Source organism: Drosophila ficusphila, unplaced genomic scaffold, assembly GCF_018152265.1.
Source record: "Drosophila ficusphila isolate 14025-0441.05 unplaced genomic scaffold, ASM1815226v1 contig_751, whole genome shotgun sequence".
In the NCBI taxonomy this organism is placed as follows: Eukaryota; Metazoa; Arthropoda; class Insecta; order Diptera; family Drosophilidae; genus Drosophila; species Drosophila ficusphila.
This window is the reverse complement of record NW_025064693.1, coordinates 120,217-264,395: the sequence shown is the minus strand read 5'-3', so window position 1 is coordinate 264,395 and position 144,179 is coordinate 120,217. Positions and strand designations below refer to the sequence as shown.

At 40.4% G+C, this 144,179-nt stretch overlaps 6 protein-coding genes across 13 annotated transcripts; all 6 read right to left on the bottom strand.

Annotated features, from left to right (window-relative positions):
- Nucleotides 1-22,306: 22,306 nt before the first annotated feature.
- LOC122320682 lies at nucleotides 22,307-23,230 on the bottom strand. The gene is made up of 2 exons (XM_043208849.1): nucleotides 22,839-23,230; nucleotides 22,307-22,777 (listed from the first exon to the last, which is right to left on the bottom strand). The coding sequence occupies exons 1-2, from the start codon at nucleotides 23,116-23,118 to the stop codon at nucleotides 22,479-22,481; spliced, it is 579 nt and encodes a 192-aa protein (XP_043064784.1). The 5' UTR covers nucleotides 23,119-23,230; the 3' UTR covers nucleotides 22,307-22,478.
- Nucleotides 23,231-28,026: 4,796 nt separating this feature from the next.
- On the bottom strand, nucleotides 28,027-46,401 carry LOC108094149 (guanine nucleotide-binding protein subunit alpha homolog). Of its 6 annotated transcripts, none has more exons than XM_043208845.1 (7): nucleotides 46,137-46,401; nucleotides 45,605-46,075; nucleotides 29,773-29,911; nucleotides 29,511-29,716; nucleotides 29,319-29,450; nucleotides 29,121-29,260; nucleotides 28,027-29,064 (listed from the first exon to the last, which is right to left on the bottom strand). In XM_043208845.1, exons 2-7 carry the CDS (start codon nucleotides 46,001-46,003, stop codon nucleotides 28,704-28,706), a joined length of 1,377 nt encoding a protein of 458 aa, XP_043064780.1. In that variant the 5' UTR covers nucleotides 46,004-46,075; nucleotides 46,137-46,401; the 3' UTR covers nucleotides 28,027-28,703. The 6 variants fall into 6 exon arrangements, with proteins under 6 accessions (XP_043064780.1, XP_043064778.1, XP_043064781.1 ...); XM_043208843.1 differs by having other exon boundaries at nucleotides 46,153-46,401; XM_043208846.1 differs by having other exon boundaries at nucleotides 45,605-45,908; nucleotides 46,153-46,401.
- Nucleotides 46,402-47,029: 628 nt separating this feature from the next.
- LOC122320683 (integrator complex subunit 3 homolog) lies at nucleotides 47,030-63,105 on the bottom strand. Its single transcript, XM_043208850.1, has 3 exons — nucleotides 62,953-63,105; nucleotides 62,736-62,893; nucleotides 47,030-47,102 (listed from the first exon to the last, which is right to left on the bottom strand). Exons 1-3 carry the CDS (start codon nucleotides 63,097-63,099, stop codon nucleotides 47,045-47,047), a joined length of 363 nt encoding a protein of 120 aa, XP_043064785.1. The 5' UTR covers nucleotides 63,100-63,105; the 3' UTR covers nucleotides 47,030-47,044.
- A 6,722-nt stretch (nucleotides 63,106-69,827) lies between these two features.
- LOC122320681 lies at nucleotides 69,828-73,866 on the bottom strand. The gene is made up of 2 exons (XM_043208839.1): nucleotides 73,820-73,866; nucleotides 69,828-70,362 (listed from the first exon to the last, which is right to left on the bottom strand). The coding sequence occupies exons 1-2, from the start codon at nucleotides 73,864-73,866 to the stop codon at nucleotides 69,828-69,830; spliced, it is 582 nt and encodes a 193-aa protein (XP_043064774.1).
- An 11,985-nt stretch (nucleotides 73,867-85,851) lies between these two features.
- On the bottom strand, nucleotides 85,852-86,690 carry LOC122320684 (integrator complex subunit 3 homolog). The gene is made up of 4 exons (XM_043208851.1): nucleotides 86,539-86,690; nucleotides 86,346-86,471; nucleotides 86,100-86,288; nucleotides 85,852-86,046 (listed from the first exon to the last, which is right to left on the bottom strand). Exons 2-4 carry the CDS (start codon nucleotides 86,397-86,399, stop codon nucleotides 85,978-85,980), a joined length of 312 nt encoding a protein of 103 aa, XP_043064786.1. The 5' UTR covers nucleotides 86,400-86,471; nucleotides 86,539-86,690; the 3' UTR covers nucleotides 85,852-85,977.
- A 9,120-nt stretch (nucleotides 86,691-95,810) lies between these two features.
- Nucleotides 95,811-111,504, bottom strand: LOC108100411 (integrator complex subunit 3 homolog). Of its 3 annotated transcripts, none has more exons than XM_043208842.1 (11): nucleotides 111,269-111,504; nucleotides 110,585-111,195; nucleotides 108,727-109,360; nucleotides 108,483-108,672; nucleotides 108,212-108,420; nucleotides 107,353-108,162; nucleotides 107,136-107,293; nucleotides 96,532-96,676; nucleotides 96,339-96,464; nucleotides 96,093-96,281; nucleotides 95,811-96,038 (listed from the first exon to the last, which is right to left on the bottom strand). In XM_043208842.1, the coding sequence occupies exons 1-11, from the start codon at nucleotides 111,353-111,355 to the stop codon at nucleotides 95,970-95,972; spliced, it is 3,228 nt and encodes a 1,075-aa protein (XP_043064777.1). In that variant the 5' UTR covers nucleotides 111,356-111,504; the 3' UTR covers nucleotides 95,811-95,969. The 3 variants fall into 3 exon arrangements, with proteins under 3 accessions (XP_043064777.1, XP_043064775.1, XP_043064776.1); XM_043208840.1 differs by having other exon boundaries at nucleotides 95,811-96,034; XM_043208841.1 differs by having other exon boundaries at nucleotides 95,811-96,034; nucleotides 108,212-108,351.
- Between the last annotated feature and the right edge of the window lie 32,675 nt (nucleotides 111,505-144,179).

Here is a 144,179-nt window from a genome sequence, read left to right as displayed (position 1 = left end):
TATATGGAATATATTTGGATAATTATGTATGTATGTATTTTTATTTTTGGCGGAAAATGTATTAAAAAATATTGCCGGCGGGTATGTGTTGAGCTTTCGATTTTAATTAAGTGGACTGTATTGCAAGAAAAGGTGTGCAAAATATTTAGCGTAGGACTGCAGTGAAAAAAAAACACTTTGAAAATGGGGGCCCTTTTTCGGCAGAACACTTGGAATTTTTTCACAGAAATTATTTCTTCACTGTTCACTTCGAATATTTTGCACACTTTACACTTGTCGTTAAATTTTGGATTTTTCACTTTTATTCAATTTCGGAATTTGCACTTTTTATTAAAGTTTGCAATTTTAGCTCTTTATTAAAGTTTTGGAATTTTGCTCATTTGATGTATGTATACTTGTATGTACATACATATGTGTACGGTTTCACTTTGATGTACGGGCCAAAGAGGAATTGGAGGAATATGGCGGCACGATCAAAGAAAAACGGAAAATGGAAGAGATCTTAATAATTGCCGTTTTCGGATTAAATCGGACTTGGATTTTTAGAAAAAATCATGCAGAAAGTCAAACGAAACAGTGTTTTCGAGTGGCTGAATGCAGACCGGCAAATTAATGTATGTAGATCTTCGTACTTATCTTGAGCAATTTCGGGCGCTGATCGAATCTGACTCGAAGGACCAAAAAATGAAGTGGCGGGGCGTCCAACGTTGAAGGCAGCAACTCCTGGGGTCAGCGACGGCTGGAGGTGTTAGGTGTGGGGGGAAGAAATAACACACGACGATCGCGAAAAGTAAAAAACTCTAGAACTTCGATTATGGCGCGGACCGGCCGGGCGTTTATTTCATGCGTTGACGTATTGGAACTAATTTAAGCTAAGCTAAGCTAGGCGCTTGGAGGCGCAGCGGAGACTTCTCGCGCTCGGGGGAGTGGAGAGCCTGGACGGCCGAGCGCGACATGCTCCAAGCTTCGGGAGAGGGAGAGTGCGGTGTGGGGAGAAGCTCCGGGAGAGGGAGAGCGGGAGAGGCCTGAACAAACGTTATGTACAATATACAATAACAGCGTAAGTAAATTTATATTTAAAATGTGTATATGAATATATATTTTTATTGAAAGTGTCATTATTTAATCAAATGACTTAATATCGGAAATCCCAAAAAAAATCAGTTAAAAATTTCTAACATTCATTGCTGACTGACTGCTTCTATTGCAATGTGACTGTTCTTCAAGATTATCCACATTTCTTGAAGCAACTGAAAAAACAATAAGCGTTTTTATTGCCGACGAACGCGAGAACTTGTGATTGCAGTGGTTATTTCTTTTAGATGGGTTCTTAGTCGAATAGCGAAAACGAAACGAAAGTTGCGGCGATGCGCACGATAAGGAGTTCAGATTTCAACTAACACTTTAATTTCATAAAATTCTCTTATGCTAACCTAAAGTACTGAGCGGGAGATCGGCGGCCGAATTCGCCTGAGCGAGAAACCTTTATTAAGCCCCGATCCCCGCTTTACATTGACGTTACAGAGAGAAATCTCCAAACACCGCCCCCTCTGAAGGGACGACGTCCTTCAGGTCAACATCGGAAGAGAGCCAGCCGATGGATGGCTCGCCTGAAGACCCCGTCTGCCGTCTTGACGTCCGCCACTCGGGCCTTTCCGTCAGCGCCGACGTGCACCGGGGGTGAGGGCTTCGCCGTCGCTGGGGTCGCTGTTTAGCGCTCCGATGGCCCTTGAGTTCAGCACCGCCTCCACGCTGGCGAGGAGAGTTCCGAGCTCCTCCGCGGTCAAGAGGTCGTGACCGACCGTCCGAAGGAACAGGTGCTTTGCAGACTTCACACCTGCTTCCCATAGACCGCCGAGGTGAGGTGCTCTGGGCGGTAGAAACGCAAACTCGCATCCTTTTTTTGACGCGAATGCTTCGATACCGCCCCCTGCTCCTCCAGACGGGCCCGGAACTCTCTCAGATGCCGATCCGCGCCGACGAAGTTGGTCGCGTTGTCGCACCACACCTTCTCCGGAATCCCGCGACGACTCACGAACCTTTGAAAAGCCAATAAAAATGCATCAGTGGTAAGGTCAGACACTAACTCTAAGTGGACCGCTTTGGACGCAAAACACACAAACAAGGCCACATATGACTTGTACGGTGGTTTACCACGGATGCGATACGTTGTACTAAATGGCCCACAAAAATCGACGCCACAGATATTAAAAGGGCGGAGAGCTCGGAGTCTGTCTGATGGCAAGTTCCCCATAATTTGCGTCAAGAGCTGCGGCTTGCATCGAAAGCAGCGCATGCTCGAACGAACTGTTCGGCGACATACGTCTTGAGCATTGACAAACCAGACTTTCTCTCGCAGGAGACTCACAAGAGCTCGAGGACCAGCGTGACAATTTGTAACGTGCAGATACGACACGTAGGTTTTAAAAAACTGTGAGCTTTTTGTTAGCAACAACGGAAATTTGGCTTCGTACGGGATCTGAGCATTCAATAACCGACCACCAACTCGCAATAATGTCGAAGAGCACCAATCTGATTTATTTTCCTGCACAAAGGAATTTAGCTTTTGAATTTGCGTTGATACCGGTTTCTTTTTCCGAATTTTGCCTATGTCGTCACTGAATTCGTGAGATTGGATGACTCCTACAATTTTCTCGAACGCAAAATTCAATTCTCTTGGCATAATGCTTTTTTCGAAAGGCTGTAAAACTTTCTTACACCTCCGAATAAATCGGAGAACCCACACGAAAACTCTCAGCAGCTTCAGGTGCGACGAAAAGGACTCGATTTTCTGAAGCAAGTAGTTGGGTTCTGGTGTGACAACAAGAGTTAACGCCGACTTGCGTAACTCACTCGACACAACTTCTGAAGGGAGTTCGAAATGCTGATTTACAGGCCAACTACTTTCTGTGTCGAGTAAAAATGACGGCCCAGCGAACCAAATGGACGTTAAAAGATCTTCAACGTCACATCCTCGAGACACTATATCCGCTGGGTTAAGTTTCGTGGGAACGTGTCGCCAAATTGCATTTTCCGACCACTCTTGGATCTCAGCTACTCGGTTTGAGACGAAAACGGACAACGACGAAGGATGAGTTTTGATCCAATGCAGAGTGATCTCGGAGTCGGTCCATAGGACCACCTTTTGAAATGGCAATTTAGTAATGAGGGGAGCTACTTTGGATTTGGCAGTCAGTAATGACACTTTTAAACCTTCAGCAGTTTGAGTGCGAACGTAGATGCACGCTCCATATGCTCGCATGGAAGCGTCAGCGAAACCGTGTATTTCAATCGGGACTTGCGGATCTGTATGAACGAATCGCGATACCTTGACTTTGGGCAGTTGCAGCAGAGTTGCTTTGAAGGCTTCCCACGACGTTTGTAGCTGCATCGGTAGCGACTCGTCCCAATCTAATTTTCGAAGCCACAGCTCCTGTAGAAGCATCTTTGCCTTCGTGACCAAAGGACACAACAGGCCCAGTGGATCCAAAAGTCTCGCAGTCACGGAGAGTATGTTTCGTTTTGTCGGACGAAGATCCTGGAAAGAGTCATCCAACCGAAATTGGAAGTAATCTTTACCAGGTAACCAAACCACTCCAAGGGTTTTAGTCACATCTGAGTCAGCCAATAATGGCATGATAGCGCTGTCAGATGCGGAGATCTCTGGGCAGTTCGAAAACCACTTTGACAATTCGAAACCTGCCTCTTGCAAAACCTGAGAAACTTCATCACGCAGGCTTTGCAGGTTCTTAACGCATCCGGCGCCTGTCAATTTTTACTCCGAAACTATTACTTTGAAATTTTCAGGCAATATTCTCAAATTTTTTAAAATTGCAACCGGATATAACCCCTTAACTGTCCTGCGTTAAAAATCAAATCTTTATTTGTTTAACACTTTTTAATGGTTACTCTGCATAAATAAATATCCGTTAACTGAATACCGCGGCGTGAAGCTGTTGTATTTTTTATTCTGTGCGCATAGCAGCACTCTTTTGCTTTGTAAGGCTTTGGCCACGCATTGAGCGATGAGCGACTGAGTGACGCTCTCTCGAGCGACGTAAAATATTAAAGCTTATGAGAATGCATTGGAGTGGCCACGCAGCCGCTGAGCGACGAGCGAAGTTCTTGAGCGTCAGAGCGACGTCGCTCAGCGCTAGAATTGGTTTTAATTTTTAGTAAATCGCTAAGCGACGAAATGCAAACAATGCAAAAAATATGCGCGGAAACTTTAATTTTGGCTGTTCAAAACGACACTCATAAAAGTATAAAAATAAAAATTATACTGATAAGGAATGGGATGAAGTAGGAGTTATTTGTGACAGGTAAGCTTTTATTTAACGTTATGTACAATATACAATAACAGCGTAAGTAAATTTATATTTAAAATGTGTATATGAATATATATTTTTATTGAAAGTGTCATTATTTAATCAAATGACTTAATATCGGAAATCCCAAAAAAAATCAGTTAAAAATTTCTAACATTCATTGCTGACTGACTGCTTCTATTGCAATGTGACTGTTCTTCAAGATTATCCACATTTCTTGAAGCAACTGAAAAAACAATAAGCGTTTTTATTGCCGACGAACGCGAGAACTTGTGATTGCAGTGGTTATTTCTTTTAGATGGGTTCTTAGTCGAATAGCGAAAACGAAACGAAAGTTGCGGCGATGCGCACGATAAGGAGTTCAGATTTCAACTAACACTTTAATTTCATAAAATTCTCTTATGCTAACCTAAAGTACTGAGCGGGAGATCGGCGGCCGAATTCGCCTGAGCGAGAAACCTTTATTAAGCCCCGATCCCCGCTTTACATTGACGTTACAGAGAGAAATCTCCAAACACCGCCCCCTCTGAAGGGACGACGTCCTTCAGGTCAACATCGGAAGAGAGCCAGCCGATGGATGGCTCGCCTGAAGACCCCGTCTGCCGTCTTGACGTCCGCCACTCGGGCCTTTCCGTCAGCGCCGACGTGCACCGGGGGTGAGGGCTTCGCCGTCGCTGGGGTCGCTGTTTAGCGCTCCGATGGCCCTTGAGTTCAGCACCGCCTCCACGCTGGCGAGGAGAGTTCCGAGCTCCTCCGCGGTCAAGAGGTCGTGACCGACCGTCCGAAGGAACAGGTGCTTTGCAGACTTCACACCTGCTTCCCATAGACCGCCGAAGTGAGGTGCTCTGGGCGGTATGAACGCAAACTCGCATCCTTTTTTTTGACGCGAATGCTTCGATACCGCCCCCCTGCTCCTCCAGACGGGCCCGGAACTCTCTCAGATGCCGATCAGCGCCGACGAAGTTGGTCGCGTTGTCGCACCACACCTTCTCCGGAATCCCGCGACGACTCACGAACCTTTGAAAAGCCAATAAAAATGCATCAGTGGGAAGGTCAGACACTAACTCTAAGTGGACCGCTTTGGACGCAAAACACACAAACAAGGCCACATATGACTTGTACGGTGGTTTACCACGGATGCGATACGTTGTACTAAATGGCCCACAAAAATCGACGCCACAGATATTAAAAGGGCGGAGAGCTCGGAGTCTGTCTGATGGCAAGTTCCCCATAATTTGCGTCAAGAGCTGCGGCTTGCATCGAAAGCAGCGCATGCTCGAACGAACTGTTCGGCGACATACGTCTTGAGCATTGACAAACCAGACTTTCTCTCGCAGGAGACTCACAAGAGCTCGAGGACCAGCGTGACAATTTGTAACGTGCAGATACGACACGTAGGTTTTAAAAAACTGTGAGCTTTTTGTTAGCAACAACGGAAATTTGGCTTCGTACGGGATCTGAGCATTCAATAACCGACCACCAACTCGCAATAATGTCGAAGAGCACCAATCTGATTTATTTTCCTGCACAAAGGAATTTAGCTTTTGAATTTGCGTTGATACCGGTTTCTTTTTTCCGAATTTTGCCTATGTCGTCACTGAATTCGTGAGATTGGATGACTCCTACAATTTTCTCGAACGCAAAATTCAATTCTCTTGGCATAATGCTTTTTTCGAAAGGCTGTAAAACTTTCTTACACCTCCGAATAAATCGGAGAACCCACACGAAAACTCTCAGCAGCTTCAGGTGCGACGAAAAGGACTCGATTTTCTGAAGCAAGTAGTTGGGTTCTGGTGTGACAACAAGAGTTAACGCCGACTTGCGTAACTCACTCGACACAACTTCTGAAGGGAGTTCGAAATGCTGATTTACAGGCCAACTACTTTCTGTGTCGAGTAAAAATGACGGCCCAGCGAACCAAATGGACGTTAAAAGATCTTCAACGTCACATCCTCGAGACACTATATCCGCTGGGTTAAGTTTCGTGGGAACGTGTCGCCAAATTGCATTTTCCGACCACTCTTGGATCTCAGCTACTCGGTTTGAGACGAAAACGGACAACGACGAAGGATGAGTTTTGATCCAATGCAGAGTGATCTCGGAGTCGGTCCATAGGACCACCTTTTTGAAATGGCAATTTAGTAATGAGGGGAGCTACTTTGGATTTGGCAGTCAGTAATGACACTTTTAAACCTTCAGCAGTTTGAGTGCGAACGTAGATGCACGCTCCATATGCTCGCATGGAAGCGTCAGCGAAACCGTGTATTTCAATCGGGACTTGCGGATCTGTATGAACGAATCGCGATACCTTGACTTTGGGCAGTTGCAGCAGAGTTGCTTTGAAGGCTTCCCACGACGTTTGTAGCTGCATCGGTAGCGACTCGTCCCAATCTAATTTTCGAAGCCACAGCTCCTGTAGAAGCATCTTTGCCTTCGTGACCAAAGGACACAACAGGCCCAGTGGATCCAAAAGTCTCGCAGTCACGGAGAGTATGTTTCGTTTTGTCGGACGAAGATCCTGGAAAGAGTCATCCAACCGAAATTGGAAGTAATCTTTACCAGGTAACCAAACCACTCCAAGGGTTTTAGTCACATCTGAGTCAGCCAATAATGGCATGATAGCGCTGTCAGATGCGGAGATCTCTGGGCAGTTCGAAAACCACTTTGACAATTCGAAACCTGCCTCTTGCAAAACCTGAGAAACTTCATCACGCAGGCTTTGCAGGTTCTTAACGCATCCGGCGCCTGTCAACAAATCGTCAACATAAAAATCATTCTGAATGACCTTTGCGGCATTTGGATACTTAGCTTGCACCATCTCTCCAAGCCGCATTAAACACCGGATTGCCATGAAGGGTGCTGGCGATGTTCCGTATGTCACGGTATTTAATCTAAAGATCTTCAGAGACTCAGAAGGATCTCGTCTCCACACTATGAGCTGATAATTTCGGTCAGCTTCGTCCACCATCACTTGGCGATACATCTTTTTAATGTCCGCTGCAAGGGCGAACCTGTGCATTCTGAACCGAAGTAGCGTCGAATACAGCTCTTCTTGAATAGTGGGGCCTACCATCAAGATATCATTCAACGCAACCTGCGTCGATGTGCGGCTTGAGGCATCGAACACCACTCTCAACTTGGTTGAGGTGCTTTGAGGCCGCAGCACGCATTGGTGCGGAATGAAATAGTGTGGACCATCTGGAATTCTATTATCAGTAGAAGACATATGGCCCATTGACGCATATTCCTCCATGAAGTCCAGATACATTTTTTTTAAGAAAGGATCTTTGGACAATCTTCTTTCCAGCGACAAAAATCTACGTTTCGCAACTTCATACGAAGAACCAAGAGAATTCGGGTCAGATTTGAACGGCAGACGAACCGAAAATCTCCCGGACGACAGTCTTTGAGTATTCTTCTCAAAGTGTTGTTCACAAAGTTGCTGCTCAGGAGTATGGACTTTAGCCTCAGGTGGCAAGTCCTCCACAGACCAAAATTTCTGCAGGGTTGTGTCGATTGACTCCAACGCTTCTTCCTGGCAGCTGAGATGTACCGAATTTTCTGCCTTAATTTTGGTTTCCGAGGTACGTCTCCCTGACACTATCCAGCCGAGAACAGATTTTTGTAAGATGGGAAGTTCAGGCCCCTGCTTTATCTGGCCGACTGACAGAATTTCAAAAATGAATCTGCGCCGATAAGCATGTCTATTTTTTGGGGCTTGAAGAAGAATAAATCTGCCAATTTAATATTTTCAGGCACCCTCCACCCGCTGGTGTTCACCGCTTGCATAAGGGCACTTTCTTGGCAAAATCGAACCTCTGCTGCACTGTTAGAGCTGCGAAAGAAGCGCAGTTTCCTACTTGATGCTCTGCTGATGTGCAAAACACACATAAGGAAGAGTCGTCCCTGGCAGCGATCAATGAAAAACTTTTATTTCCACTCTTCTTCGGAAAAGTCTGGCTTGGCTGAACATTTTTCGGCTTGGAAGCCTCTTCGGCGACCATGTGTTGGTATCGCCTGTCCAGAGCCGACTCACATTCGCTCCAAAGCGGAAGCGAAGTATAGTCCAACTGTTCTTCCCACTTTCTTTTTGTTCCTGCATCGACTTTGCTCATGATTAGATGAATGAGGATGGCATTCGTTATACGTTTGTCATCCCCAATGGACAGCAACGAATCGTATAGAGCTCTGACAGTGTCGATCAGGTTCCTCAAGGCTGTAGCTGATGGCTGGGACATTTTTGGCAGATTAAAAAGTGTCGATATATTGTCGAAGAAAATCAGACAATCATTATCGTACACCCGCTTCAGACTAGCCAGGGCCTTGGGATAGTTGGCCGCGGTGACTTGAAATGCCCTGACTGTGCCTAAAGCGTCTCCAGCTAGACACGATATCAAATGGTTAAATTTTTCAATATCGTGCAGAGTGTCATCTTTATCAACAAACGTTTCAAAAAGGCTTATAAAGTTTTTAAACTCGGAGTGCTTTCCGCTAAATGTTGGAAGAGACACGCTCGGCAGGCGGCATTGGGGGAGTGCGCCTTGCCGGTGGAGCGGATTCATCGACGCTCGTACGCCTGCTTTTATTTATTACAGAAATTAGCAGAGACTTGGCCAATACTGCGGTCTCTTCCAATTCTTCCTGAAACAAATCCTCTGGGTCTCTCGCTTCGATTTGATTCTGGATTGTCGAAGCATTTTCAATGTGCGAACTTAAAATTTCCAAACGACATTCTAATTCGACTGGATTCAAAGATAATCGACCCTCTTCCAAATATTGTTGAGTTCGGGATATACTTCGCATAATTCCGTCTCGTTTATTTTTTAGCGCTTCGATTTCCTTGTTGCTCATTTTGATTTGTTAATTAATTAAATTTGGTTGACAATCGAAGGCTGGGAATTTAGTTTTTTATTCAAAAAACAAAACAAAATTAAAATAAAAATTTTAATTTATTTTTTATTATTGAAAGAAATAAAAAAAATAAACGAGTGGTATATGCCGAACGTCTGCAGTGTAGGGGATTTGTCGAACAAATTTAACGAAGTCGTTTAGAAGAATAATAATTAATTTATTAATTCCTTACGGAACTAATAAGCCCCACGCACAAATTGTAGAGGAGCACACGCTCAGCGCAAATACCGAAACACAGCGATAACACAAAAAAACGCTCGCAATAGTCCAGCGACCAAAAACGAAAAGCGCGAAAGCGAGATCAAAAACACTGGCAGCGCTGAGTGGGTGAGAGTGCGTGTGTGTGTATGTCTGTATTTGGCTGGTGGCTCACTCTTTGGAAATGCCGACTAGCGGAAAATGATGCACTGACCGATATATAAGGGCAACGAATATATAAGCGGGATGCTAGTGAAGCGCGGGAAATGACGCTAAGGCTTGGGAAAATGGCGGAAAAGCGCGGCAAATTTGGGAATGAAAAATGCGCGCACAAGTTTTTTCCGCGATTTTCTTTGCACAATAGTTCACTGGATGCACTATTTAAATCACTTTATTTTCGGCCTTAATTTTAACCCTAAAAATCAAATTTTTTGGTTAGAATGCTCACTATCTACCGTTTTTACACGAATGCAAAAAGTTGACAGATTGGCCGAACACAATTTAAACAATACGCCGCAATCAACTTTTTACACTCTATACCTGGCTGGCCGATTCGGTCTGATCAGCGACTTCCCTTTTCGGATCCATTTGCCTCGACGTAGGGTGTGCAAATTGCGTAATCAGTTCCAGCGGCGACGACGAAAAGGCTTTTGGCAGCAATCAAACAAATCCAGCGGCAACAAAAGGGCTTCTTGGCAGCAACAACAAATCTTCTCCAGCGGCAGCGACGAAAAGGCAGCAACAAGTCCAACGATGAAAATGATAATTTATTGGCACTTTTGCTTTTATATGTTAAGCCGACGCGGAGAATTGTTTTTGGTTTTTTAATTGTTGTCACACCGAGCAGGCTAGCCAAAGCCAGGTCTGCCTTCGGGAGACTCTACCGCATATGGAGAAGCCGCCAAATAAGAAGAAAAACAAAAATACGGATCTTCAACTCATGCGTAAAATCCGTCCTACTATACGGAAGCGAGACGTGGCTCACAACAAAGACAATAATCCAACAATTGCAGGCTTTCACCAACAAGTGTCTCAGAATAATATGCGGGATTTTCTGGCCAAACAGAATCTCCAACATAGACCTCTGGAATATGACGGGTGAAACAGCAATAAGACTCCAAATCAGGAAGAAAAAATGGAGATGGATAGGCCACGCACTGCGAAAGGATCAGGATAGCATAGTTAAAATGGCGCTAGAGTGGAACCCACAGGGAAGCAGGCGTGTAGGCAGGCCTAAAGCAACATGGAGACGAACCGCCCTTCAAGAGTTGTCCCAATACAACATCACATGGGACACAGCGAAACAGACAGCCCGAAATAAAGTAAGATGGAGGAATCTAGTCGAGGCCCTATGCTCCCAGGAGGAGTTATAAAGGAAAAAAAAAAAAAAAAAAAAAAAATTGTTGTCACACACCAAAAAAAAATGCGAAAAGAAAAGAAAAACCAACTGCTGATCACGTCGGGGTCACCATGAAAAAACAATAAGCGTTTTTATTGCCGACGAACGCGAGAACTTGTGATTGCAGTGGTTATTTCTTTTAGATGGGTTCTTAGTCGAATAGCGAAAACGAAACGAAAGTTGCGGCGATGCGCACGATAAGGAGTTCAGATTTCAACTAACACTTTAATTTCATAAAATTCTCTTATGCTAACCTAAAGTACTGAGCGGGAGATCGGCGGCCGAATTCGCCTGAGCGAGAAAGCTTTATTAAGCCCCGATCCCCGCTTCACATTGACGTTACAGAGAGAAATCTCCAAACAGCAACTATTCCGTTATTAATTTCTGCTGTCGTATTTATGTAGTCCAGATCACTGTCCCCATCACGTCCTCTCACATAATTATGTAAAATGCAAGCACATTTTATAATGTGAACTGCTGTGCTAGGTTTTGTCTCAATATCTTTTTGTAAAATTCGCCATTTCTTAGTTAAAATGCCAAAAGCACATTCAATGCACTTCCTGGCGATTGATAACACAGCCACACAAAAAAAAATATTTTTTCGGGCCTGGAGGTCAGACCATGTTTACTATATGTTTTCGGGGTCGCTGAATCCGAATCCGAGGTCCAAAAAACCCCAGCACGTCAGGGTTCTGACATAACCTCAAAAAACCTCATACAAAATTATATTCGAGTCCGTGGGTCAGACCATGTTTATTATATGTTTTCAGGGTCGCTGAATCCGAATCTGAGGTCTAAAAAACTCCAGAATGTCAGGGTTACGACATAACATCAAAAAAACCTGGAGTTTTTTAGACAACGGATTCGGATTCAGCGACCCCTAAAACATATGGTAAACATGGTCTGATCCCAGAACTCGGAAAATAAAAATTTTATCAAGTTTTTGAGGTTATGTGCGTTGATACCGGTTTCTTTTTCCGAATTTTGCCTATGTCGTCACTGAATTCGTGAGATTGGATGACTCCTACAATTTTCTCGAACGCAAAATTCAATTCTCTTGGCATAATGCTTTTTCGAAAGGCTGTAAAACTTTCTTACACCTCCGAATAAATCGGAGAACCCACACGAAAACTCTCAGCAGCTTCAGGTGCGACGAAAAGGACTCGATTTTCTGAAGCAAGTAGTTGGGTTCTGGTGTGACAACAAGAGTTAACGCCGACTTGCGTAACTCACTCGACACAACTTCTGAAGGGAGTTCGAAATGCTGATTTACAGGCCAACTACTTTCTGTGTCGAGTAAAAATGACGGCCCAGCGAACCAAATGGACGTTAAAAGATCTTCAACGTCACATCCTCGAGACACTATATCCGCTGGGTTAACTTTCGTGGGAACGTGTCGCCAAATTGCATTTTCCGACCACTCTTGGATCTCAGCTACTCGGTTTGAGACGAAAACGGACAACGACGAAGGATGAGTTTTGATCCAATGCAGAGTGATCTCGGAGTCGGTCCATAGGACCACCTTTTTGAAATGGCAATTTAGTAATGAGGGGAGCTACTTTGGATTTGGCAGTCAGTAATGACACTTTTAAACCTTCAGCAGTTTGAGTGCGAACGTAGATGCACGCTCCATATGCTCGCATGGAAGCGTCAGCGAAACCGTGTATTTCAATCGGGACTTGCGGATCTGTATGAACGAATCGCGATACCTTGACTTTGGGCAGTTGCAGCAGAGTTGCTTTGAAGGCTTCCCACGACGTTTGTAGCTGCATCGGTAGCGACTCGTCCCAATCTAATTTTCGAAGCCACAGCTCCTGTAGAAGCATCTTTGCCTTCGTGACCAAAGGACACAACAGGCCCAGTGGATCCAAAAGTCTCGCAGTCACGGAGAGTATGTTTCGTTTTGTCGGACGAAGATCCTGGAAAGAGTCATCCAACCGAAATTGGAAGTAATCTTTACCAGGTAACCAAACCACTCCAAGGGTTTTAGTCACATCTGAGTCAGCCAATAATGGCATGATAGCGCTGTCAGATGCGGAGATCTCTGGGCAGTTCGAAAACCACTTTGACAATTCGAAACCTGCCTCTTGCAAAACCTGAGAAACTTCATCACGCAGGCTTTGCAGGTTCTTAACGCATCCGGCGCCTGTCAACAAATCGTCAACATAAAAATCATTCTGAATGACCTTTGCGGCATTTGGATACTTAGCTTGCACCATCTCTCCAAGCCGCATTAAACACCGGATTGCCATGAAGGGTGCTGGCGATGTTCCGTATGTCACGGTATTTAATCTAAAGATCTTCAGAGACTCAGAAGGATCTCGTCTCCACACTATGAGCTGATAATTTCGGTCAGCTTCGTCCACCATCACTTGGCGATACATCTTTTTAATGTCCGCTGCAAGGGCGAACCTGTGCATTCTGAACCGAAGTAGCGTCGAATACAGCTCTTCTTGAATAGTGGGGCCTACCATCAAGATATCATTCAACGCAACCTGCGTCGATGTGCGGCTTGAGGCATCGAACACCACTCTCAACTTGGTTGAGGTGCTTTGAGGCCGCAGCACGCATTGGTGCGGAATGAAATAGTGTGGACCATCTGGAATTCTATTATCAGTAGAAGACATATGGCCCATTGACGCATATTCCTCCATGAAGTCCAGATACATTTTTTTTAAGAAAGGATCTTTGGACAATCTTCTTTCCAGCGACAAAAATCTACGTTTCGCAACTTCATACGAAGAACCAAGAGAATTCGGGTCAGATTTGAACGGCAGACGAACCGAAAATCTCCCGGACGACAGTCTTTGAGTATTCTTCTCAAAGTGTTGTTCACAAAGTTGCTGCTCAGGAGTATGGACTTTAGCCTCAGGTGGCAAGTCCTCCACAGACCAAAATTTCTGCAGGGTTGTGTCGATTGACTCCAACGCTTCTTCCTGGCAGCTGAGATGTACCGAATTTTCTGCCTTAATTTTGGTTTCCGAGGTACGTCTCCCTGACACTATCCAGCCGAGAACAGATTTTTGTAAGATGGGAAGTTCAGGCCCCTGCTTTATCTGGCCGACTGACAGAATTTCAAAAATGAATCTGCGCCGATAAGCATGTCTATTTTTTGGGGCTTGAAGAAGAATAAATCTGCCAATTTAATATTTTCAGGCACCCTCCACCCGCTGGTGTTCACCGCTTGCATAAGGGCACTTTCTTGGCAAAATCGAACCTCTGCTGCACTGTTAGAGCTGCGAAAGAAGCGCAGTTTCCTACTTGATGCTCTGCTGATGTGCAAAACACACATAAGGAAGAGTCGTCCCTGGCAGCGATCAATGAAAAACTTTTATTTCCACTCTTCTTCGGAAAAGTCTGGCTTGGCTGAACATTTTTCGGCTTGGAAGCCTCTTCGGCGACCATGTGTTGGTATCGCCTGTCCAGAGCCGACTCACATTCGCTCCAAAGCGGAAGCGAAGTATAGTCCAACTGTTCTTCCCACTTTCTTTTTGTTCCTGCATCGACTTTGCTCATGATTAGATGAATGAGGATGGCATTCGTTATACGTTTGTCATCCCCAATGGACAGCAACGAATCGTATAGAGCTCTGACAGTGTCGATCAGGTTCCTCAAGGCTGTAGCTGATGGCTGGGACATTTTTGGCAGATTAAAAAGTGTCGATATATTGTCGAAGAAAATCAGACAATCATTATCGTACACCCGCTTCAGACTAGCCAGGGCCTTGGGATAGTTGGCCGCGGTGACTTGAAATGCCCTGACTGTGCCTAAAGCGTCTCCAGCTAGACACGATATCAAATGGTTAAATTTTTCAATATCGTGCAGAGTGTCATCTTTATCAACAAACGTTTCAAAAAGGCTTATAAAGTTTTTAAACTCGGAGTGCTTTCCGCTAAATGTTGGAAGAGACACGCTCGGCAGGCGGCATTGGGGAGTGCGCCTTGCCGGTGGAGCGGATTCATCGACGCTCGTACGCCTGCTTTTATTTATTACAGAAATTAGCAGAGACTTGGCCAATACTGCGGTCTCTTCCAATTCTTCCTGAAACAAATCCTCTGGGTCTCTCGCTTCGATTTGATTCTGGATTGTCGAAGCATTTTCAATGTGCGAACTTAAAATTTCCAAACGACATTCTAATTCGACTGGATTCAAAGATAATCGACCCTCTTCCAAATATTGTTGAGTTCGGGATATACTTCGCATAATTCCGTCTCGTTTATTTTTTAGCGCTTCGATTTCCTTGTTGCTCATTTTGATTTGTTAATTAATTAAATTTGGTTGACAATCGAAGGCTGGGAATTTAGTTTTTTATTCAAAAAACAAAACAAAATTAAAATAAAAAATTTTAATTTATTTTTTATTATTGAAAGAAATAAAAAAAATAAACGAGTGGTATATGCCGAACGTCTGCAGTGTAGGGGATTTGTCGAACAAATTTAACGAAGTCGTTTAGAAGAATAATAATTAATTTATTAATTCCTTACGGAACTAATAAGCCCCACGCACAAATTGTAGAGGAGCACACGCTCAGCGCAAATACCGAAACACAGCGATAACACAAAAAAACGCTCGCAATAGTCCAGCGACCAAAAACGAAAAGCGCGAAAGCGAGATCAAAAACACTGGCAGCGCTGAGTGGGTGAGAGTGCGTGTGTGTGTATGTCTGTATTTGGCTGGTGGCTCACTCTTTGGAAATGCCGACTAGCGGAAAATGATGCACTGACCGATATATAAGGGCAACGAATATATAAGCGGGATGCTAGTGAAGCGCGGGAAATGACGCTAAGGCTTGGGAAAATGGCGGAAAAGCGCGGCAAATTTGGGAATGAAAAATGCGCGCACAAGTTTTTTCCGCGATTTTCTTTGCACAATAGTTCACTGGATGCACTATTTAAATCACTTTATTTTCGGCCTTAATTTTAACCCTAAAAATCAAATTTTTTGGTTAGAATGCTCACTATCTACCGTTTTTACACGAATGCAAAAAGTTGACAGATTGGCCGAACACAATTTAAACAATACGCCGCAATCAACTTTTTACACTCTATACCTGGCTGGCCGATTCGGTCTGATCAGCGACTTCCCTTTTCGGATCCATTTGCCTCGACGTAGGGTGTGCAAATTGCGTAATCAGTTCCAGCGGCGACGACGAAAAGGCTTTTGGCAGCAATCAAACAAATCCAGCGGCAACAAAAGGGCTTCTTGGCAGCAACAACAAATCTTCTCCAGCGGCAGCGACGAAAAGGCAGCAACAAGTCCAACGATGAAAATGATAATTTATTGGCACTTTTGCTTTTATATGTTAAGCCGACGCGGAGAATTGTTTTTGGTTTTTTAATTGTTGTCACACCGAGCAGGCTAGCCAAAGCCAGGTCTGCCTTCGGGAGACTCTACCGCATATGGAGAAGCCGCCAAATAAGAAGAAAAACAAAAATACGGATCTTCAACTCATGCGTAAAATCCGTCCTACTATACGGAAGCGAGACGTGGCTCACAACAAAGACAATAATCCAACAATTGCAGGCTTTCACCAACAAGTGTCTCAGAATAATATGCGGGATTTTCTGGCCAAACAGAATCTCCAACATAGACCTCTGGAATATGACGGGTGAAACAGCAATAAGACTCCAAATCAGGAAGAAAAAATGGAGATGGATAGGCCACGCACTGCGAAAGGATCAGGATAGCATAGTTAAAATGGCGCTAGAGTGGAACCCACAGGGAAGCAGGCGTGTAGGCAGGCCTAAAGCAACATGGAGACGAACCGCCCTTCAAGAGTTGTCCCAATACAACATCACATGGGACACAGCGAAACAGACAGCCCGAAATAAAGTAAGATGGAGGAATCTAGTCGAGGCCCTATGCTCCCAGGAGGAGTTATAAAGGAAAAAAAAAAAAAAAAAAAAAAAAAAATTGTTGTCACACACCAAAAAAAAATGCGAAAAGAAAAGAAAAACCAACTGCTGATCACGTCGGGGTCACCATGAAAAAACAATAAGCGTTTTTATTGCCGACGAACGCGAGAACTTGTGATTGCAGTGGTTATTTCTTTTAGATGGGTTCTTAGTCGAATAGCGAAAACGAAACGAAAGTTGCGGCGATGCGCACGATAAGGAGTTCAGATTTCAACTAACACTTTAATTTCATAAAATTCTCTTATGCTAACCTAAAGTACTGAGCGGGAGATCGGCGGCCGAATTCGCCTGAGCGAGAAAGCTTTATTAAGCCCCGATCCCCGCTTCACATTGACGTTACAGAGAGAAATCTCCAAACAGCAACTATTCCGTTATTAATTTCTGCTGTCGTATTTATGTAGTCCAGATCACTGTCCCCATCACGTCCTCTCACATAATTATGTAAAATGCAAGCACATTTTATAATGTGAACTGCTGTGCTAGGTTTTGTCTCAATATCTTTTTGTAAAATTCGCCATTTCTTAGTTAAAATGCCAAAAGCACATTCAATGCACTTCCTGGCGATTGATAACACAGCCACACAAAAAAAAATATTTTCGGGCCTGGAGGTCAGACCATGTTTACTATATGTTTTCGGGGTCGCTGAATCCGAATCCGAGGTCCAAAAAACCCCAGCACGTCAGGGTTCTGACATAACCTCAAAAAACCTCATACAAAATTATATTCGAGTCCGTGGGTCAGACCATGTTTATTATATGTTTTCAGGGTCGCTGAATCCGAATCTGAGGTCTAAAAAACTCCAGAATGTCAGGGTTACGACATAACATCAAAAAAACCTGGAGTTTTTTAGACAACGGATTCGGATTCAGCGACCCCTAAAACATATGGTAAACATGGTCTGATCCCAGAACTCGGAAAATAAAAATTTTATCAAGTTTTTGAGGTTATGTCGTAACCCTGACATTCTGGAGTTTTTTAGACCTCGGATTCGGATTCAGCGACCATGAAAACATATAATAAACATGGTCTGACCCACGGACTCGAATATAATTTTGTATGAGGTTTTTTGAGGTTATGTCAGAACCCTGACGTGCTGGGATTTTTTGGACCTCGGATTCGGATTCAGCGACCCCGAAAACATATAGTAAACATGGTCTGACCTCCAGGCCCGAAAAAATATTTTTTTTTGTGTGGCTGTGTAATCTTTCATTGAACTTTTCAGTTTTTGCATTTAACTTTTTTCGAGGATATGGCCTCATTAAATAATTTTTCAGTGGGTAGGCTTTATCTCCAATTAAAAAGTTTGGCAAAATGATATGTGAGCCTGGTAGTGCTTGTGATGGTGGAACATTGAATTTGCCTGCTTCCAGAAATCTAAACAAAGTGGACCATCACTTCGCTTTCCTCTGCCACCCACTTCAATGGTTATACATTTTTTGTCAGCATCTGCTACTCCTTGCAAAACAATTGAAAAATAATGCAAATAATTGAAACAATGTGATCCACTATGAGCTGGGCACTTAATCTGGCAATGTTTTCCGTCAATGCTACCCAGACAGTTTGGAAACTTCCAACGCTTTACAACCCATAGGTTAAAATGATTTCATTGACGGTCTACTTGACATACCTCTGTGTCAGGTAAACCATGTTCGAAATTCTTTAGATCGCTTACTTGATTTGTGCCTCGTCTCAAATCCTGAAAGTGTTGTTCTCTCTAGAGCAACTCCACTTACGCTGCCTGAAGATCCATATCACCCTGCTTTCGAGGTGACTATCGACACTGGTATAACAGTTAAAAATAATGCTATAAAGCCAGCCAAGCGAATTCATTTTTTTCGCAAGGCTAACTTTCTGAGACTTAATCATCTTATATCTGGCAATGACTGGTCCGATCTCTATTCCTGCAATAATATGGAAGACGCCATTACAATTTTTTATTCGGCAATCAAACTGTTTTTTATCTTGTGTGTTCCGCTATATAACCCGTCAACATCCCATAAACCACCTTGGTTTAGCAAAGAGTTGACACACCTTAGGAATTTAAAGTTCAGACTTTATAAAAAACTAGCGGACCCGGCGAACTTTGTCTCGCCCCAATTTCACGATTTCATATAACCCCAGAGTAATAATAGAACACTTGAATTCAATTTTTTTGTGAAATTTTTTTGACTCGAAATCATTGGAGAGCGATGTGATAAACAATATTTTTTGTTTTGTTATCCGGTGCAAAAATAAATAATGATGACGACTTCCCGACGCGCGAACAGGCTACGTATAACTGTCGATGTGAAAAACATTGATTTTCCAGATTTATCCCGCAGACTTCCAACGACTGGCCTTGCGATTTATTGATTGTCATCGCAAATGCCAATCGAACTGGGAACTGAATCCTCTTAAATTTGAAGGGAAGATCCGATGGAATAATCGGAATTCTTGGGATAAGAACTTCCTCTCCTTTAAATTTACCTTTGATGATCGTCGCTTGAATCAAATTGTTCATTAGTTTCTTAACGGACAACCGCGTACCGTTGCATAATCTCGGATGATTAAGATTCCGCAGCATTATAATAACTGATCCCAATTTCAGTTGCAAATTATGCGGCGGAGTTCCTGGCACATCCAGTGAGTTCAAAAATTCTGTCGGATAGTTGGTCGCTTCATCCTCGTCGATCACGCTGTCAACGGATCTGTATGAATGCAGTTCTCCAGCGATTTGACTTTGAATAACGAAACTTAAACTATCTACATCCTTATTCTTTGGTGCTAGTATTGCCCGTTCACTAATCCAATCGATATTTTTATAATTTTGTGCAATGTCGGGAAACACTTTTGTGATGAGTTCCTCTTTCGATGATGTGAACTTGCAAAAATTAGCTGGGAACGATATTAGTCCAGTCGAAACATCAACAGGAATTTCACCATTGCCGAGCGCCAGCAGTTGTCCCGAGAATTCAGCAGCGGATGGGTCATTCTGCAATGCGACTCTCATGTTCGTGGTCAATTTAAACTTCTTGACATATCGCCACAAAGAGGACGATTTTAGGCATGCATTAACTTCATCGGAAGCTGTAGATCTCGGGATGACGGGAAGCGTTTGACGAAAATCTCCGGACAGCAATATCAAAGCCCCACCAAATAGTTTCGAATCACCTCGTAAATCCTTCATCGTTCGGTCAACTGCCTCCAAAGCTCGTTTATGCGCCATCGTGCATTCATCCCAAATGATGATTTTGCATTCTCGCATCAATTTCGCTGTCGCTGAATTCTTGCTCATCGTGGACGTTGGCTAGTCAACCGTCAGAAGATTCATGGGTATCTTCAAAGCGGAATGTGCAGTTCGACCGCCTTCCAACAATGTAGCAGCAATGCCAGATGATGCAACAGCCAACGCAATTTGAGATCTTGACCGAATCGTTACCAGAATCAACGAAATGACGAATGTCTTGCCTGTCCCACCAGGAGCATCGATAAAGTATAAGCCTCCCGTTTCATCGTCAACAACCTTCATTATCGAATCGTACACTTTCTTCCAGGGACTGTAACGGTTATAATTAAAAAAGCAAAAAATTACAAAATAAAAGTTATTTCTATATATATATATATATATATCTAATATATCTTTTGATCCGTAGAAGCCAGATCCAATGCATATTGCATATGCATATGCATATATATGATCTACACATCAATACCTTTCAGATGGTATATAATAAGTATGTATATATATATAGATTCAATCTTTATTTCCAATTTTTAAAATAAAAGTTATTGAATAATTTTTATTTTTCAATTTATATAATAAAAATTGAAAATAAAAGTTATTGCGTAATTTTTATATAAAAATTGATACTTAATAATTATTACTAATTTTTTATTATTAAAATTAATTTTAAGTATTAAAAATCAATTTTTTTCGTAAAAATTGAAAAAAAACATTTATCTTGTTTTTGAATTTTTACCAATTTTTTTGGAGACTGTTTTGGGCTTCAATTTTTTAAACTCATAAGAATTATTTGCGGTCCCTGCTTTCTTCTGCTCGGCATTCAAAAGCGGCACATTTGTTCGAACTCTTTCGGCCAAGTTATTGTGATTGTAGTGTTGCTCCCGTTGAAATTCGCGATTGAAAGTATCGTGCACTGAACGATTTGGCGCTGGCATTCCCAATGTCGATAGTAGACTGCCGCACATGAGCATGCACATGTCTTCGATCCGTACTAATGCTTCGTTGTACATATCTTCGTTAATGCCAAGATTGAAATTAGAACTTGTCCTGCGCACTCTGTTCAAAATATCGTCCACCATTTGGTCCTTGTATTTGTCCCACAATGCGGTCGGGTTCGACGGATGACACAAAGCTATGATTATTGCGAATAATGTGTGGATTTGATTCATTGACGCAGAAACCGTGGCATCGGCGAGCGTTGAGTCCCAATGAGCGTCGTTTTCGAGCAAGTTCAAACGTTGGCAAGCCTCCCGAAAAGTGGCGCACAGCACACCATTCACAGTACGCAGCGTCTCGAAGGATGTAGGGCCTCTAATGTTCACCAAAAGCAAGCGAAGATAGAAGCATTCATCTTGACGTGGATGAACTGTGTATATTCGTCCGAGCGCATCTGTCGAATAGACATCAGCGAAGCCAGCAACAGTATCACCTCTCTTCCGGCGTTGAAACTTCTTCGATGCAGCGTTCCATGTATAATAGCGTGGCATCTCAGAATAGAGTAAAGTCCTTGCGAACGGATCGCTTTCGCATGTCGAAAAGAAATTTGTCAACGTTGTCGCTGGTGGCCGTTCTGCTCTTTGCGCTGCGTTCACTTCCGTAAAGTAGACACGCTGGCCGTTCTCCAAGTGAACAGATAAGTCGGGTAACGTTCAGTCGGGTGACGTTCATGAATCGGAAATGAAAATATCCGCCAAATGGCCTCGTTACAACTAACGTAGCGCCCAAGTTGAAATTTCGTCATCTCGTCGTTTGCATTCGGATCAGCAATGCCGAACACCGCCATGTCGCTCCCTTTGTTCACATATTTGCAAACGTATTTGATGGATTTGATAGAGTTGCAGTACTCAACATTGCAATGCGTTGAGAACGTTTTCGATAAAAGCGGGCAATATGGAACGATCCAGCGGTTATCCACGATTACTGTTACGTTTGTTTCGTTACGTTTCACCATTAGTTCGATCCATTTGCCGTTATCATCTGGAGAACGACGCCTATACAATGGATATCCAGCGTTTCCACTGATTGTTTCACCCGTAAACGGACGGGGAAATCGTTTTGTGCAGTTTCCGTTTTCCATGCATACTAATTTTGGGTTGTGGACACCGCAAGGGCCATGGATCATGCTCGTTGTCACAATGGAATACAGCTCGGAATCAGTTTGTTTATCTGGTATTTCAGCTGAAATAATCGAATCAATATGATCTGGTCTGATCTTGTCGAACATCCAGAGCAGAATGTGCGCATGTGGTAAACCACGCTTCTGCCACTCAACCGAGTACATCCAACAACGAACTGTGCCGAAAACCTTCTGCTTCACAATGTAATCCATAAGTACTGTGATCTTTTGCTTGAATACTCGTGCAGTGATGTCCGGTCGATCGCTGGATGCTTGTCCTGGAAGCAACAGATTGGTAATTTCGGGCCATTTCGGATTGCACGTGAACGTGATGAATAAATCCGGGCGCCCGTAATTCCGGACATTCGTCATCGCATCTTGAGCACACTCATGCCTCATGCGGGCTTCCAACATAAGTAGCTGGGAGAATGGTCAAACAACCGATGTTGGCCGCGTGTCCTTCAGTAGCGATGGCGTCACGCAAGTGGATGTACTCGTCTGAGCGCAACTTCGACTGATTAAAACGAATAAAATTGAGACGTTCCGTTTCTACTTTGACGTACATGTCGACACAGTACTGTTGAAACAAACGGCGGTATCTTAACAGATGATTGTCAACATCTAGTCGAATCATCAATCGATACGCATACAAATTCATAGAGCTGACCTTCTTATTCGTTTCTTCTCCTAAAGTTTTAATTCAAACCTAGTTAGAGAATCAAAAAGAAGTGATAATTTGTAAACAAACCTGTCATTGGATTAACCATCTTTATGTTGAAGTGATAACCATCTTCTCCACGACAGAACATCAACGGGTATTGAAGAGCATCATATGACCGATGAGTCTCATAAACTCGCTGCAATTGGCCATCATCCCGACGCTTAAGAACAATATCGCGTGATTCCACATTCTCGCCAACAATCACCACTGCGACTTCATTGATAGTGGGAGCATTAAATTGTCTTGCATGGCTACCTGTGGGTCTTTTGTCAGCGCTGATAATGATTTTGTGTTCGTCATAATGCATTATATCCAATGCGGTTTTGAACAATCTGACCAATTCATTATGCTCATGGAGAAGATTTTGCAATTGTTCGATAATTTCACGTTTAGTTGCAGTAAAAATTGCACAGCGGTGATTTAGTTCAATTGCCGAATCACCAATGAAATAGATCTGAAGGAATTTATGATCTTTGTTTTGTGGTGGTAACAAAGCGCCCGCTCGGTGGTGAATTTGTCCTTGAATCTGAATGTTGGGATGCAATTTTAAAAAAAAATTGGATTTGTTCATATTGATAAAAGAGAGACGCCATTACCTTATAACTTGGATTGTAGCCTGGTTGATGAACAACCTCGGCTCCAAATGACGTCATTTGAAAGCATCCGTTATATTTTTGTGCAAGCTTTAGGAAACAGTTTGATTGAGCTGAATTTCATATAGTAGCGAATATAATGGCTCTGGTGGATGAGCCAAAACGGGCAATTTAATTTTGCCACCTGCACAGCATAAGCCGGGGGTTTCCAATCGAAACTTCAGTGCATTGCAATGCTGACGTACGACAGACAATGAACCAATAACAACGCAGCTATGATCTTTGTAGGGTGTTTCCGGATTGTATGCGAATGCAGCGCGATTCAAGTTTTCATATGCGGTCCGTCTTCCTCTATTGTTTTGTTGGGCTTGAGGTGGGGTTTGTGCAGCGCGAAGCTGTGCCATTCGGGCACGTGTCGATGCATTTATTTCTGCACGTTCCTCTTGCGTCCGACTATTACGGAAATTCTGACTATTTATTGCATTACACGAACGCCGCCCAAGTCCTATTCGTCTAACAGCAGGCATTATTTCAAATTGTTTAAGCTCGCTCTATTTTTTGTTTAAATATTTTTTACCGACTTCATCGATACACAAAATCAACGCAGCTATGATCTTTTTTTTTACATACAACATTGTGTACATCTTTTGAGCCGCTAGCGACTTTTCCAGAAGGTTTTCCCAAAATTTTCTTATGCTAAAACCTTCTTCTGGTTCTAAGCTATCTCCCTACCAATTTTCAGCCAAATCGGTCAAGCCGTTTTCATGTGTTGCGATTGCGCACATATTTTGTCTCCATTTTTATATATATAGAGAAGATATAAAATTTCAGGTTGTCAGTCTGTTTTTGGAAAATACTTAAGAGCTCGATCAAACTTTACCGTGCTTAACGCTCAGTGTTACAAGAATTATTTAGTCCGTTGCAGGTCCCAGTTTTTACGGGATCCCAAACAGTTCTATAATTTTGTCAACACTAAGCGCAGATCATGTTCCTTTCCGCCTTCGCTTTCGTTTGAAAGTAGGACGGCTAACACTGATCAGGCAATAGCCGATCTGTTTGCCCAATTCTTTCAAACAACTTACTCAACAGTGTCTCATTCAAGTGAGCAATATTTATACGCAATACCTAAGTCGAACCTAATATTTCGTCCATCCTTAAACGAAAGCTCCCTACTTTTGGATCTTCAACGTGTTACACCAGTTTATTCCCCAGGTCCTGACGGGATTCCTGGGCGCGTTCTTAAACACTGTGCAAATGCATTGTGTAAACCCCTTCTCAAGCTGTTTACCCTATCCCTACAAACTTGTCAGTTATTCCCCTTCATAAAAAGAGAAGCAAGTCGGATGCTTGCAATTATAGAGGTATTTCTAAATTGTCAGCAATTCCAAAGCTTTTCGAACGTGCAGTAACCCCCCACTTGCAGCACTTTTGTAGATCAATCATATCTCCATGCCAACACGGATTTATGAAACGCAGGTCTACCACAACAAATCTTTTAGAGCTCACATCCTTCGTGATAGATGGCTTTAAAAATAATTTCCAAACTGATGTCATTTACACAGACTTCAGTAAAGCATTTGACTCTGTAAATCACTTTCTAATGATTCGCAAACTTGACATGATGGGGTTTTAAGCAGATCTTTTTTAGTTGGATCTTTAGTAATCTCAGTGGCCGAACGCAAAGAGTCCTTTTCAAAAATTCCTTAAGTGGTCTCCTCAGAGTTACCTCTGGTGTACCACAAGGAAGCCATCTGGGACCATTACTTTTTACCTTGTTTATCAATGATCTTCCATCGATCATTGCGCATTCCCGCGTACTTATGTACGCGGACGATGTAAAACTGTGTCTGCAGTATAATGATTACTCCCGTCACTTAAACCTTCAAGCAGACCTTAACCATTTTAAAACTGGTGTAACGAAACTTTACTGAAATTAAACAGCTCTAAATGCAAGCTGATGACGTTTTGTCGGGTCAATCCACAAAATGTCACCTATTCACTAAGTGGTGGTGCCTTGGAAAGAATAGCGCTTGTTGACGATCTTGGCGTCCAATTGGACCCCAAACTTAAATTCTCCTCTTATATTTTGAACATGGTTAATAAAGCTAGGGGAATGCTTGGATTTATTAAACGATGGTCGAAGGAATTTGAGGATCCTTACGTTACCAAGGCTTTATTTATGTCGTTGGTCCGGCCAATCCTTGAGTATGGGGCACCCGTTTGGAGTCCTCAATACGGAGTACATGCTGATCGCATAGAATCAGTACAAAAAAACTTTTTAATTTTTGCCCTACGCCGCCTAAATTGGAATGCAAACCTATTCCTACCCTCATATTCTCATAGATTGCTCCTCATTAACTTGCCCTCCCTTACTAACCGTAGAACGATGCTTGGTACTGTATTTATTCATAACCTTATACGTGGTGAAATTGACTGTCCTTACTTGCTGAGTAGACTAAATTTCTCAGTACCAAGTAGAATTACTAGAAATTATGCTCCTTTAGTTTTAAATCTTTGTAGATCTAATTACGACGTGCATGAGCCTTTCAGGGTACTTTGTTCAGACTATAATAGACTGTATTCTATAGTATCTTCTTCTGACTCTCTGGAACTCCTAAAAAGATCAATACTAACCAGGGGCGGATTAAGACAATTTGCCGCCCTAGGCAGTTTTGATTTTGCCGCCCTAGACTGCAGCCTAATTTTCAAAAGTAGTATTTTATGTAGTGTTAACAGTCGAAATTTGCCGCCCCTAAAAATTTGCCGCCCTAGGCAGCTGCCTATGTTGCCTATATGGTAAATCCGCCACTGATACTAACATTTCTGGCACAAAATTAGATCGTTAAATTTAAAATTAAAATAACATTTAACTTTCTTTCCTCACCTTTCGTTTTTTAATTTTTTTTTTTTTTTAAAAATCGCGTCAAAATTTATCGCGAATCGTGCCGTACGTTACACGGCGGTCGCCCCTCGGTCGGTTGGGCGGGATTGTGGGCCGTGGGACTACGCGCGTAAAAAAAAAAAAATATCAGTTGTTGGTGTTGGCATGTATTCCTTTAAGAGTGATTTCCAAATAAAAATGCTTGTTTCGCTTATAATGTTGCTAACAGTGCTTCTTTCCAATCGAAAAGCAAATGCCAAGTCACGAAATGAATGACCTGTAGCAAGGTACCTAAAAATAAAAATATGAGCTTAACAAAATAAAACTAATACAAAATAAAATAAAATTATTATTAAAAATTAATTGTTATGAACAATATACATATATATAAAATCTAATTTTTAGGAGCTGCAGCAAAGGCCAAATGGAAAAATTTAAAGGATATATATAGAAGGACATTGCAAAAACTACCACGCCTACCATCAGGATCCGAAGCTCAATCATTTAATGTTAAATGGCCCTACTTGGAGCTGATGTCTTTTTTAAAAAAGACAGTTGCTCCAGATCCGACTGAGGGCAATTTGCAGGAGGACGATGAAAGCATGAACTACTTGCTTTCAGATATGTTTCAGGATGACGGAAGCAACATGTCTGTGATGTCAACACCATCTACAAGTATAGTCGCAAAATCTACGCCCAGAAAAAGAAAAGTTAATATGGAAACCGAATTCTTGAATAAAGAAAAAGAGCGACTGGAAATGTTAAAAAATCAAATCGGAAAAGAAACTGATGAAGAAAACAAAAACGTAGATTTATTTTTTAAATCACTTTTGCCTTTTTTTGAAAAATTTACCGACATCGAAAAGTTGGAAATTAGAAATGAAATACAAAATATAATAATTGCTAAGCTTACAAATAAGGAAAAAATATTACATTAAACTACTACTTATGTTATCACCATAATTATACTTACTATAATATTACTATTACTACTACTATACTTATTAACTTACCAACACTTACATACACTTACCTTAATAATAAAACCAATCGTTCTTCAGCAGAAATTGTTGATCTCGGTTTACTAATTTCATTTTTAATTGTACTTAACAGCAAGTCAAATGAATTGATTGACATGCGTAAGTATTGCCAAAATCGATCTGGATGGTTTCGAAGATTTCTATATAAGTGATGAAACTCGCCATACTCATTTCTCGATCGATTTATGGGATGAACGCCAAACCTACTAGAATAAGGTATTTTTACAACTTAATCAACTCGAGTGATGTCGCTCAGTGCGTGGTCACCTCCCTCAAAGCGATCGCTCATTAACGTCGCTCGAGAGATCGTCGCTCAGTCGCTCATCTCTCAATGCTTGGCCGAAGCCTAACTATTCGGTAACAATGGTTCACGTTAGTGAGAACGAGACAAAATAATTCTCTGAATTGGGGCTATTACGTGATCAGAAACAAAACGAAATAGAAAAAAAACGTAATGGGGCCAAATAAAAAAAAAATTATATCCAGTTCTCTTCAACATGAAGAACACATTTTGAAGTGAATTTCAAGACTCTTTATAACAGAGAAATCGCGATTGAAAAATGTTTAAAAAGAATTCGAATTTAATTTTGCGGGCTTTTCGGTTTATATGAGTGATATATCTATCTGATATGACTGTGTTTATTTTCCATTTCCACTTTACGGTCACAATGGTTCACGTAAGTGAACATTAATCTAGAATATTCAAAATTTCGGCTTTTTATTTTAAAGACATTTTGGTAACTTACGAATTTTCAAAGCAGCCAAATGATCTTAGGGTCTACACAAGTCGGTCCATTCTTATGGCTAGTATAATATTTTTTCTTAAAAAATAAAAACATCTTATTATTTTATTTAGTCACAAATAATGTAACCAATTTATAAAGATAATAACAATTTGGGCTTCTTATTAAATCTAAGTTACCTGGCAAATGTTTCAGTTTAAGTTTGTGGATGTGTATATTACAAAAACGTCAATCACTTTTATTTTATAATATGTTTACATGCATTTATGTAAGCAATAGTGCGTAAAGATTTTACTGTATTGTACCAATTACCTAGCTTAACACCACATACATGCTGTGCTTATTTGTGGCATAGGTGTTACTACATATATGCTACTCTTTCTGCTGCCACGAACTGTCACAGATATTTTTTAAATAAAGTGTTTGGCAGATAAATCGGGATAGAGATCGCCATAAAACTGCGGATAATTACACCGAATTTCAGTCTCAGTATTGCAAACCTTCTGTTTGATTGGACCTAAAAAAACGGTGTTGGCACCTTTCATTTTTGTGTCTTAAGGATGTACACAAAAAAAAAAAACTATTACAAGTTTGTATATACTATTACTGAAAGTTTACCAAAGTTGGAAAAAAAGCTACTGCAGCATAAGAGCATTTAAGTTGCGTTGTAGTATTGTGTCCTTTACCGAATTAAAAACAACATTAATGTTACGTGTATCTATGGCAGTGGTAAAATGATGATAAATTCTATTGGTACTGCTACTGCGACGTATGCTCATAAACATTTGAAGTATGAAGTTCTGGACATCCAAAACAGAGTGTGGGTTGCCGTTGAACTGTGGATAATACCAGCGAACGTCAGTCTCAGGATTGCGAACTTTCTGTTCGAGCAAGTCGGTTTTGTTTAAAAATAAAATAATTGATATTCCTTTGAATGTGTTGTTGTTGACAATTGTATCAAAGATATTCTTTGATTCTTCCAGACGATTGGTCTTTCTGTAACGGTAACTTTTAACTTTTTCCTTGTTTTAAACATTTAGTCAATGATTTACCTATCCTCGGCAAGCACCTGGTCGAATTCTGAACTAGAGACCAGAAATATAATCGACGTAACAGAGCTATCAAAACATCTAGTCCATTTTTGACGTTGCGTCCGCTGTCCACCCACATCGACGAACACAAATGGAATGTTCTATAAATCCCCAAATCTTAGGTGTAAATCGCATGTTTTTTTTGTTTAATTCGTTTACCTGTACTTTGACACAAAATTCATATACACCTTTAGTTGCTTTGCGGCAGTACAATATATCTTTATGTGTTGGGACATAATCTGGTTTAGCTAGTCGCTCGATTTCGTCTAAAAAATAGCTAACAGAATCGCTCTGAAAAAATAATGGTCGAAATGTAATACCCGTTTTTTCTGCAATATGAAGAGTGCATACAATTTGAAATTCACGTCTCCTTTCAAAAGCTCTTCTAATGCCGCGATCCTGCCAAAGGCGCCTTATTTGTGGTGCATATTCTCGAAATTTGGGTGACTCTATAGCATTGCATTCCATTAATTTGGCATCGTTGGCATCCTGTTCTCGTCCATCGTTTCCCCACGAGATATCCAGTTTTTCACGAGCGTCCAACAAGACTTGCATACCTAAAACGTAAAATTTATAAAACGAAATTATCCTTGCTTCACAAAATACTACTAACCTCTTACAACATTTTGATATATCACATTTTGGTATTCGCGCAGAAGCTCATATTCAAAATTAACCCCATGAATTATACGCATCTGTTTCAAGAAAGTAGATTTGCCAGACTCGCCAGCGCCCAGGAGCAACAGCTTAACCTAGGTAAAGGGAACATAAAAAATAACACACAATTTTGTATTTTGTTGTTAAGGACCGAAATGTTTGTGTAATAAGATCATTATAAAACAAGAAAGGAAGCTAGCTTCGGCAAGCCGAAGCTTATATACCCTTGCAGTCATTAAATATGTCGAACAAAATACATAAAGGCTAAACAACATCGAAGCTATGACGATTCTTCTATTCATTTTCCATATTGTTCATATGACACCTATATGATATAGTCGTCCGATTTTGATGCAATTTAATTTGAAACTCAAGACTCATTAGAAAACTCTATACTCAAAAAATCATGATTGTCTGATGGAAAACAACGAGGTAATCATTTTATTTCCGTTATTTCTATATAGATTTTTCGATCTTTCCTATGGCAGCTATATGATATAGTACTCTGATTTTTATGAAATTTTTTTCTCGATTTCAGAGTATTTAAACAACTTGATATTCCAAAAATCATGCTCGTGGGATTAAAAACAACGACGTTATAATTTTTTTCCATTATTTATATATATATATTTTGATCTCTCCTATGGCAGCTATATGACAAAGTTATCTGATTTTGATAAAATTCAATCCGAAATTCAATAGCAGTTAGAAAATGCCATCTGGAAGAAATCAAGTCGATCCGATCAAAAACAGCTGCCTGAGATTTTTTTATTTCGTTCTCTCGTATTGGAGCTATCCGATATAGTCGGCCTATCCTCGATCCTCGTTTCGACTTATATACTGCGTGCAATAACTATACACCTTTTGGTAAAGTTTCAGCAAGATAGCTTTAAAACTGAGAGACTAGTTTGCGCAGAAACGGACAGACGTATTTCGATTCAGATCTAGATGCTGATCAAGAATATCTATACTTTATGAGGTCTGAGATGTCTCCTTCACTTCAAATTATAATACCCTTTTGCTGTGCAACGACCGAAACACGGCGACTCTTTTAGTTTTGCGGAACCTTCGGTGTTGTAAAGCTGGTTTCAAAATATGCTCGAGGTTCTTGTGGCATGCGCTTGTCCTACGCGGCTTCAATATTGTGTTGGGAAACCGCTTCTGAAGCTGATGTTTCGCTTAACTGCGATATCGTAGGTCGGGTAGAATACGCTTTCAAGTGATTTCCAAAGTTTTTTTGAAGTGAAAACTTCTTTAGCGGCGCTGAGCAGGGTAAAAACATTCAAACTCGCGTCAGGGTCCCGTTATGCTGATCGAAAAAGCGTAAGATCGAGGGAAGGGTGAGGAACTAGTATCTCCCACTCTTTCTACCGTGCCTAAGTCATGGTACAATCCATGATACAATTATACAAGGTAGTCCACTCGGCTTGCCGAAGTCGTTCGGGTTTGGTCCCTTATTTTCCTTGTGCGTGTCTGCTTGTATGTAGCCGTTTCACTCACACTTACTTGTCAAAGCTAAAAATAGGGGACTATGGATTTTGCCGAGTGGACTACCTTGTATAATTGTATCATGGTACAATCCATGGTACAATTATACAAGGTAGTCTCGTCCATGGTATAATAAGTACAAGGTAGTCTCGTCGGCTTTTTTTCCCCCTATTGGTCACTACAATAAGTGCGAGTGAGAGGGTGTTTTCCCGTAAGTGCGAAAGAAACAGAAGAAGATGATGTCGTAAAACCCTTATGCTGTGCATGGGGTTTAAAAAGGACTGTTATATGACAATGAGTATTAATTGTTCCGTAATTTTTGGTTTTTACCCAAAGCTGCCCTTTAGGACTCGCTCCCATATTGCTCACATTTCAAAATATTTTTCTGCAATATTACATGTTACGCCTTGTATGTGCTTGCTGCAATAATTGCAACAAGTATTTTCATAAGCACACAAGGGTTAACGTTTTGAGAAAAAATCGTCCGCGTACGACCTCTCACTTCGAAATCCCGAGCGCACTGAACCATAGGGGAAAAAAACCCGAACGATTTTGCACCCGACGAGACTACCTTGTATAATTCTACCATGGTCTCGTCGGCTGCAAATCGCTCGGGTTTTTTCCCCCTATGGTTCAGTGCGCTCGGGATTTCGAAGTGAGAGGTTGTCTGCGGGCGATTTTTTCTCAAAACGTTAACCCTTGTGTGCTTGTGAAAAATACTTGTTGCAATTATTGCAGCAAGCACATACAAGGCGTAACATGTAATATTGCAGAAAAATATTTTGAAATGTGAACAATATGGGAGCGAGTCCTGAAGGGCAGCTTTGTGAAAAAACCAAAAATTTCGGAAAAATTAATACTCATGGTAACATAACAGTCCTTTTTAAACCCCGTGCACAGCATAAGGGTAAAACGACATCATCTTCTTCTGTTTCTTTCGCACTTACGGGAAAACACCCTCTCACTCGCACTCATTGTAGTGCCCAATAGGGGAAAAAAAAGCCGACGAGACTACCTTGTACTTTCACTTAAATAGGTTCGAATCAAAACTGTTTGTTTCTTATTTCAGTTATCATAAACCAATTGTATCAGTTGTAAAAATTTGCGATGATGATTCTGAATAATAACTGATAAATTGTCATATTTGTGTACGATAGCGCAATAAATAAACATTGTATTCTACCTCTCTCATAAATGATAGTACTTTTATACTTATAATTAAACACACGTTAATATTGAAGTTTTCACTTCTGCCGGCACTCCCGGAGTGCTACCAGTGATTTTTTTTAACTGAGAGACTAGTTTACAAAAATTTTACTTATATAGTGATGATAATAAAAAAAATTAAACGAGGTGTGTCAAAAAGTAAGGTGACTTTCTGTTAGAGAATTTGGCGACAACGTATTGTGGTTGTAGTTTTTTTTTTTTATTAGGTTGTTTGGTAATGCCATACCGGTTTTTACATTCAAATTTAGCGCTTGGCTTGTGAAGTAATAATCGTATCTGGCAATGCTGTATATCGTTTGAAAGGTATTGGCACCACCTTTAAAATGACATACATGGTGTGTTTTTTAACTCGAATAAAAGTCTGATGAATTCATATTTTCCGTTGTTCACGGAGAAGTCTCTTTTTTCTACATCTTTTTTTGAAGTGAAAACTTCTTTAGCGGCGCTGAGCACTTTTTTGTATGGGCAAAAACTTTCAAACTCGCGTCAGAGTCCCGTTATGCTGATCGAAAAAGCGTAAGATCGTGGGAAAGGGAGAGGAACTAGTATCTCCCACTCTTTCTACCGCGCCTGAGTCATGGTACAATTATACAAGGTAGTCTCGTCGGCTCGTCACTCCCCTATCGACACTACAATTAGAGCGAGAGAAAGAGTGTTTTCCTACGAAAACCCGAGCGTTCGGGTCGATAGGGGGAAAAAACCCGAACGATTTTGCAGCCGACGAGACTACCTTGTATAATTCTACCATGGTTGAGACCATATAATTGTACCATGGTCGAGACTACCTTGCAGGGGCGCACAGAGGTAGTCTGGGGCCCGGGCTAAAAATTCAATTTTGGGAGATTGTCAATCCTTACATATCATCATATATATCATATATCATATCGCGCGGGGCCCCCATAAGCCCGGGCCCGGGGCAAATTGCCCCCTTTCACCCCCCCCCCAAAAATTTCGGAAAAATTAATACTTATGGTCATATAACAGTCTTTTTTAAAACCCGTGCACAGCATAAGGGTAAAACGACATCATCTTCTTCTGTTTCTTTCGCACTTACGGGAAAACACCCTCTCACTCGCACTCATTGTAGTGCCCAATAGGGGGAAAAAAAAGCCGACGAGACTACCTTGTACTTACACTTAAATAGGTTCGAATCAAAACTGTTTGATTGTATCAGTTGTAAAAATTTGCGATGATGATTCTGATAATAACGATGGTGTAAAAGTCGTCGAAATTATGGATGGAAGTTGATTTTTCTGAGAGATAAAATTTAATGTAATATATAAATAATGATATAATATTATAAATAACAACATATAAATTGTCATATTTGTGTACGATAGCGCAATAAATAAACATTGTATTCTACCTCTCTCATAAATGATAGTAGGGGAATGTTGTCAGGGTTGGGCCATATTTTGACCTATGTCCATAAGTTCTGAACGAATGACAATTCAGAATAAGTTTATACATTTTTGGAAAGGTACAAGCAATAGCAAGTGTTCACCAAAAATAGAGAATAAAAAAACAAAAACAAAAAAAGTTATAGGCGTTTGAAAAAAAAAAAAAATGTAGTCAGCGTTGGGCCATGTAGTCAGGGTTGGGCCACCTTCAGAAAATCGTTGACAATATCGTAACGTGGTGGAATAAAATTGAATTCAGGTAAATCAGACATTATTTTGTTCATTTATTTAATTATTTGGTATTTTACAGTAAAATTATCAAATTATTCAGAGTTGTTTTTCGTTTGTAGCGAGAAATACTAAAGAAAAAGATAAAAATGATTCATCTTCTTTCAATCCATCAAAATATTTTTTTAAGGAAATCTATTTAATTTATTTTGCATATTTTTGCTACAAAAAACTTAAATATTACAACAAAAATCGAAAATACACGAATAAAATGTAAAAATTATGATGGCCCAAGCCTGACTACACAAGTGGCCCAACCCTGACGACATGCGGTATTAATCTATTATGGTATGATATAGCCAACCTATATCTATCAATGAAACTATATCTTAGTATTTTGTAATATAACAACTATATAACGTATTTTTATGTTCACTTTGCGGATGACATGTTGTAATCTTGTGTTATTCCACCTTTTCGGCCAGGTTAAAAAAACTTTTTCGAGCACTTTTTTTTCAAAGAACAACGACACGTAGAAAAATGAAATCCCGAAATAAGTAGTCACTTGGAAAGTTTCGAGTGAACGATAGAAGTTTCTTGACACCCACAAACAGAAGGTACTAGAACGAATATTCGAAATATTGAGATGGCCCAAGCCTGACAATGGCCCAACCCTGACAACATTCCCCTACTTTTATACTTATAATTAAACACAACGTTAATATTGAAGTTTTCACTTCTGCCGGCACTCCCGGAGTGCTACCAGTGATTTTTTTTAACTGAGAGACTAGTTTACAAAAATTTTACTTATATAGTGATGATAATAAAAAAATTAAACGAGGTGTGTCAAAAAGTAAGGTGACTTTCTGTTAGAGAATTTGGCGACAACGTATTGTGGTTGTAGTTTTTTTTTTTATTAGGTTGTTTGGTAATGCCATACCGGTTTTTACATTCAAATTTAGCGCTTGGCTTGTGAAGTAATAATCGTATCTGGCAATGCTGTATATCGTTTGAAAGGTATTGGCACCACCTTTAAAATGACATACATGGGATTACATCAGATTCCAGATTAAAAAATTACAATCGATTGAAATGGAGTTCACAAACGCATAAATTCGGGCAATTTTGAAATTTTATTTCGTAAAGAAAAAAATTGCTGCGGAATATCGCAGACAGATTATTGCTGTCTTAGGAGATAACAAACTTTCGATTCAAACCGCCGAACAGTGGTGTAGGCGATTCCGAAGTGGCAATTTTGATACCGAAACACCCAAGCTTTCCGGACGACCAGTGACCGTTGATACGGATAAATGGTGGATCGGGATCGTCATATGACTATTAGAACCATCGAAGAGGAGCTGCAGCTAAGCACAGAAACCGTCCATAGGCATTTAAAGTCGAAAAATTTACCAAAAAAGCTCGATGTATGGGTGCCTCATGAGTTATCCCAAAAAAAAACTTTTTCGACCGTGTATCAATCTGCGAATCTTTGTTGCACTGTAATAAACTCGGCTCATTTCTGGATCGGTAGTTACTGGTGATGAAAAATGGATCACATATGACAACATAAAGCGTAAAAGATCCTGGTCGAAGCACGGTGAGTCGTTTCAAACGATGGCAAAGCCAGGACTGACGCCTCAGAAGGTGTTGCTGAGTGTATGGTGGGATATCAGAGGAATTATCCATTATGAAGTGTTGCTCCCATGGCCAAACCATCAATTCTGACCTCTACTGTGAACAACTGGAGCGATTGAAGATTGCACTTGAACAGAAGCGGCCAGCCATGGTGAATCGTAAGGGCGTTCCACCATGACAACGCCAGGCCCCATACATCTTTGGTGTCGCGTCACAAGCTACGGGAGCTTGGTTGGGAAGTGTTAATGCATCCACCTTATAGTCCGGACATTGCCCCAAGCACACAAATTCTTAACATAAATACGCAGGTAATCAGGAAGAGTTTTTTAGAAATTTTTTATTTTTTTTCTATTTTTAAAAAATAAAATAACAGCGATTGTTTGAGCTAAAATCGCCCTTTTCACTTTCAAGTGTTCTTCCTGATTACCTCGAGCAATTCGTTATCTTTAAGCGCATATCACTTTTTTTTTTAAGATGATCCGTTAACGAGTTATGATGTTCACCGCAAAACAACTTTTTCTTTAGGCGCTTCGGAAGATTAACAGCTAACAGGCTTATTTCCAAGTATTTTTTGATAATTTTTTTCTAATACTCTTGAAAAGAATAACAATAACATGTAATTAAGCTCAATAAAATAAAACTCATTTCGCCGCAAAAAAAAAAAAAACAAATATAGCCTTTTTTGGCCTTTAAAACCTAATTATGAGTCCCGCGTCAGTTGCGTATTTCCGAGTCGCACGATCAATTGTGTCACCGTCTTTCGTTCGGCACTTTTTGTACCTACTCTTTGCTTTGTTCTGTTGTGCGTGCATTTACAATCTTTATTTTAACATTAAATAATGGAAAATTGGTTAAAAGGTACTACTAGCTCCCTCAACGAGGTCACATCAAACAAAGATTATTGGAAATAAAATCATCAAAAAATATTGTTCCGCATTTCACATATATTAATGAAAATGCCACTTATGCCTCGTATCTCATTAGCTTGAGAATTGCTAAATCTGGTAAGCCGCACACGATCGGGAAAAATTTAGTGTCGCCAGCGATTAAAGATACTGTTGGAGCGATGTTTGGAGAAAAATAATTAAAGGAAATAGAACGTAACCCACTTTCCAATAAAACTGTTGCTCGAAGAATTGACGAGATCTCCGAATGGGCAGAGGATGAGTTAATCCGTAAGGTACCGCAGTAAATATTTTTCATTGCAACTGGACGAGTCTACCGATGTACAAAGCCTATCTCAAACAACACGCATGAGGATATTTTGTTCTGCAAACTCGTGGAACGGCTGAAGAAATTATTACCCTTGTCTGTTTGACGAAGCAATGAAAGTCCTCCTCCCTTTAGCTTAAAGAAGTTGGGTCCAAAAATATTTCAAATTTCAATTTTTGGTAATTGTTTGACCACGTTTGCCCAGCTTTTAGTTTTTTTTGATCGCCCAATCAGAAAACAACGTTTTTTGACACCTTAATGTCAAACGATGTTTTTTTTAGAATCTTAAATTTGAGCTGGGGGTCAAATGTGGGCATAAATTTGTTTTTCGAAAAATTAAGGGGTTATATACCTTCTTTGTCGAAGAAAAAAAGGAAAGTTCGGATTATTTTTTAGGTATGTAGCAATTATTTAATTACACGGATGTTTTAATTTTTTGATAGTACACTTTATTAACAATGTTTGTGCAAAATTTCGTGGAAAAATATTAAATCGTTTTTAAGGGGTGGCTGTTTCCCTTAGAGGCCTTTTTTTGTAGAGCCTTGCGGGGATACTTCCCCAGGTCGAACAGGTCGACCGAAACCATAAAAGTAAAAAAATTTCATTAGTTTAGTATAATTCCTTGTGCTTGAACGATCGTTTTTATGATTTTTATTTTTTTATGCATACGGGAACGTTTTATGCTAAAAATCAACTTTTTGGTCTCTAGAAATTTCACTAAGAAATTCATTTCGGCGAAAAAAAGTTTTTGCGTGAAAAGTCGATCGTTCAAGCACAGAAAAATTTCATTACGAACATTTGAAAAAAAATTTGAAGTAAATTGGTTCAGTAGTTTTCCGCCAATCCATATCACCGCAAAGTCATTTTTCAAGAAACACCATTTCGTGATATTCGCGTTTAAAGTTTCAAGTTCAGTTTCGGGCCGAGGCGCGCGGTTAGGAGCGCTGTAACCTTTTTTCTACTGCTCGAATCTCTATGAAAATTTGGGAAAATGTTCTCAAAAAGTTGTTCTTTAAGATAAAGCAATAAAAAAATTTTCGATTTATTGAAAATAAGAAAGGTATATAACCCCTTAAGTTTTAAGGTGCAAAAAAACGTTGTTTTTATGAGATAGCCACGTTTGGCATGTAAAAAAAAAACTTTTGTGTTAAAAATCTTTATTTTTGAGGGGCGTCAAACGATTTTTTTTTAGAATCTTAAATTTGAGTTGGGGGTCAAACGTGGGCATGAATTTGTTTTCCGAAAAAATAAGTTTTAAGGTGTCAAAAAACGTTGTTTTTATGAGATACCCACGTTTGGCATGTAAAAAAAATCTTTTTGTTAAAAATCTTTATTTTTAAGGAGGGACAAACGATTTTTTTTTAGAATCTTAAGGCAGGTTCTCACCTTGCGTCGAAAAAAAGGGTGTGTCCAGCCTACGCACGACAGAAGTGAAACTTCTAGTATTCCTCTCTCTCTTATCCTCTAATTATCTCTTATTTTCTGTTTTAGATTAGTTTGAAGATTAGAGGTTAAATAATTCAAGGACGAAGCATGAATTTTTGTATCTAATATTTTCTTATAGATGAATGACGATCGATTAATGTATAGTTCCAGAAATTTTAAATTTATTTACAAGTATACAATATTACATAAATAACAACATTATAATAAAAAATTACAAAGAAAATACAATGACAATTTACCTATCATGTGACCTTTTCATTATCAATTTTATGAATATCATTTCCTAATGTCGTGATAATTGGGTTATGGTAACTAAAGTGCGAGATACCTTCTGTCAAAAAAGTACCGGGACTGGATTAATTAAAACGCCTGTGCTAAACCGATTTCGGAAATTTTTTTTTGTTATGTTGGTAACACTGTTCTGCATTACTAAGTAAAGTTTGATCGCGATCTGTGAAGTAGTTTGTTTACAGTCGCTGGTTACGTCAGTCTATGTTCTGATTGCTTGCCGAATTTTATAATGAACAACTATATTGAACAAAGAATTTGTCTTAAATTTTGTGTTGCGAACAAAATTTCTTGTACTGACGCGTTAAAAATGTTGCAGAAGGCTTATGGTGATGCAGTTTTATCGAGAACACGTGCTTTTGAGTGGTACAAAGCATTCCAAGAGGGTCGTGAGATTGTCGAAGACATGCCTCGTTCGGGACGACCATCCACCTCTCTCACCGACACTAACATCGATGCAGTGAAGGAATTTATTTTTGAAAATCATCATGTCAGCTTACGAGAGATAGCACAAGTCCTGAACATCTCTCACGAGTCAATTCGTACCATTTTGACTGACCGTTTGGGTATGAAACGAGTCGCTGCACGGCTTGTTCCAAAAGAGCTGAATTTCCTGCCGCATCGAGCTACCATTGTCAACGAATACAAGGTCAAAAACTCGATAAATACCATCGAACAAGCTCCGTATTCGCCAGATTTAGCTCCGTGCGACTTCTTTTTGTTTCTTCGACTCAAGTTGCCGCTTCGTGGAACCCGTTTTAGCACCATTGAAGACATTAAACAAAATTCGGCACGGGAGTTGAAGGCTATCCCGGAAAACGCTTATAAAAAAATGTTTCGAAGACTGGAAGAATCGCTGGCATATGTGTATTGCCTCTAATGGGGACTACTTTGAAGGCGACAAAATAAATTTGGATGAATAAATAGAAAATGTGAGTGTTATTAACCCAGTCCCGGTACTTTTTTGACAGAAGGTATATACATGAGCACTCAAATTCTTAATGAATCGTGCAAAACTGCATCGATTGTTGTCCCGTGTCTAGTCGTTTCCTATCATTAACAATATCCAACTTGAGGGTGTTTTTGAAAAAGTTCAAAATTTCTACAGATTCTTCCCTCGCGAAATTCACATTAAAATCTCCCGAAAAAATCATAGGAATTTCGAGATATTTCTTATTCAATAACCTTGAACCATCCTCTGTGTATGGCAGAAGCACGTGGTGAATAAAATCTTTGATATCAGTAATCGATTTACCTGATAATAATTTTTTCCCATAAGCCAGAGAGCATTCTGCAGCACACAAATTCCCAACGGAGGATATATGACTAGAAACGAATTCATGGTTACGGGCATGAACGTCATTATGTTTTACCACAACATGTTGGAGTCTATTTACATTTTGATATATACCTACACCGACCGCTCTAACATTGGGTCTCTTGTATTGTACAATGCAACCAAAATTTGTAACATGAACATGCCTGTCATCGTCTAGCCAAGTATCGGAAAGCATCAATAGAGTATGTCCGAATTTTTAAGAACATTACCTCGTAAATCTGATGCATGTTTGTTAACACTTCGACAATTGAATGAAAATATCGTCATCTCTCCTTTTTCAATATATTCTAACAGTACTTGATCGAGAGTTTTTAAACGTACCATCATATTCTTTTCTCAATTGAGCTACTGAGGTGTCTTCGCGTAATGGATAAGAATTATGGTGCCAATCAAAAATAGTTGATGCATACTTAAGCTGTAATAAGCTAATACATCAATTAAACTGTTAATATCTGTATGCAACCTGTTCAATTAGAATTTCTTTTGACACTCACACCTCTCACCCTTTTTTCTACTGCTGTAACTGAACTCGTTTTGGCACAGAAATGATTTCGGCTTAAAAATCGTCTTCTCGCTCAAGTAAGCTACATACGCACTTGCTTGTTCTCACACACGCAACCGCATTCTTTTTTAAGATTTTTACGCTCTCAACTTTGTGCGAACGCGCTGAGAGCGAGAGAGGATAGAGAGATCGTTTGTCAGCGGTTAGAGAGGGATGGGGATTCTCGCTTTTTCGTGACGGTCATGAATCGGTTTTACTCCGTCCCCGAAAATCCATAACCCGCCTAAAGAAATTTCACTTTAAAAATTCATTTTTTTTTTTGAGCTTTTCGTATAGATATATGTTTTAAGATTGGGCTCAACAAATTTCAGATCAAAATTTAAAAAAGTACAAGAGTTACAGGCCTTTACATGGAGCACATGTCGAGCACCGGCCATTTGAACCAAAACTTTAAACGCGTTTATCTCGGAACCACGTTTTCGGACCTTACGGAAGTAATTGAAGGCGTTGGGGTTAACCAATCGTCATCAAATTTTTTTTTAAATGTTCCTAATTGTTTTCTTTAACTAATGAACTAGGATTATCCAAAAATATTGAAAACTGTTTAATTGAGAAAATAATTAGTGAGAAAAAAAGGGTCAAAATCGAAATGTTATTTTCAAAAGCTAATAACTTTTGCAATTTTCATTTTCTTTCTGATCCTAGTTAATTTTATGCACATTACTGTACACTTTAAGATTCTTTTTGGTTTTTGTGTTTCCGATTACCCGTTTTGGCTGAATCACTTCCGTAAGCAGGACACCTTTTTTGAAATTTTTTTTCGCAAAATTAATATGTTCTCAAATAAAGTTAAAAATTTCAGCCTTTTATCTTTAACCGTTTTCTCAAAACAATTTTTTTTTAAAAGTGCCATTTTTCGGCCTTACAAGGTGAGAACCTGCCAAAAAAAAGTTGTATTTGTGTTTTTTTTTTTGCGACGAAATATGTAATTTAATTTTATTAAGTTAAATTACATATTATTGTTTAACTTTTGAAGAGTATTAAAGAAAAATGTTAATGCAAAATAATAAAAATAAGCCTGTGATAGTTAATCTTCAGAAGCGCCTAGAAAAAGTTTTTTGGCGGTGTACAACATAACTCGTTAACCCTTTCATGCCCAAATTAAACTTGGGACACGTAGAAAATACAGTGGGAAGCAAAAGTGATTCCATGTTCAGAATATGCATGTTCAAGCGCTCATAAAACGTAAGCCAATGAACCAAATGAAACAAACTTTTTTTTTCTCGATTACTTATTCAATTTGTAAGAAATAGACTTAAATACTACAATAATACAAGAAAAAATGTAAGAGATAGAAAACAAAAACAAAAACAGAAGGCATGTACTCAGTTTTGCACCTTTTATGAAAAAATCTAAAAAAAATATTAAATTAATATTTGGTCCAAAGACCCTTATTGTCTATTACGTTTTTTATGCGCTTCGGCATACTCTTAACTAAGTTCTCAATAATTTCTTTCGGAATTTGGTTCCATTCAATCTCCACGCGTCTCCAGAGATCGTCCAGGTTGCTTGGGGCCGATTGATATTGCCCGAGCCGTCGCTTCACAATTGACCATAAGTTTTCAATTGGATTGAGGTAGGGACTTTGAGCTGGCCACTCCATGACCTTAAAATTTTGTTTTGCCAACCATTCCTTAACTATTTTTGCAAATAAGTAATCGAGAAAAAAAGTTTGTTTCATTTGGTTCATTGGTTTACGTTTTATGAGCGCTTGAACATGCATATTCTGAACATGGAATCACTTTTGCTCCCCACTGTATTTAACTCCATAAATGATCAATAGCCCCAAGTAACGTTCATTTCAATTTTCGATACTCTAAGTCCTTTGGTATGTCCTTATTGCGATGTTGCCTATAGGCAACATATGTCCATCCATATATTATATATAAATAAGTACGTACGTATAAGTAATATTAGCTTTACAAGAAAATACAATTATCAGGCAGGCTCCGGTTTTCACTTTTTTTTCTCGTTTTCGTTTTTGGGCGAAAACGTACGTTTTCGTTTTAGGTGCTCCGGTTTTCACAAACTTTTTGTCATCGTTTCGTTATCGGAATGGTTCAAGCAGCTGACTTTTTTTGGTCAAAAGTAAACAACGCGAAAAAATGACTTTTATATTTTCAATTGCCTGTTTTGAAGCCAAAAGAAGGCAGAAATTGATTGATTTAAGAAAATCGAGACATCTTAGATGCAAAACATGTGTTTTTAATATGTCTGACGATCGGTAAATTAAGTTGTCTTACTTACATTTTCAAATATTTCAAATAAGCCAACACCAGAAATCAGCTGTTTTCCATAATAAGGGGCTGCCACGTTTTTTGCAGTTTTCATTCCACTATTCTTAACAACTTTCTTACTGCACTGTTACCATTTAAGAAAGAAAATTAATCATATTTATTTATAAGAAGCTTATTTAACTATTCTTTACAAATATTTTTTTCTTCGTTTTCATTTTATAAGTATTTTTAAGTGGTTGTTTCGTTCCACTACAAGTACGGCAGCATTGACGATAACTTTTGGCAATGGATTTATCGGCCCCTCAGCAAAACGAAAGTTGTTGTTGCCGCAAATATTTTATGTATGAAATCAAGATGGGTTCAGAAAATAATTATTTAAAAAATAAATACGAATTAGATTGACCTACTGATGATGTGAAATGAACATCGATAGACCAGGGAGTCAACTATTTTTTTCCTTTTGCAATTAAGACCCGTTTTGATGTAGAAAAAGGCATTTACTTTTCATTTCGACAAAAAAACTTGCCCGTTTATGAAAACGAAAAAATCTTGTGTTGAAAACGAAAGAATCTTGTGAAAGTGAAAACCGGAGCCTGCCTGTATGAGATTTTTATTAACAATCTTTATTTTTCTGTGTTAGTATTTGGGTTTGAGCACAATTGGGCATAAAATTTTAACATTTTGACCTGGGAAAGCCTTTAGTACACATTCTACATCTACGTTTTGAGTCCCACTGAACGCAGTGACTAATTTGTTCGTATCTTATTGCCTTTGCTGGAGCCATAATATAAGACGTCTTTGGAAATAAAGATTTTGGTGATTCAACCCCTTTGGAAGAAGCTGAAGAACTTTGCTAAACAAGATTAGTTGATGAGCTTGGAGAGTTAAAAGTTTATAAAGCAAATGCAGGCCGTCCTCTTTTTGGGATTGAGCAATATTAGCATTAGCAATATCTAGTTCAAAACTTATAAGTGGCATGTGTTTTGTTCTTTTTAAATGATTGCTTATGATCTCCGCGGTATAGTAGCCAAATATTCAACACTGTCACATTTATACACCAATAAACGCCATTCGCATGTACCATTTTTTTGAGCGATGTTTTACTTTGTATAATTCTAATAGCATACATATTTGATAGACCATAACCATGCTTTTTTCATTGCGGCACCAACGCAAGCACTCAGAAATTGGTGCATCAGCAATATAATTTGAAATAAGCTGAACACATTTATTATCATACCAGCGACACGAGATCAAGTTATAGTTGCTTCGACCTTTATGTCAAAAGGTCCCCTGCCTTTGCCAGCTAACTGTTTTTCATTAAGAAGATTGCAATTTTTTAGACGGTTATTGCGAATTGTGCCAACTGCTAAGATACCCAATTACTTTGATGCTATCATTAGGCTTACTCAAATAAACCAGTTATCAAAGATAGTTTAAAGTTTTGATTGACAGTAATGTTTGAAGCTAAATGCAAAACAATATATGAAGACAATCCAAGTCCATAAGACTTACAGGTTCCGTCTCCAACGTAAAGGCAAAAATCATACATAATGCCAGACACCCCAGCTTTAGAAAACATTTTAAAGGTCCACTCGTGCGGTTTTTTAGGCAGATACTGCTTTAAACTATGATGATCTAAAATATAAACTAAATTAAAAAACTCATATAATGCATAAATAAATTTAACTATTTTTTACTTTTGAAAGAAATCATCTGTTCATCACAGCTTTGATATTCCTCTTGTGATATTTTATGAAACTTCCCTTTTAATCCCTTCGGACACATGCCTAAATAAGCACAAACAAATTTATACTTGCGAACCTCTTATGACCAATGTTGCCGGTAGGCAACATCTACTTTTAAAAAAATCCACACTCTTTACAAAACAATTTTCAAGCCCAACTTTATACTTTTATCATAGTCTTACCTATTTTAAAGAATTGTACGTACTTTTTTGTTTAATATTTGTCACTAATTTTAGTTAATGGCACTATTTTCAAGGGCACTTTTTGGTAAAATTTTTCGGCAGCTGTGGTGGTATCGAAGCATTAGCGATAACTCAGCACGCGCTGCACCTGCATTCGCAAAAACTACAAAAAATGAAAGAACATTAATAAGAGGAACTCCCCATAAAAAAAAGTCAACAGAATCGTAACCGAAATTTAAATGTAAAGTCAATGTTGCCTATAGGCAACAGTGGGCATGAAAGGGTTAACGGATCATACCCGCGTATTTATGTGGACAATTTGTGTTAAAAATTTGAATAGGATCGGTTCAGTTGATTTTGAGTTCAGATGCTCACCGACTTTTAAAATAGAGTTTTCGGAAAAATCTATTTAAATTATTTTTTTATACGTCAAAATTCGGCCAATTTCGGTCGTTTGAAATGCTGTAACTCCGTTAGTTTGACTCTAATTGATTCAAAATTTTAACGACATATTGGTCGCCACTTTTTTAGTAATGTTTAGGCCCCAAGGTAGCCTTTTTAAAAAAGAATAAATTTCCTACCCCATTTTTAGCAAAAGCCCCTAAAGCGCAAGTTTACCAAAGCATAGACATTAGCACCTTTTTTTTCAAATCAATATAACTCTGTATAAGGTTAAAGTTTTGTTCAAGAAAAAGGCGTTTGAGTAAAAATAAATTATTGCATCCAAAGATTTTAATTTTTGGGCTGTACTGTACAACTGTAACTAGACTGTTGATTGTCATTTTTTCTGGCTCACCTGCCGACGGAAAGTGTGCTTTTCTTTCTCCAGTAACCTATCAATCTCATCCGACTTGTAGCGTTGTTCCAATTCTTCAGGCGTCCTACCGAACTTTATTAGATAAGTAAGAAAGTCCCCGCAACTTCGAAAACAAGCAAATCGCGATGTCTGAAGCCGATTTCCTTGACGTCCCAGTCGCTCCCCTGCATCTGATGTTTGTCCGATGGGAATTACGGTTGCTGCATCTGTTCCAGCCACCGCTCCCACCCGCGTATGCGTATGCACTTCCATAAGATGAGTCCGAGTACCTCTAAGCGTGTCACTGTTAATGATGGTGTCGAACCCGTTAGTATTGATTGTAGCGTTTGCAGAAGTGATTTTTCCGTGCGCGACTGTAGTTAATGTTATTCCAGACATTGCTGCCAACGCCTGACGTTGGCGCTTTCTATGCACACGTATTCTTTCGCTGCAGGATAACAACTTTTACACCTATTTGTTGATAATTGTTCAGTGCGTGAATATTTGTAAATATTTTTCGGTTGAGATTTACTTGCTAAAATCAGCACCTGCGAATTGTATGGCCTTAATAGTTTTGATAGCAATATCGCCATCTCCAGTCCGCCATCGGATAATTAACACTTGCTGCACCTACGTTCTGCCTGGCTAAACCAGCATAAACAAAACACGGAAGCACTGAACATTAACGTTAAGCTGTACGTTATTGGAAGGGACCAAATTGGTGAACATTAACAAACAAACAAATTTATTGGTTAACTTTTTTCGTTCGTACGCTGTTTGTTTTACACACATTTAGGGATGTAAGAAAATATTTAAATATCAACTATCGATATTTTTCGGAATCACATCATTTGACTAACACATAGCTTACATTCTGAGGTATAAGCATAATAAGGTAATTCCACAAGCACCATCTCAAAAAAGTGATTGCATTTTTTTTAAAGATGATAAGTTCGAATTCCCAAGATACACGATAATTATTTACAGCTGCGGTCCAGGTAAAAACAGAGTAAAAAACATCTAAAATACGCAAATTACGTGTTTTTTTGGTAATTGTTTACGGCCACTAAAATCCGAATTTGTACTACAAATCACATCTTTAATTGTTGATAACAAAAAAAACGGTGAAAAATGTTCACTCTTCGCCAACGGATTTCAAAGTTTTAGAAAAAAAACACATCGTTTCCATATTTTACTTTATTTTTTTAAGCTGTATTTACCGTGCACCGCACTTATAAACAATTACCGTTTTTTTTTTATAAAACTTCAAAATACGTTGACTGAAAATTTAGCAGCGTTTTTTTGTAATAAACAATCACATATGCGTTTGGTACGTCAAATTTAGACCTCTGTGACCGTATTTGCAATAATCCAGTAGTGAAGTGCCGATTAATTAGGTCGTCTGGGAGCTGCGATTTGCCATACGATTGCAATGGTTGGTCACATATTCACATTACAGTCACATGTTTGTCGTAACAGCATTCGTAGCAGGTTTGATCTAAATAGAAAAAAAGGGGCTTAGTTGCTATAAAAAATCTTTGTCAATTAATCATAAACAATAAAAAAAATTTCAAATTTCAAATGGGTACAATGGAAAAACTGGGGAAGCCGATTTGCTTAAAAATCAATTATGTATTTGACAACATTGATATGTACAAGGCAGTTCTCAGACATATAGTTTACGGAAAATTTCACAATGATGGCTCTCGAAATTTGAAAAACTAAACTTTACTTTTTCTTCCAAAGCACTTTCAGATATTTTTACAACAACTGAAATGTTAACATTTCCTTTTTTGATATTTTGTTGATATTCCAGGAATATTTTTAAAATTTTTCAAATCCATAATGAAAAATAAATAACATATGAACAAATCTTCTTTTTTCATGTAAAAAATATTTTTAAGAATTTATAAGCACACAAGTTGGAACTTGTTTCATGAAGACTGAAGAATATTGAAAATTTGGAGTTATTCGAAGAAGGACATTTATGTAAGTTGCCACATTTTTGCTTAGCGAGACTTTAAGCTATTTTAGCTATGGGTTCTGCAATTGTACCGCAACCAAAGTATTTGCCAAATTGTTATAATATAAAATTGACTTTCATAAAATTAGTATTTGTAGGTATATTAACCTTAATTAAATCTGTTGAAATTAGTTCCAATGTTCCCATTTATTAACATATGTATGTAAACAACAGTATGTAAGAATAACATCAGCAGAGAGAGCTTAGCTATGTTAAGAGAGCTAAGCTATGTTAATGGAGTCGAGTAAAGTTAGCCGTCACAGAAAGATCACCGCGCGGAGTTGCGGTCAATAAATAATTAATATTATTTCAGTAGAAACAATGCGTCCTGGTTTAATGTACATTCGGGTTACGGAAATTCTCCCCTCATCAGGTTATGGGCCCAGGGCCTAGTTTTTTTTTTCTTTGCGTAAAAGTACATATAACCGGTAGTTCATTTTTTCGCCGCGGGATAACGGAAGTTACGCGGAATATATATTTTTCGGTCAACATGAGCGCCATGTATCAGATCGATAAGCTGGATACAGGGAACTATGACACCTGGGTAATCCAAATGCGCAGTGTGCTGGTCCATGCAGAGGTCTGGAAGGTGATCCAGGAGCAGCGGCCAGAAGGAGGTGACGGAATATGGGACGGACTCGATCCGAAGGCATTAGCTATGATAACACTAAGCGTAAAGCAGACACAGCTGGGTTATCTTAAGAACTGTGCCACGGCCGGAAGTGCTTGGCAAAAACTCAGAGATGTTCACCAACCAAGCGGGCCAGTAAGGAAAGTCTCCCTATATAAGAAATTACTCGGAATGCGTATGGCAGAAGGTGGCGACATAATAACGCACATAAATTCGTTCTGCGAGACAGTGGACAAACTCAGTGAAGTTGATATTAAGTTAAGTGACGAATTAACAGCAATAATATTACTGTCGAGTTTGAGCAGAGAATTTGAAAATTTCGTAATAGCCATGGAAACGCGGGATAGTTTGCGCTTGGTAGATGTGTTGAAGGTTAAACTGCTTACAGAAGGAGAAAAAAGGAACACCGAAGCAAGAGAAAGATCGGAAAATGAACAGTTAGCTTTTCATGCTAAGTTGCAGCCAGACCACACAAATAACAGGAGAAGAGACAAATCCAACGTGGAATGTTATAATTGCGGACAGCGTGGACATTATAAGAATCAGTGTAAAAGGCAAGTCAAGAACGAGATGTCAAAGGAGACACAGCAGTACAGGAACAGATCGCATACAGTAGTACCTGTGAGTGACGTACAAGAGCTAGAAGCCTCTAGCTGGTGCCTTGATAGCGGAGCTACGGCTTATATGTGTTGCGTTCGAAGTCTTTTTACCAATTATGTTTCGCAATCGGAAGACATAATTTTGGCCGATAATAACGTAATGAGAGCAGTTGGAAAAGGTGACGTAACCGTAAGAACGGATTACTGCAATCTGACACTGCAGAATGTTTTACACGTTCCAGAAATGAAAGGGAATTTCATGTCTATTAATTGCGCAGTTTCTTGAGGGTGTACTGTGACTTTTTGCAGAGACTATGCGACTGTATACCAAGATGGAGAAAAAGTTTTGAATGCGTGCAGAAAAAACAAATTGTTTATGTTTGAGAGCAAAAGGAATACTTGTCTCAGTGCCATGCAGATCAGTGCAAGTCTATGGCATAACAGATATGAACATTTAAATTATGCCAGTTTGAACAACTTAGTGAAACATTCGATGGTTCAGGGCATTAATGGAGTTAATTTTTTAGAAAAAAGCCAGTGCTTGTCATGCATGAAGAGTAAGATACACACACAGCCGTTTCCAGTATCGGAGAACAGAGCCAAACGTGAGCTGGACCTGATCCATACAGATGTGTGTGGGCCAATGGAAAAGAGATCAATTGGAGGAGCATCATACTTTGTCACATTTATTGATGATAAGACCCGCCGTGTATTTGTGTATTTCATAAAATCCAAAGATGAAATGTACGACAAATTTCTTGTGTTCAAAAACATGGCAGAGAGTCAGCTCGGACGCAAGATAAAAGCAGTACGCAGTGACAATTTGCGTGAGTTTGTTAATAAACGTTTTGACAATTTGTTCCAGGAAAATGGCATTGTACGGCAGTTAACCGTCCCCACAGCCCGCAGCAGAGCGGCGTGGCAGAGCGAGCTAACAGAACGCTAGTAGAAATGGCCAGGAGTTTGCTTATCCACTCAGGAATGCCAGAGAGTGTTTGGGCCGAGGCTGTGATGACAGCTTCTTACATCAGGAATCGGTCACCAACAGCAGCTCTCGTTGGAATCACTCCCTACGAGGCTTGGAGTGGCAGGAAACCCAATGTGAGTCATTTGCGTGTTTTTGAATCATTGGCAGCAGTAGGACTAGATAAAGGTCACCGCGGTAAATTCAAGGCCAAAGGAAAGGAATATCGATTCGTTGGATATTCACTGGAGTGCAAATGGTACAGGTTGTACGATCAGGTGACGCAGCAAGTTGTTGTTAAACGCGACGTATTATTCAAGGAAATTCAAGCAGATGAGCCTAAGATTTTTGAATTTCCAGCAGTACAAGTTTCGACAAGGGATCCAGCAAACGTACTTAAAGTGGAGTCCCAGCGCGATGGGGATGAGCAGCAGAAAGACAGCGAATATGAAGTACTCAGAGGAAACCCCAGCGCAGATGAAAACGGAGGAGGCAAAGATCGCGAGCAGCATGATACGGAGCAGGAACACCCTGAAGGAGAGGCAGGCAGAATCGGGCCAGGGAGGCCTAGAATCATTCGGACCGGCAAGTCGGGGCGACCAAGGAAGGAATATAACCTTGTCAATGCTATGACCAGTGCAGAGATTCCACTTCCGCAAAGCTGCGATGAAGCGCTACGTAGCCAGCAAGCTACATTTTGGAAGGCAGCCATGAAGTCGGAGTATGACTCGCTCGTGGCAAATAACACATGGACCCTAAGCGAGTTGCCCAAGGGACAAAAGGCAATCGGAAGTCGATGGGTTTTCACCATAAAAAGAGACAGCGAAGGCAATCCCGAGCGGTATAAATCGCGTCTAGTAGCGAAGGGTTGTTCCCAGAAATACGGAATTAATTATGGAGAAACTTTCTCACCGGTGTGTCACTATGAGACAATCCGCCTAGTATTGGCGCTGTCAGCGGAGTTGAGGATGCACTTACACCAGATGGATGTGTGCACAGCCTACCTCAATAGTGATTTGAGCGAGACTGTGTATATGAAGCAGCCAAAGAATTTCGAGGATGAAGCATGCAAGAACAAGGTGCTGAGGCTCAACAAGGCAATATATGGGCTAAAACTGGCAGGCCGCCAGTGGAACGCTACCTTGGATGCAGCACTTCGAGAAATCGGATTCGTACCCTGTCAATATGAAGCATGCTTGTAGAAGCAGGACATAAATGGTAACTTGTGTCTTGTACTAATTTATGTCGATGATCTCCTTCTAGCGTGTCAAAACAAAACGGACCTGATGCAGATCAAGTCAAAGATAGCTTCGAAATTTGAATGTGTGGACAAAGGGCTGCTAAGCATGTTTTTGGGCATGCAAATTGAACGCGAAGGCGAGTTGGGCAGTATAACGATGAACCAGACGTTATATATCAAGGATATGCTGCAGCGACATGGTCTGGAGCAGTGCAGGCAGACAGCGACACCCTTAGACCCAGGATTTCAGGTGGTATGCAACAACGAGCATTGCGTTGCTCAGGATCCAACTGCATATCAGTCTGCTATAGGAGAATTAATGTGGCTAGCATTAACCTCAAGGCCAGATATTTACCATGCTGTCGTAAAGCTGGCACAACGAAATAAGGATCCTCATGATGAACATGTTTTGGCCGTCAGCCATGTAATGCGGTACTTGGCAGGAACGGCCACCAACAAGTTGAGCTATTGCGCAGGAGATTCGGCATTAGTGGGCTACGTTGATGCCGACTGGGCCGGCGACGCCAGCCACCGACGATCGTATACAGGATATGTTTTCCTTTTATCAGGAGGACCCGTTTCTTGGAAGTCGGAAAAACAGGACAGTGTTGCCCTCAGTAGCACGGAGGCAGAATACATGGCGCTGTCATCAGCTGTAAAAGAGGCTTTACATTTGAGACGTTTAATCATCGAGATCGGTTGTGGAAGCAAGGATACTCCCACAATCCTCTACGGAGACAATCTCAGCGCTCAGAACTTGGCAAAAAATCATGCACGTTCGAAGCATATAGATATAAGGTATCATTTTGTTAGGGAAGTTATCCAGCTAGGTGATGTTAAATTGAATCATAAATTGTATCAACCCACGATATGATAGCCGATATGTTAACTAAAACTTTGCCAAAACTGAAACATGAGAAATTGATTAAGCTTATGAATATTATGTAAATATTATATTGATAAACATTTATAATGGTAACATTGAGGAGAGGTGTTGAAATTAGTTCCAATGTTCCCATTTATTAACATATGTATGTAAACAACAGTATGTAAGAATAACATCAGCAGAGAGATAAATAATTAGAAATCAAGCTTTCGGCCACTTTTTTTATTAATGTTTAGGCCCCAAGGTACCTTTTAAAAAAAAAATAAAATTCCTAGACCATTTTTAGCAAAAGCCGCTAAAGCGCAATTTTACCATTATTATTTCAGTAGAAACAATGCGTCCTGGTTTAATGTACATTCGGGTTACGGAAATTCTCCCCTCTTCAAAATCTTTTACATTATTAGCTTGGTTGCTGTTGCAAATGCGTTCTTTTGACTTGTGGCCTTTCGGAATCGGAGTTTTACGTTGTAGTTTCTTAAGGCTTATTACATATGTCGCAAGCCCTTGACAAACTTTTAATGGCATTCCAACTCAGGTTAAAGCGGAATGTTTGGGAATTTTTAAAGATGTGAAAGTCTGATTTCTAACATCCATCGTTCGATGCATAACTTAATTCCTACAAAAAATGAGTTTTAAGAAATTAAACGAAAATGTTGAGGAACTACCTTATTAAAATATATTCGAAAATAATATGTAAAAACAGTGTGATGAATTATACGATGAAGTGTGATTCACAAACAATTTGAGTCGTTAATATTTCCGTTTATTAACTGTATTCCGAGAGCTTTTGTAGTAGAGTTTTCAAACATCTATGTTTCCTCTTTACTCATCACTTCTTGGCTGGTATTTGGTAAGTGCATCAAAAATTTGTATCAATGAAATAAAATAAACTAAGCAATAATATTATTATAGATTTTAGTGTGATTTTATTCTTATTGGTTTTGGCGGCGCGTTAAAAAATTGAGAAGGCTTTGAAAGAGCAGAATAGGAATGGTAATTAGAGTAATTAGGTACGATCATATGATTTGTAATGACGTGTTTGTCCAATATAGCTGCGTGTCAGAAGGAAAAAGACGATGTCGGCAGCACGATCCCAAATAAGCAGGCAAAATATTGTCAATCTGTCGTATGGAACTTTTTGATAAGTCGACTGATGGCAGGACAGCCAAATGCATTAAATGTGGCAAAATCTATAAAACAAGTGGCAATACGAGCAACTTGTCTTGCCACTTGAAGAGGATACATCCTAACTTGACAGTTAGTGAGTTGCCACAAAGACAACAGAAAACAGTTTTGTCATTCATAGACAAAAAAAATTATATATCGTCGAATAGAAAACAAAAATCGGACAGTGCCATATGTGACTACATTTGCTCAGACTTGCGCCCTATATCAGTAGGGGAAAATAAAGGCTTCCGCAATTTTGTATGCCAGCTTGATCCAAGGTATGAATTGCCTTCATGAACCACTTTAAGGAATGTTCATTTGGCAAATGCATTCGAAGACAAGGAGGCAAAGTTGTCTGTCTTTTTAGAAAAAGTAGAGCACTGTGCAATAACTTCAGATTGTTGGACGTCGAGGGCCAACGAGTGCTACATAACTGTAACGTGCCATTTTATTACAGTCCACTGAAAAGCTCCTCGACGAAACGAGTCATTCCTCGAAAAATGGAGAGCGGCAGTGACTGGATGGCTCCGTGGCAATATGATTGGATGACGGCCATTGAGTCCACTCTAAGAAGCTCAAACTGATCAATAAAGGGAGATAGAGATGCAAGCGAACTAGACGGTTCCCATAAATGAGAACGCTGAACCAGACGAAGCAATAATTGAGTACCGCTTTGAATATCCGACACCTTAAAATCCGGCTGCCGATAGCGATTTATAAACTTGTAGACGTATCCGAAAATCATTTTAAGCGCAGCGAAGGAATTTGGAACAGGTTACGATGTCTACGTATGGCGATTTTATGAGCAGGACCTTTCGACGATCATCAAGGCGATCCAAGTTATTCTCCCTACTAACGAGAGGTAAAGCAAGGGACGAGATTAATGAAGAGCCATTGGAGACGCCATATCCTCCGGAAACAATCCATCCCAGGCGAGTCTTTTGAAAAGCGGTACTCTAGGTGGGAACTTTATTTGCCCAACGCACACCATCTCATAAAACAATCTGGCTCCAATCAAAAGATCCACACGCTGAGGGATATAAAACGTAGGGTCAGCTAATTTAATGTTTTGCGGTATTTTCCAGCTGCCGATGTCCACATTAAAACTAGGCTGTAGCTCAGTTATATTGGGGGCAATAACTGCGGTTAGGTTCACCGTGTAATCAGACGTTCGGGACTGCATCGTAATATTAACTGAGTGACCATTTGTAACAAAGCTCGAATCACCGATTCCAGTAACAGATGCCGAGGACTTCATCTTCTTTGTTTGAAGCTGATCTGCAAAGCGGGATGTTATTAGATGCAGTTGAGAGCCCGAATCAAGAAGGACTCGACATGGAACGAAAACTCCAGACCGATTTTTTACGAGAACGGTGGCAGTGGCTAGGAGCACAATGTCAGTACTGAAATCCTGAGCAATAAGAGCAGTGGATGTGGAAGGCACGGCAGATGGTTCTACGACAGCATTGAGTGAGACAGCGGCAAGAGCTTCTGGAAGCTGTGATCCTGCCTGTGGAGAAGCGGAGGCTAAATTTCCCAAGTGAAGGAGGGTGTGGTGTTTAGCTCCGCATGCACGACAATTGCTGGAATTTCACTGCCTCAATTGATGCCCTATCTTAAGGCAGTTTATGCAAAGAGAGAGCTTCTTTACTTCTTGAAGCCGATTTGCAGGGGGCAGGGCATTAAAATCTTGGCAGTAATGAATGGAGTGACCAGAAGCATTATAGAACGAAAAAATCCAAGGGTTAATATTTGTGGCAACAAAAGCGGATCTACGAGAATTAGACGTTCCGTTGTTTTCCACCTGATCGCCAGACGCATAGTTTGCCATGGCAAAATCCATAGTCTCCAATGTTCTGCATCGCTGCTCCAAAAATGACGCCATGGATTCCCACGTCGGAATTAGATTGATGAATACTGAATCCTCTAATCGCTCCTCCCATTTGGCCTGGCTCGCAGGATCTAGCTTTTGAAGCAGTATTTGGACGATAATACAACCTGCGATTTGTTCCGTAGTGCCCAATCCCTTTAGAGCACGAATATGAGCGGTAAATTTGTCGGAGAGCTCACGAAGCATCGAGACGGAACCACTCTGCACTGCCTTAAGCCCCAGGATCTCAGTAATGTGTGCCTGAAAAACCAAACGACGATTATCAAATCTGTTTTGCAGTAAGTCTAAAGGAACAGAATAATTGCCATCCGAAATTTCCAGCGAGCGGATGGTTTCCAACGCAGAATCCCTTAAGCATGAACGTAGATGCTGCAGCTTTTCAATGTTGGTCAGGTCAGGATGACTATCAATGATGGTAGTGAACATGGAGTAAAAATCTGCCCAATTCGCATAACCTCCAGCGAATTTCGGTAGTTCAAGAGCGGGAAGTGGAATCGCTCGGCGCAGAGCTTCCCGCTGCTGATGGCCGAAGTGACCGGGCGTATTGCCATCAGCGAAGGTTGAGTGCTGAAGCAGCTGCGAGGAGCGCTTTGTGATCTCCGATCGAACCGTCGACTTCAGAATTACCAAGTCATTTCCAAGTTCCTCAAAATCCAATTCTTCCAGCTCGTTGAGAACCCTTTTAAACGCCTTTTGAAGCTCCTCGATAAGTTCCAACCTCACATGAAGGCCAGAATCGTCAAAAGAATTCAAAGCCGAACTTGAAAGGGATTAACCGCTCCACTCTATTAAACATTGAAGTTGCTTTGCGCTTCAAAAATGTCACCCTGTTTGAATTGCGATTGTCGGTGACGCTAACCGAATTTTCTGAAGCCATGTTAAGCAGCAACAACAACAAAATAAATGCAGCAGATTCGGCGGGCAAAATTCGGCTTCAGCGGGAAGATAAGCGTAACGGGGAACAGCGAAAAACCGGTCCGCTTTTGGTCTATATACCGCCTTATGTAAAAGCTGGTGTAACCAGAGTGCTACATATTATTTGCATAAATCAATTAATTTTATTGTTTTGCAACAAACATAAAGTGAGATATGCAGCAGACTCAGCGAGTAAAATTCGGCTTCAGCGGGAAGATGAGCGCAAAGGAGAATGCGAAAAATTGGTCCGCTGCTGGTCTAGATAGCGCCTTATGTACAAGTTTGTGTAACCAAGAGTGTTATTATTTTCACAAATCAATTTATAGATATTTGTGTTGTTTATGGCAGGTAAACGCACAATGTAGCTGCAACACAGATAAAGCAAAATATGCAGCCTTGTAAAATAAATTAATTTTTGTGACTTGCACTGAGTCTCTTTTATGCACAGATCACGTCGGGGTCACCAAATGTTAAGCTAATAAGCTTTTTTATTAGCTGTTGAAATTAATTATGCACGAAGAAAATTTTGTTTTCGATTTCTGCAGCAGCGATTTTATTTTCGACGAAAAAGAGTTACAATGGTCCGCGGGATCGAAAAGAAGTATTACAATTGAATTGAGACGCGGATCAGCCGATCCTGACCCAAAGTAGAAGCCAACAAGCAACAAAAGAGAGCGAATAGAAAGATAAGAGAGAGAGAGAGAGCGATGGTAATTATGCAGATCGGGTCATCGGCTGGATGACCCGACACCCATAACTACTGAACGAATAACAATTTATGATAAGTTTGTACATATTTGGAAAGGTACAAGCAAGAGAAAGTGTTCACCAAAAATAGAGAATTAAAAAACAAAAACAAAACAAGTTATAGGCGTTTGAAAAAAAAAAATGTTTTTAGGGTTGGGCCATGTTGTCAGGCTTGGGCCATCTTCAGACAATATCGTAACGCGGTGGAATAAAATTGAATTCAGGTAAATTTCACATTATTTTGTTCATTTATTTTATTATTCGGGATTTTACAGTAAATGTCGGTTCAAGAAAATGATTCAAATATGCAGTTTTGACATATAAAATAACTTTTTCGCATTTTTGCGCACTTCAGGTGAACTTCTCTCTTGCATTCAATGCACGTAACAAATGCGATTTGTATAACGTGGCATAGTTTCCAAACATATAAAGCAGAAATCGATGTCTTCATCTTCATCAGAAGAGAATTTATTTTTGCATTTTCTTTGGGGGACGACCACGTTTCGCTGGTATTTTGGTGCATGCTTTTGGAGCAAAAGTTGTTTTTTTCGCTCGTTGTTTTTGTCGAATAAAAGTTAGGAATAATTTTTTTGTCTCATTCAAAATTCACTCTTTTGCATATTTTTTCTACAAGAGACTGAAATATTACAACAAAAATCGAAAATACACGAATAAAATGCAAAAATTATGTCGGCCCAATCCTGACTACAAAAGTGGTCCAACCCTGTCGACATGCGTTATTAATCTATTATGGTATCACATAGCAAAACTATACCTGTCATCTTATATATATCTTAGTATTTTGTAATATAACAACTATATAACGTATTTTTATGCTCAACTCAACAGGTTAAAAAAACTTTTCCGAACACTTTTCCTTTACATATCAACGAAACGTAGAAAAAAGTAATCCCGAAATGAGTAGTCACGTGGAAAGTTTCTTGTGACCGATAGAAGTTTCTTGACACGCACAAACAGATGGCTCTAGTACGAATATTCAAAATACTGAGAAGGCCCAAGCCTGTCAACGGTCCAACCCTGACAACATTCCCCTACATATTGATATACCCATATATTTTATATTGTAACAAATATTGAATAAAAGTGAATCGCTTTGGACCTTTAAAATTAAATATTTGTCGTTGAACCAATAAGTGCAAATTAATTCCACCAATTAAACAACAGGTACCATAAAAAAAGAGCAATCTGCCAAGTCTGCTAAACGAATTAACTGTTTTCGCAAGGCAGACTTTTTGAGGCTAAGAAAATTAATATCTTGCTATAATTGGTCCGATCTTTACACTTGCAATAATATGGCGGATGCCATAAATATATTTTACACTGAAATCCAGACTTTTTTTAATTCTTGTGTTGCGAAATACTATCCGTCTATCTCTAGCAAACCTCCTTGGTTCAATAAAGAGTTGACACACTTAAGAAATGTAAAATCCAGACTTTATAGGAAATTTAAAGACACCGGTTCTCAATCTATCTTTTCAAAATATTTAAAAGCTTGGTCAAATTTTACCGTGCTTAATGCTCAGTATTACAAAAACTATTTAAACCCTTGCAAGGTCCAGTTTGCGCAGGATCCGAAACAGTTTTATAATTTCGTTAATACTAAGCGTAAAACATCTTCTTTCCCTTCCTCGTTATCATTTGAAAATACTACGGCAACATCGGATCAGGCAATAGCCGATTTATTTGCCCAGTTTTTTCAAACAACATACTCACCTCACTTACCTCACTATGATCAGCCCTATTCTTATGCTGTATCCAAGTCGAATTTAATATTCTGTCCCACGTTAAGCGAGAGCTCCCTACTTTGCGATCTTCAGCGTGTTAAGCCTGCATATTCGCCAGGCCCCGATGGAATTCCTTGCTGTGTGCCTTGTGCAAGCCGCTTCTCAAATTGTTTACCCTCTCTTTGGAAACGTCACAGTTTCCCCATATGTGGAAGGAGTCTTTTGTCATTCCTCTTCACAAAAAAGGTAACAAATCGGATGCAAGCAATTATAGATTGTCTGCCATTCCTAAGCTTTTTGAAAAAGTTATCACCCCTCACTTGCAGCACCTGTGTAGGTCAATAATTTTACCGTGTCAACACGGTTTTATAAAACAAAGATCAACAACCCCTAATCTCTTGGAGTTTACTTCATTCGTGATTAGGGGTTTTAACAGGGGCGTAGCTACCGCTGTATCAGCCGTATCAATTATACGGAGCCCCCCGGGCCACGGGGGCCCCCAAAGTGTGTAAGAGTGAATATTTAAAATTTGATTTTTATGACCTTGCAGAGCAAAAGGGAATTATAATTTCAGTCAGAAGTTTGCAACGCAGTGAAGGAGACACCTCAGACCCCAAAAAGTATATATATTATTGATCAGCATCACGAGTAGAATCAGAATACGTCTGTCCGTCTGTCCGTTTCCGCGAAAACTAGTCTTTCAGTTTTAAAGCTATCTTGATGAAACTTTCCCAAAAGGTGTGTAGTTATTGCATGCAGTATATAAGTCGGAACGGGCCGGATCGCCCGACTATATCGGATAGCTCCCATACGCGAGAATGAAATAAAAAATTCTCAGACCATTGTTTTTGATCAGATCGACTTGATTTCTTCAAGATGGCGTTTTCTAACTGTTATTGAATTTTGGATTAAATTTGATCAAAATCGGATAACTCTATCATGTAGCTGCCTTAGGAGAGATCGAAAAATATATATGGAATTAATGGAAATAAATTAATAACATCGTTGTTTTTTATCCCAGGAGCATGATTTTTTGAATATCAAGTTTTTAAAAACTCTTATATTGAGAAAAAAGTTTCATAAAAATCGGACAACTATATCTTATAGCTGCCATAGGAAAGATCGAAAAATCTATATAGAAATAACGGAAATAAAATTATAACATCGTTCTTTTTCATCAGACAAGCATGGTTTTTGGAATAAAGAGTGTTCTAACGACTCTTGAATACCGAATTCAATTTAATCAAAATCGGACGAGAATATCATATAGCCGTTTTTGAACAATAGTCGAAAATATAGAAAATTAATAGAAAAATCGTCTTAGCTTCGATGTTGTTTAGCCTTTATGTATTTTTTTCGACAAATTGGATGAGTGTAAGGGTATAAAAGCTTCGGTTTGCCGAAGCAAGCTTCCTTTCTTGTTTTCTTTTGTGAAAAATCTTTACCTCCATATAAGGGCCTCCAAAAATTTTTTATACGGGGCCCCGACAAGGCACGCTACGCCCCTGGGTTTTAAACACAATTTTCAAACAGATGTCATCTACACTGACTTTAGTAAAGCATTTGACTCTGTAAATCATTCACTTCTTATAAGGAAACTTGACTTATTAGGTTTCCCAGTTGATCTTCTAGAAAGGATCTTAAGTTATCTGAATGGCAGGACACAAAGGGTCCTTTTTAAGAATTCACTTTCTTGTGTTCTCCGAGTCACCTCCGGCGTCCCTCAAGGGAGCCACCTTGGCCCGCTACTATTTACCTTATTTATTAATGACCTTCCATTAGTAATAACTCACTCACGTGTACTTATGTACGCAGATGATGTTAAATTGTGCTTGCAGTATAAGGACATTTCTTGCCGTTCGAATTTACAATCCGATCTAGATAGCTTTCAAAATTGGTGCAGTGATAACATACTCAACTTAAACGGCTCAAAGTGTAAGCTTATGACCTTTTGTCGAACTGACCCGATACGGGGGGCTTAGACTTTAAGTGGATGCTCTTCGGACAGAATAACTCAGGTGGATGACCTTGGTGTTCTTCTGGAATTAAAATTTTCTATCCATATTTCGTCTATGGTAAATAAAGCCAGGAGTGTGCTTGGATTTTTAAAAAGGTGGTCAAAGGAATTTGACGACCCTTACATAACTAAAAATTTATTTATTTCGCTTGTCCGTCCAATTCTTGAATATGGATCACCGGTTTGGAGTCCCCAATATGGAGTTCATTCGGATCGTATTGAATCGGTCCAAAAAAATTTTTTACTTTTTGCCCTACGGCGCCTAAATTGGGATGCAAACCTCTTATTGCCTTCCTATTCTAGCAGACTACTTATAATTAACTTACCATCCCTAGCCAATCGTAGAACGATGCTTGGAACAGTTTTTATGTTTAATCTTATTTGTGGTAAAATTGATAGCCCCGACTTAGTTAGCAGGTTAAACTTTTCTGTTTCAAGTAGATTAACCAGAAATTACATCCCCCTGATTTTAAATCAATGTAGATCTAACTATGAACTGCATGATCCCTACAGAGTATTGTGTTCTGACTATAATAGACTTTATCCTATTATATCAATTTCTGACTCTCTGCCGCTCTTAAAGCGATCTCTTCTGACTTTTTTAGCTCATAATTAGATCTTATTGTGTTCCTCCTCATTTTCCTCGTCCTTTTTCTTATTTTTCTATAGTCGCGACTCTTTTCTCGCGAACCGAGCCGTGTGATACACGGCAGCGCCCCTCGGTCGGTTGGGCGGGAGATGTGGCCGTGGGACACGCGCGTCGTATTTTATTTTAAATTTAAAATTAAAATAAAATTTAACTTAACTTAACTTTTCTTTCCTTAATTTTTTTTTTTTTAAAAATCGCGTCAAAATTATCGCGAATCGTGCCGTACGATACACGGCGGTCGCCCCTCGGTCGGTTTGGCGGGTAAGTGGGCCGTGGGACTACGCACGTAAAAAAAAAAAAAAATTATGTCGTAGTGAGCACCAATTTAGGGTTGAAAATTACGGCCGGAAATTTAACCTATTGTGCAAAGAAAATCACTGCAAAAAGTTGTGCGCGCATTTTCATTCCTAAATTTTCCGCGCTTTTCCTCCATTTTCCCAAGCCTTGGCGCATTTCCCGCGCTTCTGCGCATCCCGCTTATATATTCGTTGCCCTTAGATATCGGTCAGTGCATCATTTTCCGCTTATGTCCCAGCCATCAGCTACAGCCTTGAGAAACCTGATCGACACAGTCAGAGCTCTTTATGACTCTTTGCTGTCTATTGGGGATGTCAAACGAATTACGAATGCCATCTTCATTCATTTAATAATGAGCAAAGTCGATGCAGGAACAAAGAGAAAGTGGGAAGAACAGTTGGACTATACTTCGCTTCCGCTTTGGAGCGAATCGCTGCCAGGGACGACCCTTCTCTTTGTGTGTTTTGCTCATCAGCAGAGCATCAAATAGGAATCTGCGCTTCTTTCGCAGCCCTATCTGTACAGCAGAGGTTCGATTTTGCCAGAAAAGTGTCCTTATGCATCAACTGCCTTCGCAAGGGTCACACCGTTAAAAAATGCAGATCGAACAGGTGCAGGGTGTGCAAATCTTCACACCACACATTGCCAGATAAAGCAGTGGCCTGAACTTCGCATCTTGCAAAAAATTGTTCTCGGCTGGATAGTGTCAGGGAGATGTGCGTCTGAAAACAAAATTAAAGCAGAAAATTCGGTACATCTCAACTGTCAAGAAGAAGCGGTGGAGTCAATCGACACAACCCTGCAGAAATTTTGGTTTGTGGAGGACTTGCCGCCTAAGGCTAAAGTCCATACTCCTGAGCAGCAACTTTTTAAACAACACTTTGAGAAGAATACTCAAAGACTGTAGTCCGGGAGATTTTCGGTTCGTCTGCCGTTCAAATCTGACGCCGAAGCTAGCTTCTTTGTTTTAAAATTTAATCACTATCTGCCAAGAATCATGGATGTACGGAATTTTTTTACGATAATATGCATGTTACTAATTAATATCGGACATATGCATGTTACTAATTAATATCGGACCATTATATAATATAACTGCCAGAGAAATGAAAAAATTAATGAAAAATTCGACCAAACTAGGAATCTTTAGATTTGTGATGACTGCAAGGGTGAAGAGGCCTCTGCTTGCCAAATCTTGCGCCCTTTTCTATTGGTTTTATTTCAGGTTGAGTGGTGGGGAAATATTTTGGTTGAAATCGCAGTTTTTTTTTTTTAACTTGATCGCCCATATCCACATTCCATTTAAAAATATTTAAGGCTCGTGTAAAATAGTCCACAAATAAAACTGGGTTTCATTTACCTTAATGAAGAGGTTACGAAGGGATCACCCCTTGACTTTGCTTCTCTGCTAAGCATTAATCGAATTATTTCATTCGTTGGTTCTTCATGTTTTAACAACAATAGAAAGTGACTTAATGCTTCGGGGTGACTTCCAGCTTCCAGTTCTGGTAGTAGGTCCTAAAGAAACAGCCCAACTTAATAATTAAGAAGGTAATTGAATCGGTCAAATTATTCACCTGAATACTTTTTAATGGCACATCATGAGCTTGAACAATTTGCCATAGGCAAAACTGTTCGTAGGTCTCAAACTCAAGACTTTCTCTAATACAATCAATGCTTTCCTTGGGCTTCCGAGTATATGATATCGCGGACATTTTTAGCATCTATGCAGCGAAGTGCAACTCGCAAAAGATCTGTGTTATTGGTGGCTATTGACTTAAACTCTCTGTATACGCCCGGAAGTAGACACAAAAACATATTAGTGTTTTCCCTTTCAAGCAGATCAAGGTCTCGCACTGATTCTAAATTGATATGCTTGCTTAAGCTTCGGACGATAAATTCATTTCTTGTCTTGTCTCCTGTGAGAGTGGTCGCCCATCGGATGAATCAGAAATGACGGAAACTTATTAAACTTTAATTACATAATTTTATTTTATGATTTTATTATCATCACTAAAAAATATTAAAACATTTTACTTCAAATTTTGTAATTTGTTTTTTAATACTAATATTAACATGAACTCAAGGCGTAGTGAGACGATTTGTTCTATAGTGGATCCTAATTTCAGAGGAATTTCAGATCGACAGCTGCCAACTATAAAAGAAGTCATAAAGTTTATTTTATTTGTTATAAATGTATTGAAAATTAAGGGTGAAGGAAAGAATCCATCCAATTCATATATACCTATATGCGATTGTTTTTAAACAGATTGACAAAATTTGGATTAAGGCTTCCATTCCAATCGTAATCAAGGAACGAGTTGTTCATTTACTAAAATCTTGATTGAGACACTTTTCGACGTTGCCGTTTGTAAATGCGCATCATTTGAACGCTATTTTTGTTTAAAGCCTAACAAAGTTCTTATCAATAAAAGAAGTTTTTTTTTTTTTGATCAAAGAAATGATAAGAAAATGCTAATTGGCGGTGTTGACAGGATAGAAACAGCAAAATTAAAGAAAATGCAAGGCCATAGCGAAGAATTATTGTAAAACTACAAAAGAAGATTCTGGTTCAAGTGAAGATTCTGCTTCAATTTCTGATAAAGATTGACAGAAAAACCACAAGGAACTTTAAAACAAAAAAGATACATCCTCGCCTTCAACTGAGACTACAGTAGCTTCCACAGCAAATCGGAATACGCTGTATCTTATGCACGGTCAGCAGCCTCAAAAAACCGCTGAAAACATTATCATAAGAGGCATTTACTTTGATGGATGAAAATACAAGACTCTCGTGAATGAAAAAATAGGAAGCCGTTTTCATCGTAAAGAAGTTTTAGAAGAGCGTATCTCAACTTTGCAGAGTCAGGATTTTTAGGCCACGCATTCAGCATTTTTGGGCCACGCAACACCAAAACGTGTTATTACAACATTATTGGAGAGTGATGGTCAGATTTTAGATGAAGTGATTTGTGTAGGATGCGATGGAAGAGCAACTAACACTGGTTGGAAAGATGACGTGATTCAATATTTAGACAGACCATTAAAATGGTGCGTTTCTATGCTTCATTGCAATGAGTAACCCCTTCAACATTTATTTATGGCTTTAGATGGTTGCACTTCGGGTCCTAAAGAATGCTCCGGATCAATTGGAAAACAACTGGTGGATTGCGAAACTAAAAATACGGTGTATTTTTGTGCAGTGCCTGGTAATTTGCCTGACTTGCATCAAATGTGGTCAATGAACTTAGTACGAATCAAAAATATCTCTTCGAAATATGTCAAGCTGTGCCATCTGGCTACTGCCTGCTCGAGCTAGCTTGTCGTCAATCCAGTAAAAATAGGTAAAAAAAACTTTTTAAGTTAAACTGTTTTATGTAAAGATAAATGTACTAAAAACCAAAAAATAATATAAAATAGATACAGACGTGGGAATTATAAACATATGCATAGACTAGACTAAAATAAAACCGTGGGGCAAACAAACATTTTAATCAACGATTGTAGAGAATTCACGCGCCGTACATTGCAATATATGTTTTACATAAAACAGTTTAACTTAAAAAGTTTTTTTTACCTATTTTTATTTTATTACTAAAAACCATTTGGTAGCGGCGGTTCAATTTTGCATAGTAAATTGTATTCTACTTGTTGACCCCTTTCATTTTATACCCATGTTGATGGGATTGATAAAACCTAAGTTATCCGCCGTTTTGTAGAGGCCGCCATCTTGGATTTTAATTTTATATAGTACGTTGTATTCTACTGGCCTCATGTTGCTCATGTGTTTTTGACGCTAATTGTTCCCGTCGTTTCTGTAATCGACCGTTTCTATCACCTTCACTTTCTTTAGCTCGTTTTGCTTCATAATTTTCGTTCGCTTTTTGAAGCCTTCGTTTACGCTGTGTTGCAGTTTCTTTCATAATTATTATTATTATTTAGCTTACCCCGTTTGTTGTCAGATTGATCTGAATTGATCTGATGTGTTTGACAGTGACAATGATACCCATGTTGTTGAGACCTTTCATTTGATACCCATATTGATGGGATTGATAGAACCTACGTTATCCGCCATTGCGCGGCCGCCATCTTGGTTTACAATGTTATTGATATTACTATATTGTATTGTCATCGGAACTGAAGGTGTGTACCAAATTTCAGATCAATCTGACAACAGGAAGGTACTTAAATTTCAATTTCTTATTTTGACCCAAACATGTGAGCTAAATAAAACAGTTTAAAAATGTCACACTCAAGGTGGGTTACAACTGCTAATCTTATAGTTAGACTTTATGTTAGTACTCTTAGCCCATCAGAAAGCTTGCAACACCTCGTAAAATACGTGCTTAAAGTATACGCACCAATTTTTCCAAGTCAAGCAAACAAGCTCATTAAAGTACGTGTTCAAACATGTTTTTCAACTCATTCAGTACTCTCGATTTTTACCAGAGAATCGTCGAACTATTGTCCAGAAAATATACTGATCGCAATGTTGTTTGACGAAAGAGACTATATTCGAGTAAATAATAAAGTCCAAAGAAGCAGATAGTAAAGATAAATATAGGAAGTTCAAGTCACCTAATCTAAATTTTCGTGCCGATGATTACACGGAAGTCATTATTTGGGATGAATGCCAGGTTACAGTACCTCCAGTTGTTCAACATATTCCCGTTCATCAACTACAAATAATGGCTTGAGAAAAAACCTTACAAGTATCGGAGGCCTCACAAAATGTAACTAATTTTCCCTCTAGAGACGGCTTAATTAGAACTTTTTAGACTTTGGTTTTTTATTTTGAATCTTCTCTTACGAGACCAACAAAATGTGTTAAAATCTTAAAGTACTACATTATTCTAACAATTTGTTAAACTGTATTTATGTTAGACTGTCCTAATAGTTGTCGCTGGATGGGACGGTCGTTACGACGGGAGCGGCTACATACCAACGTCAATGCTCTAGCGAGGTGGTTTGGATGGGTTGACAGGTTTGTGTAGTAATTTTCCATGTGCTGCGCTACTACATCTCTGACGGGGAGTACACTCAAGTCTCTCTGAATATTTACACTCCAAACGTACCACGGTGCCCCGTTGATAAATCTTAGGATCTTTGTTTGGGCTCTCTGCACGATTTCTACGTTGCTGTTGCTGGCGCTGTCCCACAACTGGGAGCCATATGTCCAGATTGGTTTCAAACCCGTATTGTAGAGGAGGACCTTGTAGTCCAGACTGAGTGGGGAGCGGGAGTTTATAAGCCAATGCAAACTATTTGCCTTCAGCCTTAGGTGAGTTCGTTTAGCTTCAATATGCGTGCGCCAGGTAAGCCGTCTGTCGAGATGTACGCCAAGATATGTTACATCATCTGACTGGGGAAGCACGGTGTTGTTTAGTGTAAGGTTTGGGCAGTTTCGTCTATTTAAGGTAAATGTTACTTCTTTACATTTTTGCTCATTTACTTTTATACGCCAGTCTGAGAGCCATTTCTCCACTACATCCAGATGGGCCGCAAGTTGCGCTGAGGCTTGTTGTGGACATCTAGATCGGCTGAGAACCGCGGTGTCGTCGGCAAACGTAGACATAGTCAGTTGTCTGCTCGTAGGAATATCAGAAGTGTAGAGTAGGTATAAAGTTGGCCCGAGAACGCTACCTTGAGGAACTCCTGCTTCGATGTTACGTTCAGCTGACATGGAAGTATTGCATCTCACCACAAATATCCTGTTGTAGAGATATGACTTCAAGAGTTTATGCGTGTTATTAGGGAGCATTATTTTGATTTAATACATTAGGCCGTCAAGCCATACTCTAAAAATACCGCAGTGCAGTATTCCCTATTTTCAAATACACTTCGAATTTCTGAAGTTATGCGGTTCACCTGTTCGATAGTTCCATGTTTTTCGCGAAAGCCGAATTGATATGCTGGGACAATAGTATGTCTTCTGAAGTATGGTATGATACGGGTTAGAAGGCATTTTTCAAAGAGTTTTGATAGACACGAGAGTAAACTTAGCGGTTTGTATGAGGAGGCGAGGGTGTGGTCTTTTTCTGGTTTTGGTGTCATTATGATGATTGACTTTTTCCACCTCTTTGGGAAGCAGCCCAGTCTTGTCATCGCGTTGAACAGCTGGCATATTGTATATATGGCATAGGGTACAGCTCATAGTGGGAGTTCTATAAGCATTTTTTGAGTTGTTAGATCGCAGCCTGCAGATTTTCTCGGTTGTAGCTGTTCTTTTAAAATTTTTATGACTTCGCATGGTCGAAATACAATTGGTTCAGCAATAGGAAAGTCGTCTTCAGTTTGCGATCTTATATTACGCACGTTTTTTTGTTGGATTTGGCTGGTACACATTTTTAAGGTGGTCGGGCCCAGCAGCCTGCAGGGGTCCTTATTGGCGTAACCGTTACTGTTGGAGGGCTCAGTGTTGAGTGGGCTTTCAATAGTGGGAATTTTGAGCTGAATGGAGATAGTGGTTCTATATAGCGATGTTGGGATCTGCCTTCTTCTTGTCGAAGTGCCTTGGTGAGTCTGCGTGAAGCTTCTTTTAGCTGTTGCTTTGCAGATGGCGATCGAAGAGATTGCCATACGCGCCGGGAACGACGCTTTGCTAGGACTAGCTGCTCTACTTCTGCATTTGAATGCTTTATGTTATGTGTTGTGTTTTGCCTTGGTGGTGTTGCGACTCGAGCCGCTGAAGCCAAGACTGACTCTAGCATGCTTACGGTTCTGTTGATGTCATCTTCGCCGGTTAGCTGTGGTTCGATGTGCAAACTTACGTATTTTTTTAATTTGAGCCAGTTTGTGCTTTTAGAGGTTGGGTGGTGCTTGATGTGGTTTTTAATCAGGACTCCTGTGCCTCCGTGGGCCTTTCCATCAGGATGATTCGTGTTGTAAAACATATACCCTCGGATTTGGAAATTGTATTTGTTGGTAAGGTGGGTTTCTGCAAGTAACATTACGTCAATTTCATTGTCATTCATAAATTGTGCTAGCTCAAGTTTGTGCCGTGAAACACCGTTGGCATTCTACAGTGCAATGCGCAGGGGAGCCATTGATTATTTCGATAAGGTGTTTTGGAGCATCTGAATCAAAATATTCTGATTTGTCAACATACTTTGCATGGTCGTTCGCATAAATGAAATGAATTCATCCATACTTTGTTGCAAACGGAGTATCATCGTTTCCATTCTATTTTCTGTGGGCTCTGCTGGTTGGTGAGAGACTGTAGGTGGTGGTTGGACATTGTAAGCGGGGCTCACATGACCCGATTTTAAAACGCTTGCAAAACTTACGTTTTTATTTATAGTGGAACTGTCGAGTGATGATCGGGCTGCTGACGAAAAGAAGACTTCAGGTGTGAGTTTAGAGGGTATCAATGGTGTGTGGTGAGACCGTGCTGTTGACACTCTTTGGTTTATCCGACTTTTTAACTCCTTGTATAGTGGACAGCCTCTGTAGTTTGCTGTGTGGTCTCCTCCGCAGTTACTACACTTTTTGCTATTTGGCTCAGTTTATAATTCACACTTAGCAGAGGTATGCAGCCCTCCGCAGGCGACGCATACAGAGCGGAGTGTGCAGTAAGATTTGGTGTGTCCGACTTCAGCAGTGCTTACGTCTGGTTCGATTCCTTTTATAACAACTTGTTGACCCTTACAACTTTTTAGCTGTTAGGTATAGTAGTTCTTTTTCTTGGCGTCTAGGAGCTCCGTCAGTTTTCTAAAGCTTTCTTTGCTTTTGACTAGGACCTTTGTTTCATGTTTGTCTCCTTTAGTCAAGGGGATTACGTGGAAGCTTTCTTTACCAATCAAATTGATTATTATATTAACGAGGTTGTTGGAGTTTTTTTCTCGAATGTAAAGCGGAGAAAAACCGAGGAACCGAGGCCTCTTTTTGTCCGTATCCAAGACTGTAGAAGGGATTTCATCGGACGTGTCAGCCCAAAAGTTCAAATCTATTTGCAGATTTATGTGAAAAAACAATAAGCGTTTTTATTGCCGAATAACGAAAACTTTTGCGATTGCAGTGGTTAATTCTTTCAGAGACGTTTTATTTAGTGCGTACGATAGGGAGTTCAAATTTCAACTAACTTTAATTTCATAAAATTCTCTTACATGCTAACCTAAAGTACTGAGCGGGAGATCGGCGGCCGAATTCGCCTGAGTGAGAAACCTTTATTAAGCCCCGATCCCCGCTTTACATTGACGTTACAGAGAGAAATCTCCAAACACCGCCCCCTCTGAAGGGACGACGTCCTTCAGGACAACATCGAAAGAAGAGCCAGCCGATGGATGGCTCGCCTGAAAACCCCGTCTGCCGTCTTGACGTCCGCCACTCGGACCTTTCCGTCAGCGCCGACGTGCCACTCCACTACGCGCCCGATCCTCCACTGCTGGGGCGGCGGGTTGTCCTCGCCGACGACGACGAGAGCTCCCACGACGACGTTTTGGACCTCCTGGTTTCACTTTTGCCTCGTCTGCAGGCTGGAGACGTACTCCCGGGACCATCGCTGCCAGAACCTGTGCCTGAGCGACGAGACACTGCGCCATCTTCGCAAGCAGGTCGGGCTGATCTGGTCCGGGAGTGCCGACGGTGGTGGTGCGACTAGCGGGCCGCCGATCAGGAGATGTCCGGGGGTGAGGGCTTCGCCGTCGCTGGGGTCGCTGCTTAACGCTCCGATGGGCCTCGAATTTAGAACTGCCTCCACGCTGGCGAGGAGAGTTCCGAGCACCTCCGCGGTCAAGAGGTCGTGACCGACCGTCCGAAGGAACAGGTGCTTTGCAGACTTCACACCTGCTTCCCACAGACCGCCGAAGTGAGGTGCTCTGGGCGGTATGTACGCAAACTCGCATTCTTTTTTTGACGCGAATGCTTCGATACCGCCCCCCTGCTCCTCCAGACGGGCCCGGAACTCTCTCAGATGCCGATCCGCGCCGACGATGTTGGTCGCGTTGTCGCACCACACTTTTTCCGGAATCCCGCGACGACTCACGAACCTTTAAAACGCCAATAAAAATGCATCAGTGGTTGTAACAATATGGCAACACAAACCATGCAAATAAGTTGGCAACACCATACCTAGATATAGATACACACATTATAATTAGTCTTAAGTGATCTACCAATAAAGCAACATGTCATACATAAAACATGGTGTCAGAAGTTGTGAACCCTTCTTGAAATCATAAAAAATTCTCTTGTACATGTTTGCCAACGGATTGTTGATGCTTGGATGCTGGAAATCTCATAAGCGAACCATAGACTTATACAAACAAATGCATAATTGGATTGATTGCTGAAAGGAAAAAGTGGACTAGCGGTGATAAAGACAAAGTGTGCCATGATTGAGTATCGATATTAGCAACTATCGATATTGCACACAGTATTTCACAATATTAGTCAATAGCAATCAGTAATCTCGAAAAAAGATCAAGATGGAGTCAAAAATACCACACGTATTGGATGCGAGTAATCTTGCCAAGGAATGGCCAAAGTGGAAACAACAATTTCAACTGTATTTGCTTGCCTCAAAGAAACACAAAGAGAGTGAGCCGGAGAAAATCGCAACGTTTTTATGGCTGATTGGTGAACAAGGACTAGAAATTTTTAACACTCTGTTCCCGACATACAATTGTTTTGAAAGTGCCGCTGTAAATATAGCTGTGGCTGCAACCCCATCCCCTGCTGCTGACACGGATGCTGCTGACACGGATGCTGCTGCCACGGGTGCCTCCACTTCGAATATTGCTGCTGCTGCAGTTACTGCGGGTGTTGCTGTTATGCGTGGGAACTCTGTCACAGAAAGTTCCACAACTGAAGGAACCTTGTCACTTATTACAGTTCTGTCCGCTTATGACAGGCACTGTCTTCCAAAGAGAAATTTGGCAATGGAATCGTTCAAGCTGAACAACTTGGTACAGAAGGAAAATCAGCCATTCACGGAATTTGAGACAGCTCTACGTACACAGATACAGTACTGTGACTATACGTGCTCTAATTGTCACACATCATATGGTCAAAGAATTCTACGAGACAAAATCGTCGTTGGAGTCAACGATAAAAATTTGCAGTTGAAGCTTCTGGATGGTGCTGATGAGTCTTTAACTAGGGTAATTGAAATGTGCAAAGCATTTGAGTCTACTGCAAATAACAAATGCTTATTGGACAATAAACAACAAGTAGTCGAAGTCGCAGCAACCAAAACTGAACTGGCAAATCTAACAAAGAGAAGTTGCTTTAATTGTGGACAATCTTATAGCATTAATCATAATGCAAGCTGCCCAGCGAAAAACATTAAATGCTATAACTGCGGACGCATCGGGCATTTTAAGAAGTTCTGTAAGTCCAAGAAGAATCTAATTGGAAGTCGTTCGGAAGTAAAAGTTCAGGAAGTTAAACATGCAGAGGTGGAAAATGTGAGTTACAAAAACGAAAATGTAAACAAAAATAAAGTAGTTTTTTGTAAAGCATTAACTGCAAATATTAACACTATTAATAGTCGGTGGACAAAGTCTTATCAAATAAGAAACAGTATAATAACATTTAAGTTAGACACTGGAGCTGAAGTTAATTGTATACCAGTGACTGTCGTTAAAAAGCTCAAAGTCCCTGTAAAACATAACTCTAATTTTAAAGTTGTAGACTATAGTTCAAATCAAGTCAGGATTCATGGCACAGTTGTTTTGGAATGTATAGACAAATCAACAAACCAAAGTAATAAAGCAACATTTTTTGTGGTAGATGACTCTTTTGAGCCGATTCTTGGGCTAGAATCGTGTGTGTCATTTGGACTCATAAAACGTATTCAGAATTTGAGCAACCAAATTAACTTGCCAATGGAAGGAAAAGAATTTCTTGATATGTTTAAAGACCTGTTTCAGGGAGTTGGAAAGTTTCCAGAAAAATTTCACATAGTACTTAAAGAAGGCTCAGAACCCAAACTTCATTATAAAAAAAGAATTCCTCTTAGTGTGCATAATAGATTAAAGGAAGAACTTAACAGAATGTTGGACCAAAGGGTAATAACGAGAGTGGAAACACCTACGGATTGGGTAAACAACATACAGTTAGTAGAAAAGCCAAATGGAGCTCTTAGAATTTGTCTAGACCCAAGAGCACTGAATGAATGCATAAAGAGAGAACACTTCTTGATACCCAAGTCGGAAGACTTGCTGTGCAGACTATCAGGAATGAACGTTTTTACGGTACTGGATTTAAGAAACGGATTTTGGCAAATGGAGCTTGACGAGGAAAGCTCAAAATTGACAACATTTATGACCCCATTCGGTAGATTTAGGTGGAATAGGGTACCTTTTGGTATTAGTTCAGCTCCAGAAATGTTTCAAAGACAGATGGTACGTGTATTCGGGGATATAGAAGGAGTAGATGTTTATTTCGATGACTTGGTTATATATGGGAAAACACTTCATGACCATGACAAAGCATTAAAAACTGTCTTAGAGAGAGCAAGAAAAAGTCAGATTACTTTTAACGCTGAGAAGATCCAATATCGTAAGGATAGTGTAATATTCATGGGTCATCTGATTTCAAAAAACTCTGTTAAGCCAAATCAGTCTTATTTGGATGCTATTTTACGTATTTCAAGACCAAAGGAGAAGTCTGATGTGCTAAGGCTACTGGGGATGTTTAAATATTTGGGAAAGTTTATTCCAAATCTGTCAAAGCGAACTGCTTATTTGAGAGAATTAACAAAAAATGAAATACCTTTTATATGGACTGAAAAACATGAGCAAGAATTTCAGAGTCTTCTCAAAACCATAACAACCTCCCCAGTTTTAGTAATGTTTGATGAGAAAAAAGCGGTAGTAGTTCAGACTGATGCATCCAAAGATGGCTTGGGGTGTGTATTACTTCAGGACAACTTACCAGTGGCATTTGCTTCTCGCACATTGTCAGCTAGTGAGCAAAAGTGGGCTCCCATAGAAAAGGAACTTTTAGCAATAGTGTTTGCTTGTGAAAAATTTCATTTTTTCCTCTATGGAAGACAATTCACTGTTCACTCTGATCATAAGCCATTAGAAGAATTAGCAAAGAAAGATATTGATGACGTAACCCCACGATTGCAGAGGATGTTTGTTTTTCTTTTGCGTTATACGGGCATCAATATTGTTTATAAGCCTGGGAAGGAACAACTGGTGGCAGATTGTCTTTCAAGAGCACCATTGGAGTCAGCTGAAGTTAGTTTAACAGCTGAGGATTTGTCAATTATGATTCACAGTATAACTCGGAATGCTTGTCAATGTAAAGAGAACTGGGAAATATATCAAAAAAAGCTTAAAGAAGATCAGTTCCTTAGCCGAATTGTTCAGTATGTCGAAAATGGTTGGCCTGTGTATCATAAGTTAGACGAAAGAAGCCAGATATTTCATAAATTTAAAGATGAAATGCATTATGAAAATGGATTATTGTTCAAAAATCACAAACTGGTAGTACCATCGTCCTTGCAGCCAATCATAGCCAAACTTTTGCATGGACCTCATGTAGGAATTGAAAAAACAATTGCGCGTGGCAGGCAACAGTTTTTTTGGCCAGGGATGACAACAGACCTAACAGAATTGGTTAAAGGATGTACAGTTTGCGAAAAGTTTACCAGGAACAATCAAAAAGAACCATTAAGGCAATCAGAGCCACCCCAATACCCCTTTGAATGCGTGGGCATGGATATATATGAATATGCAGGGAAATTCTATTTGGGCCTTATAGATTCGTATTCAAATTTCATATTAACCGAAAATATTCAAAATAAATCCATCCCAACAGTATGTCGAGCTCTTGATAATATTTTTAATCATTTTGGTATTCCAACAACTATACGATGTGATAATAATCCGTTTAACTCGTATAAATTTATGGAGTACGCAAAGAAATCGAATATAGAAATACAGTTTTCAAGCCCCCGATATCCTCAGAGTAATGGTTTAGCAGAAAAGGGAGTTGCTATTATAAAAAACATTCTTAAGCGGTGCTATGAATCCAATGACGTTGAAAATTTTAAATATAGAATATTAGAGTATAATACAATTCCTGTTGCAGGTTTGGGTGTAGCCCCGGCGGAATTATTTTTGGGACGTCAAATCAAAACACGATTACCTATTTGTAACTCGATACTGCATAGAAATAATATACCGGAATCGCAAATACAAGAGAAGTTAGTTGTTAAACAAGAAAAACAGAAAATTTATTTTGATAAAAATGCAAAAACATTACCAATATTACAAATAAATGATGAAGTCAAATTTAAGAAAAACTCAAAAGAATGGTGCTATGGAATCGTAACTAAACGCCATAATGATAGATCTTATATTATTAGAGAGCCCTCTGGAAAGCATTTTAGAAGAAACAGAAAATATATTGTAAAAATGTTTGAAAATACAAACAAAAATAATTTAAATAAAAAAGAAAATGTTAATGAAGTCGCTCCTTCTAGTTGTATATTTGATAATATTTCCAAGGAATTTTTTAATAATCTAAACGTACTTAAAGAAACAGAGATTACGGAAACGCTCAGAGAAACTAATACATCTAATTATACTGATCAAGATACCTTTGTTGAATTTAATAATAGAAGCTCAGAAAATGATATTGAGGATAATGAAAAAAATGATACTTTAGAAGAAAGTGAGAATATTAGTCAAACAAGTGAAGAAAGTATATATTCTGAAGCAATTGAGAATCCTAATGAATCATTAGTCCTAGAGGAAACTCATGTTAAAAGTAGTACACCTAAGAAAACAAAAAGTGGAAGAACTGTTGTTCCCCCAAACAGGTACGGATATGAAAAATGATTTTTTAGTTGTGAAATAAAAAAAAAAAAAAATAAAAAATAAAAAAAATGAAGGAAAGAGAACAACATTTAATTTGTAAAATTAATTATTTGAACTGAAATGTTGAAATTAAGAATTTAAAAAATGTTTACTTTATACTTAAAAAAAAAAAAAAATGAAAAAAAGAAAGCATGTAACAATATGGCAACACAAACCATGCAAATAAGTTGGCAACACCATACCTAGATATAGATACACACATTATAATTAGTCTTAAGTGATCTACCAATAAAGCAACATGTCATACATAAAACAGTGGTAAGGTCAGACACTAACTCTAAGTGGACCGCTTTGGACGCAAAACACACAAACAAGGCCACATATCACTTGTACGGTGGTTTACCACGGATGCGATACGTTGTGCTAAATGGCCCACAAAAATCGACGCCACAGATATTAAAAGGGCGGAGAGCTCGGAGTCTGTCTGATGGCAAGTTCCCCATAATTTGCGTCAAGAGCTGCGGCTTGCATCGAAAGCAGCGCATGCACGAACGAACTGTTCGGCGACATATGTCTTGAGCATTGACAAACCAGACTTTCTCTCGCAGGAGACTCACAAGAGCTCGAGGACCAGCGTGACAATTTGTAACGTGCAGATACGACACGTAGGTTTTAACAAACTGTGAGCTTTTTGTTAGCAACAACGGAAATTTGGCTTCGTACGGGATCGGAGCATTCAATAACCGACCACCAACTCGCAATAATGTCGAAGAGCACCAATCTGATTTATTTTCCTGCACAAAGGAATTTAGCTTTTGAATTTGCGTTGATACCGGTTTCTTTTTCCGAATTTTGCCTATGTCGTCACTGAATTCGTGAGATTGGATGACTCCCCTTGACTAAAGGAGAAATACATGAAACAAAGGTCCAAGTCAAAAGCGAAGAAAGCTTTAAAAAACTGACGGAGCTCCTAGATGCCAAGAAAAAGAACTACGACACCTACCAGCTAAAAAGTAGTAAAGGTCAACAAGTTGTTATAAAAGGAATAGAACCAGACGTAAGCACTGCTGAAGTCGAGCAGGCACTAAAAGACAAAGGTTTTAACGTAAAAACAGTTATAAACATACGTAACCGAAATAAACAACCGCAACCTCTCTTTAAAGTGGAACTTGCACCTGACTCTAAGGCGCTTAAGAAAAATGAAGTCCATCCCATCTACAATCTCCAGTTTCTAATGCATCGCAGAATCACGGTTGAAGAGCCGCATAAACGCAATGGCCCAGTCCAGTGCGCAAATTGCCAGGAATACGGACACACCAAATCTTACTGCACACTCCGCTCTGTATGCGTCGCCTGCGGAGGGCTGCATACCTCAGCTAAGTGTGAATTAAAAAATGAGCCAAATAGCAAAAAGTGTAGTAACTGCGGAGGAGACCACACAGCAAACTACAGAGGCTGTCCAGTATACAAGGAGTTAAAAAGTCGGATAAACCAAAGAGTCTCAACAGCACGATCTCACCACACACCATTGATACCCTCTAAACTCACACCTGAAGTCTTCTTTTCGTCAGCAGCCCGATCATCACTCGGCAGTTCCACTACAAATAAAAACGTAAGTTTTGCAAGCGTTTTAAAATCGGGTCATGCGAGCCCCGCTTACAATGTCCAACCACCACCTACAGTCTCTCACCAACTAGCAGAGCACACAGAAAATAGAATGGAAACGATGATGCTCAGTTTGCAACAAAGTATGGATGAATTCATTTCATTTATGCGGACGACCATGCAAAGTATGTTGACAAATCAGAATATTTTGATTCAGATGCTCCAAAACACTTTATCAAAATAATCAATGGCTCCCCTGCGCATTGCACTGTGGAATGCCAACGGTGTTTCACGGCACAAACTTGAGCTAGCACAATTTATGAACGACAATGAAATCGACGTAATGTTACTTGCAGAAACCCACCTTACCAACAAATATAATTTCCAAATCCGTGGGTATATGTTTTACAACACCAATCATCCTGATGGAAAGGCCCACGGAGGCACTGCAGTCCTGATTAAAAACCGCATCAAGCACCACTTTCACAACACGTTTGCTACTAACTACCTGCAAGCCACATCTATCAATATACAGTTGGGTTGTCACAATCTAGCTCTAGCAGCGGTATACTGTCCTCCTCGATTCATGATATCCGAAGCCCAGTTTACTGACTACTTCAACTCACTAGGCAAATACTTCATAGCAGCAGGAGACTACAACGCCAAGCATACGCACTGGGGATCTCGCCTCGTGACGCCGAAAGGTAGACAACTGTATTATGCAATTATAAATCCTAGCAACAAACTTGACTGCGTTTCCCCTGGATCACCTACACACTGGCCTAGCGACCCCAGAAAACTGCCAGACTTGATAGACTTCGCAGTTACAAAAAACATCCCACGAAATCTAATTAGCGCCAGTTCTCTCTCGGATCTATCATCAGATCACTCGCCTGTACTTTTTATCCTAAACCAACAGCCAGTTAGTAATGACAGCCCCGTCATGCTAACTTCTAGAAGCACAGACTGGCTCAAATTCAAAAATACGTAAGTTCGCACATCGAACTTACACCACAGCTAACCGGCGAGGACGACATCAACAGAACCGTATGCATGCTAGAGTCAGTTTTGGCCTCAGCGGCACGAATCGCAACACCACCAAGGCAAAACACAACACATAACATAAAGCATACAAACGCAGAAATAGAGCAGCTAGTCCTAGCAAAGCGTCGTTCCCGACGTGTATGGCAATCTCTTCGATCGCCATCTGCAAAGCAACAGTTAAAAGAAGCTTCACGCAGACTCACCAAGGCACTACGACAAGAAGAAGACAGGTCCCAACATCGCTATATAGAACAACTATCTCCATTCAGCTCAAAATTCCCACTATGGAAAGCCCACTCAACACTGAGCCCTCCAACAGTAACGGTTACGCCAATAAGGACTCCTGCAGGCTGCTGGGCCAGAAGCGACAAAGACAGAGCCGACACATTCGCTGCCCACCTTGAAAATGTGTTCCAGCCAAATCCAGTAACAAACGTGCGTAATATAAGATCGCAAACTGAAGACGACCTTCCTATTGCCGAACCAATTGTATTTCGACCATGCGAAGTCATAAAAATTATAAAAGAGCAGCTACAACCGAGAAAATCTCCAGGCTGCGATCTAATAACTCCAAAAATGCTTATAGAACTCCCACTATGCGCCGTTGGTACCATATGCCAGCTGTTCAACGCGATGACAAGACTGGGCTGCTTCCCAAAGAGGTGGAAAAAGTCAATCATCATAATGATACCAAAACCAGGAAAAGACCACACCCTCGCCTCCTCATACAGACCGATTAGTTTACTTTCCTGTCTATCAAAACTCTTTGAAAAATGCCTTCTGACCCGTATCATACCATACTTCAGAAGACATAATATTATCCCAGCACATCAATTCGGCTTTCGCGAAAAACATGGAACTATCGAACAGGTGAACCGCATAACTTCAGAAATTCGAAGTGCATTTGAAAATAGGGAATACTGCACTGCGGTATTTTTGGACGTCTCCCAAGCATTCGACAGAGTATGGCTTGACGGCCTAATGCATAAAATCAAAATAATGCTCCCTAATAACACGCACAAACTCTTGAAGTCATATCTTTACAACAGAATATTTGTGGTGAGATGCAATACTTCCATATCAGCTGAACGTAACATCGAAGCAGGAGTTCCTCAAGGGAGCGTTCTCGGGCCAACTTTATACCTACTCTACACTTCTGATATTCCTACGAGCAGTCAACTGACTATGTCCACGTTTGCCGACGACACCGCGATCCTCAGCCGATCTAGATGTCCACAACAAGCCTCAGCGCAACTTGCGGCACATCTAGAAGTAGTGGAGAAATGGCTCTCAGACTGGCGAATAAAAGTAAATGAGCAAAAATGCAAACAAGTAACATTTACCTTAAATAGACGAAACTGCCCAAACCTTACACTAAACAACATCGTGCTCCCCCAGTCAGATGATGTAACATATCTTGGCGTACATCTCGACAGACGGCTTACCTGGCGCACGCATATTGAAGCTAAACGAACTCATCTAAGGCTGAAGGCAAATAGTTTGCATTGGCTGATCAACTCCCGCTCCCCACTCAGTCTGGACTACAAGGTCCTTATCTACAATACAGTTTTGAAACCAATCTGGACTTATGGCTCCCAGTTGTGGGGCAGCGCCAGCAACAGCAACGTAGAAATCGTGCAGAGAGCCCAAGCAAAGATCCTAAGAATTATCACTGGGGCACCGTGGTACGTTCGGAGTGTAAATATTCAGAGAGACTTGAATGTACTCCCCGTCCGAGATGTAATAGCGCAGCACATGCAAAATTACTACACAAAGCTGTCAACTCATCCAAACCACCTCGCTAGAGCATTGACGTTGGTATGTAGCCGCTCCCGCCTTCGTCGTAACGACCTTCCCATCCAGCGATAATTATTAGGACAGTCTAACATAAATACAGTTTAACAAATTGTTAGAATAATGTAGTACTTTAAGATTTTAACACATTTTGTTAGTCTCGTAAGAGAAGATTCAAAATAAACAAGCAAAGTCTAAAAAAAAAAAAAAAATTGGATGACTCCTACAATTTTCTCGAACGCAAAATTCAATTCTCTTGGCATAATGCTTTTTTCGAAAGGCTGTAAAACTTTCTTACACCTCCGAATAAATCGGAGAACCCACACGAAAACTCTCAGCAGCTTCAGGTGCGACGAAAAGGACTCGATTTTCTGAAGCAAGTAGTTGGGCTCTGGTGTGACAACAAGAGTTAACGCCGACTTGCGTAACTCACTCGACTCAACTTCTGAAGGGAGTTCGAAATGCTGATTTACTGGCCAACTACTTTCTGTGTCGAGTAAAAATGACGGCCCAGCGAACCAAATGGACGTTAAAAGATCTTCAACGTCACATCCTCGAGACACTATATCCGCTGGGTTAACTTTCGTGGGAACGTGTCGCCAAATTGCATTCTCCGACCACTCTTGGATCTCAGCTACTCGGTTTGAGACGAAAACGGACAACGACGAAGGATGAGTTTTGATCCAATGCAGAGTGATCTCGGAGTCGGTCCATAGGACCACTTTTTCCATAGGGCAATTTAGTAATGGCCTTACACGATTAAGAAGATCTGCTAGAAGGTAAGCTGCACACAGCTCAACGCGAGGCAAAGTTTTCTTCTTGAGGGGAGCTACTTTGGATTTGGCAGTCAGTAATGACACTTTTAAACCTTCAGCAGTTTGAGTGCGAACGTAGATGCACGCTCCATATGCTCGCATGGAAGCGTCAGCGAAACCGTGTATTTCAATCGGGACTTGCGGATCTGTATGAACGAATCGCGATACCTTGACTTTGGGCAGTTGCAGCAGAGTTGCTTTGAAGGCTTCCCACGACGTTTGTAGCTGCATCGGTAGTGACTCGTCCCAATCTAATTTTCGAAGCCACAGCTCCTGTAGAAGCATCTTTGCCTTCGTGACCAAAGGACACAACAGGCCCAGTGGATCCAAAAGTCTCGCAGTCACGGAGAGTATGTTTCGTTTTGTCGGACGAAGATCCTGGAAAGAGTCATCCAACCGAAATTGGAAGTAATCTTTACCAGGTAACCAAACCACTCCAAGGGTTTTAGTCACATCTGAGTCAGCCAATAATGGCATGATAGCGCTGTCAGATGCCGAGATCTCTGGGCAGTTCGAAAACCACTTTGCCAATTCGAAACCTGCCTCTTGCAAAACCTGAGAAACTTCATCACGAAGGCTTTGCAGGTTCTCAACGCATCCGGCGCCTGTCAACAAATCGTCAACATAAAAATCATTCTGAATGACCTTTGCGGCATTTGGATACTTAGCTTGCACCATCTCTCCAAGCCGCATTAAACACCGGATTGCCATGAAGGGCGCTGGCGATGTTCCGTATGTCACGGTATTTAATCTAAAGATCTTCAGAGACTCAGAAGGATCTCGTCTCCACACTATGAGCTGATAATTTCGGTCAGCTTCGTCCACCATCACTTGGCGATACATCTTTTTAATGTCCGCTGCAAGGGCGAACCTGTGCATTCTGAACCGAAGTAGCGTCGAATACAGCTTCTCTTGAATAGTGGGGCCTACCATCAAGATATCATTCAACGCAACCTGCGTCGATGTGCGGCTTGAGGCATCGAACACCACTCTTAACTTGTTGAGGTGCTTTGAGGCCGCAGCACGCATTGGTGCGGAATGAAGTAGTGTGAACCATCTGGAATTCTATTATCAGTAGAACCCATATGGCCCATTGACGCATATTCTTCCATGAAGTCCAGATACATTTTTTTAAATGAAGGATCTTTGGACAGTCTCCTTTCCAGCGACAAAAATCTACGTTTCGCAACTTCATACGAAGAACCAAGACAACTCGGGTCAGATTTGAACGGCAGACGAACCGAAAATCTCCCGGACGACAGTCTTTGATTATTCTTCTCAAAGTGTTGTTCACAAAGTTGCTGCTCAGGAGTATGGACTTTAGCCTTAGGCGGCAAGTCCTCCACAGACCAAAATTTCTGCAGGGTTGTGTCGATTGACTCCAACGCTTCTTCCTGGCAGCTGAGATGTACCGAATTTTCTGCCTTAATCTTGGTTTCCGAGGTACCGCTCCCTGACACTGTCCAGCCGAGACCAGTTTTTTGTAAGATGGGAAGTTCAGGCCCCTGCTTTATCTGGCCGACTGACAGAATTTCAAAAATGAATCTGCGCCGATAAGCATGTCTATTTTTTGGGGCTTGAAGAAGAATGGATCTGCCAATTTAATATTTTCAGGCACCCTCCAACCGCTGGTGTTCACCGCTTGATCCGGATGATAACCAGAAATATTCTTTAAGATATAAAAATCGGACGACAACTAGCTGCACCCTACTCGCGACTTCACTATTGTATGTATTTTCTTTGTTGCTTGGGCATTAGTTTGACCAATGCCCCGCAAGCTCATACACACATCCTCCCTTTTAATTTGTAGAGCTCGTCGGTCACAAAATTTATTTGTGAATCAGAGTCAAGCAACGCTCGAGCCACAACAAATTCGCCACTTTTCGATAATACGCTCACGATAGCTGTGGCAAGAATGACTCTATCCGAAGCAGTCGCATGCAAAACATGTGAAGTGGATGGAGTCTCTTGCATGAGCGTGGGCTGAGGAGGAGGCGGCAACGCGAGATTTGTCTTAGGCGAGTATATGTGCAGCAAAGTGTGGTGTGAAGATTTGCACACCCTGCACCTGTTCGATTTGCATTTTTTGACCGTGTGACCCTTGCGAAGGCAGTTAATGCATAAGGGCACTTTCTTGGCAAAATCGAACCTCTGCTGCACTGTTAGAGCTGCGAAAGAAGCGCAGTTTCCTACTTGATGCTCTGCTTGCAATAGTCCAGCGAACAAAAACGAAAAGCGCGAAAGCGAGATCAAAAACACTGGCAGCGCTGCGTGGGTGAGAGTGCGTGTGTGTGTATGTCTGTATTTAGCTGGCGGCTTACTCTTTGGTAAATGCCGACTAGCGGAAAATGATGCACTGACCGATATATAAGGGCAACGAATATATAAGCGGGATGCTGGTGAAGCGCGGGAAATGGCGCTAAGGCTTGGGAAAATTGCGGAAAAACGCGGCAAATTTGGGAATGAAAAATGCGCGCACAAGTTTTTTCCGCGATTTTCTTTGCACAATAGTTCACTGGATGCACTATTTAAATCACTTTATTTTCGGCCTTAATTTTTAACCCCAAATTGGTGCTCACTACGACGAAATTGGTGGAATTAATTGCACTTATTGGGTCAACAACGAATTTAAATTTAAAGGTCCAAAGCGATTCACTTTAATTCAACATAATATAAAATATAAGGGTATATCAATATGTATGCGAATGTATAATATTCGAATAAAATTGTTAGTGCATGCGAAAATCAAATTTTTTGGTTAGAATGCTCACTATCTACCGATTTTACACGAATGCAAAAAGTTGAAAGATTGGCCGAACACAATTTTAACAAGACGCCACAGATTAACTTTCAACTTTTTACACTCTATACCTGGCTGGCCGATTCGGTCTGATCAGCGAATTCCCTTTTCGGATCCATTTGCCTCGACGTAGGGTGTGCAAATTGCGTAATCAGTTCCAGCGGCGACGACGAAAAGGCTTTTGGCAGCAATCAAACAAATCCAGCGGCAACAAAAGGGCTTCTTGGCAGCAACAACAAATCTTCTTCAGGGGCAAGGCTTGGCAACAATAAAAAATGTTCTTGAGCGGCAGCGACGAAAAGGCTTCTTAAGCAGCAACAAGTCCAACGACGAAAAATGAATATTTATTGGCACTTTTGCTCATATATGTTAAGCCGACGCGGAGAATTGTTTTTGGTTTTAAATTGTTGTTACACACCAAAAAAAAAAAAAAATGCGAAAAAAGAATACCAACTGCAAATCACGTCGGGGTCACCATGAAAAAACAATAAGCGTTTTTATTGCCGAACAACAAAAACTTTTGCGATTGCAGTGGTTAATTCTTTCAGAGGGGTTTTATTTAAGTCGAAAATACGAAAACGAAATCGAAACGAGAGTTACGCAGTGCGTACGATAGGGAGTTCAAATTTCAACTAACTTTAATTTCATAAAATTCTCTTACATGCTAACCTAAAGTACTGAGCGGGAGATCGGCGGCCGAATTCGCCTGAGCGAGAAAGCTTTATTTATGAAAAACAAGCGTTTTTATTGCCGAAAAACGAAAACTTGCGATTGCAGTGGTTATTTCCTATTTTGCGAGGTTTATTAAGTCGAAAACGAAAACGAGAGTTACGGCGATGCGTACGACAGGGAGTTCAAATTTCAACTAACTTTAATTTCATAAAATTCTCTTACATGCTAAGCTAAAGTACTGAGCGGGAGATCGGCGGCCGAATTCGCCTGAGCGAGAAAGCTTTATTAAACCCCGATCCCCGCTTTACATTGACGTTACAGAGAGAAATACCCAAACGTTAAATTTTAAGATTTTTTGCAGCTACAGTAGAATCCGCTTATAGCGACTTTCAAGGGACCGACGAGTTTTCGTCGTTATACCCGGAAGACGCACTAAGCAAAAGGATATAAGTGTATAAGTCTGTCTGGGGACCAATCAAAACATCGAGATTTCGTCGCAATACCCGGCGGACACTATAAGCGGAGTCGTTATAACAGGATTCTACTGTATTTTCAAGTTCATATAATACATTACACTGTGCGACAAAATTTAACAAAATCTTTGTTTAAGTTACTTTTTTGATTGTTTTCGGTTTCAGTAATACTTTTATTTTTTTAAAAATGAATTTTTTTCCAGATTTTTTTTTGGCTTTTTCAGAGGTATCCTCGCGTAACAAGTTCTATACGTAGTCGCCCAGAGTATAGAGCTGGGAGAAAAATTTTTAAAGCATTGTGATAAAAGCCTAACGGTATATTTACGTAATACATTTTAATTATTAGATATTGAACTTGCATTATAATAAGCGTTATAAGCGTTCTAACGGTGAAAAAATATTTTCCCAATATGTGATTATAACGCTGTGAAATATGCAAAAACGCGCGTTTTTGGGACATTTGAGTGTGCGTAAAAGCTGATTGGCTATTGATATTAACAAATCCACAAACTTATATTCTTATTTTGATTAGTAGAAGTGAAAAATAAGAAAAAATCAACTTAAACATTTTTTTTGTCGCACAGTGTTATTGTTATTTATAAGTAATATTTAAGTAAATTGTACAGATTTCATGAATTTTTTAATAAAAATACTAATAATATGATTTTGTCTTTTAATAATTTTTTTTTGCTTTAAAATAATAAAATGGCATATAACTGAAAATACAATTTCATTTTCGCAAACTGTGAGAAATTACGCAAATTTGTATACCTCTGGTGATAGGGTACTTCAAAGAATAAATTTTTTCATATACGGACGGGACAACGTCAGTTAGAACAGACGTATTTCGATTCAGATCGTGACGCTGATCAAGAATATATATACTTTATAGGGAATGAGGTGTCACCTTCACTGTGTTGCAAACTTCTGACTGAAATTATAACACCCTTTGATCTGCAAGGGTATAAAAAAAATTTCAAAGCGATACAAAAATAAAAAGCAAAGGGCAAAAAAATATGAGTTTTTCATTTTTAATGCCTAGTTATGTGTTCAAAATATTAGTATTTAAATAGTGTGTTATAGTCCGAACAAAGTACTCTCAAAAGCTCATAAAAATTAAAATTAGATTTACAATGATTTAAAACAAAAGGAACATCATTTCTAGTTAATCTACTTGGCACCGAGAAATTAATACTACTTTAGTAAGAACTGTCAATTAATACAACATAAAGCATCGTTCTGCGGTTAGAAAGGGAGGGCCAGTTGATAAGGAGCTTTCTTCTATTGGAACAAGAATGTAGGAATTGATTCGTATTCCTTTTTAGTAAGGCAAAAAGGAAAAAAATTTTAGACAAATTCTGTTCGATCAGCGTGCACTCCTCATCTTGGACTCCAAACAGAAGGCCCATACTCAAGGATTGGCCGGACCAAAGATAAAAATAAATTCTTGGTAACGTAAGGATCATCTAATTAGTTTAGCTTTATTTATAAACTTACTACATTTTTAGTTTTTTAAGTTAAAACTTGTATTAAACTAATTAAATTTCTTATTAAAAAACCCAATGACTCAATTTCAAACGTTTTTCTGCGAACCAACAAGTAACCATTGATAAAACTTAAAATGTCAGTCAGAATCATTATTAGCCTTTTTCCTTTTTTTAGCCGCTTGTGTCTTAATTTTTGACCAATCTTCCTAAAAAAATGAACATTTTTTAATAGAAAAAATAAAATGAAAATTTTACCAACCTCACTAGAATTTTCATCTGAGGAGAATATAGTTTTGGAAATTTCCGAGTTTTTTTTGTTTGATGAGTTATGAATAAGGGTTTCCTTTTTACTGACTGGTTGCTTACGCCCACGGCCACTTCCTCCGCGTCGGCCAACAGCTGTAGTATCGTCTTCTGCGGCCAGTGCAAAAAGATCGCTGAACTGCTTCTGCATATACAATTCAAGCCTCAAATTAAAAGAAACTTTTATCAAATATTTACCTACCTTCGTGCTTTCGTTACTATGAGAGTAAGCTGTTTGCAATGCGCGCTGCATCATATCATGAACATAAAGCCCTGTACCGGTTCCATGTCTACAACTTCTTCTATAATGCTCTAGATGGTTTAAAATCTATTAAATAAACATCAATCCGTTTATAACGTTTTGCTTGAATTAATAAAACAAAACAAAAACACACTTGATCAGCAGAGGGAGTTGTACTGGCAATGGGATTCCCCTTAGAAGGACGTTTTCGTTTGTTAGGAGATGAACCCGGATATTTTGATGTCAGCAGAGACGCAATGATTTCAGACAGCTTTTCTTCGTACCGTTGGCACCAAAATCTGTAAGTTTTTTAAAATAGTTTTGGTTTGGTTTTAAAAATTCTTTTTTTTGCATTTTTTTTTATTGTTTTTTCCAAAAGCCAATGTGTCGAGCACATTGTGTAAAAATGTTGAGTCAATTAGAGCCAAACTAACGGAGTGAGAGCGTTTTAAACGACCGAATTTTGACGTATACAAATACTTAAACTCGATTTTCTCGAAAAAAAATGCCATCTCACCACCATCGAATGTTTTTTATTGACACAGCTCTAGAATTTAATATTCTCTTAAAAAACTTTTGTTGAGGTTTTAGAAATTTTATCAAGTCTTTTGATGACAGCTCCTCGACAGAAGTTATAACCATTCCTATTCTTCAGGGGATTTATATTTTTTTTTCTCGGCAGCAGGAAAAACACTGTCTCCAATTCTCAGTAAAGTTTGTGCAAAAATTCCATGTTTTTGGTAAAAGACAATTTTTTTAAAGAAGGCTTAATAAAGGATGGTTTCAAACAGTACTTTATTTTATCTGTCGTGTTTCTCGTGGAACAATAGGAAGTGCTTGTCGAATATCACAAGAAAATAAAAACGGGATTTAATTGGCGATTAGCTGCTTCCTTTAGTAAGCCCAATTCCAAAGGCTTACCTCAATAACAATGTCTGTCTTTTCCAATCTGTATGGGCTGCGTTTTACCGGCTAAATGACTATTTTGAACTTTTTTGTACCATAAACATTGTTTTTAAGTCCAGCAGGTAGAGCTGGACTACGAGTCGGAAGGCCGGGGTTCGAATCCCAGGCTCCCCGAGACAAAGAAATGGTCTCTTTTTCCGAAGCTCCATTATTCCTATGCTCTACCGCTCACTTAACATTAGTAACAAATTTCGGCTCCCCGGATCCGCACACCCCCCGTCCACTATGGACACAACAATAGAACTTTCGTGTTTACTACTTAGTATACACACTCAAACAACATCAAGATCACTAGTAGAAAGCACGTTTCTATATTCATTCTCGCCGCCGCAAGATGGCACTTCAGTAGAAAAAGCTCCCCAGGCCCCACGGGTCTATTCTTCGCATCCCCCCGCCAGATGGCGCTGTGATGCAAACTTGCGCCAAATCGGCAGCTCAAAGTGTGTAACCCCCCACGCCTCTCCTAGAAGGCGATAGGTGGCAGCCCCACCACTAGGATAGGTCGCTTCTGGCTAATCACCAGCTCGACTGAAATCAATCCGATTACAAAATCCAACACAAGATTACCAAACACAAACGGACCCCCTTCGATGACGACTATAGGCGTATCTAAAAGGACAAGAATAGGACAATGGAACGTTAGAACTCTAAGAGAGCCGTCTAGATTAGCACAATTTGAAGGAGAAATGGACAGACTTCAGGTCACAATAGCGGGGATCAGTGAGATGAGATGGAGCGGTAGTGGAGTAACAACATCAGCAAATGGTAACCTAATCTTGCACAGCGGTAATAATGAGGGACGCAGATATGGAGTAGGGATATTCGTAGCCAGAAGAATGAAAGAAACGCTACACTCCTGGACACCCATTTCAGACAGACTCATTAAAGCGACGTTTAGATGTAGGGCCAGACCAATAACAATCGTGCAGTGTTACGCCCCAACCGAAGACGCAAACGACGACATCAAAGACGACTTCTATGCCGCGCTTACTTCCACTCTCACTGACAAACCTCGAGGCAACATCACTGTTCTCATGGGCGACTTCAATGCAAAAATAGGACCCAACTTTACCAGAATGAGGTCAGCCACTGGGGGCCACGGTATAGGCACGCGTAATAACAATGGAGATAGACTAATAGAAGTATGCCAAATGTTTTCAGTTAATCATTGGGGATAGTATGTTCCCACACAGAGATATCCACAAATACACATGGACATCTCCGAGTGGAAATACACGTAACCAAATTGACCACATTTGTATAAGCAGAAAATGGAGGAAGGTTCTACTGGTTATAAGGAACAAGAGGGGAGCATCGATAGACAGCGACCACGAGCTGATCATTGGGGAGCTCTCAATCAAGCTGGACCGCAATCGCCCGCGAAATGCTGACGACTCAAGGAACCACCGCCCGTCCCCCCTCAACATACACCTACTTGGCGAAACGGACATCAGCGCCAGACTTGCATCAACATTACGCACCCACCTACTACCGCAGCAAGGCCAGACATGGGAACAAATGTGCGATACACTAAGGACCACCGCAGAAGGCATCATTGGCACCCAACAACGAAGAAAAAACAACTGGATCTCTAGCGCAACGTGGGACACGATCAACAAAAGGAACTCACTGAAATTACTGGCTGATCGTGACAGCAATAGACCCGACGAACACTGCGCACTATGCAAAGCTGTCAAGAGAGCAGCCAGAAATGATAAGAGAGCCCTACTGAATAGACTGGCAGATAACGCAGAACGCGCAGCAAATGAAAACAACATGCGATCACTATACCAGACAATTGAACAAACTTCAGGAGGCAATAGAAGGAAGACCCAGCCAGTCAAAGATGCCATCGGATACTTCTCACTAGCGACGACGACCAAATCCACAGGTGGCGCCAACACTTCATGGAAATCAGCAACTCCGACATGCCTAGCAGGAGCGATGACTACAGAAACGTTGCGCCAGCAAATGGGAACCGGAGAATATCATCCGCCCCACCCTCCGTGAGAGAAATCGGAAATGCAATAAAGAAGCTAAAGAACAACAAAGCTGCCGGGATGGACGGCATTCCAGCCGAAATCCTCCAAGAAATATTGCATCCGCACTTCTCGAGTGCATGGGAGAGCGAACACATTCCCGACTCCTGGAAATGCGGAGTCATAGTGAAAATACCCAAGAAAGGAGACCTTAGTGATTGCAACAACTGGAGAGGGATCACACTACTAAACACCAGTTACAAAGTCCTAGCCACAATTCTGAATGAACGCCTGACGGAAAAATTCGAGCCCACACTAAGAGATGAACAGGCAGGCTTCAGACCACACAGGAGCTGCGTAGACCAAGCCAACACCCTACGCATCATAACCGAACAAGCTGTGGAATGGAGAGCACCACTGTACCTCCTGTTCATCGATTTCAAGAAGGCGTTCGATTCAATAAATAGAGCAGCAATATGGGGAGCGCTTGCTAGGAAAGAAGTACCGCACAAAGTCATCGCCCTAATAAAGGCGCTATACGATGACGCCAACCTGGCGGTACTGCACAACGGGAAGACAAGTGCACCTTTCCAAACAAACACCGGGGTCAAGCAAGGATGCCCACTATCCCCACTGCTCTTCAACATTGTGGTGGACGAGGTCATGAGAGAAGTGTGCAAACACAAGCGTGGAATAACATGGAGCTTCACCAGACACCTAGAAGACTTGGACTACGCAGACGACATTTGCCTAATCTCTCACAAACTAAGCGATACTCAATCCAAAGTTGATGACCTCGTGAACCTAGCCAGCCGTGTGGGTCTACAAATTAACACGGCGAAGACAAAAGCGATGCGCCTCAATCACGCCAGCCAAGAAAATATCATCGTAGATGGAAACCCAATAGAATACGTCGAGAGTTTCCCATACCTTGGCACCGTAATCTCCAGCAACGGTGGCGTGACAGAAGATGTGACGAGCAGGCTAGCCAAAGCCAGGTCTGCCTTCGGGAGACTCTACCGCATATAGAGAAGCCGCCAAATAAGAAGAAAAACAAAGATACGGATCTTCAACTCATGCGTAAAATCCGTCCTACTATACGGAACAAAGACAATAATCCAGCAATTGCAGGCTTTCACCAACAAGTGTCTCAGACATAGACCTCTGGAAAATGAAGGGTGAAACAGCAATAACACTCCAAATCAGGAAGAAAAAATGGAGATGGATAGGCCACGCACTGCGAAAGGACCAGGATAGCATAGTTAGAATGGCGCTAGAGTGGAACCCACAGGGAAGCAGGCGTGTAGGCAGGCCTAAAGCAACATGGAGACGAACCGCCCTTCAAGAGTTGTCCCAATACAGCACCACATGGGACACAGCGAAACAGACAGCTCGAAATAGAGTAAGATGGAGGAATCTAGTCGAGGCCCTATGCTCCCAGGAGGAGTTATAAAGGAAAAAAAAAAAATGTATAGACTACTCTTAAACCACTCCAAGGGTTTTAGTCACATCTGAGTCAGCCAATAATGGCATGATAGCGCTGTCAGATGCCGAGATCTCTGGGCAGTTCGAAAACCACTTTGCCAATTCGAAACCTGCCTCTTGCAAAACCTGAGAAACTTCATCACGAAGGCTTTGCAGGTTCTCAACGCATCCGGTGCCTGTCAACAAATCGTCAACATAAAAATCATTCTGAATGACCTTTGCGGCATTTGGATACTTAGCTTGCACCATCTCTCCAAGCCGCATTAAACACCGGATTGCCATGAAGGGTGCTGGCGATGTTCCGTATGTCATGGTATTTAATCTAAAGATCTTCAGAGACTCAGAAGGATCTCGTCTCCACACTATGAGCTGATAATTTCGGTCAGCTTCGTCCACCATCACTTGGCGATACATCTTTTTAATGTCCGCTGCAAGGGCGAACCTGTGCATTCTGAACCGAAGTAGCGTCGAATACAGCTTCTCTTGAATAGTGGGGCCTACCATCAAGATATCATTCAACGCAACCTGCGTCGATGTGCGGCTTGAGGCATCGAACACCACTCTTAACTTTTTGAGGTGCTTTGAGGCCGCAGCACGCATTGGTGCGGAATGAAGTAGTGTGAACCATCTGGAATTCTATTATCAGTAGAACCCATATAGCCCATTGACGCATATTCTTCCATGAAGTCCAGATACATTTTTTTAAATGAAGGATCTTTGGACAGTCTCCTTTCCAGCGACAAAAATCTACGTTTCGCAACTTCATACGAAGAACCAAGAGAACTCGGGTCAGATTTGAACGGCAGACGAACCGAAAATCTCCCGGACGACAGTCTTTGATTATTCTTCTCAAAGTGTTGTTCACAAAGTTGCTGCTCAGGAGTATGGACTTTAGCCTTAGGCGGCAAGTCCTCCACAGACCAAAATTTCTGCAGGGTTGTGTCGATTGACTCCAACGCTTCTTCCTGGCAGCTGAGATGTACCGAATTTTCTGCCTTAATCTTGGTTTCCGAGGTACATCTCCCTGACACTATCCAGCCGAGAACAGTTTTTTGTAAGATGGGAAGTTCAGGCCCCTGCTTTATCTGGCCGACTGACAGAATTTCAAAAATGAATCTGCGCCGATAAGCATGTCTATTTTTTGGGGCTTGAAGAAGAATGGATCTGCCAATTTAATATTTTCAGGCACCCTCCAACCGCTGGTGTTCACCGCTTGATCCGGATGATAACCAGAAATATTCTTTAAGATATAAAAATCGGACGACAACTAGCTGCTCCCTACTCGCGACTTCACTATTGTATGTATTTTCTTTGTTGCTTGGGCATTAGTTTGACCAATGCCCCGCAAGCTCATACACACATCCTCCCTTTTAATTTGTAGTCTCTGAGCGAGCTCGTCGGTCACAAAATTTATTTGTGAATCAGAGTCAAGCAACGCTCGAGCCACAACAAATTCGCCACTTTTCGATAATACGCTCACGATAGCTGTGGCAAGAATGACTCTATCCGAAGCAGTCGCATGCAAAACATGTGAAGTGGATGGAGTCTCTTGCATGAGCGTGGGCTGAGGAGGAGGCGGCAACGCGAGATTTGTCTTAGGCGAGTATATGTGCAGCAAAGTGTGGTGTGAAGATTTGCACACCCTGCACCTGTTCGATTTGCATTTTTTGACCGTGTGACCCTTGCGAAGGCAGTTAATGCATAAGGGCACTTTCTTGGCAAAATCGAACCTCTGCTGCACTGTTAGAGCTGCGAAAGAAGCGCAGTTTCCTACTTGATGCTCTGCTTGCAATAGTCCAGCGAACAAAAACGAAAAGCGCGAAAGCGAGATCAAAAACACTGGCAGCGCTGCGTGGGTGAGAGTGCGTGTGTGTGTATGTCTGTATTTAGCTGGCGGCTTACTCTTTGGTAAATGCCGACTAGCGGAAAATGATGCACTGACCGATATATAAGGGCAACGAATATATAAGCGGGATGCTGGTGAAGCGCGGGAAATGGCGCTAAGGCTTGGGAAAATTGCGGAAAAACGCGGCAAATTTGGGAATGAAAAATGCGCGCACAAGTTTTTTCCGCGATTTTCTTTGCACAATAGTTCACTGGATGCACTATTTAAATCACTTTATTTTCGGCCTTAATTTTTAACCCCAAATTGGTGCTCACTACGACGAAATTGGTGGAATTAATTGCACTTATTGGGTCAACAACGAATTTAAATTTAAAGGTCCAAAGCGATTCACTTTAATTCAACATTTATAGTAATATAAAATATAAGGGTATATCAATATGTATGCGAATGTATAATATTCGAATTAAAATTGTTAGTGCATGCGAAAATCAAATTTTTTGGTTAGAATGCTCACTATCTACCGATTTTACACGAATGCAAAAAGTTGAAAGATTGGCCGAACACAATTTTAACAAGACGCCACAGATTAACTTTCAACTTTTTACACTCTATACCTGGCTGGCCGATTCGGTCTGATCAGCGAATTCCCTTTTCGGATCCATTTGCCTCGACGTAGGGTGTGCAAATTGCGTAATCAGTTCCAGCGGCGACGACGAAAAGGCTTTTGGCAGCAATCAAACAAATCCAGCGGCAACAAAAGGGCTTCTTGGCAGCAACAACAAATCTTCTTCAGAGGCAAGGCTTGGCAACAATAAAAAATGTTCTTGAGCGGCAGCGACGAAAAGGCTTCTTAAGCAGCAACAAGTCCAACGACGAAAAATGAATATTTATTGGCACTTTTGCTCATATATGTTAAGCCGACGCGGAGAATTGTTTTTGGTTTTAAATTGTTGTTACACACCAAAAAAAAAATGCGAAAAAAGAATACCAACTGCAAATCACGTCGGGGTCACCATGAAAAAACAATAAGCGTTTTTATTGCCGAATAACAAAAACTTTTGCGATTGCAGTGGTTAATTCTTTCAGAGGGGTTTTATTTAAGTCGAAAATACGAAAACGAAATCGAAACGAGAGTTACGCAGTGCGTACGATAGGGAGTTCAAATTTCAACTAACTTTAATTTCATAAAATTCTCTTACATGCTAACCTAAAGTACTGAGCGGGAGATCGGCGGCCGAATTCGCCTGAGCGAGAAAGCTTTATTTATGAAAAACAAGCGTTTTTATTGCCGAAAAACGAAAACTTGCGATTGCAGTGGTTATTTCCTATTTTGCGAGGTTTATTAAGTCGAAAACGAAAACGAGAGTTACGGCGATGCGTACGACAGGGAGTTCAAATTTCAACTAACTTTAATTTCATAAAATTCTCTTACATGCTAAGCTAAAGTACTGAGCGGGAGATCGGCGGCCGAATTCGCCTGAGCGAGAAAGCTTTATTAAACCCCGATCCCCGCTTTACATTGACGTTACAGAGAGAAATACCCAAACGTTAAATTTTAAGATTTTTTGCAGCTACAGTAGAATCCGCTTATAGCGACTTTCAAGGGACCGACGAGTTTTCGTCGTTATACCCGGAAGACGCACTAAGCAAAAGGATATAAGTGTATAAGTCTGTCTGGGGACCAATCAAAACATCGAGATTTCGTCGCAATACCCGGCGGACACTATAAGCGGAGTCGTTATAACAGGATTCTACTGTATTTTCAAGTTCATATAATACATTACACTGTGCGACAAAATTTAACAAAATCTTTGTTTAAGTTACTTTTTTGATTGTTTTCGGTTTCAGTAATACTTTTATTTTTTTAAAAGTGAATTTTTTTCCAGATTTTTTTTTGGCTTTTTCAGAGGTATCCTCGCGTAACAAGTTCTATACGTAGTCGCCCAGAGTATAGAGCTGGGAGAAAAAATTTTTAAAGCATTGTGATAAAAGCCTAACGGTATATTTACGTAATACATTTTAATTATTAGATATTGAACTTGCATTATAATAAGCGTTATAAGCGTTCTAACGGTGAAAAAATATTTTCCCAATATGTGATTATAACGCTGTGAAATATGCAAAAACGCGCGTTTTTGGGACATTTGAGTGTGCGTAAAAGCTGATTGGCTATTGATATTAACAAATCCACAAACTTATATTCTTATTTTGATTAGTAGAAGTGAAAAATAAGAAAAAATCAACTTAAACATTTTTTTTGTCGCACAGTGTTATTGTTATTTATAAGTAATATTTAAGTAAATTGTACAGATTTCATGAATTTTTTAATAAAAATACTAATAATATGATTTTGTCTTTTAATAATCTTTTTTTTGCTTTAAAATAATAAAATGGCATATAACTGAAAATACAATTTCATTTTCGCAAACTGTGAGAAATTACGCAAATTTGTATACCTCTGGTGATAGGGTACTTCAAAGAATAAATTTTTTCATATACGGACGGGACAACGTCAGTTAGAACAGACGTATTTCGATTCAGATCGTGACGCTGATCAAGAATATATATACTTTATAGGGAATGAGGTGTCACCTTCACTGTGTTGCAAACTTCTGACTGAAATTATAACACCCTTTGATCTGCAAGGGTATAAAAAAAATTTCAAAGCGATACAAAAATAAAAAGCAAAGGGCAAAAAAATATGAGTTTTTCATTTTTAATGCCTAGTTATGTGTTCAAAATATTAGTATTTAAATAGTGTGTTATAGTCCGAACAAAGTACTCTCAAAAGCTCATAAAAATTAAAATTAGATTTACAATGATTTAAAACAAAAGGAACATCATTTCTAGTTAATCTACTTGGCACCGAGAAATTAATACTACTTTAGTAAGAACTGTCAATTAATACAACATAAAGCATCGTTCTGCGGTTAGAAAGGGAGGGCCAGTTGATAAGGAGCTTTCTTCTATTGGAACAAGAATGTAGGAATTGATTCGTATTCCTTTTTAGTAAGGCAAAAAGGAAAAAAATTTTAGACAAATTCTGTTCGATCAGCGTGCACTCCTCATCTTGGACTCCAAACAGAAGGCCCATACTCAAGGATTGGCCGGACCAAAGATAAAAATAAATTCTTGGTAACGTAAGGATCATCTAATTTGTTTAGCTTTATTTATAAACTTACTACATTTTTAGTTTTTTAAGTTAAAACTTGTATTAAACTAATTAAATTTCTTATTAAAAAACCCAATGACTCAATTTCAAACGTTTTTCTGCGAACCAACAAGTAACCATTGATAAAACTTAAAATGTCAGTCAGAATCATTATTAGCCTTTTTCCTTTTTTTAGCCGCTTGTGTCTTAATTTTTGACCAATCTTCCTAAAAAAAATGAACATTTTTTAATAGAAAAAATAAAATGAAAATTTTACCAACCTCACTAGAATTTTCATCTGAGGAGAATATAGTTTTGGAAATTTCCGAGTTTTTTTTGTTTGATGAGTTATGAATAAGGGTTTCCTTTTTACTGACTGGTTGCTTACGCCCACGGCCACTTCCTCCGCGTCGGCCAACAGCTGTAGTATCGTCTTCTGCGGCCAGTGCAAAAAGATCGCTGAACTGCTTCTGCATATACAATTCAAGCCTCAAATTAAAAGAAACTTTTATCAAATATTTACCTACCTTCGTGCTTTCGTTACTATGAGAGTAAGCTGTTTGCAATGCGCGCTGCATCATATCATGAACATAAAGCCCTGTACCGGTTCCATGTCTACAACTTCTTCTATAATGCTCTAGATGGTTTAAAATCTATTAAATAAACATCAATCCGTTTATAACGTTTTGCTTGAATTAATAAAACAAAAAAAAAACACACTTGATCAGCAGAGGGAGTTGTACTGGCAATGGGATTCCCCTTAGAAGGACGTTTTCGTTTGTTAGGAGATGAACCCGGATATTTTGATGTCAGCAGAGACGCAATGATTTCAGACAGCTTTTCTTCGTACCGTTGGCACCAAAATCTGTAAGTTTTTTAAAATAGTTTTGGTTTGGTTTTAAAAATTCTTTTTTTTGCATTTTTTTTATTGTTTTTTCAAAAGCCAATGTGTCGAGCACATTGTGTAAAAATGTTGAGTCAATTAGAGCCAAACTAACGGAGTGAGAGCGTTTTAAACGACCGAATTTTGACGTATACAAATACTTAAACTCGATTTTCTCGAAAAAAAATGCCATCTCACCACCATCGAATGTTTTTTATTGACACAGCTCTAGAATTTAATATTCTCTTAAAAAACTTTTGTTGAGGTTTTAGAAATTTTATCAAGTCTTTTGATGACAGCTCCTCGACAGAAGTTATAACCATTCCTATTCTTCAGGGGATTTATATTTTTTTTTCTCGGCAGCAGGAAAAACACTGTCTCCAATTCTCAGTAAAGTTTGTGCAAAAATTCCATGTTTTTGGTAAAAGACAATTTTTTTAAAGAAGGCTTAATAAAGGATGGTTTCAAACAGTACTTTATTTTATCTGTCGTGTTTCTCGTGGAACAATAGGAAGTGTTTGTCGAATATCACAAGAAAATAAAAACGGGATTTAATTGGCGATTAGCTGCTTCCTTTAGTAAGCCCAATTCCAAAGGCTTACCTCAATAACAATGTCTGTCTTTTCCAATCTGTATGGGCTGCGTTTTACCGGCTAAATGACTATTTTGAACTTTTTTGTACCATAAACATTGTTTTTAAGTCCAGCAGGTAGAGCTGGACTACGAGTCGGAAGGCCGGGGTTCGAATCCCAGGCTCCCCGAGACAAAGAAATGGTCTCTTTTTCCGAAGCTCCATTATTTCTATGCTCTACCGCTCACTTAACATTAGTAACAAATTTCGGCTCCCCGGATCCGCACACCCCCCGTCCACTATGGACACAACAATAGAACTTTCGTGTTTACTACTTAGTATACACACTCAAACAACATCAAGATCACTAGTAGAAAGCACGTTTCTATATTCATTCTCGCCGCCGCAAGATGGCACTTCAGTAGAAAAAAGCTCCCCAGGCCCCACGGGTCTATTCTTCGCATCCCCCCGCCAGATGGCGCTGTGATGCAAACTTGCGCCAAATCGGCAGCTCAAAGTGTGTAACCCCCCACGCCTCTCCTAGAAGGCGATAGGTGGCAGCCCCACCACTAGGATAGGTCGCTTCTGGCTAATCACCAGCTCGACTGAAATCAATCCGATTACAAAATCCAACACAAGATTACCAAACACAAACGGACCCCCTTCGATGACGACTATAGGCGTATCTAAAAGGACAAGAATAGGACAATGGAACGTTAGAACTCTAAGAGAGCCGTCTAGATTAGCACAATTTGAAGGAGAAATGGACAGACTTCAGGTCACAATAGCGGGGATCAGTGAGATGAGATGGAGCGGTAGTGGAGTAACAACATCAGCAAATGGTAACCTAATCTTGCACAGCGGTAATAATGAGGGACGCAGATATGGAGTAGGGATATTCGTAGCCAGAAGAATGAAAGAAACGCTACACTCCTGGACACCCATTTCAGACAGACTCATTAAAGCGACGTTTAGATGTAGGGCCAGACCAATAACAATCGTGCAGTGTTACGCCCCAACCGAAGACGCAAACGACGACATCAAAGACGACTTCTATGCCGCGCTTACTTCCACTCTCACTGACAAACCTCGAGGCAACATCACTGTTCTCATGGGCGACTTCAATGCAAAAATAGGACCCAACTTTACCAGAATGAGGTCAGCCACTGGGGGCCACGGTATAGGCACGCGTAATAACAATGGAGATAGACTAATAGAAGTATGCCAAATGTTTTCAGTTAATCATTGGGGATAGTATGTTCCCACACAGAGATATCCACAAATACACGTGGACATCTCCGAGTGGAAATACACGTAACCAAATTGACCACATTTGTATAAGCAGAAAATGGAGGAAGGTTCTACTGGTTATAAGGAACAAGAGGGGAGCATCGATAGACAGCGACCACGAGCTGATCATTGGGGAGCTCTCAATCAAGCTGGACCGCAATCGCCCGCGAAATGCTGACGACTCAAGGAACCACCGCCCGTCCCCCCTCAACATACACCTACTTGGCGAAACGGACATCAGCGCCAGACTTGCATCAACATTACGCACCCACCTACTACCGCAGCAAGGCCAGACATGGGAACAAATGTGCGATACACTAAGGACCACCGCAGAAGGCATCATTGGCACCCAACAACGAAGAAAAAACAACTGGATCTCTAGCGCAACGTGGGACACGATCAACAAAAGGAACTCACTGAAATTACTGGCTGATCGTGACAGCAATAGACCCGACGAACACTGCGCACTATGCAAAGCTGTCAAGAGAGCAGCCAGAAATGATAAGAGAGCCCTACTGGATAGACTGGCAGATAACGCAGAACGCGCAGCAAATGAAAACAACATGCGATCACTATACCAGACAATTGAACAAACTTCAGGAGGCTATAGAAGGAAGACCCAGCCAGTCAAAGATGCCATCGGATACTTCTCACTAGCGACGACGACCAAATCCACAGGTGGCGCCAACACTTCATGGAAATCAGCAACTCCGACATGCCTAGCAGGAGCGATGACTACAGAAACATTGCGCCAGCAAATGGGAACCGGAGAATATCATCCGCCCCACCCTCCGTGAGAGAAATCGGAAATGCAATAAAGAAGCTAAAGAACAACAAAGCTGCCGGGATGGACGGCATTCCAGCCGAAATCCTCCAAGAAATATTGCATCCGCACTTCTCGAGTGCATGGGAGAGCGAACACATTCCCGACTCCTGGAAATGCGGAGTCATAGTGAAAATACCCAAGAAAGGAGACCTTAGTGATTGCAACAACTGGAGAGGGATCACACTACTAAACACCAGTTACAAAGTCCTAGCCACAATTCTGAATGAACGCCTGACGGAAAAATTCGAGCCCACACTAAGAGATGAACAGGCAGGCTTCAGACCACACAGGAGCTGCGTAGACCAAGCCAACACCCTACGCATCATAACCGAACAAGCTGTGGAATGGAGAGCACCACTGTACCTCCTGTTCATCGATTTCAAGAAGGCGTTCGATTCAATAAATAGAGCAGCAATATGGGGAGCGCTTGCTAGGAAAGAAGTACCGCACAAAGTCATCGCCCTAATAAAGGCGCTATACGATGACGCCAACCTGGCGGTACTGCACAACGGGAAGACAAGTGCACCTTTCCAAACAAACACCGGGGTCAAGCAAGGATGCCCACTATCCCCACTGCTCTTCAACATTGTGGTGGACGAGGTCATGAGAGAAGTGTGCAAACACAAGCGTGGAATAACATGGAGCTTCACCAGACACCTAGAAGACTTGGACTACGCAGACGACATTTGCCTAATCTCTCACAAACTAAGCGATACTCAATCCAAAGTTGATGACCTCGTGAACCTAGCCAGCCGTGTGGGTCTACAAATTAACACGGCGAAGACAAAAGCGATGCGCCTCAATCACGCCAGCCAAGAAAATATCATCGTAGATGGAAACCCAATAGAATACGTCGAGAGTTTCCCATACCTTGGCACCGTAATCTCCAGCAACGGTGGCGTGACAGAAGATGTGACGAGCAGGCTAGCCAAAGCCAGGTCTGCCTTCGGGAGACTCTACCGCATATAGAGAAGCCGCCAAATAAGAAGAAAAACAAAGATACGGATCTTCAACTCATGCGTAAAATCCGTCCTACTATACGGAACAAAGACAATAATCCAGCAATTGCAGGCTTTCACCAACAAGTGTCTCAGACATAGACCTCTGGAAAATGAAGGGTGAAACAGCAATAACACTCCAAATCAGGAAGAAAAAATGGAGATGGATAGGCCACGCACTGCGAAAGGACCAGGATAGCATAGTTAGAATGGCGCTAGAGTGGAACCCACAGGGAAGCAGGCGTGTAGGCAGGCCTAAAGCAACATGGAGACGAACCGCCCTTCAAGAGTTGTCCCAATACAGCACCACATGGGACACAGCGAAACAGACAGCTCGAAATAGAGTAAGATGGAGGAATCTAGTCGAGGCCCTATGCTCCCAGGAGGAGTTATAAAGGAAAAAAAAAATGTATAGACTACTCTTAAGGGGTTATCCTACCCTGGAGGCCCAAAAAAGGCCTATTTTCGTGAATTTTTTTCAAAGCTCCTGGGATGTTCTTACAATTTTTGTTTATTGAATATGAATATATAATGCTTCAACTATAATCTGTAAAATTTTGAAAAGAAAATATTAAAAAATGAGCGAGTGAGAATGCCTGAAAGTTGACCCCATCAAAAATAGTGCCCTGGCGGTAGTCAAATTTTCTCCGCCAATTTTCATCTGAAATCGAAAATTCAAAATTTTTCTTTAAGTGTACGTGTCTGACTCGTGTTTGAACGAAGGATTTTTTTTAAAATTAAAAATTGAATTTTTTACAACGTTTTTTATAAAAATTACGTTTTTTGCATACATTTTGACCATATTTCGTCCTATAAAATAAGTTCTATTTGACCAAAAAAAAATCCTTCGTTCAAATACGAGAAAAACATGTCTAAAAGAAGTGTGCAAAAGGAGAAGTCGATCGGTGTAACAGTTTTCGAGAAAATTTGACTACCGACTTTGAAAAAGTCGTTTCGAGAAAAACGCGTTCAAAGTTTCAAACCCTTTGAAACACTCTGGAAAACGGCGCTTTAAATTTCCCCCATTCCTACAGTTTTCCTCCGATCGACTTGAAATTTTCGGACAACATTCCTTACACTTTTTACTATTATATAAAAATTTTTGAAAAAAATGAATTTTTTAAAAGGTCAGGGGTAGGATAACCCCTTAAGGGGGCTTCTCATGTAAAATTTAAAAAAAAATCGATTTTTTTGTTTTTTTATAAATCGATAGAATAACGTCTTGAGAGTATATTCCCGAAGTTTTATGACTCAACTCTCAATATGGAAAATATGAGTGATTGAACGAGCGCGCTCAAGTTCAAGACCCACACTAACTCAAAACTTTAAATCGTTTTTTCTCAAAACTATGATTTTAAAAACGCGGTACACGATTACGAAAAAACTACTGAACCGATTTTTGATTTCTAAAAAGTGTTTTGCAGATTATACATTGAACGAGTGCATGAATATCTGAAATTGTGAAAAAAAGTTATTTTATACATTTTTCAGCCCAAACAGCAAAAATGGCATTTTTTTTCAAAACGTGATTTCAATATTTTAAAATCGAATTTTTTGAAGTTGCAGACATTCATGCACTCGGGGGAACCTTGCTGAATAATAAAAAATTTTTTTTGTATGTTTCAAATGAAAACTTTGGGCTCCACACTGTACCGCAAAAAGTCCCTCAGCCGCGTCGAGCCACACGCGACCTTGAATAAGTCCGCCATTTTGTTTTTTTGAATTTTCAAAAAATGTTTTTCTCATACATACTTTAAACATGTCTTCAAATGTATGCAAAAAATTAATATAATTAATAATTCGTAAGGTAACAATGTCGGAAAAAATTTTTATGGAAAAGAGAAAAATATGGCTTAAATGCGTATTTCTAAGCATTTTCTAAAAATCATAAAAAAATACAAGAAAAATTATTTTTGAAAATTTTTTTTTGCAGTTCCTTTTATTTTTGTTTACAGAAACTTTTTGCATCCAAAAATTTTAGTTTTGAAGCCGAGGGAAAGTTTTTTTTTTCACTTTTTTTTTTAAATTGCCCTTTTCAATAAGTATAGAATGAATTGAGAAAAGTATGGTATCATTCAAATGGCATTTGAATTACCTTTCCATTGATACCAAAAGTTAAAAGAAGCAAGTTCAAGTTTCGAGTATATGTATTTCACTTTTATTTTGACAAAATACTTCTGGCCACCACTGTATAAGAATTTTCGTCTCAGTTTTCGTATTAACGGAAATTAATGGAAAAACAAGAAAGGAAGCCAGCTTCGGCAAGCCGAAGCTTATATACCCTTGCAGTCATTAAATATGTCGAACAAATACATAAAGGCTTAACAACATCGAAGTTATGACGATTCTTCTCTTAATTTTCCATATTGTTCATATGACAGCTATATGATATAGTTGTCCGATTTTGATCAAATTTAATTCGTAATTCAAGAGTCGTTAGAAAACTCTATACAGTAGAATCCCGGTTATCCGGATCAATTAAAACCAGGGGTATTCCGTATAATCGAAAATCCGGATAACCGATTTCAAAGCAAATCAAATAATATTTAAGATTTTTAATCATTTTTATACCCTTGCAGAGCAAAAGGGTATTATAATTTCAGTCAGAAGTTTGCAACGCAGTGAAGGAGACACCTCAGACCCCATAAAGTATATATATTCTTGATCAGCATCACGAGCAGAATCGGAAAACGCCTGTACGTCTGTCCGTCTGTCCATCTGTCCGTCTGTCAGTTTCCGCCCAAACTAGTCTCTCAGTTTTAAAGCTATCTTTCTGAAACTTTCCCAAAAGTTGTGAACCTATTGCACGCAGTATATAAGTCGGAACGGGCCGGATCGGGCGACTATATAAAATAGCTCCCATACAAGAAATTGAAATATAAAATTCTAACGCCGATGTTTTTGATCAGATCGACTTCAATTCTTCAAGATAGCGTTTTCTAACTACTATTGAATTATGGATTAAATTTTATCAAAATCGGATAACTCTATCATATAGCTGCCATAGGAGAGATCGAAAAATATATATATAATTAATGGAAATAAATTGATAACATCGCTGTTTTTTATCCCACGAGCATGATTTTTTGAATATCAAGTTTTTTAACAACCCTTAAATTGAGAAAAAAGTTTCATAAAAATCGGACTACTATATTTTATAGCTACCATAGGGAAGATCAAAAAATCTATGAAGAAATAACGAAATTAAAATTATAACTTCGTTGTTTTTTATCAGACAAGTATGATTTTTGGAATATAAAGTTTTCTAACGACTCTTGAATTACTAATTAAATTTGATCAAAATCGGACAACTATATCATATAGCTGCCATATGATCTATAGTCGAAAATATGGAAAATTAATACAAAAATTGTCATAGCTTCGATGTCGGTTAGCCTTTATGTATTTTGTTTGACATATTTGATTTCGGCAAGCCGAAGCTAGCTTCCTTTATTGTTTATTATGGAATAGGTTTTAATTAGATAACACGATACATAAAAAACAAGCTATAACGATAGATAATGAACTACATAATACCTATGTAATTTAAAATTTTGGTTGGAAATAACTTGTTATAGATTTTTGGCGAACGAATGAGTCCGGATAATCGGATGTCCGGATAATCGATGTTCGGATAATCGGGATTCTACTGTATTCCAAAAATCACGCTTGTCTGATGAAAAACAACGATAATTTAATTTAATTTCCGTTATTTCTATACAGATTTTTCGATCTTTCCTATGGCAGCTATATGATATAGTACTCTGATTTTTATGAAATTTTTTTCTCGATTTAAGAGTATTTAAAAAACTTGATGTTCCAAAAATCATGCTAGCGGATTAAAAACAACGACGTTAAAATTTTTTTTTCATTATTTATATATGAGGTTGTTTGGTAATGACATACCGGTTTCTTTATCGATTTTTGACGACGATTTTATCATAGTTAGCATTTTTCGATTTAAGTGCTATATGTGCCGTTGTCTTCGATGATTTTCTGCCATTTTTGGCTTGTATATGCCTCTCCTAAAGAAGTCCTTGCCCCTACTGGCAAAAAACACGGCGATTCGATTTTCACAATCCTCCCTTGAACTCAATTTTTGTCCATCAAAAAAATTTTTCATAGCCAAAAACAGATGGTAATCGCTGGGGGCAATCTCCGGACTATAAGGTGGATGCATTAACACTTCCCAACCAAGCTCCCGTAGCTTGTGACGCGTCACCAAAGATGTATGGGGCCTGGCGTTGTCATGATGGAACACAACGCCCTTACGATTCACCATGGCTGGCCGCTTCTGTTCAAGTGCAATCTTCAATCGCTCCAGTTGTTCACAGTAGAGGTCAGAATTGATGGTTTGGCCATGGGAGCAACACTTCATAATGGATAATTCCTCTGATATCCCACCATACACTCAGTAACACCTTCCGAGCCGTCAGTTCTGGCTTTGCCACCGTTTGAGACGACTCACCGTGCTTCGACCAAGATCTTTTACGCTTTATGTTGTCATATGTGATCAATTTTTCATCACCAGTGACTAACCGATCCAGAAATGAGTCGAGTTTATTACGGTGCAACAAAGATTTGCAGATTGATACACGGTCGAAAAGGTTTTTTTTGGGATAACTCATGAGGCACCCATACATCGAGCTTTTTTGTTAAATCTTTCAACTTTAAATGCCAATGGACGGTTAGTTGCAGCTCCTCTGCGATGGTTCTAATAGTCACATGACGATTTCGATCCCCTATTTCCATGATTTTATCCGTATCAACGGTCACTGGCCGTCCGGAAGGCTTGGGTATTTCGGTATCAAAATTGCCAATTCGGAATCGCCTAAACCACTGCTCGGCGGTTTAAAGTTTTTCCCTGTGCGAAATAAAATTTCAAAATTGCCCGAGTTTCTGCGTTTGTGAACTCCATTTCAATCGATTGTAATTTTTTAACATGGAAGCTCATGTCTATATGTCATTTTAAAGGTGATGCCAATACCTTTCAAACGATATACAGCATTGCCAGATACAATTATATTTGACTTCACAAGCGAAGCGCTAAATTTGAATGTAGAAACAACAACAACAAAAACAAACAACCTAATATATATACTTTGATCTCTCCTATGGGAGCTATATGAGTTATCCGATTTTGATAAAATTTAATCCGAAATTCAATAGCAGTTGGAAAATGCCATCTGGAAGAAATCAAGTCGATCCGATCAAAAACAGCTGCCTGAGAATTTTTTATTTCGTTCTCTCGTATTGGAGCTATCCGATATAGTCGGCCGATCCGGCTCGTTCCGACTATATACTGCGTACAATAACTACACACCTTTTGGTAAAGTTTCAACAAGATAGCTTTAAAACTGAGAGACTAGTTTGAAGAGAAACGTACAGACGGACAGACAGACAGACGTACATACATATTTGGAGTCTGATCGTGATGCTGATCAAGAATATATATACTTTATGGGGTCTGAGGTGTCTCCTTCACTGCGTTGCAAACTTCTGACTGAAATTATAATACCCTTTGCTCTGCAAGGGTATAAAAATGATAAAATCGTTGTTTTTCATCAGAAAAGCATAATTTTTGAAATATAGTTTTCAAATTACTCTTCGAATTAAGTTTCATAAAAATCGGACGACTATATCATATAGAATTCATAGGAAAAATCGTCGAATATATAGAAACTTCATAGATAAATCGGCATAGCTTCGGTGTTGTTTAGCCTCTATCTATTTGGTTTGACATATTTGATGACTGCAATATATAAGCTTCTTCTTTTATATCCAGATTAATTCTGGACAATTCTGTAATGCTTGTCACTTTAATTTAATTTTCCCTAAAGCGAACACGGCTTGTGTACATAAAGTTTTGCGAACGTTTGTTTTATGGCTAAAATATATGGCCTTTGGCAATATAATCTGGCATTATACAGATAGATGCGGATGTTTGTGCGCAAATTCTTTTGTGTAGCTTTCTCTTTAATCTTAACAATTATTGTAAATGTTGTTTTTCGATTTTTCTAGAACCAATTCCCCCAACCAATTTCCCCATTACTACGATTGTCCAAATAATACAAAACCATTTTTTTCTCAATGTCTTTAGACAATTACAGTGTGCAAGGCCGTAAACCTAACAATAGCATAGCAAATATCCCAATTTTTTGAAAAAATTTAATTTAATTTTTGAAAAAATTAAAAAATTAACAATTTATCAAACAAAATTATAACAGCTTTGTTTTTAACAACTCATGAATATCGAATTCAATTTCATGAGAATCAAGACGTCCGATATCAAAAATTATGGAAAATTAATAAAAAAAAATTGTTATAAGTGCAAGGAAATATCAGCTTCGGCTCGCCGAAGCTAGCTTCTTTGTTTTAAAATTTAATCACTATCTGCCAAGAATCATGGATGTACGGAATTTTTTTACGATAATATGCATGTTACTAATTCATATCGGACATATGCATGTTACTAATTAATATCGGACCACTACATTATATAATATAACTGCCAGAGAAATGAAAAAATTAATGAAAAATTCGACCAAACTAGGAATCTTTAGATTTGTGATGACTGCAAGGGTGTAGAGGCCTCTGCTTGCCAAATCTTGCGCCCTTTCCTATTGGTTTTATTTCAGGTTGTGTGGTGGGGAAATATTTTGGTTGAAATCGCAGTTTTTTTTCTAAACCGTATCCATTTAAAAATATTTAAGGCTCGTGTAAAATAGTCCACAAATAAAATTGGGTTTCATTTACCTTAATGAAGAGGTTACGAAGGGATCACCCCTTGACTTTGCTTCTCTGCTAAGCATTAATCGAATTATTTCATTCGTTGGTTCTTCATGTTTTAACAACAATAGAAAGTGACTTAATGCTTCGGGGTGACTTCCAGCTTCCAGTTCTGGTAGTAGGTCCTAAAGAAACAGCCCAACTTAATAATTAAGAAGGTAATTGAATCGGTCAAATTACTTACCTGAATACTTTTTAATGGCACATCATGAGCTTGAACAATTTGCCATAGGCAAAACTGTTCGTAGGTCTCAAACTCAAGACTTTCTCTAATACAATCAATAAGTCCATCTTGTTTAAAGATTGTAAGCTTTCCTTGGGCTACCGAGTATATGATATCGCGGACATTTTTAGCATCTATGCAGCGAAGTGTAATTCGCAAAAGATCTGTGTTATTGGTGGCTATTGACTTAAACTCTCTGTATACGTCCGGAAGTAGCCACAAAAAAATATTAGTGTTTTCCCTTTCAAGCAGATCAAGGTCTCGCACCAAGCAATTGCCGATCTTATCATCTACCGCATCGCAAATTTGTCGGTAAATACTGATTTTAAATTGATATGCTTGCTGGGAATTTTTTCGCGTTTGAAGCTTGCAATAAGTTTTCATAAAGTACAGTAGCAAGTATCCAATTTCAGGTATGCGTTCGCATATTTCAGAAAGTAACATTTGAAATGGCTTTTTACTTTTTTCGTCGTTTTCATAAAGAAATCGAAACAGTCCATACAAGGGGTAACTAATACTCTTCGCCAAATATTTTTCTTCAGTCTTGCTCTCTGAAAAAATATTTTGTTGCGGCAAAGTCTCTCGTAGAATTGCAACAGTATTGGATATCACGTAGTTAAGCTGCGACTCCTCAAAAGCAGAGGCTGGTAATGGCCGAAAATCTTTTAAAAATGCTTCCCATGTATATGAGTTCCGCTTTGTAATAAATGCTTCAAACGACTCAGCTATTGATTCGTGCAATTCAACCTTAGGTTTTTCCTTTAGTCTCACCTGAAATATACATTTGATTACTTTTCTTATAAGTTGTTTAAATATTTACCTTTGACAAGGGCAAGTCATCATCGTCATCAGTGTTCTCGTCGATTTTATTTATTTTCTTCAAATTTTCGGACATTTCGTCGCTAAAAACACTTTCAATTTCTAGGTCCGTTGGCGTCGGTGCAATTTTATTACACTCATCTACCAAAGATAAGGTGGTTTCATTATTACTGTTAGGCCCAGTTCCCATTAGATCAACGTTTTCTGGTACTGAATATTTTCACAAAAAAAATTTTTTTATCAAATATATATTAAGGAACTTCAATACTCACCACCATGAAACGTTCGCTGATCGCAGTCTTTTTTTAAAAATTGAACAGGACTTGGGTAAACTAATGGGTAAATGGGTTGACCGATACTGGTAGCTGGTGAAACAAACTCTTTAAAATTTTCCCGTATTAAACTACGCAGTTCTCTATCAAGCTTCGGCGACTCAAAAAGGGGCTGTATATTTGGTATAACCTGGATTTAACAAAAATGATTAACTTCAAAATGTTTTTGTGTTTGTTAAATTACCTGCTTTTCCAGAATCAATTTTAACGAATTATTGACACCCAATCGAATTTTATCTTCATGAGAAACACAAAAATTTTTTGTAATTCGACATAGGAAATCAAGTAACGTGCTACTGACAAAAGGATGATTTCTAATAGAGTGGTACATAACAAGAATCCCAGGCTCTATGTTCATAATATTATCTTTTATAGGATCAAAAAACAACCAATCATAAAATAAGGACAACTTTGCATTTGCTGATGCAATCGGATTGGTGCACGACGAAATAAGCCAACCTATTATGGCCCATCGCGGTATAATATCTGAACACAGCATATCATTTGTTGGATGTATTACATTTATAATAAATCGAATCAAGTCTGACCGTAAGCTGTGAGACTCCAGTGTTGCGAAATATTTATCCTGGAACCAATCTTGGTATCTTTTCTGATTGCCAAACTTAACAGACGATGCTAAAAAGCTTATTTTTCGTTCCATCTCTGGTAAAAGACGACATTGAAGAAACCTTCTACTTGTCCGAATTTGTAGCAACTGCCATATTCCGGTAAATGTCGGATGTAAACTTTTTGGATTATAAAGAATATCTCGCCATAGTTGCTCGAATTCTGGAATGCGGGCTACGTTCTGTAACAGGCTGTTTTAAAACAAATAGATTAAAAGTAATATTATTATGATAAATTGTTTAGACTATACTCAAACCAAAAAAATTTTCGCATCAAAATTTAAAATTCTTCTATAAACAAGAAAGAAAGCGAGCTTCGGCAAACCGAAGCTTATATACCCTTGCAGTCATAAAATATGTCGAACAAAATTGCATAAAGGTCAAAAACTGAGACTGGTTTAAAGAGAAATAGACAGACCGACGACGGACAGACGTATTTCGATTCAGACCGTGATGCTGATCAAGAATATATATACTTTATGGGGTCTGAGGTGTCTCCCTTACTGCGTTGCAAACTTGTGACTGAAATTATAATACCCTTTGCTTTGCAAGGGTATAAAAAACGAGACATAAATTAGGTCCATATTTAAAACGGTAAGTCTACAAAAATTTTGTTCATTAAGGGGGTCTTCCTATGTGATGGGTTGAAAAAATCGATTTTTTTCTTTTTTCATAAATTGCTCCCTTAACATGTCTAGAATACGGTAGTAAAGCGATTTTAGAAAATTCGAAGTCGTTTTAAAGATACAGCAGGTAAAAGAAAGAGCGGTTCGAAGCGCTGAGTTGGCAGTTAGAAACTTTAAACGCGTTTTTCTCAAAACTGTGTTTTTCAAACTTTCCTCCATTGTATCTCAGAAACGGCTGGGCCGAATTACTTGAAATTTACAGGGCACACTCAATATATGTAAACGCATGGAATGAACTATTATCAATCGAAAATTTTCAAAACTTCGATTTTTTTATAGCAAAAAAAAAAAAAAAAAACGCCAAATTTACAACTTTTTTTTCAAATGTCTATCAAAAATCCAATTTTTTTTTATATTCATTTGATTGTAGTTCATTCCGTGCATTTAAGCCTACAAATTAAAACGCCGTTTATTTTTTTTTTTTCTGATAAGCCGATCAGCCGGAATCGTGGAGGAAGTGGGAGCTCTTTTTTTCGATGCGGGGGTGTTCAGAGCGCTGTAACTCTAGTTTGACCGAATATTTTTTGCTGAAATTTTTTATTTATACTGTCCAAATATGTGTTAATAAATGATAAAAAAGTTGAAGCTCTAAATATTTACTGGTCGTAGAAAAAAAATCCTAAAATAACCCTAAAAAACAGGCCGTCACATAGGAAGACCCCCTTAAATGCAATAGTATGCAAGAGAAATGTAACTATATTTATAACTTAATATAAGGTTTGACAGTTACCGTACAAAATCCCTTCCTAGAGGTATAACATCATGGAAACGTTCCCTTATCAACGATATTGTAAACTTCACTTCTTTTTGACGGAGAGGCATCAATGCAGGGTTGGCGTGGTCCTCTATAATGCGGACGTAACTGTAAACGGTGGACTGTACAAGAAATGGATTGCCTTCTAACCAAGTTCTATACTCGATAAAAATATCCAAAAGGCTCTCGATAAGAAAAAGATTTTTGTGGGACGCATCTCCTCCGCCAGCCTGTCGAAGACAGTTCCAAATAACGTTTTCGACACTAAGTACTTGATGTTTAACGAATTCCCGTAACACCCATATTAATTGTCTCCGCGCTATATCCGTTAGCTTAGCATATTTCTCGGCGACTAGCACAGTGAGGTTTGCAACTATACCATTCATTCCATCTCTAGCTACAAGTGTTACGTCTCGGTATGTTTTAGGAGCTGTGGCAGGATCAGTTAACATTATATAGAGAAAACCAATAGAAATCTCCTCGTGCTGCTTGTCTTTACACACGATCTGCGACAATGTATCGTGCATCTCCTTTTCATCAAGTCCACCGATTTGCAACTGGAGATTAATAAACGCTCGCTCAAATTTCTATAAAGAAAATGTTTTAAAAATACTACGTATATATATTTTTTTATTTAAAATGTGGTTCAAATGTTCAAACCTCTTCAATGTCATCTTTACAGTCAACAGTTGTACAGACAAATAATTTAGAAACGTGAGCAGCACTTTTCTGTTGTTGCTGCTCCATTATTTAATTAATGTTAAAACTTATTTATTATGCTTTTATTGGAACTTGACTTTTTTTCATTGCACCAAAAAAAAACAAAACACAAATCCTTCGCTGAGTTGTTTTATTAATATTTTCTATTTGGATTCAAAGACAAGATATATTACAAAAAATTATGTTTTGGTAAGTGTTGCCAAATTCAACAAGCAGGGACGAGCGAAGTACGTCAAGTTAGCGTCAGATGGTGACTAACAAATTTGAAACAGCGTAATAAAGAACAAGGAAAGTGTTTTTTTTTATGTATAAGACAATCAACGAAAGAAAAATCATTTGCAATATAATAAGAATCCAAACATAAAAACATAAAAATTTAGCCTATCAGGCAGGCTCCGGTTTTCACTTTCACAAGATTCTCTCGTTCCCGTTTTCACTTTCACAACACTTTTTCGTTTTCAAAAACGGGCAAGTTTTTTTGTCAAAATGAAAAGTAAATGCCTTTTTCTACATTAAACCCCTTCTTAATTGCAAAAGGAAAAAAGTAGTTGACTCCTTGGTCTATTGATGTTCATTTCACACCATCAGTAGATCAGTCTAATTCGTATTTACTTTTTGAATAATTATTTTCTGACCCCATCTTGATTTCATAAATAAAAATATTTGCCGTCGGCAACAACAACTTTCGCTTTGCTGAGGGGTCGATAAATCTATTGCCAAAAGTTGTCGTGAATGCTGCCGTACTTGCAGTGGAACAAAACAACCACTTAAAAATACTTATAATGAAAAAGAAGAAAAAAATATTTGTAAAGAAAGTTAAATAAGCTTTTATAAATAAATATGATTAATTTCAGTTGTTTGAACAGTGAGAAACGATGTAAAAATGAAATATTCCGATAACGAAACGATGGCAATTGTTTGTGAAAACCGGAGCACCTAAACCGAAAACGTTAGTTTTCGCCCAAAAACGAAAACGAAAAAAAAAAGTGAAAACGGAGCCTGCCTGTATGAAACGTTATTAAAATAACCTACATTTTTCAGTAAGTTGGCTTTCAAATTTGATGTTCTTTCAAATCAAATTCAATTTTTCCCAAATCCAACACAAAGGCAATTTACAATAATGTTTGATCGCCATATTAATCAAATTCCACTCTGTGAAAGAATTCGTCTTTTGGGGAATAGGTACAGTAAAATTGTCTCATCAGATAATTAAAAGTGTGCAATATACGTATTTGCGACCACAGTCAGAAAAAAAATTAGATTTTCATGGTTCAAGTCAGGGCTGGAAAAACTGTCGTAAGTGTCATTATAACCTCCCTGCAGTTCTGGCTGTCACCCGGTATCTTTTGGCATATAAGCAATCAATGTGAAGGAAAGGAAAAGGGATATTCCTAAGTTTCCCCCTCTTTCTCACTCTTCGAATACGATCTCGTTGCTTCCACCCGACGGCGGCCCGACTCCAAATTTGTCTTCTATTCTTTCGTTTTTCTAATTGCACTGTTGTCATTCTCCGTTAGAAACAAAAAATTGGTTTTCGATGGAAAATACGGCTTAGGGGCGCTCGACTTATGTATACTCTTTTGATGTTAAAGTTCTTCAAATATTAAATATTATATATATATAAAGTTATATACATATATAATATATTTTATATATACAACATTATTTAAATTATTGAACAAATATAACCATAACATAACATTGATTGCAAATATAGATATAATATAACTCGCGTGTCATTTATGGTCGGTTATACCCAAAAAAGAAGGGTATACTAAAAGGGTGCAAAATAAAATTGAACTGCTCATTCTTTTGCGTTGTGCGTTGACAGTTAGTTGTGAAATTACTTAATTTGCGCAATTTGGGCAGCGGAATTGTTTAAAAATCATGTAAGTGTCGTTAAGATTAGAAAAATATTATGTCTTTTACTACAAAACAGTGGCGGATCCACGGGGGGGGTTTTCGGGTCCGGACCCCCCCCATGGGATCATATACTTTCAAATTTTATGCTTTTATTGGGCATGTTGGTGGAGTTGAAACACCAAGTTATTAATAAAAATTCGTAATTTTTTGAATGTTTTATAAAAATTTTAATTTATTTTCGAATAATAAATCAAGAAAAAATATTACATATGATCCACAAACGGTTCTATTCACTCTAAATTTCCGAGGTTTTTCAAAAAACTTTCTGAGAATTTCGTCTTCAGTCGAAGTTATGCGATGATGAATGTTCAAAGATGCAAGACCATTGAGACGCTCTTGACCCATCGTGTTTCTCAGATAATCTTTCATTCTCCTCAAAGTCGAAAATGATCGTTCTGGAGTTGCTGTGGTAACGGGTATCACCGCCAAAACCCATTGGGACAGTTTTAGATCAACCAAAACAAACATTTCTATCAATAGGCTTTGGGTCTTATTCTTGGTTGAATCTAAATCGATTCCATTTAGCCAAGTTATTGACACTTTTCACCAAACCTTACCAAAATCCTGGATCCGCCACTGACTACAAACTTATTTAAATCTTTTTAGGATTCAGCCTGTATGTACGATAAATTCGTTTGAAAGGTAAGTTTGCTTTAAATTAAAAAAAGTAATACATATATAATATGTAATAATAAAAATATTTTTTGTACCATAGATGGACGCAAAACAGCCGTTGTCCTGCAAATATTCCACATAAATGGTAAACAAAAACTTTCTAATTTCATATTATTTATGTACTTATCTCTTATGTTTCAAAATAAGATTAATTAATAAAATAAAATAAAAATATATATATATATATTGTTTTTCATATGAATTTGGGGATGACATTTTAGACATTTAGACAACATCGCCTTCACGTCAGCAACGAAAGCATCAATAGCTTATACGAATTTTCTCCATACAAAATTCGTATAAGCCATCGATGCCTCGCTCGATGACTCGGACAAAATGGTCATCGAGAGCGACATGCATGTCAAATCCTTAAATGCCATACAACAACTTTATATGAAATGACATCAGTGCGGATCCAGGTGCTTCGGACACTGACATCAGTGGGTAGTCGTCCATGTCATCCACGACAAGGCACTTTTGGAACTGCAGGGCTTGCAGAGCAAAAGGGTATTAGAGTTTAAGTCAGATCTGAACGATCTGAATCGAAATACGTCTGGACGTCTGGCCGACTGTCTGTTTCTCTTTAAACTAGTCTCTCAGTTTTGAAGCTATCTTGCTGAAACTTTTCCAAAAGTTGTGTAGTTATTGCACGCAGTGTATAAGTTGGAACGGGCCGAATAGGGAAGGACTCCCAGGACTACAACTCCAGCCGCGTAGTCCAGTCCAAATGTTCAAAATTCCGTTGTGTTTAAATTTGTTGTCCAAGTTTGAAATTCCGTTTTTTTTTTTTTTTTTTTTCAGCTGCGTGGGAAAAATTGTGGTTGTTCCCTTCCCTGGGATTACGTTGACTGGCCGGCAACTCCACCGCGCGAAAAGCAGGACGTGACAAACAAAACTTCAATAGCTGCAAAGATCGAGCTTTGGCTTGCATCACCGATGCCAGTACGGCGGAGTGTAGGTTGCAAATGTTGGTATCCTATATAGGCAATTAGCTCAAATTCAGCTGCAAATCAAGGAGTTGGACCCAATCGTTAATTCTAGACTAGAAAATGAAGAGGAATATATTATTGCCAAGTTGATCCTTATGAAAAGGATGACTTTAACCCTTTCGGGACTACTGGGACAATACGTCCCACCCAAAAAACGGATTGGGATTATATGTCCCAGAATAAAAGGATTTTCTCTAACTATCTTGGTTTTCGAAATAAAACCCCGTCCCGAAAGGGTTAAAAAGGCCGCAGCGTTCTGAAGAACTAAACTTCACAAATGCATCATTCTCAGGTAGCGCCAATCACAACCGGCCAGGGACCAGGACATATTGACAGATTGTCGTTGTAGAACTTGCCATGGATTGGATCATTCCGCAATGCATCGCCCAACTGAGACCAAGACAGCGATCGAGAAAGATGACGAGCAAGAGGACTCTCAAGCCAGTTCCTCAACCCAGGTGTTTGCAGGAATTACGCGCAACTCGAGACGCTCGCTCATCCCAACAGCGCTTGTCTAAATAAAGGACAAATTTGGCGTATACCACTCTGCTAGAGCTCTATTAGACTTAGGTTCTAAAGTCAATTTCATTACGGAAACTTTTGCGAAAACACTTCAATTACCATTCAAGGAAAAGAATTTAGTGGTATCGGGAATTGCCAACATTCGAGAACGCATAAAGTTTTCTTTAGAAGCAACCATCAGGTCACGACTAACAGTTGATGAATGGACTCTGCAATTTTCTGTTACAAAATCAATAGCTCAGCAGCAGCCAGAGCGTTGCATAGACATATCACAATGGTCTATCCCTGAAGACATTGATTTGGCGGATCCACAGTTCTTTAAACCTCAAAAGATCGATAAGTTGATTAGTACGTAGGAGGAAGCAAAAGCTAGTTTTATTTCAATTTTAAATTTAACGATCTAATTTCGTGCCAGAAATGTTATTAATAATCGCTTTAGGAGCTACAGAGAGTCAGAAGAAGATACTATAGAAAACAGTCTATTATAGTCCGAACAAAGTACCCTGAAAGGCTCATGCACGTCATAATTAGATTTACAAAGATTTAAAGCTAAAGGAGCATAATTTCTAGTAAATCTACTTGGAACCGAGAAATTTAGTCTACTTAACAAGTAAGCACTGTCAATTTCACCACGTATAAGGTTATGCATAAATACAGTACCAAGCATCGTTCTACGGTTAGTAAGGGAGGGCAAGTTAATAAGGAGCAATCTATTAGGATAGGAGGGTAGTAAGAGGTTTGCATTCCAGTTTAGGCGGCGTAAGGCAAAGATTAAAAAGCTTTTTTGAACTGATCTTATACGATCAGCGTGAACTCCGTATTGGGGACTCCATACTCAAGGATTGGTCGGACCAACGATATAAATCAAATCAAATCAAATTCCACAAATTCCTTAGACCATCGTTTAATAAATCCAAGCATTCCCCTGCTTTATTAACCATGTTCGAAATATGAAAAGAAAATTTAAGTTTAGGGTCCAAGAGGACGCAAAGATCGTCAACAAGCGTTATTCTTTCCAAGGCACCACCACTTAGTGAATAGGTGACATTTTGTGGATTGACCCGACAAAACGTCATCAGTTTGCACTTAGAGCTGTTTAATTTCAGTAAATTGTCGTTACACCAGTTTGGAAATTGTTTAGGTCTGCTTGAAGGTTTGAGTGACGGGAATATTCATTATACTGCAGACACAGTTTTACATCGTCCGCGTACATAAGTACGCGGGAATGCGCCATGGTCGATGGAAGATCATTAATAAACAAGGTAAAAAGTAATGGTCCCAGATGGCTTCCTTGTGGTACACCAGAGGTAACTCTGAGGAGACTTCTTAAGGAATTTTTGAAAAGCACTCTTTGCGTGCGGCCACTAAGATAACTAGAGATCCAACTTAAAAGATCAACTTGTAACCCTATCATGTCAAGTTTGCGAATCAATAGGATGTGATTAACAGAGTCAAGTGCTTTACTGAAGTCTGTGTAAAGGACATCAGTTTGAAAATGATTTTTAAAGCCATCTATCACGAAGGATGTGAGCTCTAAAAGATTTTGTTGTAATAGACCTGCGCTTCATAAATCCGTGTTGGCATGGAGATATGATTGATCTACAAAGGTGCTGCAAGTGGGGGGTTACTGCACGCTCGAAAAGCTTTGGAATTGCTGACAATTTAGAAATACCTCTATAATTGCTAGCATCCGACTTGTTTCCCTTTTTATGAAGGGGAATAACAAATGACTCCTTCCAAACAAGGGAAAACTGACAAGTTTGTAGGGATAGGGTAAACAGCTTGAGAAGGGGTTTACACAATGCATTTGCACAGTGTTTAAGAACGCGCCCAGGAATCCCGTCAGGACCTGGGGAGTAAACTGGTGTAACACGTTGAAGATCCAAAAGTAGGGAGCTTTCGTTTAAGGATGGACGAAATATTAGGTTCGACTTAGGTATTGCGTATAAATATTGCTCACTTGAATGATACACTGTTGAGTAAGTTGTTTGAAAGAATTGGGCAAACAGATCGGCTATTGCCTGATCAGTGTTAGCCGTCCTACTTTCAAACGAAAGCGAAGGCGGAAAGGAACATGATCTGCGCTTAGTGTTAACAAAATTATAAAACCGTTTAGGATCCCGTAAAAACTGGGACTTGCAACGGACTAAATAATTTTTGTAACACAGAGCGTTAAGCACGGTAAAGTTTGACCGAGCTCTTATGTATTTTCCAAAAACAGACTGACAACCTGAAACCTTATATTTTTTATAAAGTCTGGACTTTAAATTCCTAAGGTGTGACAACTCCTTCTTAAAACAAGGTGGTTTATTGGATGTTGATGGGATATATAGCGGAACACACGAGCTAAAAAACGATTTGTTTGCTGAATAAATATTGTATATAAAATTATAATGGCTTTTTTCATATTATGGCAGGAGTAGAGATCGGACCAGTCATTGCCAGATATAAGATGATTAAGTCTCAGAAAGTTAGCCCTGCGAAAACAATGAGTTCGCTTGGCTGCCTTTAAAGCATTATTTTTAACTGTAATACCAGTGTCGATAGTCACCTCGAAAACAGGGTGATAGGGATCTTCAGGCAGCGTAAGTGGTGTTGCTCTAGAAAGAAAAACATTTTCAGGATTTGAGACAAGGCACAAATCAAGTAAACGATCTATAGAGTTTCGAACATGGTTTACCTGAAACAGAGGTATGTCAAGTAGACCGTCAATGAATTCATTGTGGCCTATAGGTTGTGAAGCATTAGAATTATCATCCGAGGACCACGTAGTTCCAGGTATATTAAAATCACCTAGAACTACTAACTGATCCATATCGGACAAAGAACTCGAATTTGACTTTACAGCTGATAGGTGCCTAAAATAGTCCTCAAGATCGGACGAAGGAGGTATGTAAGAGCAGGTAATAAAAATTAACCTGCCAGCGACAGACAGTTTTACGCATACAAATTCTAACTCAAAGTTCAAAGGATCTGTCAAAATCTCTTCTGACGTGAGGTTAGCGTCCACTGCAATAAGGAGGCCCCCTCCCCGTCTAGAGGGACGGTCATGCCTATATATTGTGTACTTACCGGGAAAAACGTCGAAGCTAAAGATCTCCGGCTTTAACCAGGTTTCTGAAAACACAATAACTTGGGATGCAAACGAAAAGCTATCAGTATACAATTTGGTTAGCTTGCTACGCAAACCTCTTGTATTCTGATAGCTAATTAGGAGGTTAGTGGTTAGTTTTTTGGGTAAGGAACTAAAGACGGCGCGGTTTGTTGGTCCCGGCCGGGGAGTTTTATTCCCGTAGGGCCTTTCTTTTTTATTTTTGCCACGAACTCCTTAACAACCATTTTTGCCGGCCAAAAATCGCTCGAGCATATGGTGTTAAAAAGTTCGTCAGGATCACTTATATTGAAAGATGAAATGTTCCTAGCGTATGAAAAGTTATATTTTTCCACCTTCACGTTATCGGCATTTATTTTGTCTTTGATATAAGACGAAACATCGAATGATGTGAGATCAGGGTGTAGCCGAGAAACAAATATTTGTTTCGTTTGTGGAATCACAATGAGGGGTTTTGCTACTGCAGGCTGTGGACCTGCAGTGACTAATTGGGCCGGTAGTCGGGTCTCAGAAACCTCTTGTGGGGGGGATAATTAGCGGATTACGTGGAATTACAGGTCGAGAACCACCTTCAGACAAATCTGAACTTTTTATAGGCATTGGTCTCATACACTCCACTGTGGATTGATCGGGGTCCGAATCTTTTTTAGCTGCCGATCTTAGCAACATTTGAGGGGTTGCTAAAGGCGGCTGCTCATCCGCAGAGGAGTTCTGCTGGTCGCTTTGAAGTTGCGGGACGATTCCCTCAGGCCTACCACCAGCAGCCCTTTTGCGCTTCGGGGACTCATCTAATAGCTTAAGGCTATTAAACTGCAAGTCCAGCGCTAAGAGAAGATCATTAGCCCTGGCAAAACTATCTTTAGCAATGCCAAAACTAGTGATCAGCCCCTTAAGGCCGCCTTTAGTTTGGCTCATGTTTATTATGTTACGGACCACTGTGCCGAGAGAAAATCAAATCGAAATTTGTAAGCGAGCAACTCAAGTGTACCGCAAGAGCGTATAAATTGCATGCTTAGAACTTTCGAGAATGTTAGTACAAAAGAGAAAAGCGGGTGAGCGGGTCAGTTAAGGTTACCTCGACCCAACTGGATCTATTGTACCCCCTATCTGAGCTTAGAGCTCACCCATCAACCCGGCTCCTTCGATAAGGTTAAGGAGCTTTATCGGGTCGATGCTTCCAGAGGTCCCAAATGTAAGGAACCTGGACCCGAGGGTTCTGCTCCTCAGGCTACTTAGTGCTGGGCAATCTGATATTATGTGTAGGGAGGTTTCATGCTCGCTATCACAGAATCTGCATGTTTTTCTGTTTGTAATCCCTATATTAAATAGGTGTCTCCTTAGTTTGCAGTGTCCGGTTAGTAAGCCGGTAACTATCCTAAGTGAACTCTTCCCTAGTAGTATAAGTTTCTTAAACCTCTTCATATCATAATTGACGATGAGGGTTTTGGCTTGTCTTTGGCTTGTGGTGTCTTCCCAGCTATTTTCCCTTTTCTGTTCTTAGGTAATCTTTGACTGTGTGTCTGCCTATGCCACAGTAAGGCTCGGGTCCTATAAGGGGTCGTTCCGCCCCTAGTTTTGCTAGCCTGTCGGCTAGTTCATTCCCGGATATGTCTTTGTGTCCTGGAATCCATCTTAATGACAGCCTGTTGTTGCTGTCCAGAAGGTTCAGCTTTGTTCTTACTTCTCGAACCAGCTTCGAGGTGATTCTATTGCTGCATAGTGCAGTAATTGCCTCTCGACTGTCTGAGAGGATCGCAATGTCCTTGTTTGTGTACCCACGTTTCATATTGAGCTCTGCACGCCGTCCTATGGCGCAAACTTCAGCTTGGAATATGCTGGTGTATTGGCCTAACGATTCATGGTACTTGATTCGTGGTCCTACTACTCCAAGGCCAGTGTCTTGGTGTGTTAAAGACACGTCCGTATACCATGCTATAGTGTGAGTCGCCATGGAGTGTACTTCCTTAATGGTGGTCCATTCTTTCTTGTTGCTCAGATGAGCAGAGAAATTCTTTTCAAAGAAGAATTCTACTGTCATTTCGTCCCTGGGGTGTAAGCTCAGGGGAAGTTCGACTAGTAGTTTTGCTGCATCCCTAGAGCTGAGGATGCGGTCACTGCCATTACCACAAGAAGTGATTCTTAGTAGGGTGGCCTTCCGCTGTAACTCTACTACGCAGTGTAGCGGAGTGAGTTCCATGAGAACTTCCAGTGCCGCAGTGGGGCAGGTTCTCATTGCTCCTGTCATACATATGCAAGCCAGTCTTTGCAGCCTTTGGAGCTGTTTCTGTGCGGTAATGAGCCTAGCTCGTTTACCCCAGGCTACTGACCCACATGTGAGTATTGGCCTCACAATTATAAGGTATAGCCATCTGATGATTTGAGGTGAGGTCCCCCAAGATTTCCCTGCAATTTTCCGACAGCTGAAGAGAGCCTTGGCTTATTGCTACGGGAGTACCTAGTAGCATGATTTGTCTCATCTTCTTTAGTTTATACTTCTTTGTAAAAGGATCAATGACTGTTTTTGCGGGGTTGAGGTTAAGCCCAACTTCCCTGCACCAGTCTAGCGTTATCTTGAGTCCGAGTTGGACAATATCGCAAAGCTTTTCTTTAAATTTCCCTTTGGCTACTATTACTATGTCATCGGCATAGCCCTGGCATTGTATTCCTCAAAACGAAGTTAAGCTGATAGGTCTGAAGGACTTTGGGTTGGTGATGTCTTTCTTCCCTGCTTTGGGGATGAAGACCACCCTAGCTCTACGCCACGCTTTTGGGATGTGTCCAATTGCTAGGCTGCTTAGCATCAGTCTCCTTCGGCGGGTTAGGAGTAAATCCAGTCCCTGCTGCAGGAATGATGGAGAGATACCATCTAGACCAGGTGACTTAAATGGTTGGAAGATCCCAATTGCCCATTTAAGTCTCTCCGGAGAGACTAGAGACTTGGCAATTGCCAGTCCTCTGCGCTTGGTCTGAGGTGTCTTGGAGTGGACGATGCCTCCATTGGGTTGGACGTATCTTCCGCCAGGGGTGAGCTCCCGGGGAAGTGTGTTTTAAAAAGTAAAGCTAGTTTATCCCAGTCGTCGGAAGTGTAAGAATTGTCACATTTCCTCAGGGCTATGTTACTTTCTGGTGCAACTTTGGCCATAGCCTTGTGCAATCTTGCCCCTTCATGGGCAGTGCTGATTGCCTCACAGAAGTCTCTGTAGTTCTTCCGTTTGGCCTTCCTGATCTCTTTGTTGTAGAGCGTCAGGCTTTGTTTATATTGTCCCCAGTTATCCTCGCTCGTTTTTGCTCTGTTGAAGAGCCGGCGGGTGGAGATTCTGAGCCGTTCTAGTTTGGCATTCCACCATGGGGCATCTCTATCTGCTTTCCGTCTGCCAAGAGGGCAACTGTCCTTAAAAGCATTGGTTATCTTCTTGCAGAGGTTATCCACTGCCTGATCCAATTCTAAAGAATGTCTGGGTATACCTGACGGTTTGTTAGAGAGATTGAGCTCAAGGGAGGACTTGAACCAATCCCAGTTCGTTTTCTTGGGATTCCTTTTGGGGGCGTCCTTGTTGAAGTCTACTTCAAATCTAATGATTCGGTGATCCGACATTGATTCCTCTGGCGACACATGCCATTTCTTGATAAGTGGTCCTAGAGACCTGCTCATCAGAAATATGTCTAGGACCTCCTCTCTTACTCTAGTTATGAATGTCGGTGTGGACCCGACATAACCGATTTCTAGGTTACTATTTACAATGAACTCTATTAGCTGCTCACCTCTGTTGTTGACATCGGTGCTTCCCTATATCACGTGATGTGCATTGGCGTCACATCCTATGATTAGGGATATCTTCTTCCTCCTGCAGCATTCCACGAGTCCGATGATTTCCGGTGGTGGGCATGCTGCATACCCAGCGAAATACGCCGATGCTATGACGATCGCTGGTAACTTTCCTGTGCCGCTCAGCGTTACCGCGACACAGTCACTGCTTAGGAACTCTGAAAAGATATTATAATTGATATCTTTCCTTATTAATATGCATGCTCTTGGGTGTGCACCCCGTTGGTCGCATATTTGTTTTTTTTTTTTTTTTTTTTTTTTTTTTACGCGCGTAGTCCCACGGCCCACAATCCCGCCCAACCGACCGAGGGGCGACCGCCGTGTAACGTACGGCACGATTCGCGATAAATTTTGACGCGATTTTTAAAAGAAAAAAAAATTAAAAAACGAAAGGTGAGGAAAGAAAGTTAAATGTTATTTTAATTTTAAATTTAACGATCTAATTTTGTGTCAGAAATGTTAATATTGATCTTTTTAGGAGTTCCAGAGAGTCAGAAGAAGATACGATAGAATACAGTCTATTATAGTCTGAACAAAGTACCCTGAAAGGCTCATGCACGTCGTAATTAGATCTACAAAGATTTAAAACTAAAGGAGCATAATTTCTAGTAATTCTACTTGGTACTGAGAAATTTAGTCTACTCAGCAAGCAAGGACAGTCAATTTCACCACGTATAAGGTTATGAATAAATACAGTACCAAGCATCGTTCTACGTTTAGTAAGGGAGGGCAAGTTAATGAGGAGCAATCTATGAGAATATGAGGGTAGGAATAGGTTTGCATTCCAGTTTAGGCGGCGTAGGGCAAATATTAAAAAGTTTTTTTGTACTGATTCTATGCGATCAGCATGTACTCCGTATTGAGGACTCCAAACGGGTGCCCCATACTCAAGGATTGGCCGGACCAACGATATAAATAAAGCCTTGGTAACGTAAGGATCCTCAAATTCCTTCGACCATCGTTTAATAACTCCAAGCATTCCCCTAGCTTTATTAACCATGTTCGAAATATGAGCAGAGAATTTAAGTTTGGGGTCCAATTGGACGCCAAGATCGTCAACAAGCGCTATTCTTTCCAAGGCACCACCACTTAGTGAATAGGTGACATTTTGTGGATTGACCCGACAAAACGTCATCAGCTTGCATTTAGAGCTGTTTAATTTCAGTAAATTTTACCTTTGATTCCTTGGTGTACAGGCATTTAATGCCCTGATTGCGCAAAGGCTCCTGAATGAGAGCTAGCCCGAGATGTTGGGAGGTGAACAACCTGGCCAGGACGGCGGTTGTCGCCTTGGCCCGGTGTAAGTTCACCTGGGCTAGCTGCGTGCTGCGGTGTGCACCCATTACTGGAGCGGGTGCTCCATGTTTTGTGAAGGGGGCGGTCATTCCCCTTCACTGCCTTCCGTCAGGGTGACGTCGGCCTCCTTCTCGTCGATATCTTCTAGGAGGGGCTTTTCTGCTACCTCCTGGGAGGGCGAGGGATGCTCATCCTCACTCTCCACGTCCATATCGGCGATAGCCTCCTCCTCTGCACCCAATGGCTCTTGTGGCTTTCCGAGGAATTCCACGACCTCCACTTTGCCGTCTTTGGGGCCGGGGGGCGCTGCTTCTATTGCAGCCATCTTTGCCGCCTTCCTGAGACCACTCACCGAGACGGTCCCGAATCTAAAGTTCAGCTGGTGCCCTTTAGTGACGATCTCATCTCGGGTGAGTTGATTTATCCCTATAACGAGGAGTTCCCGCCTCCGTCGTTCCTTCGGGAGATCACCTTCCAGGAATCGACCTCCATTCTGTTCTGGCGTCCCAGCATCATCAGAAGCTCCTCATTGCTTCTTTCTGCACTTCTAGGGTAAAAGACTGTGACATTGTATGCCGCAGTAATGTCTTCTCCTACCCTAGTGTCAAGGGGCACGCCCTTCCATGTTCTTAGCTGGGGCGTTACAGCCCTCAGCCAGTCCGCCGAGTCCTGGTCCAAGCAGTCTATCAGGAGGTATCCGACCCTAAAGTGGATACCTCTGAAGGCGACTGCTGAGTCCCATTCAGACGTGACCACATCGTCCATTATGGCCTCCTCCAGCTCGGCAAGCTCTTCGTTGCTCAGGTACACCTGCGGGTAGTCCTCAGGTAGTACCGCAACTCTGACTCTCTTGGCGGCCTTCGCGTAGGAGGTGTGTGTGCCAGTGAGAGGAGCCGTACAAGTGGAGGGTGGCTGCTTCCCACCCTTGTCACCCGCCTTCGGCACGCTGGGTGTGCCAGCAGATGCCTCAGAGGGGGGGGTCTCCTCGTCGCCGCCGCCTTCGATGTGCTTGGCTCATCAGGCCTTGGGGGACGGGGGGGAGGTGCCGCTGCCTCTTTGATGCCCTCTGACTTGGACCTTTTCGGGGTGTCCATCGGAGGGATGAGGGTACTATTTGCCCGCTTGCTAGCAGGGGCAACGTTTTGTGCCAGTGGTCGTGGCTCCTTCGCCTTCTTCAAAACTTCATCCGGTGTCCCACATGCTGCGTCCGTGTCGCACTCCTGATGGAAGCTGCGCTCCTGGGTGGGGCTGGTCCCAGCGGCGATGTGGTGTTCGTATGCTTTTTCATAATCGAATCCCACGAGTTGCGGAGAAAGTATGGTCCACCCGGCAGAGATCCGCCATACCCGGGTAAGGCGCGGTTAGGACAGGCGGTCGCCACTTGCCTGAACCCTCCGTGAGAGACTGGGCTATTTGTTAATCCGGGCCCCCAGCCAGGCTGACTATTGCCACGGGTCGGATGACACCTTAGTCCGGCCCGGAGTGAGATTGTGTGGGGAGGGGAGTTGATAGGTAGTCGTGAGGGAAGAGGAGTGTGTGAGGCTATACTTTTGAAGACGGCCAGACAGACGTCTCATCAGTACACCGACTCCAGTGTACCCGCTGTTTGTCCGGGGTTGCTTATAAGCTTGCGCTTATTCGCAACTAACATTATAGAAGGCCGTTCGCTATCCGAAACCTGCGACCCGCCTGGTGGCCCCAGCTAAGCCCCATCTTGAACATCCCACTAGTTCTCGAGGACCAAGAAACATTATTAATGAGTGTGAAATTTGTAACATATCTAAAACGGAACACAGAAACACTAAACTTTCTTTTGAAAGCACCCCAAGAATACAAGACATCCGTGAAAAATATGTAATGGATTTCTACATAGTCGGTAATCAACAGTTTTTGTCTTGTATTGACGTGTATTCAAAATTTGCCTCATTAGTAGAAATAACAAGTACAGATTGGTTAGAAGCGAAAAGGGCTATAATGAAAACATTCAACGAAATGGGAAAACCGCAGGAAATTAAGGCAGATAAGGATTCAGCATTTATGTGTGTAGCTTTACACAATTGGTTAAATTCAGAAGGAGTAAAAATTCAGGTAACAACAAGTAAAAACGGTATATCAGACGTGGAAAGATTCCATAAGACAGTTAACGAAAAATTAAGAATTATCGGAAGCGAAACAAATATCGAAAATAGGTATACCAAATTCGAATTAATACTCTACATTTATAACCACAAAACGGAACATAATACCAGCGGACATTTCATGTATGCAGGAACACCCGACTATAATACACAAGATAAGAAAATTAACAGGATTAATCACTTAAATAAAAATAGGCATGACTATAAAATAGACACCAAATATAAGCAGTCACCTTTAGTAAAATCAAAAACTACTAACCCATTTAAAAAGTCAAGAAATATTAGACAAGTAGATGAGAAACATTTTGAGGAAACAATAGAGGCAGGAAAATCACTCTTTATAAGTCTAAATTCAAATACAAAAAAATAATTAATGACAGTAAATATAATAATTCCAGACAAACGGAAGAAACTGAATGGATGAAACAACCTCTATAAAATTTGTATGTTTATGATCATTTTAGCCACTTCGATTCAAATGGCGAAAAGACAAAGTATCGAAATAAATCCAATAAAAGCCCAAAATGGATACCTGATGTTTAAAACAGACACGATAGACATTCCAACTAATTTTGAGAACCATTTTATAAGTATAAAAATCACGAAATCAGAGCAAATCTTTGAAAAATTAATAGAAAAAGCATATGAATTCAAAGCAATAATAATGCAGATAGAATACTTAGTGGGAAAACTCCAAAGAGAAATTAATGGAATTAAAATCGCAAAACGTAGCAAAAGAGCGTTATTAAACATTGTAGGAACAACTTACAAATACCTATTTGAAACATTGGATCAGGATGATATAGAAGAGTTAGAACAGAAAATCGATACCCTAGCCGAGAATAGTATTCAAAGTAATCTATACTAATATTATAAAGAGGTAAAATTTGTTTGTTTGTTTGTTTGTTTGTTTGTTTGCAACGAATAGGCTCCGGAACTACTGGTCCGATTTAAAAAATTCTTTCACCGATAGAAAGCTACATTATCGTGGAGTAAAATAGGCTATAATTTATTTTGAAAAAAATTAGGGAACCGTAAGAAAATTGCAATATTGTCGCATATAAAGTGAGTTGCTACGTCATCACACTGACAAACACGCTACCATAGCATTTTAACTCAATTTTTTTGGTTTTCATTTATCATTTCCAATTGAATTAAATTTGTTCGCATATTATGCAAACCTTAGTGTTCTCTGCTCAGTTAATTTCATGGACAAACGGGTATTGTGTTCACTGTGAAATTGTGAAAGAAAAGAATTTTTATTCAATTTAAGTTGAACTGTGAAAATTATGTGGATCGTGCATTTGAGGATAATTTCACCACTCTGTCCATAGTCGAAAATGCTTAGAGGACGCAGACATCCAAGCCAGCAACAAGTATATTTACAAAACTTAAGCGAAGAACGACAAATGAGCACATGGAGATCATTGGCATCATTCAATCGCTTGGCATTCCAATATGATCCCACTACGAACAGTGATAATGAAAATTTAGATATTGGACCAATGGCAACTATATACCGATATTGCAGTGCGTTAAAGTTTAAAAGAGAAACGGCTGGATTGTGCTGCGCAAGTGGAAAAGTCAAACTGGAAAAGTGTTAAATCACCATCTTTCTATACTTCCATTTATTTGAAAAATGTTGCAACATTGACTATTATGTTGTTAAATTGTGTTGACCAGCGAAGCGGACACAGGACCTCTAGTGATTTAAATAAGATCATTGATGTCATAAATAACGGATTCGATTTAATCAACAAATTTAGAGACGAGAAAAAGAAGAAACAACAGGCTAACGACCTAATAATTAACTTACAACATTTCACAGAATACATAGAGGACATTAGGTTAGGAATGCAATTAACAAGACTTGGAATTTTTAATCCGAAACTATTAAAACATGATAACTTTAAACAGGTGAATTCCGAGAAACTGTTCAAAATCAAAACTTCCACTTGGCTCAAAACCGATACAAATGAAATTCTGATTATTTCCCACATTCCTACCGAAATAATTAAAGCCCCTGTTTTCGAAATTATTCCCTATCCAGATGAAAATAATAACATACTAACAGAAAATACGGTCAATAAATATATCCTACATTATGAAAAAGTATTTGATAAAGAAACAGGAAATATTGTATTTGACGAATGTATGTATAAATGGAGTAATTAGACAAGAAGACACAGGTTGTAAATACACTAAATATAATGCACTCATAAAAACTTCCAAATTATATTGAACCAAATATTTTATTGACATGGAACATCCCTAAGACATTTTTGAATCAAAATTACATTAATAAAGAAATTTCTATAAGCGAAAGTAATCTGATTAATTAAGGATTTTAATTGTTCAGTTCAATGGGACGAATTTATCCTCTCAAATACAATGGCAGATTACACTCCAACAGTTTATATCAGTAATGTAACAAAGTTAGAACCGCTAGCATATATTCTATAAATTCGAAAACATACCAAGAAAATAATTGTAAAATATGTAAAACCAAAGGAAGATACACCAAGGAATCCAGAAATTGTAAACGATCAACCTAATACTTACATAGAGAGAAAATTTTATGTTGGGGGAGTGACATATCCATAGCACCATATAAACTATGTACATGTCTACACACCCACACACTCACACATACTTACTTGCTAGAATTTACCCTTGAGACTTAGATTCAAATATGCAAATGCACCGAATATGATCCCTAGCCAAATCAAACCTCAACCTAATTAAGGATGGAAAAGCACTTGTAAACTTATCCTCAGACTAAACAAATCAAACCTCAACCTAATTAAGGATGGAAAAGTACTTGTAAACTTATCCTCAGACTAAACAGATTAGATAGAATTCAGCACGTTCCCATAATTCAGATCCCCAAACCAAAATCGTAAACTCAAATTTCGGGACCACGGCCATAAACAAATTCAAAACCAAGAATCCAAAGTCCAATCGGGAAAGTTCTTAGCCTAAACAATAAACCACACTCAGTTAGAACAAAGACACTCAAGTAAAGCTCGAAAGCTCCACAACCGAGGCATGATCGTAAAAGAAGTCAGAGTTAGGAGTTCAGTTCAGTTTGAGACTTGCAAGTGACAGGTCGGTGTTTTTCCACAAAATTGTGTAACCAGTTGAATATAAGAATAAAGATAATTTTTTTTTTTTTATTATAAACTTATGGTACAAACATGTAATCTATATACATAGTATATATATATATATATAGTAGTATATAAAAGCAAGTTGTGTTAGTTACACCACTTATAACTTAAGAACGGCTCAACAGATTTGGCTGAAAATTGGTAGGAAGGTAGCTTAGAGCCCGGAATAGGACGTAGGGTACTTTTTATTCCGTTCGACATACCAAAAATCGCATATAAACAGAGTTATTACCTCATCACACTGACAAGCACACACTACCATAGAATTTTAACTCAATTTTTTTGAAGTGAATTGAAGTTATTTGTGATTTTGGTGAATTGAAGTGAAGTGAAGTTTTTCGTGGTTTTAGTGAATTGAAGTGAAGTGAAGTTTAATTAACAACGCCGCGAGAAGACTACAAAATACTGCAAATGAAAGGACTGAAGGAGAACAAAACATTGCACGTGAATAGCGCCGCCTTAGTATGGGACGACTTCGTGCTTCTCAATAAGAAGAACAAAGTGAGGCAACCCGTAACACGGCTCGGTTGACAATGCAGAATCGTCGAGCTTACAACAGAGGTCAAGAAATAGATAATTTGCGACGCAGAAGAAATTTATCAAGTGCTGATTTGAATCGAGCAGTGTTTCAATACGATTGCATCACTGATTACAGCTTGCATCCCAGCGTTTGCATTGGGCAAATGGACGCAAGGATTGCGGTGCATTGAAGTTTTACGGAGAAACGCCTGGACTATGCTGCTTTAATGGTAAAGTGAAATTGCCATTGTTGACTCCGCCACCTGATCCATTGTATTCACTGCTTTGTGGTGAAACACAAGAATCACGCCACTTTCCTGCAAATACTCGAAAATACAATGGTTGTTTCCAAATGACGTCATTTGGGGCAGATATTATCGAAGAACGAGGATTTAATCCGACATTTAAGGTTTTTTTTTTTTTTGGTATTACATAGAATTTAGTAAAAGAATAACTTACTTTATTAGATATGAGGGCAGATTCACCATCGAATTGGATCATTACTACCTTTCGAAGATACACAAAAAAATTTTTACAAATATATTTCATGGGCAACATGGAAGAACAACTTGATCGACGCCTAGGGATCAATACAGGAATGAAGCGAGCAATTCTTCAAGACTTGCAGTGTCTGCTTCATGAACATCATGCGATGGTCAGGTTGTTTAAGAGTGCTTTAGAGCGCATGCTAAATGATGACTATAAAGTTGTCATAAAAGCAGATAAACGACCATCTGGAACACACGAAAGGACATTTAATGCTCCAACAATAGACGAAGTCGCCATCCTCATTGTGAACAATTAGGAAACCGAGATATTGTGCTCAAACGTCGCGATACTGGGCAGAAATCACGACATTGATATGAATGAGGAGGTGCATAATCGGGTTTTACTCTTGATCGAAGATATGTGTTACCTCATGTGCGGTAATTTATTAATCAGGTTGCAATGCCAGCGCCACATCGTGAAATGAATGAGGCATATAATCGAGAATTAGAACGGGAACGTGAATATGATCACCAGGAATTAAATTTATTAATTCAAACGAATGTACCCCTGTTGAATTCCCATCAGAAGAAAGTTTATGATACATTAATGAAGGCAATCGATGAAGAAAATAGTGGTTTCTATTTCCTAGATACCCCTGGTGAAACTGGCAAGACATTCCTCATGTCATTAGCTTTAGCAACTGTTCGGGCGAGATCCAACATAGCTGTTGCAGTTGTTTCTTCGGGAATAGCAGCCATATTGTTAGGAGGATGCCAAACGGCTCATTCAGCATTAAAATTACCGTTAAATCTTCAAATTATTGAAGAACCATCGTGCAATATTGCAAAACACTCAGCAATGGCCAAAGTTTTAATGGTATCGAAATAAAATTTTTCGTTTTCATATATAAAACAAAAAAAAATTTTCTTTATCTTTTAAATACCAAACGAAATTTTACATAAAACTATCGCCATCTGGTGGCGGAACGGAGTTCGCCGGGTTTACTAGTTATATATATATGTGCACATACATGCATACATGTGCATACACGTATGTATATGTAAGTTAACAGTGCAGTTATCTCCCCTACCCTTGTCTCCCCGGGGATGAGCAAAAACTGCACACGCGCATCCGGTTACAGCCCCACGTTAACACGCACCCTGCGCCGAGTCAGCGCTCTCAGGTGCCGCCGAAGCAGCGTTCCCGAATTCGCTGCCCTGTTACCCAACATCAGCAAGTTTGGGGCCAGCGACATAACAACACACAACGGTCAAGAATTGCAATGTCGGCAATTCGGCCGCTTAGCGGAACGCCGCTGCCGACGTCGCCACGAGCTCTGCCGGCGAGCAGAGGCTTGATAAAGAATGGAACGAGCAGACAAGGGCAGTTCTTACTGGACTGGAGAACTGGAGAGTTAATTGGCATTATTATTTAGTTACTTAAACAATAAATTTATAACGATTATTCAAAACGAATCTCTTAACTTGGGAAACCGGATCTTAACTTAGGAAAGCAGAGCAGAGCTACGAATCTCTAGGGGAAAACCTTCAAGAAACCTGGACATGTTTAGGTAATATCTCAAGTCCTGCACGCGTCGGGATGTGCAAGAATTTAACTGGCGCCCGAACAGGGACCCATCGAAAAAAAAACGATGGGGATTCCCGAAACAAAATGAGAAGGAAAATATGTTCGTGAAATTGGGAAGTTGTGAGGTGTGAAGAAATCAAAAAAAGTGGAGAAAATATATTAAAAATGAAAAAAGTGGAGAAAATATAAAATTACTCGTGAAGAGTAAAACACAATCGATTCCTCGACTATAAAATAAAATAAAAAATTATTTAAATGTTACAATAAAATAATACCGCAGCGGGTCTGCGGTGATTTTTGCAAATCACGATCGCAAAAAAACGTTACGACTAAATAATAGAAGTGACAAAACCGCTGCAGTGATTTTATCACGAGCGCAAAAATGGTAAACTAATGGTACACGCGGTGATTTTTTTTTAAAATCACGGGCGCTAATTATGCGTTACAGAAAATATAATGATCAGATAAACGACAACCGCTGCGGTAACTTGTTTACGATCGGCCCCTCATAAAGAATAAGTTTATTTTTTTTTTTTTTTTTTTAGCGCGTAGTCCCACGGCCCACAATCCCGCCCAACCGACCGAGGGGCGACCGCCGTGTAATGTACGGCACGATTCGCGATACATTTTGACGCGATTTTTAAAAGAAAAAAAAATTAAAAAACGAAAGGTGAGGAAAGAAAGCTAAATGTTATTTTAATTTTAAATTTAACGATCTAATTTTGTGCCAGAAATGTTAGTATTGATCTTTTTAGGAGTTCCAGAGAGTCAGAAGAAGATACGATAGAATACAGTCTATTATAGTCTGAACAAAGTACCCTGAAAGGCTCATGCACGTCGTAATTAGATCTACAAAGATTTAAAACTAAAGGAGCATAATTTCTAGTAATTCTACTTGGTACTGAGAAATTTAGTCTACTCAGCAAGTAAGGACAGTCAATAGGTTTGCTTTCCAGTTTAGGCGACGTAGGGCAAAAATTGTACTCCGAATTGAGGACTCCAAACGGGTGCCCCATACTCAAGGATTGGCCGGACCAACCATATAAATAAAGCCTTGGTAACGTAAGGATCCTCAAATTCCTTCGACCATCGTTTAATAAATCCAAGCATTCCCCTAGCTTTATTAACCATGTTCGAAATATGAGCAGAGAATTTAAGTTTGGGGTCCAAATGGACGCCAAGATCGTCAACAAGCGCTATTCTTTCCAAGGCACGAAAAAAATTGTGGTGGTAGCTTACTAGATACTCTCAGTGTAACCAACAGAGTAAGGGCCGCCTTGTGAGCTGTGTGGTTAACCGTACCTTAGTAGGCAGTAAGCCAAAGGGGAACAATACGGCCTACCGTGCCTAAAGCCTTCTAAAATGGAATTGTTAAAATGATTGTGAAATAAAAATGTCCACTGGGGAAAAATATTATACCCCGAAAAATAAAAATTATTATGAAACAAGTGCACTGGGAAAAAATTATATCCCACACACACACCTAACTTTCCAAATGTTTACGAATTGAGTATTTTGAACGCCACTCTTTATGTTTAGGATCTACACGTTGTAAGTGACGGCACCAACAATCAACCTTACATTGAATATGCAAACGACCCATACGAATACACCAAGAACCACACAAAGAAAAACGGAATACCGGTGAGTGAAACGTTTTAAGGCATAAAACAAAAAATATATTAACAGAAAACCCTGTGCCTAAACTGTCGCTCTGTCCTCTTATAATAAAATCCTGCTAAGTTCTGCCCGTGTTAATTTACCTTAAAATGGAAGAGATGAAAAAAACCCTGACGAAGTTTGAGGGAACCTTGGCAGCATTGCTTGGTCAGATGGCCAATGTTAAGGAGGATATCAAAAAGGTTACGGATAAGGTAGTGGGGTTAGAGGACGCCCGGGATAAGCAGAACCCGATTATCCCGAAGTCGAAGCCCTTGGCGCCCGCGCGAACTGTGTACGAACTAAAGGAGATTGCAAAGCTGCTGGACTGCGTCAAGGAGCTACACGTTTTTGAGGGCGAATTCAGTAGCTATGATTCTTGGAGCCGAGGCCATCTTAAGGGACTACCAAATAATCAGGGACCAACCCCTTTACCGATCTATAGTCCTTAGCATTGGGCAAAAAATAAGGGGTAATGCCGAGATAACACTTATTTCTTACAACGTCCAGGATGACGATTGGCCAGAAATCAAACGAATTCTCACCCTCCATTATGCCGACTAACGCGACCTACGCACTCTTGAACACCAGATGGGTCAAATGACCCAGGGAGCGAAAACCGTGGACGCATTTTGTTCATGCGTCAATAACCATTTTGCCTTAATAATTAGCTGTCTTAAGAATGGGAACCAAAGCTCCGAGATTACCAATGTTCTTGTGGAAACATACAGGGATCGAGCGTTGGATGTTTTTATTAGGGGATTAAGTGGCGACCTATCAACATTGTTAATCATTCGAGGCCCGAAAAATCTGCCAGAGGCATAAGCTATCTGTCTAGAATTACAAAACCTTACCTCAAAAAGCCACGTGACTTACGCGAACCATTCACAGTCACACCAACCCTATTACAACAAATAATCCTGGGGATCGCAGAACACTTACACAAATCTAACAACCAAATAACAGCAGGTAATCATTATCAGAATGGGGGAATGGGGGAGAATAAACAAGGTAAAGTGTCTGATTGCATTCAACTTGGTGGGTGCCAGCATGATCCTCGTTCCTTTTCTCCTCAAGTCGACGCACTACCTCCTCGTGGTTCCCTCTGGATTGTCACTAAACATCCGTTTAGTAGCAAACTAAAGCGCGCGGCGGGTTCCTAATACTTAAACTAGGTTATGGCGTAGGACTTGAAATCCACCCATGGAAAACTTAATCTTCAATGAAAGATGCAAGAGGAGCCTCGGAAAGGAATCTAACCAATGTTGACGACAATAGCAAACGTAAAAAGGACTATGATTTGAGAGTATGCACCTGGAATGTACGAACATTGTACAGGCCCGGAGCTGCTCAACAACTAGCGGATACCCTCAACGAATGTAAAGCTGACATTACTGCAATCCAGGAAATGCGATGGAAAGGACAGGGATGCATCAAGAAGAAGAACTGCGACATATACTACAGCTGCCATACAGAAAGGCATGAGTTTGGTTGTGGTTTTGTGGTAGGTGCCAAATTACGGCATCGTGTCTCTCATTTTTTGCCAATAAATGAGAGAATCGCAATCATCCGAATATCTGCCAAATTCTTTAACATCAGCCTGATATGCGTGCACGCCCCAACTGAAGAAAAAGACGATGCGACTAAGGATGCTTTTTATGCGGAGCTCGACCGATCTTACGGCCGCTGTCCATCTCATGACATTAAAATCCTCCTTGGAGACTTTAATGCCAAGATTGGGCGAGAAAGTGTCTTTGGAGCAACTGTCGGGCAATTTAGCCTGCATGAGACTACCTCGAGCAATGGACTCAGACTAATTGGCTTTGCCGCATCGCACAATATGGTGGTACGTAGCACTGGTTTTCGTCATCTAGACATTCATAAAGCATCCTGGATTTCGCTCGATCGACTGACTCGTAATCAGATCGATCATGTTGTGATTGATGCACGGCATGCATCTAGCATACTTGACGTACGGTCTTTTCGGGGTCCCAATATAGACTCTGAACACTGGCTCGTTGCAGCCAAGGTTCGCACACGGCTATGTGTGTCGAAGATTGTACGCCGAGGTTTGTCAAGAAAGCCGGACTTCGAAAAACTGCACTCACAACAGACGAAGGATGCGTTCTCCACTCGACTCGCTGGCTTACTGAGCCAGCCCTCTCCAATGCCTGAAAGCATTAGTGATATGTGGGCGCACATATCTCACTCCCTGCAAGCCTCCGCGGATGAAGTGCTTGGTTTCCAGGGCCCTCCCGTAAGGAACCCATGGTACGACCAGGAATGCCGTGAAGCTACAGCTGCAAAAGACGCTGCATACCAAAGAACGCTGCAAGCTGGAGCCACCCGTGCCCTGGTGGATGCCTACAGGATAAGGAGAAGAGAAGAAAAACGCCTTTTCAGACGCAAGAAACGGGAACTCGAAAGGCGTGAATGTGAGAGTATAGAGTGTAGTAGAGACAGGAATGATGCGCGCAATTTTTACCAGAGGGTCAAGCGTCTGACCCAAGGTTTTAAGACCGGTGGGTTTGCGTGTAGAGATGATGACGGAAACCTGGTCGCTGACAAGGACATTGTACTGAAGTTATGGAGGGATCACTTCTCCACACTATTGGCTGGCGATGCTCCAAGCCTCGGAGACAGTGATTCACTAACCCCGATCGATGATGACACCGATATACCGGCCCCGAGTCATATTGAAGTCGCAGCCGCCATACAGCGGTTAAAGAACAATAAAGCTCCTGGCGCTGATGGCCTATCAGCTGAATTGTTCAAGGCAGGTGGCGATGTGTTGGTAGGGTGCATGCACCAACTCATTTGCAGGATATGGCTCATGGAAAATATGCCCAATGATTGGAACCTCAGTCTGATCTGTCCCATCCTGAAGAAGGGTGATGCCACACAGCGCACCAATTACCGTGGCATTAGCCTTCTACCCGTCGCATACAAGGTCCTCACGAGCGTATTGTGTGAAAAACTGAAACCACATGCTGAGGCACTGATTGGACCTTATCAGTGCGGTTTCCGACCTGGTAAATCCACCATGGACCAGATTTTTACACTGCGACAAATCCTGGAGAAGTCGCACGAGAACCAAATCGACACTTATCATCTTTTTGTCGACTACAAAGCCGCATTCGATAGCCCGCGACGCGATCTCCTATATGCCGCCATGTCTGAGCTTGGTATTCCTGCAAAGTTGACGCGACTTTGCAGAATGACATTGAGCAACACCAACAGCTCTGTCAAGGTAGGACACGACCAGTCCGAAACCATCAATACTAAGCTAGGTCTCAGACAAGGGGATTCGCTCTCATGTATGCTCTTTAATCTCTTGATGGAGAGTATTAACATATAAGAAAGGCTGGTGTGCATCGGACGGGCACAATACTGACGAACAGGTGTGTCCAACTGCTTGCATACGCTGATGATATAGACATCATTGGTCGCACAAAGCGTGATGTTACCGCAGCTTTCGGAGCAATCGAAAAAGAATCGGCTAAAGTAGGTTTAGCAGTAAATATGGAGAAAACAAAGTTTATGGTGTGTTCTAGTAGAGAATCGCGGCGTCTCGATTCTCAGCTCACTGCAGCGAGCTATAGCTTTGAGTCCGTCAAGGAATTTATATACCTTGGTACTGCTGTGACTGGAAACAATAATGTCAGCCTGGAGATTAAGAGAAGAATAACACTTGCCAATAGGTGCTACTTTGGGCTCGGTAGGCAAATCAGAAGCAGAGCTCTCTCTCGACAAACGAAAATAACACTTTACAAGACGCTCATCCTTCCAGTGCTTCTATATGGGGCAGAAGCCTGGACAGTAACACAACCAGATGCAGCAGCTCTTGAAGTATTCGAGCGAAAAATTCTTCGAAAAATTCTTCGAAAAATCTTCGGTCCTGTTTGCGTTGGCGATACCTATCGTATCAGATGGAACCACGAGTTGTATGAGCTGTACGATGACATTGATGTAGTCAGCAGGATGAACATCCAGCGACTCCGTTGGCTAGGTCATGTGGTACGCATGGAAGAGGTAGCTCCAGCTCGGAAGGTGTTTGAAGCGGTGGTAAGCGGACAACGTAGGAGGGGAAGACCAAGGATTCGATGGCAGGACCAAGTGATTCAACCCATTGCATCACTTGGTATTGCCAACTGGCGTAGACGCGCCCAGGACAGGGACGCGTGGAGGGAACTAATGCATCAGGCTGTGACCCGTTAGGGTTGTTAAAGCCATTTATTATTATTAATCATTATCAGAACGCGGACAAGAATTTCCAATCCGCCCAAAAATACACGAGTCCCAGAGCTATCAAGATGGAATCAAATCAATCGGGAAATTCTTATCGCTCCAACCAAAGCCATGGCAATGGCTATTCTAGTGTCAAGCGCTGTCCGAGTGCTTCAGCTATCTTTAATCCCTTCCGTAAATCTCAAAGGCTGTACCATATGGGCACTTTCTTGGGGACCGCTACGAGCGAGTTCGAGGGAAGCCCTAATGGTGAGACCTATTATGAAGATGCGTACCGGCATAGCGCCACACAACTGTCAAACGGTCAAACTGTCGACCAACTCCCAGCTGAGGGCGAGATTGACAGCGCAGATAAGGTAAATTTTATGGCCGACGCCTCTCTAGCGTTCCATACATAGAGTATGACGTGAAAGATGGGGCTAGGCTACAGTTTCTCATAGACACTGCCACCAATAAACAAAGTTCATAGTTCAAGACGAGATTAGGGACATTGCGGAATTTTCGTCAAAGGATGACATTATTCAGGCAGTTTTCACCACTTACGAAGGCGATATTCCGCCAGCGGCCATTCCTTCCCTAAGGAAGGCATACGCATCCCGCCCGTTCTTGCGGATAAGATCCTAGCAGAAGGAAAAATCCGCATCGACTGGGCGCACTGTAGGGTCCGTAAAACCGTTGAGCCAAAGCAATGCTATAAATGCCTCGCATTTGGTCACATGGCCTTGCACTGCCGTAGCAAGGTCGATTTGTCCAAAGCGTGTTTTAACTGCGGATCCAATGCCGGCATTCAGGCAGAGGTTTTGTTAGGGCGAAGGTGGGTAGCCTTACCATCTATTCGTGCTACATTGCACCCAGCGTCGACTCCCAAACATTTGGCAGCATTGTTAACGACATTCTGGAGGACGCCAGAGGACGACACCCCATCATCATTGCCGGCGATTTCAACGCCTGGGCAACGGAGTGGGGCAGTCGCCTCACAAACCATTGAGGCCACATATTGTTGGACGCTGTTGGCCGGTCAGGCCTCACTCTGGCTAAGACAGGGACAGCTAACACCTACGAGAAGGCGGGAATGGGTTCTGTGATCGACATCACGTTTATGAGCCCAACCTTAACCAGCATGGCAAGTTTCAAATATATATACCGGAAGCGACCACCGGGCCATCACCATGGAAATAAGAGACGGGCGATTCAAACGCAAAAACACCAATGCGTCCACCGGGTTCCGAGATTCTACCCTCAACCCGCAAGCCCTGATCTTAATGGCGGAAGACCTCGCGTATGACGAGCGTAAGAACGCCAATGAAAATGCTGTATGCATAAAGAAGGCGACTTGGTCAGCATGCGAAGCTTCCATGCAAAGGAGACGTGCTGGCGGAAATGGGTGTCCCCCGGTGTATTGGTGGACCGATGCCATAGCGGAGGCGCGCAGGAAGTGCCACCAGGCACGAAGGCAATATATGCGCTCTCGAGGTAGGCCGAACTTCGCCTCACTCCAACGCCTCTACAAATCCTTGCGGTCGGCTCTTAAAAAGGAGATCTCCGCGAGCAAAAAACAATGCTTCGCAAAACTATGCGATGACGCAGACGCACGTCCCTGGGGTACAGCGTACAAGCTGGTAATGGGGAAGTTGGCGGCCTTCAGCCAGCCCACCCCAACATGTCCTGAGCAGCTCAGCAACATAGTGGCGCACCCCTTCCCGCCGAGTGAAGCACTGCAGCCACAGCAAGAGCCCTCCCCGCTTCAAAGTGAGAATATTTCCACATCACAAATGCTGCGGAAGTCTTGGCTGAAGTTAAGAGAATCAAAGTCGAAAAGGCCCCTGGCCCAGATTTGATTCCTAACAAGGCATTAAAGATCATAATGACGGAGAGATTAGAGATCTTCGTCAAGCTCTTCAATGCCTGTTTCGCTCAGAGAACGTTCCCTGAAGCCTGGAAAATGCAGAGACTGGTACTTTTACCCAAGGGTAGTCAAAATGATAACCTTGCGGCCTATAGACCACTCTGCATGCTTGATACAGTGTGAAAGGTATATGAGAGGCTCATCTGCAACCGAATCGAAGTTGCATTGTCCGAGGGTCCGGGCTTATCCGATAATCAATTTGGTTTTAGGAAGAAGCACTCCACCATAGACGCGATAGGGCTGGTACACAAACTGGCCTCTGAGGCAATCCAGGGAGCGAGGCGGTAGCAAAAAATATTGCCTTGTGACTACTCTGGACGTAAAGAACGCATTTAATACTGCAAACTGGGTGCGGATACTTTCAGCCCTGAGACGTTTACAGGTCTCCAGCTATCTGGTGGACATAGTCTCAGAGTATCTTAGCAACAGACAGCTTCTATATGATACTGAGGAGGGCCGTCGAAGCTATGCAGTTTCAGCAGGTGTTCCTGGGCCAGCTCGGTCCTGGGTAGGACAATTATACGGTCCAAGCCCTTCATTAGATACCTTGGCGTAATGCTGGATCACCGGCTTACGTACAAATTCCATCTAGAAGTGACGGGCAACAAAACGGCCAAAGTTGCCACGTCCCTAGCTAGAATGTTAGGGAATGTTAACGGGCCTAAACAGCAGAGTAGGCGCCTTCTTGCCAGTGTGGTAAAATCCACTATTATGTATGCGGCACCGATCTGGGCTCCGGCCATGACCTCGCCTACTTATAGCCGCTCGTGCAGGTCGGCATACGACCTGCTCGCAAATCAGGCCCAGGAACTGACCGGCGGAGATGCATCGATGGAGGAGACCAGCGCCCGCGTGGTCTCAGCGTGGCAAAGCCGATGGAGTGGCACGGGAAAAAGGTAGGTGGACGTTTAAGCTTCTGCCCGATGTGGAGCGTTGGACAGAAAGAAAGCACGGACAAGTTGACTTCTACATGACGCAACTATTGACAGGACATGTGTGTTTCAAATCCTATATTCATAGTTTTGGGCACAAGACAGACCCCTTTTGCACACACTGTGCGGGGGCAATCGAAGACGCAGAACATGTATTCTTTGTCTGTCCGAGATTTGAAGCTATAAGACAAGAGCTCAGCTTAGCAATTGGGAAGCTGTTCACGGTCTCTGACCTGATGGATACGCTACTGGGCTCACAAAACAATTGGGATGCCGTTAGCAAAATGACAGTCTTTGTCATGAAATCCATGCGTCGCGCTGAACGTCAGCGCAATCGACTTCAAACCTAGTTTAATTACTAGTTGCGGCTTTCAGGCCATCTCCCCCCTCGCGAAGTAATACCCAAGGTTAACCCCTGCGGTTGTGCTGTGAGAGGAAAACGGAGAGTAGGTTCAGGGTTTTAGTGGGTGAAAGACCCACACTTCGGCTCTTCAAGCTTTCCCCCTATAAAAAAAAAAAAAAAAAAAAAACGTTTAAACGACTGGCTTGGATCTGCCTGCCATCGATTTTAACCAGGGACCGCAAATAATAATTATGAGTTTAAAAAAATTGAAGCCCAAAACAGTCTCCAAAAAAATTGGAAAAAATTGTCATAAGTTAACTTTTCATTGCGAATTCAAAAACAAGATAAATGTTTTTTTTCCAATTTTTATGAAAAAAATTGATTTTTAATACTTAAAATTAATTTTAATAATAAAAAATTAGTAATAATTATTAAGAATCAATTTTTATATAAAAATTACTCAATAACTTTTATTTGCAATTTTTATTATATAAATTGAAAAATAAAAATTATTCGATAACTTTTATTTTAAAAATTGAAAATAAAGATTGAATCTATATATCTTTTGATTCGTAGATGCCAGATCCAATATATATATATATATATGATCTACACATCAATACCTTTCAGATGGTATATAATATATATAAGTATGTATATATATATATATATATATATTTATCCGCTTATGTCTGCCCAAGGTCGTCGATAAAAATACCGATTGATGCTTCTGTACCCAACAATCAATCTTCCCAGTATTGATTGTTGGGTACAGGTGGTATTGGAATTTAATAAATTAGCAATGGATCCCCTGGAAACCTATGCAGTGTTGGGAAACTGCCTCTCCATTGGAGATACGACGCTTTGTCAGGAGAAAGTTCGAAATACGTTCACGACTTTAGCCTTCAAAACCTAAAAAGACTATCGACTGTATCCATTAATAATTTTTTATTTTCAATTTTAACAGAAGCAGCGATGATCTTCATTGTGGTCGCTCTACTGTATGTCGTGTGGCGGAAGATAACATCTACCAAAGGCATTCCGTCGCATCGGGGCATAGACGACCTGGAAGCATACTGTGCCAGTTCGATCCACTCGAAAGACCACTGATCTGCGGGACGCAGATCTTTGAAGGGGGAGGAGTTAACAGTGCAGTTATCTCCCCTACCCTTGTCGCGCCGGGGATGAGCTAAAAATGCATCCGGCTGCAGCCCCACGTTCACACGCACCCTGCGCCGAGTCAGCGCTCTCAGGTGCCGCCGAAGCAGCGTTCCCGTATTCGCTGCCCTGTTGCCCAATATCAGCAAGTTCGAGGCCAGCGACGTTTCTCGGGGGCCGTTGACTTGGCTGGAACGGCGGCACAACTAGAGCCCGCTGAGCCAGCGGTCCGATATCCGCTGCCCTGTTACCCAACATCAGCAAGTTTGAGGCCAGCGACATAACAACACACAGCGGTCAAGAAGTGCAATGTCTGCAATTCAGCCGCTAAGCGGAACACCGCTGCTGACGCCGCCGCGAGCTCTGCCGGCGAGCAGAGGCTTGGTAAAGAATGGAACGAGCAGACAGGGGCAGTTCTTACAGGACTGGAGAACTGGAGAGTTAATTGGCATTATTATTTAGTTACTTAAACAATAAATTTATAACGATTATTCAAAACGAATCTCTTAACTTGGGAAAGCGGATCTTAACTTAGGAAAGCAGAGCAGAGCTACGAATCTTTAGGGGAAAACCTTCAAGAAACCTGGATATGTTTAGGTTATATCTCAAGTCCTGCACGCGTCGGGATGTGCAAGGATTTCACTTGTATGCCGGTGTGGCAACGCCAGTTTTATGCCTACGTGACGAACGGTGTGCAAAAAGGATAGTGCAATTGAAAATTTTATTCTCCGTTTATTTTTTTCTCTATTTGTATATATTTCATATTCTTTCACTTTCACTATTAAGTTTTATTTACCTCGTCGCCAATGTATTAACCCGGTAACCGTACCAATAACACAAACAATTGTCAATAACGTTTATATGTATATAAACTGTTCACTGCGGCTCAAAGAATTAAAGTAGAAAACAAGAATAGGAGAGAGTCAATGTGTAGCCTTATTGTGAGTCATAATGAGTCGCTCTCTTGCTCTCAGAGATCATCGGAGGTACAGGGTCCCACATGTACTTTATTTCATAATCAAACTCTCTATGTTTTATTTTCCAAAGTTGTTATTTCATATTGGGTTCTTTTATATTGTGTAGCCATACAAGCGGTTTGTGGTCAGAACATATTTTAAAACTTCTTCTAAAGAGATTGGTGCGGAAATACTTAGTCGCCCATTTTCATTTAACGTTCTACTGGCATAACCAATGGGTTTACCCTCTTGGGATAGTACGGCACCTAATGCATAATTGCTTGTATCTGTAATTAAATCGAACTTCTTTTCAAAATCGGGATATATGAGGATTGGATGATGTGAGAAGTTGGATAACTCCCCACAAATAATAATGGGCTGGATAAAAGAATAGCGTGCCCGCGGTAGACCTTGGATCCGGTCACGCGATCCAGCCAAAGAAGTAACGGGATCGCGGTGGACCTTGGACCCGGTCACGCGATCCAGACAAAGAAGTAACGGGAACCAAAGGGTCGGCGTTGGACCTTGGACCCGGACAAAAGGGAGACGCCGAGGATTAACGGGACCAGGAGCCCTATATAAGCGGGGCTTGCAGTTCAGGCTGCATCAGTCAAGAATAAGCCAAACGCGAGTGTAGATCATTGCGACAAGAAGTCAACGCGAGTCAGCGAGGACGAGAGTCAAGATCAACGGCGTGGACAAAGGACACGATGATCCCCAAGCAAGTAATCTACAAGGAGCAAGATCGCTACGCCGAGACGTTCGGGACATTAATTTGCAAGTCTCCGACACAGGTAACTGAGGTCGTGTAGGCAGCACATAACTCGAGCTAGGCGCCTATGACGACCGCTGGTTAGAGACATTGAGCCTGGCGTATTGCCCGGCGGGTCCTTACCAAGTCTACAAATACGAGTCCTTATTCAAGGAAACGTGTCCTCGGTGGGTGAGAGTCAAGAACCAGATGCGTACCGTCCAGTCTACCAGACGACGTTCCGGCGTACGCGTGGTCCGTCTGGTGGCGAGGGTTACGTTGTGGTGCGACAAGCCGCGAAGGACGCGTAGTTGAACTGCACGGGTGTTAAAGGCGTTTTCGCCGAGAATCCTGCGGTGCCTGACAGAGTGCTAGAGCAGCAGAACCCCGAGAGCCGAGGATTGAACAGCCCCAGCACGGAGTAGTAGAAACTAGGGTGGAACTTTCGTCTGAACTGACCGTATCGCGAAAGGATCATTCGTCGGGTACCCGGCGTACGCCTAGACCGTCGGTGAGAATTGAGCGAGCGTTCGGTGGACCGGGACAGAGCAAAGGACAGGAGGTCGCGGTTGCGAAGGGCATACGCCTGGAGAGCACGGCGCCTGATCACCCTAGTCTGAGAACGGTGACGCTTCCCATAGCCCAGATAGTC

Excerpts from the sequence above, each read along its gene's own strand:
- LOC122320682 (XM_043208849.1), bottom strand. The coding sequence starts at position 23,118 with ATGCATTATGACGAACACAAAATCATTATCAGCGCTGACAAAAGACCC. Across the intron at positions 22,778-22,838 it reads GATGGTTAATCCAATGACAG|GAGAAGAAACGAATAAGAAG; the intron begins GTTTGTTTACAA and ends TTAAAACTTTAG.
- LOC108094149 (XM_043208844.1), bottom strand. The coding sequence starts at position 46,003 with ATGTCTGGAATAACATTAACTACAGTCGCGCACGGAAAAATCACTTCT. Across the intron at positions 29,717-29,772 it reads ATATCAAAATGTTGTAAGAG|GTATGCAAGTCTTGTTGGAC; the intron begins GTTAGTAGTATT and ends TTTACGTTTTAG. Across the intron at positions 29,065-29,120 it reads CAGGTGCTTGCCGAGGATAG|AAAGACCAATCGTCTGGAAG; the intron begins GTAAATCATTGA and ends TTACCGTTACAG.
- LOC122320683 (XM_043208850.1), bottom strand. The coding sequence starts at position 63,099 with ATGCTAAAAATGTCCGCGATATCATATACTCGGAAGCCCAAGGAAAGC. Across the intron at positions 62,894-62,952 it reads TGCCATTAAAAAGTATTCAG|GACCTACTACCAGAACTGGA; the intron begins GTGAATAATTTG and ends CTGTTTCTTTAG. Across the intron at positions 47,103-62,735 it reads TTCGTAACCTCTTCATTAAG|ATCAAACCTGCTACGAATGC; the intron begins GTAAATGAAACC and ends TTTTCTATTTAG.
- LOC122320681 (XM_043208839.1), bottom strand. The coding sequence starts at position 73,866 with ATGAGGTCCATGCAAAAGTTTGGCTATGATTGGCTGCAAGGACGATG. Across the intron at positions 70,363-73,819 it reads GATTGGCTGCAAGGACGATG|GTTCGTGAGTCGTCGCGGGA; the intron begins GTACTACCAGTT and ends GGCGTTTTAAAG.
- LOC122320684 (XM_043208851.1), bottom strand. The coding sequence starts at position 86,399 with ATGATGCAGCGCGCATTGCAAACAGCTTACTCTCATAGTAACGAAAGC. Across the intron at positions 86,289-86,345 it reads ATAGTAACGAAAGCACGAAG|AAGCAGTTCAGCGATCTTTT; the intron begins GTAGGTAAATAT and ends TTGTATATGCAG. Across the intron at positions 86,047-86,099 it reads CAGATGAAAATTCTAGTGAG|GAAGATTGGTCAAAAATTAA; the intron begins GTTGGTAAAATT and ends TCATTTTTTTAG.
- LOC108100411 (XM_043208840.1), bottom strand. The coding sequence starts at position 111,355 with ATGGAGCAGCAACAACAGAAAAGTGCTGCTCACGTTTCTAAATTATTT. Across the intron at positions 108,163-108,211 it reads ATGACTTGCCCTTGTCAAAG|GTGAGACTAAAGGAAAAACC; the intron begins GTAAATATTTAA and ends TGTATATTTCAG. Across the intron at positions 96,677-107,135 it reads TTCGTAACCTCTTCATTAAG|ATTTTGGTGCCAACGGTACG; the intron begins GTAAATGAAACC and ends AAAAACTTACAG.